The sequence below is a fragment of the Rhinichthys klamathensis genome, unplaced genomic scaffold (assembly GCF_029890125.1).
Source record: "Rhinichthys klamathensis goyatoka isolate OS25496 unplaced genomic scaffold, OSU_Roscu_1.1 h1tg000210l_1, whole genome shotgun sequence".
Lineage (NCBI taxonomy): Eukaryota > Metazoa > Chordata > Actinopteri > Cypriniformes > Leuciscidae > Rhinichthys > Rhinichthys klamathensis.
The window spans coordinates 1,203,969-1,348,147 of NW_026606735.1; the positions used below are offsets into that span (position 1 = coordinate 1,203,969).

General features: G+C 40.8%; 1 protein-coding gene across 1 annotated transcript; it reads right to left on the reverse strand.

The window, feature by feature from the left end:
• Positions 1–10,698: 10,698 nt before the first annotated feature.
• On the reverse strand, positions 10,699–71,132 carry fam222aa (family with sequence similarity 222 member Aa). The gene is made up of 3 exons (XM_056263849.1): positions 70,125–71,132; positions 36,520–36,677; positions 10,699–13,948 (listed from the first exon to the last, which is right to left on the reverse strand). The coding sequence occupies exons 2-3, from the start codon at positions 36,623–36,625 to the stop codon at positions 12,489–12,491; spliced, it is 1,566 nt and encodes a 521-aa protein (XP_056119824.1). The 5' UTR covers positions 36,626–36,677; positions 70,125–71,132; the 3' UTR covers positions 10,699–12,488.
• Between the last annotated feature and the right edge of the window lie 73,047 nt (positions 71,133–144,179).

A 144,179-nucleotide genomic window follows, 5' to 3' on the forward strand; every position in this document is an offset into this window, starting at 1 on the left:
ATCTGCGGAGAGAGCAGCTGCCCTTATTTTTATTTCTGTTTTCTCAGCGAGATGGATAAGGCGGAAGGCAGAAGGATGCTTTTATCAGCTCGCCTTGTTTTTTGGCCTTGCATGCACACGCACACAGAAGGTTTAGACCCTGCGCACTGGGGAAAGAGTCTCTTGTGGTTTGAACCAGGGGGATTATGGGCTTTAGCTCTCTATCAAGCTCACTGTGTTGCCATATCTCTCCCCCTGTTACTGGCTCCTGTCTCTCTCCCACAGGGCCTGTGCCCTTCAAATACTTGGCTGTGTAACAATGGCCTGCTGTGCACAACGCCACCAGTGTTGCCTAGACGTAGACGTGAATCTAGATCTAGATAACGCTGATATAGACAGACGGGGCAGAAATGCCACTCAATTCATTCCACTGGGGGAAAAAAAAAGAATTATTTTGACGCATAGTTGTTTGGTATGCACATATGATTTCAACCGAGTCAGATTCACTGATAATATAAAGCAGAGGTATTCAATTTAAGTTCCAAGAGGCCCAATCTCTACATCTTCTTCCCAGCAGGGACGGTCCAAACAATCATAGCTTACACTGTAAAAGGAGCCAATATGTAGTATGGCTATGAAAAAAAAAAAAAAAGCTGTGTAAACCTAAACCATTATAACTTTCCATTCATCAAAGAATCCTGGATAAATAAATGTATCATGGTTACCTCAGAAAATATTATATTAAGCAGCACAACTGTTTCAACATTGATAATAATATGATGTTTTTTTGAGTACCAGATCATTAGAATGATTTCTGAAGGATCATGTGACACTGAAGACTGGAGTAATGATGCTGAAAAATCAGCTTTAACCATCACAGAGATAAATTACTTATTTCCGAACACAAATAAAAGATATTTGGATGAAATCTGAGAGCTTTCTTGCCCTCCATTGACAGCCTATGCAACTACCACTTTCAAGCTCCAAAAAGGGTTTGAGTGCTTTCTTTGTGTAAACAAAACATTATTTATTATAACTTTATGTACAGGATATTAATCTCCAACATGCGTTAACGAAAGCACCACGACGCATGCACTGGGTCTCTGAATGTTGTTTGCGGGTTAATAATCTCTGAAATGATGTAAAATCGTCTTAAATCAACTGTCCTCAGAGGGATGCCATGCATGACAGGCAAGGCTGTGGAAAAAGATGAGGCTGTCCATGACCAGGATGCAAGGGCGCACCAATCATGTGCAGGAAATACTAAGGCAACATACTTTCTTTTTTTTTTTTTTGCCAGTAATTGATTTTAAATATTATGCAGAGTGTGGAATTAGACGTATGACAGATTTGCTAATAAGGCAAAAATTATAATAATAATAAAAAAAAAAAGCAAAACAATTCTCTTAATGAATGTTTTTGCGCACAGTTGCTTTATTCTATTAAACATCACTAATTAATAATATTTTCCTATGAGTTTTGGTACCTTAATTGCTCAAAGTAGCCTTGAGGCAAAAAAATAATTCATAAAGATATTGATATGCAATTAATTATATGTAATATAGTTTTTCATGGAAAATAAATGTGTGCTTTAGGTTAAACCTCAAACTGAGAGCATTAGAAATGCCGCATCAGGCATCCCGTACACTGTGTAGAGATGCAGCTTCACTTCTGCACTGTAAAACAAAACAAAACAAAACTGTGTTAATAGTAGTGGAGTGGCTGTGTTTATATCAATATGAAAAATGATTTACGGCCCAAGTGGAACCGATACTGGGTTCAGATGGATATATACAGGCTGTGAGTCCTCTAAAATCATGTTGATCTTATAATGGGAGAAAAGAAATGTTTCATATAGTAAAGTCAGAGAGCTAAACCTCAAGCTTTTGTGGCTGACAGCTGAACAGAACCAAAGATGAACTAATTAATGACTGTAGCACTGAACCAGCAGAGAAGAACAGGAGCGCTGCTTTAGTCATTTAAATTACAATGAGAGGGTGAGAGAGACAGAAAGAGAGTGCGACAGACAGAGAGAGAATAAAGACCCCTCAAGAGAGACTGGGTATTGAATGAAAGCCCACATATGGATCTGTTAATGGGATGCTCTGACCCCCTCAGCCACTTCAATGGTTAAGTGACAACAAAATCCGCTCAAAGTGGCTGAGCATGTCAAGGTATGCGAGCATAAGAAGGAAAGTGAAGCAGTGAGGCTGAAAGACAAAAACTTCTACAGTGAATTCAAATGAAGACAGAATGCAAAATCTGCCTCTCCAGCAAAGCCACCTCAAAGTCAACATGAAACGGCCTTCACAGCCCATTCTACTTTCATATGCCATGCATTTCATAGTCTATTTCTGAATATTTAGCGAGATAAAAGTAGGCCAGGGCTTGATTTTATTTGTGTGGAATTGAATGGATCATGAAAACATGAAGAAGAGGTTAAAGTTCAAGGTCACCCTCCAGAGCAACTCAATATATCCAAATGGTAGTGCCACATTTGCATGTACAGCACATTCGTGCATTTTTTATCCAAAGCACCTTACAATGTTTAATCAGTTTACGCATTCCCTGGGAATGGAACTCATGAACTTAGTGTTGCATTATGCATGTTGCCTTTTCAAAGCATCGTTATTATCTTTATTACGTTAAATGACTGTCAACTGCAAGATTTGAAAAAGGCTACATAACAACAAAAGCCTAAAATGCTACATTATTTTTTTTTTTACAAAACAGTGATGTCATTTAAAAAGGAAAGTTGCTTCAGAAGTTACATTTATGAACAACAACAACACTTTTTTTTCTTCTGAATAGTGCCCACCAAAGAATTGTGCACGATAAGACTAGAAATATGCATTAAGAATATGAATAGGGTCTAATTTTGAATAATGTCACAATGGTGTATTTTTTTTAATCTGTTTTACGATCCTCATTAAATGAATCTGATAAGTATGTCTAATAAGACAGGCCTGAGGTGGAGCCGTCTCACTCTCTGTCTCTGCAGAAGGGAATTGCAGTGGCCCGGTTCACGGTGCCTGAGGGGCCAATCTGCACACGGGGCCACAGAGGCACACACTCAGAGACTGGAGACTAGAGCACTAGCAACGCTGCAATTATCCTGATTACCAACCAGGACGACTTCACGCTCCAGGGCTGCTCTGAACCCCCCCGCCTGTTCGGTCTCTTTCTTTCTCCAAAGTCTACCTTCCTGTAACACCGCAACAGCACATCTGAGCGCTAGTCAGCGCAAAGTGTAATCCTTCTGAATACAAGTGATCACTCAAAGAGATGGTGCTTCAAAGGACAGGTGCAGCTGGTGATGGTCCATATGTCTTCTTAAAGCCAAAGAAGATGAGAGGAGTCGCTTCTCAGAGATCCTATACTGGCTCTAATGCTATTATTCGTATGGACGCTAAGAGGCCTATTCTGCCCTACAAAGCCAAAAGGCAGTAACTGACCAGAGTGTCAAACTGAGAAAAATGACTTTAAAGTTTTTTGTTTTGTCCACACAAATGTATTATAGGTAGAGCAATGAAAATCTGGTGACTTGTTGCCCAGATGAAGAAATGTGTGTATATAAAAAATCTTGTGCTCAAAGTTGACCTTTGACCCTTATTTGTCAGATACTGTACTCTGCCTTTGTATTATTTACTAAAAAATAAGGAGTTGTGCAAAGGCAAAAGGCAGTAACTGACATATAATCAATATTTGCTTACCACCATTTAGAAGATAATTAACTGATCACCTTCATTAAAGTCTAATGATCATGGCATTTGTTTTAGATGACACACAAATACTTAGACATGTCGTTGTTGCTATCCAGTGCTGGGAGTGCATTCAGTTGGAGTCAATGCATAAACTAAAAAACTTCAATTTTGTGTGCAGCAAAACCAACAGATAGGTGACACAAGAGTGTACAGTGTGAATAAATACAACAACTATCTCTGATAATTAAAAACAATCATTTATTTGAAAGAGAACGCAAATATATAAATTTATTAATGGATGGTTTGAAATTCATGTATAGAGATAAAAACAACGGTGGGCAACAACCTGCAAACAACGGTGGGCAACAACCTGCATAACTACCTCCTCCATAAACATCACTCCTCCACAAGAAGTGAGAGCCAGAAAGACCTTCTGTTGGGGGGCATAAGAGGACAAAGTTTTTTTAAAATGTCTTCTTTCTTTGTCTCCTCAATGCCCCGGTCATGTGGCCTCAGGGGAGAGGGCATCTTGAGATCAAACTTGGCCAGGAGGAAGTCCAGTTCAGTGAAGTCACAGTCTCTGTGGCTGTGCTTAAAGAAGAGGCTCCTGGACCCATGCCGTAGCTGAATTTCAGCCATCTGGCTCAACTTCGGTGTCTTCTTCAACACCTTAAATTACATTACATCTTTTAATCATATGAAATTAAACAAACATTTTTGGTTAAACAACATGCTGCACAATGAGCTTTACTGTTAAAATTAAAACATTGAATAAAAATTAAGTTTTAATCTTAATTTATTTGTATTAGTGTTATTATTATTACATTGAGACGTTTCTAAATTCTACTGTACAACAGTAATATATTTCTGTCAAGTTAAACCGAACTTTTATTTTGACGGGTTGCCGTGAAGACCTTTGAGTTTCTGTTTATGACATGACGAAAGTTTTTCTCAAATGAAGCGGTTAAATGCTCACAACACTTGATAAAACAACCACTCAACACATTTGACAGCTCGTTTTTTATGTGTGTAGAAGTGTAGAAGTAAGTGATTTAGTGACAATTATGGACAGTAACTGAAACGCGGCAAATTTTTATGGACAGTAAAACAAAGGCAGATCATCGTAACTGCAAGGTGGCACCGTAACATCTCTTTTATGAATGGCTTAACAAAGGCAGAGTACGTAACTGGACTTTTGCGTCGAAGATCAAAGCCAAAGAATGGTAACTGCAGTTACCGCTTTCTGCCATGGTTGCTTGTATGGTTTTGGGAGTTACTGTGAACACAACCCTCTATTTTTTCGAAAAAACAGTCAAATTGAGTATAGATATTTATCCACATGATAAAGGAGGTCTTTAATATCCCAAAAATGACATTAACTCATTTTTGACCAAAAATGCAGTTACTGCCTTTTGGCTTTGTAGGGCAGTATTGTTCCTGACACCAATCTGTCTCTCTGTTTGCATTAGGGCTTGGGCAAGATCAGCAATATGCTAAGCAGAACTGGGTTACACTTCATTAAAACTTTAACTTTGACATAATATAATGCTTATAGATCAGCAATGTGCAAATGTTTAATGTGCAGACAACTATAAGCCTTTGTAGGTTGACTTCCTGGGAAGTGTAAACACAGTCTCTCTGCTTTCAAAACATTATTCTGCTTGAGTGGTCCGACAGGTCAACATATGGCATGATTTTGAGGCGGGACAAAGTATTTGTCCAAACAATGGATGGTTGAAAAAAAAAAAAAACCTGTTTGGAAAAGATAATCATTTTTGCGATTAAATTGAGTGCTGCTAAACATGTTTGACAGTAGGTATATTAATCCGTTTCATGATGTTTCAAACTATTTAATGTAGACTACATCAACTTTTTTATTAAAATAAATAATAATACAAAATAAGTACAATTATTTGAATACCTTTACCGTAAAAAAATATGGTATGGCAACATATGTTTTATGGATTAAAATTAAATTTACAGTATAAAAATATATATTGAATTAACTGAAATAATGTTAAATACCAAATTAATAAAATCTCTTTGTTACCTTTATAATATACTTCAACCTTGAAAACACAGGTGGTAAAAAGAAGAGAAAGCCACATATAGAACCAAGGTTCATTACAAGAAGCTTTTCCTATATAAAACTCAGCATCTTACTTAAACAATTCCTGAAAAATGTGTGGGTGCATTATCCTGCTGAAAGAGGCCACTTCCACGTACCTGGTCTGCAACAATGTTTAAGTAAGTGGCACATGTCAAATTGACGTTCACATGAATGGCCAGACCCAGGGTTTCCCAGCAGAGCATTGCCCAGAGCGTCCACCGGCTTTTCGTCATCACACAGTGCATCCTGGTGCCATCATTTCCCCAGGTAAACGGTGCACAAGTACACGGCAGTCCACACGATGTAAAACAAAGCTGGACTCATCGGACCAGACGACCTTATTCCACTGCTCCAGGTCCAGTTCTGATGCTCATGTGCCCATTGCAGGTGCTTTCGACAGTGGACAGGGGTCACCATTGGCACTGATTGTTCTGCGGCTATGCAGGCCTCATACGCAGCAGAGTCTAATGCACTGTGTGATCTGACACTTTTCTCCCATAACCATCTTTAAATGTTTGCATGACTTGTGCCACAGTAGACCTTCTGTTGGCTCAAACCAGACGGTTTAAACAAGGTAGCCTACCTTGCCCTTGGGCTTATAACACCCAGTCGCTGGTTTGAGGTTTATTCTTCCTCGGACCACTGTTGGTAAATTCTCACCTTCTGAAAGGGAGCAACCCACAAACCCTGCTGTTTCAGAGATACTCTGACCCAGTCACCTTGCCATTACAACTTGTTCCTTGTCAAAGTTGCTCAGATCTTTATTCCTGCCCGTTTCTTCTGCATCCAACATGTTGATTACAAGAGCTGATTGTTTGCTTAACGTCTACCCAGACCTTAATATGTGGCCTTGTTAGGAGATGATAAGCAGTATTTGCTTCACCTGTGACTGGTCATAATGTCATAGGCTGAATCCGAAATCGCCCCCTATACCCCTCAAATAGGGCGTTATTTGAGGGGACAGCCATTTGTAGTGGTTTCTAAAACCATGGACATTATTGAGGGCACTTATTCAATCCCGCATTGCACCGCAATAACGAGTGTACAACCGATGTACGCTCAACGGCTGTGTGATTTCGCTCACTCCTTTTCATTCACTCTTTCAAGTGAACAGATTTTGGATTAAGCCATAGTGTTATCTATATACACACACACACACTCAACTGCCACTTTATTAGGTACACCGACTGCTTGTTAACGCCAATATCTAATCAGCCAATCAACTCAATGCATTTAGGCTAGGCATGTGCTGAAGTTCAAACTGAGCTCAGAATGGGAATGAAAGGTGATTTAAGTCACTCTTAACGTGGCATGGCTGTTGGTGCCAGACGGGCTGGTCTGAGTATTTCAGAAACTGCTGATCTACTGGGATTTATTGGAAAAAACCAAAGAGAAAATATCCAGGGAAAGGCAGTTCTGTGGGAGAAAATGCCTTGTTGATGCCGGGGGAATGGCCAGACTGGTTCGAGCTGATAGAAAGGCAACAGTAACTCAAATAACAACAACCGAGGTCAGCAGAAGATCATCTCTGAACGCAGATGGGCTACAGCAGCAGAAGACACACCGGGTGTCACTCCTGTCAGCTAAGAACAGGAAACTGAGGCTGTAATTCGCATAGGCTCACCAAAATTGGACAATAGAAGATTGTAAAAATGTTGCCTGGTCTGATGAGTCTCGATTTCTGTTGCGACATTCAGTATTGTTGCCCACCATGTCCATCCCTTTACCCACCCAGTGTACCAGTCTTCTAATGGCTACTTCCAGCAGGATAAATCGCCATGTCACAAAGCTCAAATCATCTCAAACTGGTTTCTTGAACATAACAATGTGCTCACTATACTTAAATGGCCTCCGCAGTCACCAGAACTCAATCCAATAGAGCACCTTTAGGATGTGTGGTGGAATGGGAGATTCGCATCATGGATGTGCAGCCAACAAATCTGCAGCAACTGTGAGATGCTTTATGTCAATAGTATGTATGTCCAAATTCACAGTATTCATAAAACAGTATGAGAAAAATACCTACTATTCCTAGTGAGGTTCTGAAATGTGCATACAATAGACACTTTACTATCCTATGAGGCCATGGGAGACTGATGCTGGTAGATCACATGACAAATGTAGTATGTCAATGTTACTTTCATTCAACTCTAAGAGGTTGTAAAGTAACTACTTATTTAAAAGAAGTACCTAACTAAGAGAGAGTGCAGTTTTGGATGCAACCTGAATGCAGCGAATAACCAACCAGAAGCAAATAGTCTAAAGAGCTTTGTGATAAAATAGAATATTATTTTTAAACTGCCTTGAGTTTTAAATTGTTTAAAAAGGTTTGTTGAATGGCTACAAAGGTTCTTATCAATACATTAAAATTTGTCAGATCAAATCTGTACGCTATTAAAATAGAGAATGACTGTTTGAAGTTGAACAATACAGTCCAACAGCACCATCAGCATCCAAATGAATAAAGCAATTGTACGTCTATAAATATAACCGGTAAAGGCTGCACTGAATTGTAGAGGGCAGAACACGGGAAAGAGATTGAAAGAGAGTCCTTTGCTGCAGCGGACTCCTCGAATCCATTAACACAGCAGAGATAGAACATAAAGGATGACAGCAGCAGGGAGGCAGAGAGGAAAACCCCCAGGGATGTGATCAGACGCACATCTTTCAAGCTGACAAAAACTACACACGGAGAAAAGACAGCGTGCACTCTGAGATGTTTATAGACTGTTACAACTCTGGTTTCTCTTAACCAACATGAGCTCACATACTTCAGAGCACATTTATCTAGGATATCACCCCTTATCTAGCACAAACAGAGCATTGATTGACTAAAAAATAAAATCAGCTTGAAGACTTTAGTATTTGGGAAACAGAATGTAGGCATGGGCTGACTTCAGGTGTGCTGCCTGTATTCCCTGCAGGTCCCCTTGTTTGTCTTCAAAGCAAGCGGTGCGTTATTATGAGCTAATCTACAGCAGATCAATACGGCACACTCCAAGCATGCTCAGCCTGACTAACACAATCACTTCTTACATGGGTTCTCTGCAGAGACACAATGGATCTCTGAGGACATACACAGTAGCGTATTTGCCGATTTCTGAGGAGAAGCATTTCAGCTGCTCTGCGACATCATGTTTTTGCATTAGTCTTTCAAACTGAGAAACATAGGAAGATAAGTAAGAATACGAATATTATTGAGGACTATGTTTTGGAATGTAACTAAAGTCAAGATGAGCGACAGACGAGGTGAAAGATTGTATATTTATGCATTTGACAAACACTTGTACTCACTCTCCAATTCTTTCTTTCTTCTGTGGAACACAAAAGTATATTTTAAAGAACGTTGGGGTCCAAACAACAAAGCAAGTCATACATGTTTGGAACGACATGCTGACAGTAACCAGTTTGGGTTGAACTCTCTTTGCAATGTTTCTCACATGTGGTTAGTACAACTCTTAACCATTTGAAAACTTTTCACTATTAATAATATGAAGTTTTGCTCCTCTGTTTTTAGTGGCAAAAGATTGTGAAATTCAATGGCACTTTGGTGGTTTACTAAACCCAATTATAAACCATGCAGCATACGCATACCTCTTAAATATTTGTGCATGAAAGTCTCACATGCTGTGTATCTTTTCAGTGTTTGAGGGAAAATGTTGAACAGTGACTTTAAAATTTGAGTGACTGACAAGCAGTGATTAAAACAGGTTGCATGCTGTACTTGTCAAATCAATGTTGTTAACCTCATAAATATGCAAATAAGATTCTTAAACCAGGTTTTGCAGTATGAAGTCTCAAAACCTGACTATTCGAGACTAATTACAAACCCAGGGTAAAGTATGAACTAAGGATTAATTTAACCTAGGGTTAAAAAATGACTTTGGTTTAATGATTTCAATTGTGAGAAACTTATTAGATGCGTATTTAGTATATGTACTGTATCCATTCAGTTAAAGCAGTATTGGGGAAAGTTACTTTTAAAAGTAATGCATTACAATATTGCGTTACTCCCTAAAAAAGTAACTACTGGCGTTACTTTTTTTATGGAAAGTGATGCGTTGTGTTACTTTTGTGTTACTTTTTCTCACCTGGGCTGGGCTTGCTTGTTTTTTGATAAAAAAGTTATATTTTTGGCAAATGTAAAGGCTCTTTCACAAAAAAAAAATTCTAAATTAAAAAGAATAAGCCTCAGGCTGAAGGAAATGCAAATTCACACCTGTACAGTGGAGGGCGCAGCTCAAACAAACCTTTCAGCTGTGCTGCCATTCTGGATTGCAGAAGAATAGTACACAGGAGATTGCAGCAAGAAAAAAAGGAAAAAAAAGAAACACAAATGTAACGTTTATCAAATTATTTTTCCTTATTGGTATGGTTGAATTGGACCATCGAGGGTCAGCAGAAAAGACATTGGTTAATAAAATGAGATAAAATATATTTGTGTAATTTAACATTTCATTACTGCATTGCTACATTTTATTACTGAATTTCACTCTTTTTATTCATTTTAGGGAATACTGAATCTGTTTTTGTGCAAGTGAGATGAGTAAATGCCGGCTCACATTTAGTCTAGAACTAATAACCATCATATTTACACAGCGCACACACCGCCTCTGCACTTACGGTACTAAACGTGGACAGGAGAGGTGTCAGTCGATAAATGGGAAAACAAAGTAACTTGCATTACTTATTTGAAAAAGTAACCCAGATATTTTGTTGGAAATTTAAAAGTAACATTACTTTACTGGTTACCTTTAAAAATTAATCTGATTACGTAACTCCTGTTAGTTATAATGCGTTACCCCCAACACCGATTACAAGGAAATTCCCTTTTCAGCTCCCAAACTGTTTCAATTTCAATTTTGTAATACAGACAAGGTCAAAGCAAAGACATGGGTTTCTCAATAAATTCTTGAAATCATTTTATTTTGCACCTCAAAACAAGAAGGGAATGAGTATGTGGTACATTGGGAATGTAGACACAGCTGTAGTTTTACATTTTCTTTTTCTTTTTTTGGTGTAAGCTCAGAGAAAACAAAATTGTTAATACAGTCATAATAATTGCACTTCATAAATCTAGACTGTAGCCAGTTTTTTGCCTCCGCCAGAAACACCCCGTTGCCTCTCTCGAGTTTCTAAATTCAATTTACCAATGAAATTTGACTGACAAAAGAAATGCTAATTTAACGCCAGGGACCGCTGTGCCCATCCAATTTTTCTTTATTTTCCCTCTCTCTGTCCCACAAGGCATTAGTCTTCTCAGTAATCTAAGTGCAGTACATTCACAGGAAAGTCACAGTCGGAATAAATATTTCAGTGTTGAGACAAAGCTTACGAGCGGCCTCAACCTGGCTCGAAACCGCTAGCACAGAGCTGAGAAAAACACTCGTCCACTCTCCTTCCACCTCTGTTCGAGAGAGGCACCACAATGATTGTTTTTATCGTTTCAAAAAGAGGAATGGTCAAGCGACACCTCTGATAGGTTAACTCCCCTCAGGTCTTCGTTTAATGGAGTCACTTGTACTTCTAAACTTCAAAGCCATGAGGGAAAAGTAATTTGATCCCTAACCAATCAAGAACAACATTACCAACAACAGACAGCTCATTTTCACAATTCCAAATCAGATTCATTTTGGCATGTCAGAATGTGTTTATTTGATGTTTCTTTTCAACAAGACCTGATCGGTCTAAACTTGTTAATGAGGGTGGACTCCTTTCAGAGCTTTCCAACAATCGATTCCTTTTATATCTGCTTATTTGGAGATTTGATTCCAGTGTAGGTAAATAAATGAGCGTTCTGTTGTATAGTTCTCGGTGGTGAATACACCGTGAGAACAGCAGAAACTTAAACTGCAGCCAAAGGAGAATAAAATCAAAAGAAATGACCCTTAACGAAACATTAAAAAACCTAAGCATTTTACACTCTTACTCCCTTAGCAGCCAATGCATATTATATACTACAAATATATATAAAATAAAACAAAAATAGGTTCAAGTCTTCAAGTTCTTTAAATACATTATATTCAAACGTCTAATTTCCAACCTGCCAAGACTTTCACACATTTTTACACCCCAAGCAGTGCAATTTCTATGAAAACTTTCCATTTTCTCGATTAACGTCACCTAAAAGCACTCATCTAGTTGCCTTTTTGGTCTTTGAAATGTTGTAATGTGTGAATACCGTTACCTCTTACAGTGTTTTGTCAGCACAGGTTCAACCGTGTATATATTTTATAGACAACCGTGGTGCTTAAAGACCATCATTCTTCATCAAGTTAATCCAAATGGTTACTTGCAATGTGGGGAGGAGAAGAGGCCATATTTACTTCATTTAAACCATTGACTCTCACCAAAAAAATTATTAGTCTGATAAAATAATTCAAAAAGAAAAAAGATAAGCAATTGGAAAACAACCAAAAAAATCCCTCTTAGTAAAAAAGAGAGAAAAGAAAAGAATCACAGAATCCACATTTAGGAACATTCCAATTCCCAGCCAGCAATTCTCTCCCAGCTCTGAGCTGAGAGGCACCGATTGGCTTTCCAGCATACACCCAACCATGTTTGGATCCAGATCTCCCCCAGTCTGCTTTGAGCAGAATCACAAAACTCCACTGCAAATCTAGGCAATGGCAACAACTGCAGTTTGTGATTAAAGATTTTCCAGTCGCTCTTTATATTGGTCAACCCGGCTCTTCTTATCTGTAAACAGGGAGGCGGATGTGTGCATGCTGGTGGTCCAATAGTCTCGGCACAGACACAGTCTCATATCCCTTCCCCAACATCTGCTCCTTGATGCAGGGAGGATGGATGTCATTGATCAGGTATTCCAGTGACTGCAGACTGCTGCTCAACACTGATGTATTACATAGACTCTTACTGGGCAAACTGCAACACAGACCACCCGTGCTGTCTATGGGGTGGTGGTGGTGGGGATGATGATGGTGGTGGTGATGATGATGAGGGTGTTGGTGATGGTGGGGGAAACCCAGTTCCCTGTGCCCTGTCACCGGTCCAGCTGTGGTGGTAGCTCCCGGGAGCTCTTGTGGGTTGTAGCAGTCGCTGTCTGGCGTCACCAGAACGCTGTTCCACGGAGGCGCAAAGTACTGGCCGACAGAAAAGTTCCCATGCATCCCCACGCAGTTCAAAGGGGAAGAGCTGACCTTGTCCAGTCCACCACTCGTACTGGCTGTCATCGGATAACCTCTGGAGGAGGACACCTGTGCCCCTCCGAGCATGATGGACCCTCCCAGGGCACAGGTTTCGGGTGACTTGCTAATGGCACCTCCTCCTCCACTCCCCCCACTGTACATCCTCAAAACAGCCTGCTGCTGCTGCTGTTGTTTCTGCCACAACAGGTAGTCTATACCTTCGGGATACACCCCAGCCTTCATTGCCTCCCCATTCTGCCCTGGTAGCACCGTCCCTGAATAGGCCATGTTTCCCTGCGGAGCCACACTAGTGACGTAAGTCCCCCCTGAGGAGTTAGCGGTGCCCTGTTTGGATGGGCTGGGGTTCAGAGGTCCTGTAGATGCCCCGTTCTGACACACCTGCTGCAGAGCCTGGGCTTGGCAGTGCTGGTTAATATGGTAAATGATGCTCTGGATGGAGGGAAGATTTGACTGAGGAGGGAGGTTCAGTCCTCGGCCCCCTGCCACAGGGATCACAGAACTGGCCACAGTGACATTAGGGGGGACCGCCAGAGTGGTGGCCTCTGTCGGTTTGGGAGGCCCTGCGTGGTACACAATCTGTCCATGGCAATGACCTAAAGTGCTGCTGTTGGGAGGCGGATAAGGAGCCACTGCTATCTGCGCCGGAGACAACTTAGTCCTCCTGCCTTCTGAGTTTTTGAGGACGCCCTTTGTGGAGGGTAAGAAAGATGAAGAGGAGGATGAGGATGATGACGATGATGATGAGACTTTGACGATCGCTAACAGACCATGGTAGCCCCCAGTGTGGAGTTGGGGATAGGGGCTGTAGCGCTGTCCAGTGGTGTCATATCCATTCACAGTCCGGTTAAGGTGCTTGTGTTGGGGGACCCTGATGTTGGTGGGGAATATCTTGATAGACAGAGGGTTGTTGGCTGTCTTCTGTGCGTAGGCATCCAGCTCTGCTGCGCTGGGGTAGCGCGGGGAAGGCATGGGAACAGTCAGCTCACCTGGAAGACAAAAATAAAAGAATATCTTTAGTCAGACTTTGAAAGACTTGGAACACGAGTGTAGACTATATGGTAACTTTATGTAATGTTTGATGATGATGGAGCTACCAGTCAGAAAGCAGCAGCCTGGACATTCTTTTAAAGAAGTCTTTGGCACTCTATAATACTGTACTTGTGTGCAAATCCCAATCTATTTTAGTAGGGAAAAGTATGCCAAGCTTCCAGTAAAGACCTCCATCCCTGGTTGAAGGTCACACAGTCGTTGCCTTAAGGTGTGTAACAACTTTTGGCATCACCCTAAATGGCCTGCTCTTTTTGGTGGATCACATTACAACAGCAGTTCTGCCTTTTCCACAACAAATAAAATAAGGCCCTTCCTCAACTTACATACATGATTTGTATGTTCTCAGCTACCCATCTAGTATTTGCCATTGACATTATATGAGTACTTTCTTAATTGTAATCTTCATTGGTAAGAAAATGTCTGCTAAGAACAAAAAAAAAATTAATTGTACAAGCCGCAGATACATAATTCACAAATTATGTGAATACGGAATGTTTTTAAATTTAGCCTCTCTATAGAAACTATATTTTATTCCTCACCCAGTTCTCTCTCACTCTATATTCCAGTAGAGATTTATCCCTGGAAAAATAGCTTTTTAACTTGAAATCAGGCACCTAAGGCATTATTAAACCAGTGCTTTGTGAAATTAATTTGGCCTTTCAATTGTTCAAAATTGGGTTACCCTTGGAGACGGAAAGGAGAGCGAGCAGGAAGTAAGGAGGATAAAAGTCTTGTTTAATTGCACTGACACATTTGAGATTTATAAGTAGCACCAGTAGGTCTTAGCCTTGGCCAGGCCAATTTCTCAATTATTCAATCAGACCATCTCCAAATGAAGAGACAGACCTACATTACCCCTCCCACGAACCCCAGAAAACTCTACCCACTGGGAAATCGTAACCGGGTTTTTTCAGCCTGTACAGAAAAACTGTGAGACAAAAGGTACTGCCCGAGCTTCGTCATAAAACATGATTGAGATATCCATTAAAAGCTGTGCTGCAAAACTGACTCACTCCTATTAAAACGCAAAGACCCACATGTTGGGCAGGGCAGGAAATGATAAAAAACCCCAATAAGCCTTAATGTCTTATAGTACTCAGACAGTAAGACAAAGTGTCCCTGTAGTTGGACTCGGTTTTGGCTTGATCAGGGTTTTGAATCAGGCGTTTTCAGAGAAACCTCTGGCTTTTGGGATTCTGAGAAAAACGAGTTGGGGAAACAAGGAAAAAGAGCTGCGAGAGGCAGTGCAGAGGATGAGCGGAGGTGAAGGGCCGTGGTGAGATTGGATTTAAACGACATTATTCAGGCAATTTCATGGCTACTTAGTTCAGTGCTACAAAAAGGCAGAGCGGGAGCAGGCAAAGCACTCAATTTACAAGTGATAAATCAACTGCCACAAATGACTACCAACCCTCTCAAAAATTATATTTTTTAGAAAAGTGTGCACATTTATTGGTTGTTTTTATCATTCTGACTAAAATTAAACTGCCACAAATGACAGCGTCAGCAAATGTCAGAGTATTTTTTCCAGAACTCCAGGGATCCAGCTGTGAGAAAGTTGTCACATTTCTGATTGTCACACTTTAAACATCCTTTACTCTCTGGCTTCCATTAAGCTGGCACAAGTCAATCACTCAATAAGCTAAATCTACACCATCCATGTGCTCTAAGCCCTAAAAATCTAATAGCACATGGTAAAAGTAATTCCCAGGAGATAAGTGATGAAGTTGCATATCTAGGCAGAGTCGGTTTATATTTTATAATTACATTATATATAAAATACTGTTAAAATAATTAAAAATGATAATCTCATATACTGTATACAAACCTATAGTGTATAAAATATTTTACCCTGTAAGATTAAAATATTGTCTCATAAACAATTTAAGCTTTACATAACTTTTTGTTTACATCTAAAAAAAAATTAAGCTTTTAAACAATTAGGCTAATATGATAATGGAAAATGGATTTCAAAAGAAATGTGAACATTTTTCAAATAAACACTTTCTTTAGCTGCTGCTCAATCTTTTCCAGTGGATAGGACAAATCTGGTCCATTCCTCTACCCAAAACAGTTTTATTTCATGTATATTTATAAGATGTCTTGCTTGAGTGGCCTGCCTCAGACCACAGCATTTCAAATGGAATTGGAACCAAGACTCCAGAGAAGGCCAAAAAAAGCAAAATTGCATCTGTTTGTGCTGCTACTGTTGTTGTTGATATACATCACCCTACTTCTTTTGGGTTTTAGATATACAGACAGACAGACACCTCCATAATTATATGCATGGCCTTTCATACGTTATTGATAAAAAAAAAAAAACTTTATTGCTGCTTATATATCCGAGTCACTGTCTGAACTGATCTGTACGTTTTGTTTTATTTATGACCACCTTTTTATGGATATGGATTTAAAAAAAAAAGTTTCTTAAAACTATCATTGGGCCCTTTCACACCTACCTTGTTTGGTCCGGACTTTCTGACTTTTCAGTTTGGTCCGAATCAAAATTACAGGTGTGAAACCTACCCCGGACCACGGCCCGGACCAAACAGATGAAATTTGGTCCGACGAAAAGAGGTAGTCTCGGTCCGGATCAAACTGAACAAAGGTTTGGTTCGTTTCTAGTGTGAAAGCATTTCTGTATAGTTCGGACTTTCAGACCTTTTACAGGAAGTTCTGGTGGTTCCCGCATAGCCGAAAAAACAGAAGGTGGCAGGAAAAATTAGCCGTGGTAGCACATGGGGAGAGGAGGAGACGAGGTTTTTAATTGAAGTATGGTCTGATGACATAATAAGAAGTCAACTTGCAGTCTTCTCCTCCTTTCCTGCCGGCGACGATAAAATGTTTGCACGCCGAGGACGTTCATTTGGCGAATTTGAACTAGCCTTGTGTATAGTTGGTGCTGCAGGTAATTATGCCATAAAAATAACAATATAGTTGCAACGATATGCGTCTGTTCATTCATGTTGTCAAAGTTACCCGCCGAATTGACAACACGCTGACGTCGGTCGCACGTCCATTTACAAAACCAATCAATGTCAAGATGCAGCCCACATAGATGATGACGACAGGACGGAAGTATGTCACGTAAAGTTCTTTAGTGCGCTCGCATAATTGCAGTGTGAAACCAAACCAAAACTTTCTGAAAGTATAAAATGTATCAAAACGTGAACTTTGGTTCGGACCTTGGTGCGGACTTTCAGGTGTGAAAACGACCATTATTTATTTTCAGGCTATTTACTTAAAGCTGCAGTCCGCAGTTTTCCCTCTTTGTCGCCATCTCTGTTCGAAATCTGCAATTGCAGTCATTCGCGGAATTATCAACTTTACGCGAGTTGTACTTCAACACCCTCGACATGGCACAGCGCGGATGAACACAATGTTTGAGGAGACTGTGCAGCTGTCAGTCACCGCGCCGGTGTGGATACTGTCATTCAGAATCACAGATTATTCTTTTTGGAAGTATGACCAACATAATAATTTTCACCGGAAAATGTCATCTGAACTAGTAAGAAACATCCACTTTTTTTCTGGTTCTGAGATTGCAGTAAATCGCACTGATTAAATCTAAAAATCGCTCATCATATCACGCAAAACCGTGCAAATTATAGCTACTTTGTTCTCAAATTGTTAATGTTAACAACGTAAGCATTGCGTGACTACATGTAATGTCCTTCCGATACTTATCCTTGTTTTCGCATGGGTCCTCTTTTTTTCTGTAGCCACTCCGAAGTCCGAACGAAGCCTTTTGCATTTTACAGCGGGTGAATCTGTTGTCACTGGTGATTGTCGTTTGAACCTTTCTGGATCCGCCATCAAATTGATACGTTTAATTCTATCAAGTGCTGTGAGAAAAGGCTATAAATCTCCACCTCCAACATCCTCACATCCATATAACTTATACTAACCGAGACTCCTTCTTTATGTGTACAGATGTGACGTAATGACGCAAAGACATGCTCGAATTAAATCCACCAGTGCCACTGGAATTAAAAACATTATTACAAGCTTGCCGCTTTGAATCGAGCTAAGGCAAGCAGATAGTTTTGAACACTGGCTGGTTATGCATTTTCTCAAATATGTATTTTGGATAATTTTTAACCCCAAAAAAGCTACGGACCGCAGCTTTTACTTAAGAATGAAAGTTAGGTCATATTTTAGGCCACATCCAAACAAACAACCTCAAACATTCACCGCCTCAGACTAGCTCTTTTAGGTCTAATAAGTCTTTTTAAAGCATTCCTGAGGCTCCAGAGGTCTGCAGAGTGTTTAAAGCGCGCATGTTAGCTGGAATCTTCTTGGGCAGCGGATGAAAGGATGCTCGTCTCTGCGCTGTCACAGTCTAATTGGAGGTGTTCTAAATGGGTCAGATGAAATGGGGGGCTGTCGAGCATCTGTCCAGCCCATGCAGGGCCAGCACAGGGGCCGACACTTTCAACCCCCTCGGTGACAGCAGCGCCACGGAGCTTTGATGTTTCCCCGACAGCCAGCACAGAAGGGTGGGTGGGGAGGGTTTGTGCGTGTGTGTATGTGATACAACTAGACTGACAGTTTCTTCACTTCATTGGATCCGAAGAGAAAAAAAAAAACTGTGGATTTCAAAGAGGCGTCGCTGGTCCATATGCAAATAGATGAGCCAATTTTCTGATCTCCTTTACGTAAGGGGGTGTTGGATCGGGTGACTATCTTTGATCATCAGATGGTTTAATTAAGGAGCCATGCTTTGCCATGTCACTCTCCCTTAGCCTTCTATCTCTCTCCTCCCTTCACTTCATCTCGCTTCGTGATGGGTCCAAAATGTGCTAATTATCATTAAAGCGCAGCTAATGCTGTTGCTGCCATGTGTTTTTGGGTGACAGGTCCATATTTTCCATTCCTAAACTGCTCCGTTGAATCCTCTTGCACAATGGATAAAGCTGCTGTTGCTGTCTTTCTCTCTGTGGCCTGCTCTTGTTTGTCAACAGGCAAAAGCTTCCAGCACCCGACCTGCCATCAAAGGGTTTCACACTTCACAGGCCACGGGGATTAGATGCCTTTCAGACCCATAGAGAGCTGCTCCAACCCACAAAGGCCTCTGGCCATTACTGCAGCTATGAGCATAATGGAGGAGAGAGAAAGAGGTTTGAGGTAGCCATCACTGCTTTTCTCTGCTGATTCTTTACTAAACGATTTTAAATTATAATTAAATCCATGTCAAGGTAATAAACAGGCCCATACAGCGTGGGTGATTCAAATCAAAAGACAAACAAATCGTCTTCTAAAGAAAACATCTGTTGTAACTAGCACATTCTCTAACAACTTTTTTTCAGTGGAAATCGAGGACGCTAGAACTGCATGTGGTGACACACCAAAATGAAAAGAAGGATCAAAATCCCATGTTTTCACATTTTTATACAGATGCAGTTTACAAAGATACTGAGGGCCAGATGTACGTACACTTGCGAACGCAGCGTTAATAGCGCCATGGCTAAGACGCAGAAAGCGCTTGATGTGAAACCGCAGTGTGCGTGTTATGTACCAAATCTGCAGTTCATCAGGTAATCAGCATCTGTCCTCACCCACTATACCGTAAATTGCACGTATTTAAACGCGCAATTGAATGGGCCTCCTCCTCTCACCGCTGATGCTATGACTGTTTGAAATGATCCTGATGCCTATAATTGTAATGTAGCGAGGAGTTTAACAACTGCTGGAATAGAATGTGAACGCTGAGTCGGAGATTCAATGTCATCTTTGATTTCTTCCAGTAACTGTAATATTGCGGAGCTGCTTAATATGTAACGCTTAATGATTTTGTTTTCACTCAACTGAAAAAGTGTGATTCTTGTGGCAAAAATCTTTTCAGCTCGTCTCCTTTAGCCTATGTCTTCGTCTTGCTCGGATTACTGCTGCCATTTCACCAGGAGGCATATGCCAGAAAACCCGCTTCCTAAGTTACACCTGGTTTTAAGAGGCGGAGAATGTTCAGCGCAAAATAGAGGCGCGCTTTCACCGGCTTTTTCTGTACATAATGCGTAACATAATTAGGCGCAGTTTACGCTTCTAGGCGCAGTTTATGCTTCCCCTCCCATCTCTTTATGTGACACTCCCACTTTCCCCTTAACCATCCCATAAATGCAAATGCATGACACGAAAAGCGCATTTTGCCATTTTCAGTTCCCGCGACAGGCAGTCTGCGCTTTCATCTCGGTGCGTGCCGTTTGTACATACCTCGGCATGGTTTTATGCGCACTTTGCGAAACAAATATGCCTGAAGTGGGCGCAAAAGCGTTAGTACATCTGGCCCAGAGACTGGCTCTAAATTACTTGCGCTGTTTTTCACAACAGCCTATCCTTAATAATAATAATAATTCGTTACATTTATATAGTGCTTTTCTGGGTACTCAAAGCGCTTTTACATGGAAGGGGGAATCTCCTCAACCCCCACCAATGTGCAGCATCCACCTGGATGATGCGACGGCAGCCATTTTGCGCCAGAACGCCCACCACACACCAGCTTATTGGTGGAGAGGAGACAGTGATGAAGCCAATCAGTATATGGGGATGATTAGGAGGCCATGATGCACAGAGGCCAAGGGGCAAATTTGGCCAGAATGCTGGGGTTACACCCCTACTCTTTTTTCTAAGGACATGGGATTTTTAATGACCACAGAGAGTCAGGAACTCGGTTTAACGTCTCATCCGATGGACGGTGCTCTTTGACAGTATAGTGTCCCCGTCACTACACTGGGGCGTTAGGAGGACCCACACAGACCACAGGGTGAGCACCCCCTGCTGGCCTCACTAACACCTCTTCCAGCAGCAACCTGGTTTTCTCAGGAGGTCTCCCACCCAGGTACTAACCAGGCTCAGCCCTGCTTAGCTTCAGTGGGCAACCAGTCTTGGGCTACAGGGTGATATGGCTGCTGGCAATTAGCAGCCTTAGAATTAGAACCCTTAGTTCCATTTAACACATATTACAAATTAAAATATATACAGTTGCAATCGAAATTATTCCATCCCCATTGCAAATCAGGTTTATAGCCAAAATGCACAGAATTTCAGCTGTTTGCAATGAACAAAAGTAATTAAAATAGCTCAACACAACAAATGTTTCAAGTGGTTTCCCCAGATTTAACTGAAAATGCACATTTTAATGCACTTCTGCAGTTTCAAAATGATTCAACCCCCTGAATAGAATCCCTTAGAACAGCAAAAAAAAAAAAGAGTTGTTGTCTCAAGCACACCTGATGCAACTAATCAAGTGCTTCATTAGTTGCACTAGGTGTGCTTGAGCTAGAACACACAAAATATCTGAACTGGCTAGGTTTGTTGAGTGTCACGTTTGCAAGTTCCAAGAATGGTTCCAAAAAGTTAAGAGACGATTTCATCGCCCTTCACAAACAAGGAACAGGATTCAAAAAGATAGCAAAGGCACTAAATGTTCATAGAGACACAGTTGGAAGCATAGTTTGCAAGTTAAAAGTTAAAGGAACAGTGGTTACACTACCTGGACGGGGCAGAAAAAGGAAGCTATCAACGGCTGAAGCCAGATTTCTGAGAAGGCAGGTTCAGAAAAACCCTCGAGTGACTGCAAAAGACCTGCAGAAACACTTGGTGGCAACAGGCACTGAGGTTTCACTCCACTCCACGATGTAAACCACTACTGACCCAAAAGCACATTTAAAGTCGGCTCCAATTTGCTCAAAATCATACAAATAAGCCACAGAAGTTTTGGGATTCTGTTCTGTGGAGCGATGAAACAAAACTAGAACTTTTCGGCCCTATGGATCAGCGGTATGTCTGGAGGAAGAAGAATGAAGCATATGCTGAAAAGAGCCTCTGTCTTCAGTTCAGCGTGGCGGGGCTCGGTGATGCTCTGCGGCTGCTTTGCATCTTCTGGCACTGGAAACCTGCAGCGTGTGGAAGGAAAGATGGATTCATTGAAGTATCAGGAAATCCTAGGAGAAAACGTCATGCTGTCAGTGAGGAAGCTGAAGCTTGGTCGTCATTGGACCTTCCAACAGGACAAAGATCCCAAGCATACCTCAAATTCCACCAAGGCTTGGTTTCAGAAGAAGTCCTGGAAGATTCTACAGTGGCCATCACAGTCACCTGACTTGAACCCCATAGAAAATCTCTGGTGGGATTTGAAGGCGGTGGTTGCAGCAGCAAACCTAAGAAAATTACTGAACTGGAGGCCATTGCTCATGAGGACTGGACTAAGATTCCTCAGAAACACTGCCAGAAGCTGGTGTCTTGTTATACATCTTGTTTGCAGCAGGTCATAATAGCAAAATGATGTTCTACTTAATAATAAAGATGCGTGCCATGAAGGGGTTGAATAATTTTGAGACTGCAGAAGTCATTAAAAGTTGCATTTTCTGTTCTGTTCATTGCAAACAGTTGAAAGTCTGTAAATTTTGCCAATAAACCTGATTTGCAATGGGGGTTGAATAATTTCGATTGCAACTGTATACACACAGTATATATACAATTTTAAAAATACATAATTTAAGTTTTAATTTCAAATTTACAAATTTAGATTTTAACTTTAAATATATAAATCATGCAAAATACAGTTTCATGGCTGGCAGAAATTATTTGTGTTTATATTTATTATTACATTTATCTGAATAAATCTCAATGTACTCACCAATGGCAGGCTAGTCAGTTCTAAGTGATTAGCATCATGTTTTTTTTATCATGATGAAACTTGCTTATAAGAGAGCACCAGATGGGCAAACGTTGAACTTAAAAACATGACTTGTTTGACTTGTTTCCTCACACTTCCCCCTGCCTAGATATTACACTAACATTATCCGACACGTAGGCCATCCCCGAGTGAGTGAGAGTGTGAGATCTTTCATCAGCTCAGACCTGCGTGACTTATTGGTGCTCAATGTCTCTGATCACGCTTGCGAGCACAGCGCAGATGGCGTCCTGTGATAAACACAGACAATCACACCTAAACACACGCACTCACACGATAAACTCAATAACAAATCCACACAAGAGACACGTTCGCAGCGTGAACACGCTACAAATGCAAACAAAACATACTCCAGTAAATAGGTAGACATGAAACCACACACGCTATCACACACACACCGGCTCAGTGGAGTGAAGCGTGTTGTGGTTGCTCCTGTTTGCAGTATGTATGTGTGTGTTTCGTATGCTAATGTGGGGCAGGAGTTCTAACAGGTGTCTGCATGGGCGACAGTCTGCAATGCCTCCTGGGCAAAATGCTTCACACTTGCTTCATCTCGACATGCGACAGCCTTGTACGGATTAATTATTTCCCTTGAGGAAGGAAGCAATCCGTTCTTCGCTAGCTCACAGAACAGGAGCTACCGTGTGTGTGTGTGCGTGTGTGTACTCAATCCCACAAATACAGCAAGAGCAAGAGAGAGTAAACCAAATTACACTAGCCCTGTCCTGTCCATTTAATGCCGATTATTCCTCTTCACTTTACAGAAATGATCCATCGCGTTTGCTGGCTGTTTTGATGCCGCACGTTTACCAGCAATCTAATATCAGTGCTGTCCTCAGCGAGCATATTCGGTCATGCATTGTGCCTTTTCCCTCTTCTGGCATATGGACAAATGATCCCATCCTGCCAGGCACAAAGCGCTCTGGGAGAACGGGAGGGGAAGATTGCGGGAAACGGGAAGGCAGGGGGATAATTAGCGGAATGACCTCTGTCCTTAATCACTCGCGGCTGGCACTGAGTGCCCGTGTGTCAGAGCGCTAGTTCTCTAAATGCCATCTCTCATTACCGCCGACGCACTCCAACCAGCGAAGCCCTGCGCACACACACAAACACACAAAAAGACAACAGGGCCTGATCTCCGCAATCTCCCTGCCATCCCGCTGCAGTCTCCCATGGCAAACGGACACCTGCAGGCTGAACACTGATGTCCTGTCATGGAGTAGATGGGTCAGGGTGAGCGAGGCTAGGATAGGCCTGGGTAACGGAAGCCATACGGAGAGCAAACGTCCTTCACGGAGCCTGGACCGCCCTTGAGCAAGCAGGCAGTGTGGAGGAGGCATAATCCTAAATACTCAATTAACACTACTCTAATTAGCAGCAAGAGTGTGTGTGTGTGTGTGTGCTGGAGGGGGGCATCAGAGGGATACGAGTGAATGTGAGGGGGAAGAAACTACAATGGGAGATTCTAAAAAATGGAAAATTGTCTATGTAGACTGTCTATCTGTTCTTTAAAGCAATGCGTCAAGTAAACGAAAGAGAGAAAGAGAGCGCGAGGGGCCAGATGTGTGCATGCATCCTCAGGGAGGCGTCTGCAGGAAATGATGCAGAGATGAAAGAGAAGTGGTGACACAAAATAACTGAATATTTTCAGAGAGTCGCATTTACAATTAACTTCACACGAAGAGTAGCACTCTACAGGAGCACAGATGACGTTGAACACTTCAGGCCTATGAATATGTGAAGCATCTTTAACGGTTGAGAAGTGAAAGAATAAATAAAAGCTTTGAAATGTCCAGCCGCGTCGATCATGTCTTCAGAAGCGGGAGAATAGGGTTTAACAGCCGCTGGGTTTCAACAGAACAAAGAACACAAAACCACATCAGCTTTGGCTCAATAGATATGGGTTGTGGCAAGGCACAGATAAACAGGAACTGATTCTGAGAAAAACACACACATACACTGTCAGATGCAATGCAACATCCAGCAGGTTTACAGCGTTCCCCCCTCGTCTCAAAGCCTGACTTTTTAAAGCGTAGAAGCGGTCAGACGCTTAGACAGGCTTGGACAGGCACAGCCATCATCTTTATGTGTCAGTATGCTTGCGTGTGAAACATCTGACCCTGAAAATTTTGGGCCAAGCCCAGTTTCTCTTCCACTGTGGCGGATTTACAATAAATCACACAATTGAGCCCCAGAGGGGCTGAATCCCAATTCACATTGGCTACTTCTAAGTGTGAGAATATGTACTTACACTGGTGATAGGACAGTATGCGCTTGAGTCTGTAGCAAGAAGGTATATACTTGGACAGACTACAGTAGTAGTATCGAATTTTAATATCAGCCCTTTATTGGGAACCAGCCATAACATCGGTTTATCAGCCAAGATTTAAATATTGGTGCATCTCATTTAGCCAGTTTAGCCAGTAAACTTTAGCCAGTAAACTGTCGCAAACTAAAACTCTTGCGTACGCAAAGGATTGTGGGAAATATAACAGTAAAAAAACATGAGTGGATACATAATAGTAAATCAAAGGTCCTATGAATTTTCAGTGTCTTGGAATGTAGTCATCCAAATATTGCATACTATGTAGGACGGATAGTATGCAAACTGGGATTCAGATTTGGCCTGGTTAAACACACAAAACAGTCAAAATACAACTCCAGCATGCACTCCCCAACACAAGCAGGTCTCTCTCTGTCACCCTCTCAGCAAAAAGGTTTCATAAAAGCGGGACAGTGAGAGAGCGAGCGAGCATGAGGGGCTTCTGGTGTCGTTGTATTCTAAACAATACCTGCCTGTTGTTAATGGACGTGTCATCTGCTCTTCTCTCACACTGATTACTCAGCGTTTACTAACCCAGGCCCCCAGTCACCGTAACAACCGTTGCCGGCACAATGGAACCCTGAATGTGGCAGCTGTTTGAAGCTCTACAATTAACCCAGCATGCCTCTGTGTGCCTCTCCGGCTCTAATTGAGTGGAGAGCTGAAAGAACGCGGCTGTCCTCCCCCAGACCTCCTGCACCGCAGGCTCGGGTTCAGATCTCTGCCCCTCTCAAACACACACGCTAATGACAATAATAGAGCAGGACTGTGAACCTGTCTGTCCAGACCAAGAGTCCTAGAGAGAGAGACATCTGAATTTGCATAGACTGATAAAAATAGGTATGCTAATGATTCACACTAATTGCTAAACGGATCGCACAAGTAAGGGGGAAAAACAAACAATGCCAAGAAATTTGGGCAATACTTACAGAATTATGGGTAATAATAACTGATATGATGCAAGCAAATGATGTGCTATGCAAGGAAATCTTATTGGTTTCTGCTGTCGCTAAAATCAACAAATACGAGACGGCGGGGTAAGCTGCGCCACTTTTTACTTAAGTTGTCCTCCATGCAATGAGAAATGGTTTAAAGAGGTAAAACTAATACACCTAATAACATTTCAGGACGTCTGTTACGAACTGAAATAGTGATAGAAATATTACTTATGAAAAAATGTGAAGAAAATGTGGTCCATTGACATTAGGGATATAAACAATTAAAAACAAGTGTTGAGCAGATTGGGTCGGTTAAAATGGAAAAGCTGTCCAAAATCTAATATTTACTTGAGGCCACACTTGGCTCTGATTTTAATCTATTCATTTCCTGCTCCGCTCAGGGTGAACTGGCAAAACATATTCGGGTTACTTAGCTAATTCCCCATAGATACAAGCGAGTACCCAATCAAAGGTGAATCTCAGAGCTAATAAGCGCTGGGGCTCCGAATCAAATTAAAATGCACATGAATAATACACGCATGATACTTGAGACCTTCTCAGAGGAAATAACATTTTAGGCAATATCCACCCGAAGACAGCGCGTGAAGTTTTAATTTGCATTACTCTTCAGCGTGACACCATTTAAAAGCCAATTCCAACATTTTAATTCAATGAAACGACACACATTGGAGATGCTCTCTCTGTTTGGTTTCATGCTCACACTCACACTCACACTCACACACAACCCATGTCATTTTAAATGTCTGGAAATCTTTTTTCCTCACTCACCGCAATGTACTTGCACTCTGCCTTTCTTTCCAACCTTCCTTCCTCTCCTCTGCTCCTGCACTCTTATCTATCTCTCCATCTCCCTCTCTCTCTTTTTGAGTAAGCGAGTTTCATTGGGGTGCTTGCCGACTGGAATCACCTCAGGGCGAACACTTTATTATCTGCGGTCAAAGCGTCACTACAAATACCATTCTACACACACAAGTGTCACTTTGCATTTGTCTGCTTTCTGCCTGCATCGGTCCAGCAGGACCAGGCTGCCTGTACACACACACTCCAGATCACACACACGGCGTGGGAAAATAGACAACACTGATTCCTCTTCCTAGTAAAAGTCCTGTATATAATATAATAGAATATAATAGAATTGTAATATTAAAAGAATGATAAAACAGGAAGTAAGTTTTTAGTGCTTAAAACTGTATTAATGCCACATCTAAATGTGGACCTTTTTTAATCCTTTGTGGGTTTTGTGGTGCATTTGGGCTTTTTGTGCTGCTGTTGTTGTTATTCAGCACAGAACAGCTTTTCTCTGCCCTCCATACCGAGACGTAGAGCACAAGGTACGACAGATTATAAAGAAAGATGAATAAGAAATTCTCTAAGCTTGTGGCAGCGAGGGGAAGATAACAACCGTTCCTCTCCCAGAGGAGAACCCCACAGACCCCATCCACTCGCTCTCCTCCTAACGCCTCCGAGAGCCCCTCTTCATCATCCACAACAACGGAGACAGCAGGCAGCGAGCGCTGTCCTCTCCGTGCCTGTGTGGAATGCTAACCGTCAGCAGACATGTCAGGGGCATTGTGGGATGAGAACTGGGCGACTTTGTTTTCTCTCACACTTCATGCCACACGGCTCGCTGGCGAATGAAAACAAAGCACAAACAGGAGAACAGAGCAAACTGCAACGGAAAATCTCGTACTGCACTTTTGTGACGTTCTAGTGTTTGTCAAAACCAAAGAAATTCTAATTCAAAAGAACTTGTAGAAAGACTCTACAGTCCGAAAAGTGTTTCTACTTTTCTTTTCTTTTTTTATCATCTCATTGCAAAATAAACTCAAAATATGAACGCACAACTTTTAGGGCCTGATTTATTGGATGCATCTTCCCATAGGATCATTTAGAGATCAAAAAGGTCCAACAAAGAATCTTCCCAAAAAACAAACAGAGAAGTCGTAGTTACCATGCAAACTGGAATTGCAGCAATATAGTTCCCATAAAGCATTGCCAGTGGCTTTATAAGCAATGACTCATAACAAATAGTTAATTTTGATATTTTATACAGTTTCAGATTCGATTGTTATCATGGGATGAATAGTTCATTCCTGATTGTTATCATGAGATGAATAGTTCATTCGGTGCCCATAATTTTGTCTGCAAAGAGCTTTGAAACGGTACCAAGTATTTCAGATTTTCAAATACTTTTTTGCTTTAAAGGAAATGTTTTAATATTTTAAATCATTCAGATTCAAATTTCTGAAAGGAAGAAAATACTTTCGAAACCAAGGCCACTGAAAAATTAAAAGTCATTACTGATCGACTAATTCTTGATACCATTTGTTTTGCTGGTATTTGTGTTAACATGTTTCATCCTCATATTTTTTTGTCGACACCTGCCTTAAAAAATAATTTTGATATACAAGGAATTTGTCTTATCTCATAGTCCTCCTCCCTTATCTCTAATGTCCTTGGTTCTTATCCTTCCCGCCAACACACATCACGCCCTACTCCTCTCAGTCTCTTCAAATGCTGTTTTGTAGGAGTTTCTCTATGCTGAGGTCTACTGTTAGCCACCCACGAAAAAACAAAACATGAAGCGGTCCATTTCACTTTTAAACATCAGACTCGTCTGACTTGAATAAATCCCTCATGTGCATTAGAATTTCTGGGGTCACAAAGTCGACAGTGAGGACAGGCCACTGCTCTATCTGAAGATCTTCCTGGGAGAACGAGAGCGAAAGGAGAGTTGTAACGGCAAGTGGCGTACAAAATATTCAACAGTAGGGAGGGGATTTTTTTTTTAAAAGTAACATCCACCTTAAATATAACTTAAGCCCTATTCATTGCATTTGTGGTAGGTATAATTTCAGATTTTTTTTGTTGACATTTTGTTCTTAGTTTTGTAAAAAAAGAAAGAAAAAAAAAGTGATGTAATACACTTAAAGTGGAAGTCTATGGAGCAATTGGTGTACACACAGATGATGTTGATAGAGCTTTACTGGTATTTAACCTAAAATATTCCTTTTCTCATCGTGTGGTGATAAAAATGTTCTCTGGGTGACAATTAAAAAGAACTGAAAGAACTGAGGAGCAGGACAGGAACAAACGCTCCTCCGTCAAATACAATCTTGGAGAACATCACAAGCTGCTTGATGGAGCTAAAGATAATGAAGAGATAACTTATAATGCGAGCGAGGAAATGAAGAAGAAAAAAAAAGGTTCATTTTCGCTTGTCTCTGATAAGATGACCTCTTTTCAACTGCAAGATTCGTATCAGGAAAACTTTCAGAAACAATCATACACACACTTTCTAAGATACACGCACAAATGCGCAATGTGTGGTAGAGAGACGAATCGGAGAATTCAATTGAGATTAGAAAGACGAATAAGATCTCAAAGGAACAGATAGAAAGAACTAAGGGTGTACAGTATGTGTGTGTGTCCTGACAGGCCGAGGGAGATCTCACAGTGCGAGTCTGCAGGTAAATAGAAAAAGAGGGCTGCCTGCAGCTAGCCTGGAGCAAGTCTCAACCCTTCTGCTCTGTCATTTAGGAAACAAGGTCTCCACAGCTTTACAATGAATATTAAACACCATATACACACACAAGTGTAAAACCACACTAAGCCATTGACCATTAAGCCACAAATCAGTAAAAATTTCACAAGACGGCCAAATCACTAAAGGGATCTCATTGGCACGCTACAAACAAGATCTATTTTCATCATCTATTTTCACTCTTGTTTATTTATATCTAAACACGTCTTTGTTTGCTTTTTGACAATGTGTCTGAGAATATTAGACCACAGAGACGTGTAAGGACAGGAAACAAGAAACCCAATCAAGCACACCGAGTCTTTCATATTAATGCTTGTGATACTAATTTGCGAGAGAGACTGTTAGTGCACATACACTCTTTACCCAGAGGAGAGCGAGTGTGTCAGGCAGGCTATTCTAATTGATGTTAAAGGTCCCAAAGGAGCAGCAATGTTAGTTTAGCACGTCATGTACTGTCTCTCTCTCTCACACAAACCATGTGAATATGATCTGTTCGTCTTTCTTCACTAATCTCCTCTTTCAAAACACATTACATGGCTGCTTTTCATAGATGGACAGACAGGCAGGGAGACAGAAAGATAAATATCTTTTTTATTCTCTATTTATAAAAGAAAGAGAAACGGTTAGATTGATGGACAGAAAGAAACAGAGATTAGACAGAAATATGTATAGAAAAGACAGACAGACAGGCAGATAGATAGATAGATAGATAGATAGATAGATAGATAGATAGATAGATAGATAGATAGATAGATAGATAGATAGATAGATAGATAGATAGATAGATAGATAGATAGATAGATAGATAGATAGATAGATAGATAGATAGATAGATAGATAGATAGATACACACTTAGTGTGTGTGTGCGTTCATGTTCTGCATCTTCTAACCTGTCTCCTGGCCCCCAACAGAAGGTCAGTTTCCGAGTGTGATCTCATTTCCTCAACTGCTCTAGAAATCTTGGACCCCCTCCACCTCTTCCTCCCCTTCTCCTGCCCTCCCTCCCTCTTTCCAACCCGTACATACACCTGGGAGGCCCACGCGCCAGCTTAAAGGGCAGCTCGCTTGCCAAATCCATGGCAACAGCCGCTAGCATCCCAGGCCCCCTTCTCCACCCTGCTCTGCCCTCTGTGCCAATGACACCCAAAGCCCCAGGATGGGCACCAAATGAGTGGAACGGCTAGTGGGTCCCCAGCAGTGCCCGGAAAGGAGCCTCTGGGTGTGTCTGCAGGTTGCTGGCAGGGCGATCAGCCAATCGTAACCCTGAGAGGCAAAGAATACAAACAGCACTGAAAAACCTTTGATTGCCACTGCCTAGTCAGTTATTGATGTTAATATAAATGCTAATTGAGCATCCTGGGTAATATAAGCTCTAAAAGGGCACCAACTGAAATAAACATCTCTTACACACCTCAGAATCATGAAACAGAGGAAAAGTTCACTCAGGATAAATACAAATCCCAGGAGACAGAGGGCCTGAAAGAAAAAAATGATGGAGGAAGCAGGGTAGAGAGCAGCTGTCAATTGACTAAGATGCAAAAAGGTGAAAAGGGCAGAGTTGAAACTAAAGCTAAAGTGGTCATATTATGAGCCCTTGTAAGCAGGTTTAAACACCTTGCGGTAAATGTGATTTGTTTCTTGTACGGTGAACCCTGCTGGACTGGAGGAACATTGCACTTCTGAAACCAAATACATTCTGGCAGAGATCAACATCTCATAACCCTTCCACAAGCCTTTAGCCATTAATGTGAAAACTGAAGGCTCAGTCCAATTCTGATGTCTTGTCAGTATGATGCGGACTTCTGCTTCTCATATGGTTCAAATCTTTCCCATCAGGCCTTCGGAGGTGATAATCTCTCTCTACCGGATTGGATGTTGTGACCCTGCAAATGATGTCACAGTGCCATATGTGCATCTGATTGGCTGCCAAAGCCTGCTGTGGCTCAGGGCAGAATGTTGTGATTGGACCTGAATCTCTCACAGACACCTTACACAGGTGAGCGTGTGTAACAGATCACGTGCAGCATAAGCATCCACACATAACACTATGGAGAAAATTAAACTGCAGAGGGAAGGAAGGAAAAAAGAAATGAAAAAGCAAGATAGGAAGAGTGCAAAAAAATAAAAATGAGTGAAACAGCCCAGCAAGAAGTTTTGCGTTTAAAAGACGTCTAGCCGTCCAAACACAGCCCAGACGTCTAGGCTAAAATTTGGGCTGTCAGTGAAAATTGGACAGAAGTCTCAACCATAGCCCGATAATAGACTAGTCATCAATTAGATAACAAATGAATTGAGTGAAGAAATGAAGCCAAACACCTTGTAATCACTGTTTACTTTGCTTACATATCATACCATCTCGCAATTTATTTTGGCAAAAACGACATTCAAGGTTATTTTGGCTAGAAGTGGGTTACTCATAGCCGGGCAATATCGGGTCTATAGTTAACCTAGACGCTGAAATGATGGCTATTGCTTGCTGGGAGAGTGAAAATGAGCAGGTAAAACAATGAAACGGCAAAGGAAAAAAGCAAACAAGAGTGAACAAAAGGAATGGAGCAAAAGAGAAAACAAAAGTGCATGACTGAAAGAGAATGAAGGAAAGAGTGAGAGAGAAAAATGAAAAACAAAGAAAAGGGCAAGGGATAGAAAGAGAAAGCGTAAGAAAAAGAAAGACTGAGATAAAAAGTGAAAGAGAAATATTGGACGAGAAAAATAACGTAACAGTAAAAGAAAGAAAGAGAGTGAATGAATGAAAAACAAAGGAAAGTAAAAGAGTTGAAAGAAAGAGTGAGGGAAAGAAAGTGTGAAAGAACGAGCTATGAAAGGAAGGAAGGCAGAAAATCCCCAAGAATGCATTGCAGAGGTCAGTGTCGGAGTGTGTGTGATGTGTCCGGCCCCGGTGCTCTCGTCCCCAGGGCGCTCCGTGATGAAGGGGGATGTGCCCTCCGCTCAGACTTTCATGTCTCCATCTAAGCTACTGGCAGACAGACACTGGCGGGGGGCTGGACGACAGCTACAAATGTCACCCAAACAGGGAGATTTAATTAGGAATGACAAGCCCTGACGCGCGAGAGTGCCGCCACATACTCTGAGAATTTAGGCATGCTGAAAGCGAGCGGCTGTGATTTATAATTTAACTAATGCCTGCCGTTTCTTTTTCATTTCTTGGCTAGAAGGGGGAAAACTCAAAAGGTCTCCTTCACTGAAGCTAATCTAATACGATATTTTTAAGGGCAGGCGGTCAACGGGCTTCTTAAAAAGCATGTTGCTCGCTCACTCTTTCTCGGTCTCTCGCTACCTTCCACTTTGCAACTCGCCCAGCTTTCTCTCTCATTTTTTTTTTTTCAAGCTCTTTTTCTGCTCAGACAGGGAAAGAGGTGTGATAATGAAAACAACCTTTCCTATCTCCCACCTCTCTCTCTCGCCCGCTAAGCTCCATGCACTCTGGGGAAATTGATTGTCTGGCGGGCCGATCTGAGCGCTTGCAGCTGATGCTGGAGCCAGTTAAGTCCTTTTTTTATTGAGAGTATGAGGCATTTTTAATGGGAGTTGCATCAATGAACTGTGCAGGCGCTCGGCATCTGCATGCAGAGGGGGGCTTTTACTTTATAGTTATTTGAATGCCCTTTCAAATCCTCTCTCTCATGCTGGATCTGAGAAGAACCACCTCATGATCTTTCAGACATCAGCCCAGAATGTGTCTCCGTCCAAAGCCTGATGACACCTGCCCGCAGCCCCAGACCAGACGGTGTGGTCCATGTGTTTTACGTATTGTTATGAGCTTGTGCTTTACTGCAGCAATCTCTCAATTTAAAAGCAAACTGATGCCAGGAAGAGTGCCTGTGTGTGTGTGAGACAGAGAAACTGTTCTTTCCCATTGATTTCAGCCTCAGACCCCCACTGACTGCTTCTCAATAAGAAGTCTAGAAAGGAAGTGGCTAAATCCTGCTGAAATTGGAGGGAGGGAATCAATTTAAATCAAGCATGGCGGTCTCCATCTCTTCTGCCCTCTTATTCTTCTTTTCTTTTTCTCCCAAACATGCTTTTTTCCCTTTCTTTTCCATGCAAAATCATTGATCTTTAAAACTTCTTATTCATCAGTTCATCCATTTGTCAGTCTACTCATTCATCCTGCCATCCGTCTACCCATTTGTCCATCTGCTCATTCATCAATCCATCCATCCATCCCTTTGCTCATTCATTCATTCATTCATTCATTCATTCATCCTTCCTTCTGCTAATTCATTCATCCATCCATCCATCATCGGCTCATTAATTTATTCATCCATCCATCCATCATCCGCTCATTCATTCATCCATCCATCCATCCATCACCTGCTCATTCATTCATTACCCGCTTCTTCATCCCTCCATCTGCCCATCAATCCATATGCTTCATCTATCCATCCATCCATATGCTCCATCCATCCATTTTTTTGCCTTTATTGAGATAGGATGGTAGAGAACTGAGAGGATGTGAAGTGGGAGAAGGGGGGGGGGGCTGGATCCGGAAAGGTACCTGAGACGGGATTCGAACCACAAATCCGAAGTGCAACCACGCTACATGTCAGAGTGCTGCCCACGAGGCTATCAGCTCCGACCACTCATTCAATTATACCAGTGAAGCTCTTTCACTTCTTGTTCTCAAACTTCGCTCTCTCACAAGACATACACACTTCTTAAAACACGAAGAAATGCTTTCCCAAAAAAGCTGTCCTTTTAATCTTTTCCTGTTTGCCAAGAAGGAGAAAGCAGAACGATGCTACGCTGATCAGTGAGCAGCAGGAGGACAATGCCATCCTATTACCTTTAAGCTGCTCTGAGCTTAGAGCTGAACCTAAGGGATAGTGGTTGAAAGTTGCATGTTCCTCTGCTCATCTGCCTGTCCTCACAGTAATCAGCTTGTGCATATGGAATACTGCCATGCCAACAAATCAGAACTGAAGGCATATGGAACGTTCTAAAAGAAGGACAACCCCCTCTTCCTCTCTATTCTTTCCTTTCTTCTCTCCTTCTCATTACAGCAAGTGCCCCCTCAGTTTAAGTCTAATCTGAAGCTTTAAGCAGAGCCCTGGGATCTTCTGTCAAAAAAAAAAAAAAAAAAAACCAGTAGGCTGTGCTTTACTTTCTTTAATCTCGGAGCTTGCCAGAATGAGATTTGTTGGTCTGAACCTTGAACAAACATGGAGATACACATACTAATATACACAATTGTACAGTGAAGTAACCAGAGGACCTGTTCAACACGGGTTACTCATGCATATGTGTGAAACCGACTTATGGAAAATGAGATTTGTTTCAGCATGTGTATATTTGCATACGGGTAGGTCTGTAAGGACATCCACCACTGCAAATGTTTAGCTAACCTGAAGGCCAGGGTTGAGTAACAAGCCTTGAAGCCATGGCAGGGAACCTCCGCAGTAAAGTCTTTAAATTCTTGTTGATCCAATGGCTATTGAACATCAAAGACAAAACACTACAAATGTTTCATATAATCCCAGACATTCCTCACAGAGCAGCACATGGAGAAGTAGAGGTTATGTGGAGTATAATGTAGTAGGGTAGAGTTAGAGTTGATTAGTTCAGTAGAGTAGGGGTTTTTGAACTAGGGCCTGATGGTCTGCTATGATGCCTGCAAAACATTTGAGAATTTATGCTTTTTTTTTTTTGTTCCACAAAGATTCAACACAAAGTGCGCACATCCAAAGGGCAAAAAGCTCAATGAGGGTGCTCAACCACAAAAAGGAAGAGAAAAGTTGGCACACCACAGCTCCAAAAATAGAAAAATATTTATGTTCTCAGGCTCAGCACAGGTTTCTTTTTAGGGCTGTCAACGTTAATGTATGCAGTTAAGATATTTATTTATTTCACTTTTTTTTTTTTTACAACCCATTTGACAATATTACAATTTAGTTTTTAAAGACTGGTAAAAATGTATAATAAAATGAATTGGTAAAAAAAAATGTACATTTATTGTTATTATTTTATGGTAAATGGACTGCATTTATATAGCGCTTTCACAGACCCAATGGCCACCAAAGCGCTTTACAATTTGCCTCACATTCACCCATTCACTCACTCATTCATACACCGACGGGCGACGGCAGCCATGCAAGGCGCCATCCAGCTCGTCGGGAGCAGCTGGGGTTAGGTGTCTTGCTCATGGACACCTCGACACTTGGTCAGGTGGAACCGAGGATTGAACCACCAACCTTCCGGTTTGTAGACAACCCACATGAACCACTGAGCCACTGCCGCCCAGCCACTGCTCTTTTTTATCCTAAAAAGAGCAATAGTATTTAACAGTTAGAAAAATATATACTTTTCAGATTATGTTTTAACAATTTGCTTAGTCCAATGATAATATAAAAGCCAATTATTCAATCTGTTTGTTTTTATAATACTCTAAATGACACATATTTTTCTCACACAGTATATATGTAACTTGCCCTGCAAGTGGATCATCATATTTGGGGATCCTTGGCATCAAAATACCACTACAGTAGAATGGAGTATAAAATGCTAAAAGAGAAGAGACTCTTCTGAAGAGAAGTACAAGGACCAAAGCCAATAGGACTCGAATCAAGGTTGCGAAAAACAAGATGTTAACTATTCATGTCTAAACAATACCACTGTGAGCAGAGTGAAACTTCTTGGTGCATGAAATGAATGTGATGTGATTTCAGGGCTCATGAATGTGCTTCATCATACCGACATAAAAAAAGCTCTCTTAATAGAAGAGTGTGAAAGAAAAGTCTATCGTCAAAGTTCATTTAACTCATCCTCACTGTCGTCAGTGCCTAAATACACAGTCACATTTAATTATTCAATCTGAGTGTTCGGTCTCATCATAAGGAAGTAAATCTAATATACTGTGCCAGCAACCAGGAAGCCAAACCCGTTTTGTATTTGCCATTTATGATAAATGTAATCTAAAAAACAAAACAAAAAAAACAGAAATGTAAACTCTGAAACACAGGCTGCTCACATTTGCGGTGGATGTGTTGCGTTGGCTCAAGACTCTTGCTGCTGCTGCAGACGGCCGTGGCGTGCTGGGGTGCAGGGTTCTGCCTCCTCTGCAGACAGGCCAGCATGACTGCGCAAACGCAGGTACGATTCTACAGACACTGGTTTGCCGAGGCCGACCTGTAAAATAAAATTGTTCAAATGCTTAATAATGTAGTGAGAAGATTAAGCAAGACATAAAGGAATTACACTCATTTAAATGGAAACAAACAGTATTATAAAAAGTCATCTGGGAACCAGAGGACATGCTTCAGGCCACATTTATTGTAAATGAAAGTCATAATATTTTTCTTAAATAAAAAATATTAATATATTTTTTAAGTAGAAAATACAAGTGTAAATATTACAAATATGCATATATTTCAAAAGAACAAATAATATAAAAGTGTAAATATTAAAAGTATTAATAAAATAAATATTTATATTTGTAAAGTATAAAAAAGTAGAGTAATATAATATAATAAATAAAAACCGGACACGTATCAGGAGATGCAGCGAGCCAGATTCGTACTTGCAACCACTAGGCCATGGCTACAACTTACAGCGTATGCATTTTTAATTTAGTTCTTTAACTCACACCTGTGATACACAGGAGGAGGACACACAGACAGAAGTGTGTGAGGTGGAGGTTTAATGCTGCTCCAGCTGTCTCTCGGCTCTGTGGGCTGAATTACAAACACACACCTGCTGCATCACATGGGAATCTAGCAGCACCGTCCTTCCTGGCCATCCCACAGCACCCATCCATCAGCAGCCTATCACTTCCCTCAGTCACAAGAGGAATAAAGCACCCATCACTGCTCACAACACACACGGTAGGAACAAAACCCTGCACTGACCTGCTGCTGAAAACACTTTCTATGTGTTTTTTTTTTGTTTTGTTTTTAAATGATGGGGATGTCGGGAGAGAGAGAGAGAAAATAGTCTGTCTGCAGATCAGATGGTGACTGAGACGGTATTTTGTCCAAAAAGATCGAGGCGATTTCCTGGATTTTCTGCTTGGAGTGTAAATGTCCATATTGTGTGTGGGTGTATGTGTAACATGCTGATGAGATGGGTGGGGGGGCAAATGCCAAGCGCACATCAGGGCCAGTGATGGGCGTAATCAATCTCCCCCCGGGCCATAAATCTCTGGATGCATTCCTACTCTGCCTCCCTCCATCTTCAGCTCTTTCGCTCCAGAGGAAGAAGAGAAAACGGGGCGCGCTGCCAGACAACCGACACAGGAAACAGCAGTTCTGTTGGAGAATGCGTAATAGGACCATCTGACTAAGTTTCAGGCAGCACTGCCGCCCACCAGCCGACAACCAGACTAGCAAAGAAAGTGTAATAGTAAGTTACAGGAACAATCCTGCTGGAGTAACTTGAAGTGAAGTGCCTTGCTCAAGGGCACAATGAAGGGTTCAAACCTTCAACCTTTTGGCACAAGCACAGACCTAACCACAAGGCTACCTAGAAGTTACAGGACTTTGATTTCAGCACAAATGTGCAAGCATATCGAACATTGAAAATGCTTAACGACTGGCAGTCAATAAAGAACAATGACCTCCTGAACTTAATACAGACAGACATTGAGGTTAATTTTCTCCTCTGTTTATGATATGGAATATCACGGCTCATATAATTGTGTTTGTTCCAAAACACCTAACTGTGAGGCACATAAAAAAAAAAAATCAAGAATTAATAAATCGTGTTGTGTTAATGTCAAGTGACCTATACAAAAACTAAATGAAAACATTTTTTAACTGAAAAAAAAGAACACTGGTAAAATTTAAACTACACAAAAATTCTCATTACTCTTCATAAATGAATACAATAAAAATGGCCACAAATTAATTTTAGATTCAGTTTTTGATTTGATATATTATAATTCTTGAAACCTTTACAACCCACCTACATTAAACAAGTAAATACTTCTATAGCAATAATAATTGCAGAAATCGACAAACTAAAACTAGAACACTACAAACCAATTAAATAAATTAAAACTTAACAGTGATTGATTGAAGACTAAAAAACACTAAAGTTAAAAATATATATATATATAAAGACCAATAAAATGGAAATAAAAACTTCTTATAAAATATAAATATTCAAAGCCATAATAACCCTGGTGAAACGCTTAACATGGTTTGCCTAAGTAGGTACGACATGTTCCTGGCTGGATCAATATCCTAGTTTGGAACAGCATTCCTGTTGACCAATCAGGTTTTAGGATTAGGCTTATGGCTGGGGTTAGGGGCTTGAACAACGTTCTTAATCTATTATCCCTGTGATTGGTTAGGGTCAGGGGTACAACTAGGGCTATAATTTATAGGTATTTTGTTCCAGCACCAACAAAAGATCTAGGAACATGTCCTCCTTGGCTAAATCAAGCCATGCCAGAGGGCAACTGTGTAAATTACAGCTCTTTAGATGGCAACATGATTAAACTGATGCAGAAACATATTGAAGCTTAGTAAGAACGCCTGACAACCCTTTACCACCCATCTTGTCAGTCAGACTTTGAGGGAACAAATCCTCAAACTGTGAACAACAACCGAAAACATGCAATCCAAGAGTGTGCTGAATCGCTCTATTTTATTGACATGTGAAATCTGTGTTATTTAAAGATCCAGGCTCATCGGTAAACATCTCTCTCTCTCTCGCTTTCTGTCTCCTCAATGGCTTTCTGTCACAGCGGGGAAATGGATTAGCCCTTCCTGAGACTGTTTCCGAAAATCTGCATGTGAATGCGAGCAGATGAGGAGGAACTGAGCAGAGAATGAGAATGAGATCGACAAGCAACTCAGGTCTGCCTGTATGTCTGTCAATATTCATTTATAGTAAACACGCATGCACTTTGAAATTGTGTAGTTATGTCAGCTAACATATGCTTATCGATGTATTTGAGTAAATCAGCTGCAACACCAATAAAATCCCCACCACCATAGACTCATCATTGTCTTCCTTCAGTCAAAAGCAGTACCAGCTCAACACGATGAACAGCGAACGCTGGAAGATTTCTGCAGTTGCACTTGTGTGTCTGCTTCCTGAGATACGAGCCACATCACAAATTTGCAAATTCTCTTATCACTGTTTTTTCATAAAACTAGAGGGTTTATAAGCTGTCATTGGGAACAAACCTGAAAATAGTGAGACATTTTCTAGGAGATATGATTGAACTCTTGCACCACTACAAGATTAAGAAACAAGGCATGCTTGTATAGCTAAAACCAAGACAGCATGGATTTGGTTTGTTGTTATTTAGCAAATGATTTTCATTTTAAGCCCTACAGCCACACCGAATTCATAGATGTCCCTCTAACGTCCTGTGTTTTCAGAGCCTTTAGACCTCCTAACAAAGAGCAGAAGGTTTCAGTGCAATAAGATTCACACAATAAAAATTTAAAAGCTTTAAAAAATATATTTTATTTAGCATTATGTAGGGATGCACATATATTTAAATTCTGACAGATACAGATAATTATTTTAAATGTTAAAGGTGCCCTAGAATGTTTTTTTTTATTATTTTATAATGTTTCCTGGGTTACCCTTATAATGTTAGTATGTTTTTTAGATTAAAAAATAATCATAATTTAGAAATAAATGGCATTTTTCCTAGCCTGCTTTTAGCCTCTGATTTGAACACTCTGTTTGAAGGGGCGTGTCTGCTGTGGGATTCAGTGTAACCGCGGCCACTGCTGTGATTGGCTGACATGCTTGCATTTGAAATAGCTAGTACGCATTACATGTGAAACTCTCTCCCGAATACTTTTACTACAGGTATTATACGTTTTTACTATAACAGCTATCGAGATTAACGAATCGTGAGATGTTTTTAAAGTATTTAGATCTATTCCCATCACATAAAATGTTGCCGTGATGAGCATTGAGCAGATGAGTGTGTTGATCGCGAGAATGAAGATCTTATCATTGCAAAGCAGTTTCTGCACTCTCTCTGCTTTCACCAATGCAAACACGATGATGTAAATACAGTAAGAGCTTCGTTGTGCAGTAACGTGCGTCATTGATTTCATAACGAGTTTGGCAAGTGTCCAGATAAACTCGCGCTGTGTGGAAAGATTATTCTTTGATCGCTTTCTGTATATAATTTGTTCACAATTTAAATACGATTATTTTCATCCTACTAAAAGAAACGATGTGAAGCTGATATTTTAGTCACTGGCTTGACTTACTGATGCATAAACAGTATTGAACGATTTTGAGAGAAAGATTACCTGTCTGAACTTGAACAATTACACATCAGAAAGTGTTGCTTGGTAGCTCGATCCGAGGCCAGCTCTGTATTGGCCCAAGTTGAGGAAACAGTCGGTGAAATGTTTGAAAATTTCCAGAGAAAATAAAATTAACCCATTGTTTCTTCAGAGGCTCAGATGAAGGAACTAAAAAATACTTTTGTGTTCATGTGTACATCCACACTGAGCAACTGCCATGCTTCGGCTCCGCAGTTCCGCCTGGCATTGAGGGCTGGCATTATGCAAATATTTGGAGGCGTACATATTAATGATCCCGACTATTGCGTCACAGTCGGTATTGTGTGGAGAACCGACCGTTTTTCAGGGGTGTTTTTCATAAACGTGAATTAAATGAGAACGCGAAAACAGTCCAGTTTGAGATTCACTCTATGTCATGTCCATGCACTGAACTCTTGTTATTTGACTATACCAAGGTAAATTCAATTTTGAATTATAGGTCACCTTTAAATGTTAAACCCATAAATATTAAAATTCAACACTATTGTGTGTGAAGTTAAAATTTTAACCCTAAAAACTAAACTCACTTGTTTAATTTTGAGATTTACTAGTTATTTACTCTTTCCCAGCCAGCGTTTTTGAGAAAAGTTGCCAGCCACCCCCAAAGCTTGCACAGTCCTATAGCTCGTCCTGGGTCGACCTTAGGCAGTTTTGATTTATATGCCGTCTAATGTTGATGTTCTATGATATCGCTTGTTTCTGCTTCTTCGCCTGTGTTTTGATTAGGCGATTGAGTAATCTTTCAGAATATGAGTAACAGTGCCCCCTACTGTATAAAAGTGAGAAAAAAACAAAACAAAGCCAGAAATTTCCATCAATAGCGGGAAGCGTCGTCTCATAAATGACGGAAAATTCCATCAATGGTGAGGAAAGAGTTAAATTACCATTGTTTTGTTGTTTTTTTTACCAGAAAATTAGGTTTAAAACTTTGAGCGTTAGATGATGGCAAAGGTCATCTAAATCTAATAATAAATGAGCATATAAAAAATATCCTATAAACTGGCAACTAGCGCATGTGAACCGTCAAAATGTTTATGTATTACATGTATATAAAAAATTTGATGATTCACACTGCACTAGTTGCCAGTTTATTAGGGCTGATATCCAATTTGATGTAACTGCATTATATTAACTGCATTATAAGTCTATAATGTTCTGGCTGCGACTGAGTAATGCTACGCAGCATTTTTTTTGCTTTTAATGTGGACAGACAAATTACACTTACAACTGTTTAGAATGAAAACACTCCAACTGAGACATGTAGCTTAAGTCAAAGTAGTCTGTGCATAAATCAGTCTCTGTAATGAAAGTGCTTTTGTATCTGTAACAATATACAGTTTCAGGTAGACGCGCACTTAGTTTGTCTGATGCATGCCGAGATCTCTGCAGGGCGAATTAACCTCGCGCTGGCCTGAGCCCCCTGAATTCTCTGAAGTGCACTTCTGTGGGACGGCCGAAAAGATCGATAGGATGGAAAGTGAGGGGAAGGTGAAACGAAAAGGTGTTAGTGAGGATAAAAGAACCTAAGACAAAAAGCATGTTGGGTAAAAGTTGATTTCCGGTCTATAAAATCCTCCATTATGACCAATATAGACTCGGCCTGTAGGGATTCTATGTTTATTGATGTTAAGGAGGGAGAGAGGAAGGAGCGTTTGCGTTTGTCTGCGATATCTGAGCGCTGAGGGGACGGATAGGAGGGGGGATTCTCTTCCTAATTGAATGGTGACCTGCCAGCTCGGTGTGTGTGTGTGTGTGTGTGTGTGTGTGTGTGTGTGTGTGTGTGTGTGTGTGTGTGTGTGTGTGTGTGTGTGAGAGAATGTCTGTGTGTATGAGACAGAGAGCCCCATGCAGTGCTTTTAAAAGGCCTGTGCGTCTCCCCTCTTAATAAGCCCAAACAAGTTAATCCAATCGACACACCCAGACCCTTTTCTTCAGCTTTAACAAGCAGCCACTACAGTCCCCCATAATCCCTCACACACACCGCACCGCTGAATGGAAAGCAATGAAAGAGCCCATTAGAGGGACAGACAGAGTCCCCGACCCCTTAACTTTACTACAGAGCACACACACAATCTTAGACACTCAAACACTGACTACTATATAAAAACCCCACAGACATGCTGCTGAACACGCTGAGCAGGCGACATTAGAAACAATCAGAATAACTCATAAAGTCACACACACACACACAAATAATGCAACAGGACAAGGACAAACGAGAATGCAAAACACTCACAAACAAACAATCCTTCAGAGGGGACATCTGCGGACGGGCATGCACAAAGGGACATAAATCCGATGACTGTTAACAAGACACGCACGCATAGGAGACCCGGCGCTTCCTAACAACACATGAATGCAGGAGAGGACGTAAAACCCATAGAGCGCAAACAGTCCTGCTGACGACAAACAAACAAACAAAACATGCATGTTTTTCCACTATACATACAGTCTCACTCAATAGCTAACAATATTTGCACACAATATCCACATCTGCTAAAGAGTCCGCCCCCATTCCAGGGTTAAACACAGGTCAGCCATTGTTGCAAGCATAGGCAGATGGAAGATGGATTATTTTGCAGCTCGAAGAATGAGAATAAACATATTGCAGCGGTAAATTCTTGCTTTTTTTAGCCCTCCACGCGGCCTGCAAATGGGAGCCGGATGATAATGCGATGAAGTCTATCTCTGTCACAGCACGTGAAACCACACGCCTGTTATCTTGAATCACGCTACAGTAGCTCACATTAACGCTGTCACGTCGGTGGCTGAAGCACCAGCTAATTGACCGCTGAGACGAGACGCTGAATGAATGTGTGTGTGTGTGTGCATGTGAGGTCACATGGAAGAACTTCCTGTCTAAAGCAGTGCTGATGCATTCACAAAATACATGCATTCAAAATAACACAATAAGATGTCATTTCAAAGTAGCTTATCCATCAATAGTGCAATAGGGTGACAATCAATAAACCTGTCGTCGCATCATACAATGTTAGACTTTTTTCGTAGTTTGATGCCAAACTAAATTTCGAGCATTCAAAGTTGCCAATGACAAACCAATGCCTTTGCGGTTTAAATAAATGGGATGCACTGATATTACCTTCTGTCTGAAAATGACAGATAATATACAGATATATAGGTCATTATTTTCATGTAATGGCCACATAATTGATAAATGACCGATATTACATTTCCACTTTGTCTAAATCAATTAAAGATAAAGAAAAACTAAAATCACACATTTTAAATGCTACAAGTGAATTTAGGCATCACATGAATATAACGTACAGTATGAAAAAATGGATATTCACTGCGAGATTACCTTTTCCATCTTAAACTTAAACTTTTAATAAAAGTAGCCCAATGATTTCATAAAACGTTTACATCTAACATCTAGGCAAAAAGGCAATAGTAGTAGCAACATAATAGTGAGCATGGACAATTTAATATTTAATACTGGAATAAATAAATAAATGTATATTATATATAAAGATTTGCAAGCTACAGCAATGAGCGCAGGACTTATTCTCTCTTTACAAAGCATTTAAATACAATGAATTGTAAAAGAAAGATTGCACAGCCCAAGTGTAAAGGTCCCACATCTAAATAAAGACGCATCGGAGCTGTTGGTTGAACGTTAAACTGCTACAATCAACAGAAAAGAACAACTAAACTAAAATAAAATAAAAAAAAGCACAGCGCTGGCCATCACACTGTTTGTCACACAACACAAGAACACTGTTTAGGATTAACACAAAATGGAAACAATGGCCTATTCTATGCACAACACCCCCACCCCCTGTAGGCATTCATTTGTTAGTGTGAATATTCAAGCGTCTTCTCTTGCTGTATTTTGTTCATTGTTTGTGCTGTTTAAACAACAGCCCGAGGGGCTGAAGTCTGTAAGACGAGCCGTTGTCATTTGAATGAGGGCGAAAAAGACAAATAATTAAATAATACGGATGCTCCGTTATGATAAATAAAAATGTAATGTACCATCAATAGTTCAAATCAATAGAAAATAATTGAAGTCAAAAAGTTTACACATCTATGTACAGTATCAGTGTTCTCTGAGGACACACTACAGTATCCCAGAATGCACCAGCAGGCCTGCTGACCTCAATTTCCATTACCACTGAGCGAGGAGCAATCAATTACTGGGAAAAATACATTTTGCAAGCACAAATAAGTATACAGTTGGCTAATAGGACTTTTTATTCTTACCTTAACAAAACTATAAATGATAAAGCAACAACAGACTGATGTGAGCGATAAAGATAAAAACGTATATAAATGTATATATATATATTCCACTCACTCTTTTGCCAAAACACAATGTCATTCAGTCATGTGGCCCAGCCACAATAAAACCCACTACCACTTAACCTTCAAAACATAGGCTAAACATATATTTATGTGCAGGGATGTACACATAGCTTTATCAGACATCTTTTCCTCTAAGATTATCAGTTTTCTGTCCAATAATCAGAGAGAGAGAGAGAGAGAGAGAGAGAGAGAGACAGAGAGAGAGAGAGAGTGTGTGAATAACGGCCCTGCCTGGCCCTTGTGGCAGGAAATATCCGGCACCTTCCATATCACACAGCTGTCCTGATAAAGACCCGCTTTATCATTCCCCTTCCGAGGGACATGAGGTAGTGAAGGTGAGGTGTGTGTAATTCACATGCGCGTGTGTATCTATATGAAGGTGGCCACTAAAGAAGGAAATGCGTGTGGAATGGACATTTTTTGATAAGTCTCAGATATGTGTACATGCAAACAGGAGCCTTCAAAGAAAGGTATCCCAGTTCATCGCTGCGGAGACATTTGGGCGGCTGCAGTCGGCTGACAAAGCTGCTTTGCAAAATGACATACAAAGCAGATCGCTTCCAAACACACGCCAACTCTACCTGACATGCTTGTGTAATCGCCAGCACTTTTTAAACTGAATCACTAGTGGATGCTTGGGAGTTCACTTAGGTTATTATAAAAAATATAATTTAAAAATACACTAAAATAGAAACATTGTATTAAAATAAAAAAAATATTTCGGTGTAGTATAGACAAAAAAAATTTGTAGTATTAAAAATATACAACAGTATGACAGTAAAGGGATTCAGAAAAAATAAAAAAAATAAAAAAAAATAATTTAAAGCATAAATGAAAAATAAACATGTAATGTTAAAAAACAGTCTTAGAAATTTTTTATAAAAAAAAAAAGCAAAATGTCACACTTCCAAACACACGCCAACTCTACGCTTGTGTAAATCGCACAACCAGTGACTTCCACATGTGTCTGTCATATTCTCAAAGAGGGTTTCGTTAAGTCTTCTCGGCTAGTTTTGAAAAACGCTCTAGACAGCATGACAATCATAAGGTCAAGTGAGGCTTGGGAGATTCATCCGAGACTGAGTTTATGATCCGATGAGGCCAAGAACACTGTTTATCCTGAGGACCATGTCATAAAATCCTAGCACAAAACAAACACCAGGCCTGAAACCCCTCATGCAGGCATTCGAGAATAGGTGCAGTCATGCAAAACCCTGCTTATGATGAGACGTGCCCTCTGACCTCTCTCTCTTTCTCTCTGGCGTGGGGCAAACACACACACACACACACACACACACATCCCTAAGCAGAGTTCAGCATCTTAAATTACTGCCTGCCCTTTTCCTCTGTGTGTTGCCCTCCTCTCCTGACCCCTCCGCTTCGCTGACGGGGAACTGTTCATAATTAAATGTTAATCTAAAAAAAAAAAAAAACCTTCCTTCTTCCTATCTCTCGCTTTCTCTCCTCCACATTTTTGAGAAGAGATCTAGTTAGAGATTGCATTAGCATGAAAAAGCAGGCTGGTAATTGTCTTCACCCAGCGGAGTGATCTGTAGCTCGGTGAGCAGAGAAATCTCTGCCCAGAGCCACAGAGTCTACGATTAAATTACACTGCGAAAGAGGATGTGACCATTGACTTAAAAAATTAAATAAAATAGGCCAGTGGGAGACTAAAGCTCGACCTCCGTTTTAACTGCAGAGCTTATCCACAAACCCCTAGTCTCGCTAATCTATTAATATGCATTTCTGCTGAAAACGAGGGAAGGGATTGGATCGGTGGTTAAATGTGGTTTCGGGATATGGCACGGTGTATTAAAGGGGTTAGATATCCCAAAATCACGCCTGTAGGCCCTACTGCCCTCCTTTAATCCCGGGTGTCACATTTTAGCTTCTCTGCTTGCCGGATCCCCACTTCAAACACACAGATACCCAGAGGGAAAAAAATATTGCTCAGAGGTTGCTCTTTCAAAGCTCAGGAGACTTAATGTTCTCAGTTGTTTTATTCAAAGAAATAGTTCATCCAAAAATGAAAATCATGCCCTCCAGGAGCTCACAAATCCCATTTGCGTATGCGCATATTTCAAACTTGGAAGGACTGTTGCGGCAAGTTTGATGTGAATGATAGCAAATGTCGCTGGTTGTCACGTGTATTGAGACGCGGCATGTCTAAATATGCAGAACCGCAAATTAGATTTGATCACACTTGACTTTATGCAGCTTTTGTTTCATTTTTGGAACCAACAATTCTTTAGAACGTCTCATTTTGTATTCCACAGATGGCTAAGTAAATGATGACAGATTGATTTTCAACTATTTCTTTGTCTCAGAAGTTTCTCTTAAAACACAACATACATCAACATGGAGAGCATAACCTAGATTAGCGATTTTCAAACTTCACAAAAAGGTTCAAAGAATTGTACTATGTATTAAACTTCTAATAAAAAAACCCCCAAAGTAATGGGTTAAAAAAATGTGTGTATAAAAATGTATTAAAATATTTCAGTATAAGTTTTGTAATTGAAAATACAAAAAATGGGTTCAAAAAATAGAATAATTTTTTTTTTTTCACAGTATAAATGTGTCTTTCTAAATGAAAATATAGCCTATAGCTGGAGGAACCTTACAACTGGATAATGTTTAGTGGTCCGTGGCATCAAAAAGTTTGAAAACACCTGATCTAGATAATAGACCTAATTATTGGAAGAATTTGGTATGAAATATTTGCGTTCATATTTAAATCACTGACTTTTGACTGCAGACAGGTTTCTTGGCGTATCTAAGCAAAGTGTATACTGTCAAAAGAAAAGCAAAGACTTCAACTACAGTTCTTTTAATGTCATTGCTGTTTCAGGAGAAACAGCTGAGCTGTTAAAAAGATGATTCAGCCTTCGGAACCATCCATTCATTTTGGCCTTACGCCACATGCACATCAGGGATGAGAAAAAGCACTTCCACCTCCAAGGCAAAACTTCAGCCGCCCAATAATCTAATATTTCATAAACTCCTTTATTCCTCCTCACAGACTTCCTTGAGATGAAACATTTGCTCTGCGGGCAGCGCAGAGAGGAGTCTGACTCCCTGTGGGATTAATGGTGTTGTCAGGGTGGAAGTTAAGGACCGACAACTGACCTTCTCCTCTGCCCAGAACTCAACGCGCAATTAGCTACATTCACTGCACCGTGCAAGCCCACAACAGAGCGTCTCGGTTTACAGTTTACATAGGAAATAACAGGGCAAAAGGGCGGTTCACACGTGTCTCGAGCACTTTTGAAGACCTTGAAAAGCATTTTTCCTTGGTTGCGCCTTTAAATTTACCGTAAATAGACCAAAAGAAAGGATCTGTTTGTATGGCAAGCACAGCATGTGTGCCGTCGGTGGGGTAAGCGGAGCTGACGAGAGATTGACAGATTGAGTGTACAGGATACGGGTGAGGAGACTTTGTGTGGAGATATACGACTCCCTCTCTGATCGGCAGTCCCTGACCTTCCGATGCACGCTCCTTAACTTCCTCATTAAGCTGTCACACAGCATGCCAAAAACAAACCAGAGCTCAAAACATATCTTCCTCCCATTCAACCACACAACCTTCCTCCTAAAAAAAGAAGAAGAAGAGACAATCGAACCAGTGGACGACTGGATCGGCTTTCAGCATCTCAGCTTGCCCAGCCTGAGTAAACGTGCTCAATACTTGCAACGATTAAACTGGTCGTCCCGTCTAGCCATAGACAGTCTGCCTCTGTCCGCGGCAATCATACCCTATTAGAATAATGATAAGATATCCCGTCTCCATCTCCTTCCCTTCCTCTGTGCTTTCCTGGTCGGGTCTCTGATAGACATTAATTCTAGTTTCATCTATAAAGCCAAGCTCATGCATATTTAACAGAATCTATTACTTTAGGATTCAATTATAAAAGACTTTCCCTCTTAAATTTTTTATAGTCCGCATAATTGGTTGCAGGGTCCAAACAGGAGAAAAACCAGAGTTTATTAATAAAAATAAAACAGGGCAGGACATAAAAAAACAACAACATGAAAACCCTCAGAAGTCTGTATAAGGCTACACACAGTTCAAGTATGTGCTTGGTATATCTCACAGATACAAACTGACAAACAGACAATTAAACCGCCCTGACCCGACAGAAAGAGATTTTCCTTTTAATTGGTCCCCAGGGCTGGAGGGACCTCTTGTCAAGAAAGGACACCTCCACAGAGTCTGGACTTTGGACTTCTGACAGCCTTCAGTCTGAATGGAGATTTAGATGACAAGTGAGAAATTTAGCCTAAGAAATTATAAAAGCCTGGGAGCATGACGTTTCGTCATGTCCTTAACAGCATGAAGGGGCTTTCATTTCACACTGACAGCAATTTGCAGTGACAAAGCCACCGGAAGTCATTTGTTTTCAATAAAACTTGGCGTTTTGGGGTGACTTGAGCAACAGCAAACAATGCCTATGTGACAAAGTTGAACAAAGTTCTACTCTATGCAAATCGCAATGATGGGATGTGCGGCTTCTAATGGGTTAGGGTTATCTATCTAGTGTGTGTGTGTGTGTAGTGACGGAAATGGACGAGATTTACTAGGGGGAAAGTAGTTGGAAATTTGCATAGCATATGGAGGCTATTACACGGATAAAAGATGGAAATCCTCAACATTTTAAACTGGATGTCCATCAAAAAATAATATATAATTGCATCATATTTAATATTTCGAACACTTCATTTCCAAGATTGCATTACCTGCATGAATTTCATTTCAGTAAATTCCTCATTCCAATTCCTAAATTGCAATTTTGGAATTGGAACGAGGAACCTTCTATCAAGGGCATTTCCCAACAAAAAGAGAGGAAAAAAGAGGGAGAAACCTCTGGATGTCATCGTCCCCCAAATTAGCACTGAAGGGACATTCCCAGAGCTTGTCCCCACCGCCTGCCAACACTCAGGCGTATCTGCGCAGGGGGAAATATTTCACAGCATATAAATTATTAAGCGTGTGAGCGAGGCCGGTGTGCTAAGCAGCACGCAGATAGGCCAGTTATTCACAGCTCTGCTGGGACGGCGGCGTCTGCAGCCTCCGCACGCTCCTATCAGATCGTTTGTCACCAGCGATAGACAATTTACTACACAAGCCTTTTTCAATTTATTCATTGTGCTGTCACTGCAGTTTTCTCCCCCGCGCTGAAAGACGCCATACTCTCAAACGAACCCCGCCTGATGGAGACAGCCTTTGAGCCGTGTCTATTTGGACACACAGACGCATACACCTGCTAAGCCTCCCTCTTTAGGGTGGACAAAGACAAACACTGTCTGTTTAAATCTTCTTAATTGAGAGTAGAGGAGAAGAACCCGGGAGACACAAAAGGCAGATGTCCCTTTCCACTCTCTTTCTCTCCCTCCCTGCCAAACCTGGGCTTCTAAAACAGTGTGATAAAAGCATGCGAGGTGGGAAGAGCACATAGAGACAGCAAACATCCATCCGCCTTGTCTCAAATTAGCTCCAGGCTGGCTTGAGGAGATAGCCAGTGAGTGCTTCCATTAAGAGCAAACGAACCCCTCTGTGACCACCACAACCTTCTCTTCACCAATCTCTCTGAGGCTCAGAGGTACCCAGGGCTCTTCTGGGAACACCAGAAAGATAGCAGGGCTGTGCTGGACATTTTTGCAGGTAAAACCTTGTCATCTGTACGACTGAGATAAAACACAAGTGAAAAAAAAAAACACCATTACAGAATTTGTTTAACTGTATTACAGTACAAAACTACTGTATGAAGAATCAATGTTGAGAATAATGGATATTGCCAAAAATCTGGACATATGTAATTAGAACATATTGGGAAAAATGTCATTAATCGGCATTAAAAAAAATCTAAAAAAGCCCCCACACCTAAACAAGAACTATTATATAAAAAGTCCTACAAACTAAAATTTTCATTATGCAAAAACAAATGCTATTTTTAATAATAATAATAGTAGTAGTACTAATAATGACAACAACAATACTATTATTATAAAAAGCCTGTCTGTACTACTATTATTCATAAAGGGACAGTAAAAAGCACATTTACTAAAAGACTTAAAAATAATAATAATAATAATAAGACCTGGGTATATTTTTGTGAGATTCACCAGAGACTGTGAACCTGGTTGGGCATAGGGCCAGAGATAGGTTAAAGTCCCTTTGGAACATTTTTCTTCAAGACACTACAAGGACAAAAAAGTTTGGAGTGCTACAGAGTTGCTGTCAAGCTATTCATTTGAAAGATTTCAGCATCTCCGAGTTCAGCACGACATAACCTTGCTGCTGGATATGTGAGTCTCTTTGATTAGCGGCTTTAATGAGCCACACAATTAGATATGAGGCAATAAAGGGCTCGTTTAGGAGCGGTGTGGTCTCTGACGGCTGAACCGGAGTTAATTGAGATTTACGTGACAAGATGCTGCAGCAGCAAACAGCCTTGGAGAACGGTCAGCCTAAACTGTGAGCTATTCGGGATCAAAGAAATGACCAAGCAGATAAGAGAGCAAAAGATAAGCCTGCTGACATGCGCTTGGCATCGTATTTTGGATTTTATGTCAATTTGATACTAACTTGATGGGGAAAAAAAAGGCTGAGCACTTTGTTTTCATGGGTCTTTTAGCATTGAAAAAAAAAAAAAAACGCATCAGTGGCCATGAGAGAGTCTGAGCCAGAGAGGTTAGGGCCGCTGTATCCATCCTCCATGTGAAGCCAATGCCATTAAATAACAGCAGAGAGGAGCCTCCCCAAGGACCACAGTCCTCGTCATAGTACACTGATCAAGGCAAAGCAGCTGTCACAACAGCCAAAGTTTTGGATCACATAACCACACAGAAATATGCAGGTCTTAAAAAAAAGAAGTCTCTCATACTCAGCAAGGCTGCATTTATTTGACCAAAAATACAGTAAAAACAGTAATATTGTGAAATATTATTACAATTTAAAATGTTTAACTGTTTTAATATATTTTTTAAAATGTAATTTATTCCTGTGATGGCAAAGCTGAATTTTCAGCATCATTACTCCAGTCTTCAGTGTCACATGATCCTTCAGAAATCATTCTAATATGCTAATTTGGTGCTCAAGAAATATATCTTATGATCAATGTTGAAAACATTTGTGCCGCTAAATATTATGTGGAAACCGCAATACATTTCTTTTCAGGATTCCTTGATCAACAGAATTTCAAAAGAACAGCATTCATATGAAACAGATATCTTTTGGAACATTATAAATGTCTTTACTGTCACTTTTGATCAATTTAATGCATCCTTGCTGAATAAACATATTAATTTCTTCAAATAAATAAATAAAATCTTGACCTCGAACTTTTGAGGATCATAATGTACATGAAATGGCATTCAAAATACCTTACTGAATTGAATGGAATAAACAGCAGGAATAAAATGATATAAGGTGGGACTTTTATTTATTTTTGACTGGATTGTGAAAAGTGACACCTACACTATGATATTACTTGTGGCTTTATATGACCAGAAAAGTTGTTTCAAAGGAGAAATTTGAAAAGCAAACATAGAATAATGTGCAGTTAAACAACTAAATAGGGCCCATTTTGATTAATGTAAACAGAAGTATTATGTCTTAAATGGGCAGCACAGTTTTTCCACAATCCAAACACAAATACAGACCTCAGTGTCCTAAAAGGCCAGTTTATGGAGATTTCAGCTGCGCAGACAGATCCAGAGCTTCTCCAGTGTCTCGCAGGAAGAATGATGTCAACTGTGCAACTATCTCAGATGTCCCATTTGAAAGCCCTGTTCCAGACTTTCTCTCTCTCAATAGGGGGAATCTGAAAAGGGCTGAGATGAGAGATAGATGTGCACAGAGCCTGGGTGTCTGGCCCTCGTATAAAACACACAGCCAAAATATCCAGAGAGGGCACCGTTTGTACGAGAGACAAGGTGACCCTGTCTCCCGGGAGCCTGTGAAATGACACAATAGACGCCTCTCATCTCTACACACACAGACACACATATCCACAAACGCCAGCCACTATCACTGTGCCGAGACGAGGAGGGAGTCGGCACAAAAATGAAGAATGGATGGGGGACACCGCCCCACTCCACCCCACCCCACCCCAGCGCCACAGCCCTTGAGCCCCTATTCAGGCAGAATCCGGTGACAAGCCCCCTGCATAAACCCCACAGACGGTGCCGAATTCCACCCTCCGCCCTGAGCCTCTGCCACAGGCCCGACAGATGGAGCGGCTATTGATCGAATAGCTCGCACCCTCCCCACTCTCTGCATCCATCCCCTGAGGAAACAAAGGGCTGGAGAAGTCAAGAGAGACGCCTGAATACGGGGAGCAGGGCCGGGGCAGCCACAAGGGTAGGCGGGGGGGATTGGGTGGGGGCAAAATGCTTCCACACAGCTGAGTTATGCCGCAAGTGTCAGGGGCTTGGGAGAGCGGAGGCATTTCAAAGCTTTGAATGCACTTTTATGATCCAGACTCGTAGGAGACAGGTTGTGTGGAGAGCACACAAGATCAGCGGTGGCTGTGTTTGCACGGACATAATGGACAGTAAACACTGCCGGCTGAGATGATACGGTTACTGACGGACAGAGCATCATCAAAACAAACAGCTCTTTTTATCAGCAAGCTGGGAAACTTCACAAATATTTAGACGGATAAATTGTTTGGCTAAACGAAATGGAAGAACATGATATCATGACAAAAAGAAAACTCTTTAAAGCACTTTTAAAGGGATAGTTCACCCAAAAATTAAAGTTCTGTCATCATTTACAAACCCTCGTGACTTTTCAAAACTCTATGACTTTTTCTTCTGCGAAACATGAAAGATATTTGATGTTAGATGTACAAGATGTTTTTTGTCCATACAAAGTCAATTGTCATATCAAAACATTTTGATTACCAACATATGTTGTAACCAAGTACACTTTTGTACTTAAGAAAATAACGTGGAATGTAAAAATGAATAAATTAAATAAATGATTAATACTATCATATCCTTTATGCTGGTACTTTTCACAGTTCAAATCCTGTCTACAATATCCAATTGAATATGTTTCGACTAGGAAATACATCATATTATGAAAGCTTTGGAATCTTGTTATGCTGTCTTTAAACATTTTATAAGCCATATAAAAAGCTCACTCTGTCTAGACTATCTGATTTAAGTTCATTTTCCACTTTCCTTTTCTCTTTCTTCTGAATTAAAGATATACATATTAACTGGTCTGAATCTGTGGTAACCAATGGATACTCCACATGAGAAGTTCTGCACCACCTTTTCTGCCTTAGTTGGGAGTCCTGGATGGCGAAAACATGTTTTTCTGGAGAGGAAATTCAATGGAGCTTCATCCCTGAGCGGTCCTTGGGAGAAACCCCTATCGAGTAGCACCGCTCTCTGCATCACTGCGCCCAGCCAACCCTGTCTGGTGCTCTCAGCCCGCTGGATCGAGTTTCCTCAGGTGGGGACCCGAACACCTCATCCTAATTGGGAGAAGGGGGCCAAGGGGAGGCGAGGGCATCAGCACAAAACAGAGTGATTCAATATGGGGTGAAACCGTAAAGTTCCTGAGAACCGATTACCATTTTGTCTTTGAGTAAGACGCCTGACCTCGTTTTGCTCCAGGGGGATTGTTCTTGCAATTAGTGTACCGTGAGTCACTTTGAATTAAAAATGTCTGCTTAATGCCAAATAAGCAATTAAAAGAAGCATGTTTGGACTAATATTAAGTACCTCGCTTCATCGTAAAAATGTTTAGAGGCTCTGCACTGTTTTCCTCAACTCACTAGTTTTATACTTCTTAATGCCTCCAACAAGGCAGCACTTCATTAACAGCGAGAGTCTTTTCGGCAGAAATGCCTGCTGGTTTTGTGATAAAATGAATCCGTGGCCTTGTTTTAAAAGCTCACATGAAAGGTTAGCATTGATTTCTCAACTGTCTGCTGTTTGACATGAAAAAATAAGCTTTCCACATAATTAGCGGTGTTTACTACAGCAAGTATCGCTATTACTAGGCTATCGTTCATACTTGTGGTTAGAAGTTTGTTTAAACCATTACTAAACCAAAGTGTCATGGACATGAATGATACCTCAAATCATGTGATGTGTTACTTTTCTAAACGATTAGACTTACAATTTTCACCTGGTGGACAATTAGGCAGTCAAAACACCATAGAAACCCCCCAAAACACCTTGGCAACTGTGTAAGACCCTAGAAACTGCATGGCAACGTCTCGAGCTCTATAATAGAGCTTGCTTAGTGGAGAGATTCTGATTCCTATGCCTCACAGGACACATATGATGTTAACTTTTGTAAGCGGCATGTTTTTTCTAATGTCCCTGTTTTTTTTTTTCCACTGCTGTTTTGCCCTTGAGCGAGGCAATGAACTCACATGATTTGCTCCAAGGGCGCCTGAACACGGCGATTCTGAATCTCCTGGTCTAAACCCATGACCTCAGTGCAATGACCTTTCCGAAAGAACGGAGACCACCCAGTGACCTCCCTCTACTAAAATAAAGGTTAAAGCGAGTCACGTGGACTTTTTTTCCGTCTAGCAAAACACACCGAATGGGCCAACGGGTTAGATGAGAGCGAACGAGCAGAGGGCCGGAGGGATATCAGGTAAAACCAGCAGCCTGATTTTACAATCACCTCACCATCTGCATGTTGCTCATCTATCACTCGCTCTCTGACAGATTAGATTTCTAATATTGTGCGCATTCAGAAAGCTTCGGTTTCTCCTTAACAAAGAGAACGAGCCTGTTATGTTCCCCCCGTTCGCTCTTTTTCAGAGTGGTCTCCACAGTGTGCTCTCAGATTCCAGAACACAATGCTGCTCAGGTCTGGCTCGGATTTAAAAGATTAATAGCCCTCTGTCGTGACAGAAATGCAATCGTCTGAGTTCTCTGTGACAGCAGGGAGGGGGACGTGCAAAAAAACGGCGAGTGTGAAAACCGAAAGAGAGAGAAACTATTGTCCACGGTCACAAACGCAGCTGATGAGGACTGATTGCTATCGCTACTCTCTCAAGTTTGCCTGTCAATCAAAGCCGGCAACATCAATGGGACGAATTTGAATGATAAAACGAAAAGTCACAAGCGGCAGCATTTCGCTTGTCACCGGGGTTAGCGAACGTGTCGACGTGAAGGAGAGGGGAGGGGAGAAGTTTGCACAGAAATCGGGTTTTGCCGAAAAGATGCCGTCTCTGCCCTTCAATCATAACACAAAGCGTTACCACCGAGCGTCTGCTTAACAATCCCAGATTCAATACCTAGCACAAGTCTGTCACTCGCACGCGCAAGAGAGAACAGAATGGGCCTGGCGCTGCAAGACACGTCGTAAGTGACACTCAATGGGAGAGTTTCATGGCTTGTCTCTGCTCCATCAGTGCGGATCAATCAAGCATTCCCCAATAACCAGCAGCTGTCACCTCGCAGGAAACATCAATCAGATGTCGTTCAGAAATAAAGATTGTAATTAATCTTAGAAAAGAACGTATAAGAGTTAGTCGATCCACACGGGACCAATCAAAAATATACTTTAAGCATACGATCACAACCATATGTCACAAGAAATTCAATTCACTCCGTCAAGAACTTGGAGCTTCGAAGATCAAAAGCCCTTCAAAAACATCACTGGTCCAACATCTAGAGGAATTGATGTAAAAGTGTATGATAAATGTTTGATGCGCAGTGGATTTGAACCTAGAGATGGGGCCAAAGAAAGCGAGAAAGTACATTTTGAACAGCTGTTCTCACTATACTCCATTCCCAGGAGAAATTCTCTCGCTCCCTTTCAGGCCGAGGACCTGAAAGCCTTTCTCCTCACATCAGAAAACTGACTGCTTCAACGTGCTGATTCTCCCATCTACTTCCACCATGACTAGAAGGACGAGGAGGAAAGAGGGTGACAAGATGAGCGAGGGATAGGGAGGGAGAAATAGAGTGAGATATCCCTGCAGGCTCTCGTCAGTTCCAGGCCATTAGCTCTCCCTCACTGGGACTTTGTTTACAGGCGGACATAAATAGAATTCTCCTCCTTTATCTGAAGCGCCATCCTGTGCCACTGATGAGGGATGGGGCTTCAGACCGGAGCCTCTCAGACAAGCGGTCAAGAAAAAGGCGCTATGATCTAACAGCCAAGAGATAGTGCGCATTAAGAACTGGTCACACAGGGCTCGTCTTACCGTGAGGGGGAAGAGCTTCACGTATTCACAAAAGAGCGCAATGCGCCACACTAACTAATGGTAGAGGATGTCACCCACACAGAAACTTGCAGACTGTAACTAACTTTAGGTGGAAACTAGGAGTCACGACTGAAAACTGTTAGAAAAAACAATTACACTATCTTGGGAACTTGAAATGAGAGTATTTAAGACTTTTCATGTAGTGGCTTATTTGAATGGTCCTTGAAGGGAATTGGTTAAAAAGTTATTAATCAATTCATCACTCAGATCGTTTGATTGTTTTCGAGTAGTGAACAATATTTTGTTGAATAAAAGAAAAACTTGCATTGAAAATTTATTTTTAGCATTCGCTTCAATGAACAGGTTAAACAATTATTAACTGATTAGTTACAGTAGTTATTATTAGTAGTTAAATATTCAATACAGTTGTTTTTAAATTAGTTACAGACTGCCAAATGTTGCTTTTTTATGGTCGCAAAATATTGTTCACATAATTTGTTCAATATGAAAAGGTTGATTTAGAAAAAAAAAGAAAAAGTAAATGGATTGCACAACATTTTCACAACATGTTCGATTTAGTTAAATTATGTTTTTTTCTATTGCCTTCAAATAGGTTTTGTAGATTGTGTCTATAAAATGTTGCAAGCAACTCATTTACTAGCAGTTACTAACAAGTAACTCATTTCATTGTTACAGTTCGACAAAATCATTCAAAAGAACCGTTTCAAAAGTTTCAGACATCACTATAGGAAAAAGAACCGCTCCACAGTTTAGTGCTGAGTACAAACCACTTTCTATTAAAAACGTTCTGAAAATGATATAAGTTGACAGCATTACTTGGAAATCGGGATTAAACATGAAAAATCATACAGAGGAAAAAAAGAAAAATTAGGAACCATCTGCTGCTCACATCTCTGCACATTATTGGTAAACAGGCACAGAGGGAGTGTGTGTGCGCATGTTTGGTGTAAAGCACATAGCGATGCTCCGACACACTCTCATATTCCTCCGAGAGAGACAGACACACGCGCAGACAGACTACTCCAGCTACACTTCCACAGTTACTGCCCACAGCAGAATCTGATTGGCTGAGACAAGATGACAGCTGGACAGATGTTCCAGAGGAGGCACACATGGGAGGTTAGAACGTGTGCGCTGTGTTTTCAGCATGTCTGCATTCTGACTCCATGAACAGGAGAGCTGTCACAGCCGGTCTCACAGACGGATCCCATGGAATCGGCGCGGAGCCGCTTGAGCGAGGGACAGGATGAGGACTGAGACAGAACTGTAGGACACATCCAAACCTTCCAAAACCACATCCGTCGACTGCAATTTCATACGCCAGTCATGCGGATTTTAATGTGAAATGCAAATCAAATGATAATGGCTAACTTTAAACCTAGCCCTGCATTTACGCCAGCATCTCATTTGTTTCTGATCTATGAACCGTCAAAGAGTTCAGACTGATATTTATCAATAATTAAGCCATATCCTCTAACCATTACCTATCAATATAAATAACTTGTGTACATTCAAACACAAGACAGATAACAGATCAGCAAATGTGCCCAACGGAGCACAGTAAACCATCACCAGTTCAAAGTTCTGTGTTTCTAAGACTAAAGACAACTGCTAGGCCAAGCTACACTCAGAATAAGCCTAAACAAATATCATTCTGAAACGGTGTATTACTATTCACAAATGAACATTTCCAGCAGTAAACCACTGAAGAATCTGCTTATTTGAGATGGTTCAAACTGCAATTAAGGTGTTTCCAAGCCCAAAAGAAATCAAAACTGAAATGTCAAATTAAAAGCAAGAGATCCTTGATTTTTAACCAGAGTCTAATTTAGTCTTTGAGGCTCTCGGGAAGCTCCAAATTAATTTCATCCCAACCTGGAGAAGCAAGAGGAAAGGCTTCAAAGCTGGAGAGATAATTGGCCGCACACAAATTATGCCTGAAACTCGGCACAAGCTAAAAGAACATCAATGACTTTCGTTAGGAAAAGGCAGTGTGTAAATTGGGGTCAGGCTCAAGAAGCACACATGCACGCGCAATCACGCATACAGGGGAGGTTGCAAACGTGGGGTTTTATAAACAATAAAAAAAAGCCTCTCCTGTCTACCTTCTCGGCAAGTCAGGTCTGGAGATAAAAACACTCGGCTTTATGCCAACCATATCTGCCAGACCTCCCATCTCCCTTAAGCGGCGCAGGCAGTTCATTAGTCCGTGGAGGGTCAGCAGTTCCGAGAAGGGTCTGTCTGTGTCCCGCTGCCCGCAGTACTACAAACCACGACGCTGCAAGTTAGGCTTACAACAAGTTACGCCTCCAGTGAAAAAACAAGCGTGGATGCCATTGACTAAAACAATCTTTTGAAGTAAATTATTTTATGTTTTATGTATGAAACGTTTGGTGTAAGGCTAACTTAGGCTATATTGCTTTCGAATCTTATGAGGTAGGAATAACAGTGATTAGTAAAACATGAAATAAATTATATAATCAAATTAATACAGAATTATGTTAATTATAGCTAAAAACCTACCCCCTTAACCCTAAACCTGCCCTTTCCATAAAATGAAAATTTACTGTAAATTTCACAATTTAAATACTTAAACTGAGAAAAACAAACAGGATGACTTACGGCATCTAGTGATCTATGTAATACAATCTTATCACTAGGTAAAAAGCGAGGAAAGTGAAGTAGAAGAAGAGTGGTACTTTTGACGACATCAGCGAATCCAGAGGGATGCGCTCTGATGACATCCCGAGTTACTGTTTCACTGTAGGGGGCGTAACTTGTAGTAGGGGAGTGGTTTATAGTCCTGCGGGACGCAGTCGCAGTTTGGCATTTCCACCACCAACCTAATCAAAATGTTGATAAAACCTAAGTCCACAAAAAGAACACAACAAATGAGCCGATAAGGGTGCCATGTCCTCATCACCGTGCAGCAGTTGTCATATCAAGGACCAAAGTTCTCTGGGAATAAGTCATCTACAGTTTTTCGAGTAAGCAGTAACTGCTCAACAAGGCTGATAATGCAAAAGTACTTTGAAAAGGTAGCCATTTGTGCATTTTAAATATACAAACCAATTATTTTTTAACCTTTTTGTAATTAAACAAACCAATGAACTGACATGCTAATCGAAAGATTCCCCAGTGCTTTTCTTCAAATAAATATGGATTTCACTAAGGGAATCTTTTCATTGAAACAAACAGTTAAAATGAACCAATACACAAAAACGCTCAATTAAATTTTGATTTAATTCTTATTTAATAAAATTTGGGATTTTTTATTATTTAGGGGTTTAAATGAGTTTAAAAAAATGTAGGAGCCCAAAAAAGCGAAAGTGAATGGACAATAGAAGGTACCGGGACATGACGGCAGCTGAAATCTAACCCACACAAGAACTACAGCATCTACAATCTCAGGCCGACAGTTCCAAATTGATGCAATTCTAGAAATATTTCTATTAGTCTTGTATACACCTGCCCGCCATTAGGCAGGTTTCAGAGGATTACAGAGGACACATAATTATACATGACATCTTTGAGAGATAAAAGTGATTACGATGGATAAAAGGTTGGTGGCGGGTGACTAAAAATTGCTTAGCAACCAGTCATTATCCCTCCCCCTGAGGAGAGCGAGGTGACGTCCATCCGTAACCCCCCCCCCCCCCCCCCCAAACAAATACAAACAGTGATAAAAAGTGGCGCAATAGCTCTTGACACACAAATAGGTTAACACAATAAAGCTGCCTATGCCTGGCTCACTCGAGGGAGGAAAGCAATTCCAGCAGCAGGCAGGAGGTAATAAAGCAGGAGGTTTGGAGGTTTGTGTGTGTGTGTCCATCCAGTCTTAGTCCTGAGCTCCTGTGCTCGAGCAGAGGAAGGCGTGCAGAAAAGTAGACGCCTGAGGGCCTAATATCACTGTTGGTTTAGAACCTTTTGACAAGAGCAATAACACTGGCCAAGAATGGCAGAAACCCCAGCCTACAGCGGCGGAGCGCTGTACAGAAATAATGGCGTTACATTAGAGGCTTGTGTGCGCTTTGCTGTTCGCCACTGTCTCTGAACAATAACATTAACATGGGGGAAAAGCCCTATGCAATGGGTTTTTCAATCACAAACCAATCGAAGGAGTGAGATATTGTATTCCGACCCATTTACGTCATCAACAATTAGACATCTACGCCTGGCAATGTGTGATACAAATTTCTAGAGTTTTTATTATAACGCGTTGCATTCCCAGCACACAGCGTGAAGTCACCAGCAGGGGTGTGGGATTGCTAATCGCAAATGGCCGAGGCCGAAGGCATTGTTTCCTGCAGTCGGTGGAAATTTCATTACCTCTCGAATACACTACAAGCTGACTAACTGCCTTTATGAAACACACGGCGTGAACAATATAGATTGCATAGTATTTGAAGAGATTCATGGCAATCTAAGTCGCCGCCAATGACACCTTTGTTCATTGTCACTCGCATTCAAGCGAAAAGAATCAACTTTTGTCTTTGTGGCTACGGTTAAGAGTGTAATTAAAAGTGTTAAACTTTCATCCACACCACATGACAAAACCCATTTTCCCTGGCAGTAAACTAAACAGGATTTGTAAACTGGTCACAGTCTAAGGCTCTCACTACATTTTAATAGCCTTAATATGTTGGAAAAATAACGCAAGCACACATTTCCCCCCCCCCCCCACATTAAAGGCTGCCCACCACAATGTTAATAAATAAAACTCAGAAGCGCAGTGGGAGTATGATATTAGTCACACCCTCCGTCAGACAACCTTGCTAGTAAATAGAGGCGAATAAATACACTATTCATTGTACCTCCACAAAATGATTTTGTACGCAACGATAACAGTTAACGTTTCACAGATCATTTGCTGTATATGTCTCTTTCAATAGCACTAAATACAGAAGATAGGCATTCTATTGGGAAGGAGACTGACTGACAGACGGATAATTGAGCTTTGACTTCCAGGGCAGTCTGTCTTACCCTCCTGGGGGATTAGGAGAACTTTCCACTTCGTGAGAACACCAGGCACTCTGTTTTGAGATGCAGTAAGCCCTATCTCATGCATGTGTCATGTCCTATCAGTGAGCTCCATATGTTTAAACAATAACACCGTTCTTAATAATAACAGGGTTGACATAGTTTAAGGGTCAACAGGAGCATTGTAATGATCCAAGATAAGCTATGGATTTCAAGTCGAGGGAGATGTGTTGTGAGATGACAACAGTTGTGTTGTGAGAGATTGTGAGAGATGTAACACTTGTGTGAGCGTAGGCTGCAAATATAACAAATCAGCACAGGAAACACAAACAGGCCTTAAAGGAATGATTAAAGCAAAAATTTAAATTCTATTGTCATTTATTCACCTTCATGTTATTCCAAACTGTATGATATTCGTTCTTACCCAGCAGGGCTGCACGATATATCGAAATATTGCAAATGTACATTTCGCAATAGCTTACGATAACTGAATTATTTTGGTGCTTCAAAAGATACCGAATTTTCCAAGTTTTAGGTCAACACAGACAGCAGAGAATAGACTGGACACATGACTGTTACATACACGTGACATGTTTAATGTTATTAGGCGCAATAAGCAAAATACTCGCGCTCAAGAAGCCACCTCTCGGACAGCACGTAAAGTTCTCTTCCGCAGCTTGTAATGGCCGAACACTTAAAATTGTCAAAATGCCCATCTAGTGAGTATTCACATAAATGCAGTCAGTTATGGAGTGAACAGTGGAAGAAGAAAAAAAACGAGAGTGTAACATTATATTTGACCCGTGCAGCTCTTAAAGTGACAGCAGCCTAATAAACCTGTGTGCTTAATGTTAATCAAACAACAAAAGACAAAAAGTTTAATCACTCACTGCTCTTAACTGAATAACTTTTGTAGCTTTAATAAGAATCAGGGTATACTTAATTCACAGTTAAGACTAAGCAGTGTTTTATTTTTTACATTAGGCTTATTTAACAACAGAAATTAAATAATTAAAAGTAGGCTAGTTATATTGACACTGAAGTTAAAAATGACACTTTTTATGAAATGGTACCATAAAACACTGCTGCTCATTTTCAGAAGTTGTAGGGATGCTTTCTTCTGTCAAAAAGAATTTGAAACATGTATGTTGGTTATATCATTTTCAGTTTTTAAATATAATTTTAAAAAATGTAGGCCTACACACTTAAACACAGTTTTTACACACGCATTATTTAACAAGTTATCGCAGATCACATTTTTCTTCAATATCGTGCACCCCTAATACCCTGCATACAAAAAATATTTTGAAGAATGTGAAGAAAAAAATGAAAGCATATGGTTACCAAGGGCTGTTCAACTCCAAAAGGGGCAAAAACATTTTTTAAATGAGTTTGAATTGAGACAGCAAACAGGGTGCAAAATTGTAGCTCGGATTTTAATGTAACGATTTTTTTTTTTTTTTTTTTATCAAATATGAAAAGAACGAAATAGTAATTTTTTACTAGACACGCAAAGTTTGTCAAGACAAATCTTGAATGTGGACAAAACACTGAGAAAGTTTTTAAAAGAAAGACAAAATGTCTAAAAAGTCTCATTTAGAAGTTTATAGGCTTTATGGGTGGAGAGAACAGCACATAAGATGTAGGCCTATGCTTTTGTTGTATGTAAAAGTGCAATACAAACATTCATTAAAATGTCGCTTTTTGTGTCTGGAGAAACATGAGGGTGTGATTTTTTTTATTTTTTGGTGAACCATCCCTTTAAGTAATGGAGAAAAATATAGTCTAAAAACACTGCAGCTTTGGATTGCAAGGATGGTTTCATTACAGCATGTCACAATGATGAAATAAACCATGGGACGGTATGAGAGTCAGGATATTACCCAAATCTTTCGCAAAAATGGGGTAAAGAACAAAGATATCTGCAACGGCATATAACAGAGCTACACTGAAAGCATTTCGCTGAATTATGCTGGCAGAGAAACAACAGTGAAGGGAGTACAAAGAAACTAACTGAAAACACTAAGCCGTAACTCATGGAAATTGAACTGCTCCCTTTACAAGGAGAAACAGGATGCACTATGAATTCTCCAGAAAAGTTCTTTTAAAAAAAACACACTCCCGTAATTCTCAATGACTGATGCCCAAGCAAACTTTTCAGTCCTTCAGGAGAAGCGAGCAGGGCCACTTTCCCAGCATCCCCCACTGTCCACCAGCAGGAAATCAATTTACCCAGGAGGCCGATTACACAGCCGTTTGTTTTTAGGGAGAACAATTTGCCCTTCAAAGGGGCACTCTTTGAATATGATTCCTGTTCGCTAGTGTGATTAGCTGTGAAGCAGAGAGGATGTGAAGCTGTACACCATTTTATCTGCCGTTTTTCCTCAGAGCCATTAAATGACAAACATGCCACAGGTATCTCTCTAAGCCTAAAGGGGGAAAAACAGCTCCTTCAAATGCTCAAAGAGAGGGAGGCGTTGAACGCTTGATGGGAAGCGTTCAAGAATAGAGCTGTGATCTGCACTCAAAATCCACTTTATTTCACATTTTTCACAGGGGAATAATACAACAGACTTTTCAGGCCTTCTTCAGTGTGCTAAATTCTCTAATCCCTCCACCCACTAAACAATGAATTCATTACATTGACGTCATCAAAACTGGCCAATGTTAAAAATCACTCACTTAATTAAATGTGTTCAACAGCAATTATCCACACACAAAATGACCTTGTTAAACGCATTACCTCCACCAATAATTTTCATGAATCACAAGACACAGTTTTACACTGAGCACAATCACAGAGTATCCCAAAAAAGTTTTTAAAAGTTTTTAAAAATATAATTATGTATTTAAAAGTTGCAAAATGGATTCATTTGGAGACTTCGAAATCAGCAGAGATAGGCAGGCAATGCAAAACAAAACAAAATCTTACAAGTTATTACTTAGCTTCAACACTAGTCTGTTTTTTTCCCTCCGGTCTCGACTTGGTCTCGGTCTTGGTCTCGACTTGGTCTTGGTCTCGACTTGGTCTGTCTTGGTCTTGGTCTTGTCTTGGTCTCGATACCCTCTGGTCTTGGTAGTGTCTTGGTCTTGGTCTCGGTTTAGGCGGTCTTGACTACAAGTCTAGTTGCTCTATCCTCAACAGAATGTAAAAAGAGGAGATTCTGGCCAAACTTTCCCCCCAAAATTTGCCGATTCCAATGTTTTGAGAACTACGGAGAAGGCAAAAACCTTCAAAAAGATTTGTGAAATCATCATCTCCTTGAAGTTGCAGAGATGCCAGAGAAGGAAGGACCTCGGAACGGCTAAATCAACAAGCTGCAGCCCAGCAGCGTCTCATCTGGATGAGGATAAAGCTGGTGAAATTGAAACTGCAGCGAAGCAAAGGTCAAGTAAACAACAACAACACAAGTTATCCTGAAATTCCATTTAGAGTGGCGCATCTTGACACCATTTCCATGCTTGGATTTTCTTCCCGACACTTTTAATCAATATCACCTATGAAAGCAACACGGGCTGAGCCTTTTATGTAGCGACAGGGGAGAAAGGAATGCCATAAAGAAGAAGGAATCAAACAGCCTCCACCGCAGGTGTTGCGCGTTAACAGATGTTGGGAACATTAGCATTGTACGAACGGCTAGGGGAATGGAGTGGGGGAGAGAGGACAGGAATTGTGGATTACCAGGGGCACAGATATAATAGCTCTTCCGGAACAATGGCACCTCCTTAACACTCAATACTCGCAGGAGGAGCTCTGTAGGAGAGCAGTGAGACAGGAGCATTCACAATCCATTCACCGCACTTTCACAACTAACAAAGACATTTTCTTTTGACACTCTTTTCTATTCTATATTTCTCAGCAGCCACGGTAAATTGGTCTATTCATTTTTCAAAGTACCAGTGATTTAAAAAAAATGCACAAGATGGAGACCCATTCTTTTGGTGAAGGTAAAAGGGACCAGTAAGTTTAGACACTTTTTGTGTGTGCTACTCTGGGTACCAGGGCTTCCATTTTGAACAATGCCATGGGCGACAGCTGAATATGGGACAAGGTCGACATCAGGTCCCGCCACAACCTCCCCTAACCTGGGTTAAAATTCAACTGAACCTCAAAAGAAGACAAACATATGGTTTAGATGGCAATGACCTCTTGAACATTACCAGAAAACAACAAAAAGAGAATTAAACAACACAAAATCCCATAAACAAAACCAATCACATACATGTGCATGTTTCCTTCATACATGAACTTACGATACTTCAATCATCCCGTCAAAACTAGAATATAAGAACGAGGCCGTGTCCCAAGCTTTGAGAGATAGATAGATGTTTGCACCTAATGACCCACTGTTTGGACGCTCCACAGAGATAAGTTCAAGGACCATGTCCTGCCCCATCCATCCAACTAACTGCTCTACCAACCCGCCCGAAAAAAAGGAATGGGGGTTAAACGCAAGAGTGCTTGTTTTAGGCCACATTTCATCTCTGAAAGATGTGTTACTGTAAAAGCCTATGGTTAAAAAACAGAAAAAAAAGCATGTGTATGCAGGCTACTCACTGTTATCAATTTCAAGACAGAAAGGTTTCATTATACGACCAGGGACCTACTAGGACTATACTAGCTGAGACAATACCTAAAAACAGATTAATATATAAGGCAGGAAATTAAAGTTTTGCTAATATAACGATATTCATGAGCGAAGCCCTCGCTCTCCCTGGTTTTAATAAGAAAACGGTCGAGTGATTTCACCCCATGGCCATCAATCAATCAATCTACATACTTATCTCTATATTCAAATGAACAGCGCACACTTCTTTAATAATATCCTTCTGAAATTAAACTATCCATCAACATCTGCGGCAGAGGCAGAAACGGTGAAACGGGTACGAGTTTAACTTCATACCTCTGGAAATTCGGTCTTGATTTAATCTCATTAAGATCTTTCCCGCTCAATAAGGTAAGCAGAGGTTGAATTGAGCCCAAACAGCATTTCTCCATCAAGAGAAACCTTTCTGCTGACGGTGGAACAATAAACTGTTTTTTTTGGATGGCTTTCAGGGCATGAAATCCTTCCAAAACATCTTGCCATCAGTTTATCGTCAAACTCTTCGTAATGACTTTGTGTGGAAAAGTACCTACAGCACACAAGGACAAATGCAAGTTTGACTCAAAACTAATAATGTGTGCAAATGTGCCAATGTGATCGAATCAGATGTGGAAAAAGTCAACAAAAACAAGAAACTGACAAAACAGAAAAATTAAATAACCTATGAAAAATGAGAAACAATGCTAAGACAATTCAGTGACCTAAATATTAGACCACACCATCTCGCCACCAGCTATCTCCCCCTCTCCCCCACGCACGCTCGGCTCAGTTGAGATTAGCATTATGCTGGAAGCTCTATTTGTTTAGGTGAGATCGAGCCACAGAGCTAATACCGGGCCAATTTGCTCAGCGGGTCACGGATGTGCAGCAGGAGTAGGAAATGAGGCAACTCTGGCCCCCGGAGGTGAACCTTTCCACTCGTACATCACTGAATGTTTTATTCAATAGAGTGGTGAGCATACTCCTTGACAGGTGCTGTCTCCACGGGTGGAGGGAGTCGCAGCCCTCAGAGTGAGGGACTCTGCTGGGGTAATGAGGCTGCCAGGCCCCGAGGAAGACCACATGCTGGAGCCGAGCTAAGAGCCAGAGCCCTAAGCCTCCAGAGTGATGACTTGCAGAGTGGAACGTCCACCATGGAGCAGGGGGCCAATCGCATTAGTCAGAGCAGCGGAGAAATGACGGGGGGCCTCGTGAGACTTAAATTGTGATGTATGGGGAAGAAGAAAAAAAACCTCTCTTTTCTGACAGACAATCAATATGCATACTCACACCGGTCTAAATATAACGTTTTTTTTTTAATCAGCTACTTATTTTGCAATGTTAAACTACTTGGACTGCCTTTAAGAATAAATTAATATTTAAAAAATGCCTCGGTTCAGGCTGTTTTGCATTAGATATTGATTGTCCAAGGAGGACTAACATATCTTAAGCATAAAAAGCAGCACAGCTCCAGCTCTTAAGATTTAAGGTGCCAAACACTCTTAAAAAAAAAAGGTTACAAAATGTGTTTTTTTTGCAGCAATACCATAGAATAACCATTTGGGGTTCACCAAAGAGCCATTCGGTGAACAGAGAACCATTTTTTTCAGTGTGAAGATTTTAATAATCTAAATCTAAAGAACATTTTTCCATTAAAAAAGAAACTTTTGTGTAATAGAAGTATTATTTGAATGCTATAGGTTCTTCATGCAAACGCACTGATACTGATAAAGAACCTTTGTTTAGGACATTCAGGGTGGGCCAAACCCACAGGGGACCTGGGGGGAAAAAAACTTTTTGCCAACTATTGTTGTTAATCTCAGAAAGACTGCAAATAGTGGGTTAAAGTCTCTGATAATAAAAACACAACATTTGTTTAGGCCAACTTATCTGCCTTCATGGACAAATAAAACCCAGGCTGCAGTCTAGCCAGTATCAGAGGGTTCACCGATTAGATTTCATAGATATAGGATATGCAAAACGTCAGTTCTTGGAAACTGCAAACGATGCATGGAGAAGGAACAGCTGACATCCGAGTGCTAGGATAATAGCTTTACATGAAAAGCCTGTTGACGCCCAAGCCCGCCATCCAAATGGGCCCTAAACAAAGCATTTTAATCAATCAAACTTTCCACATCTTGCCATGAGCCCCCTCCTGAAAGTCAAGCTTCTACCCAAAACATTTCAGGGGGCCAGTGCCCCTGAGGCAATCTGAGGTTAAGTGCCTTGCTCAAGGGCACAACTGTGATAACTTGAACCTAACCCTTCACTTACCAGCCCAGAACTTTAAAGCTACCGCACTGCTATTTAAATTCAGTAGTTAGAGATTAAGTCATAAAGGAAATCATTGACACACTCTGTGCTGAAACTAAGACGAGGAGGTGATGGAAAAAACTTTCACACCTTTTATTCAGATCCTCTCGCCTGCCATCGTGTTGTAACCAGATTTTATGCTTTGAGCGCATTCATCCTGTCAGCGTACTCTTTAAAAACACCCATAGTGCACATCAAAGCGCGTCCTGGGGCCATTCAGCGCCCGACACCTCCATTTTTACTGCACTTCCTTTCTTTATTGCAGGTAAAACCTTGATACAAAGGTTGTATGTTCTGTCAGGGGCCTAAAAGACGCCACCCGATATCACTTCACACGATTAAATGACGACAAACGTGGAGCGTTATTCAAATGAAGCTAATCATTGCTGAAAATCACCATCCAGTCAAAGGCGATTCTGTTGCTTATAGTCAAAGTTGCCATAACACATTTTGCATTATAGAGATTTCACTAGTTGCACTGTAACTGTACACTTCTTTGATAATTTAACGCTCAAATTGAGTTTAATTGTGTATCCTACATTGTCATGTTTTTTTTTAACAACAACAAAATCACTAGTCGCTAAAGGTATTGTTATCATGATAAAACTGTGTATGAACCACTGCTGCTATTTAAAAAAAATATATATCATATTTTTAACAATACTTTTTTAAAAGATATCATTTTTTTTGAAAGGGCACTAATCTACTGTAGGCTATTAGCCTACTGCGGCTTGAAGTGTAGGCTACGTCTCGAAGAGCGTTAAATTGTGACAGCTGCGAACTTAAAAACCAGTAAAAGCCTAATTATGGGTAAAACGATAGGTCTTTAACATGCATATTTTCATTGAAAGATCAATTAAGGCTGAAATTATGAGTAGGGGAGAGTATATTTACCATAAATCGCTCTGTGGTGCTGACTAGATTTCCATGCAGGTTTGTGATGACAGGACTGTGGGAACGTAACGCGGCCGAAAGAACAGAGGAGGGCAAACGAGGGGGAAAAATCAATAATATCTCATTCTGTTCTTAGATGAAGTGGAAAAATGTATAATCCCTGGTATATTCAGTTGACTTATTATGAGTTCCTTTTATATGCGTTTTTCACGCGCGTAAAAAAAGAGGAAAAGTCGTCCAAAAACAGCTTCTTCTGCAGGATCGATGGGCAGTTTTTGCTTGCCTTTAGGTTAAAATTTCTTCTTATTTTTTAACGAATCCGATCTGTGTTTTTGTTAGGCGACAGCGGGTCAAGTGAGGAGCTGTTCCCCCAAAAAACGCCGTCTGTCAACTGCGCTCCGGTAACTGCGTTTTGAACTATCGTAAATGATTCGGTCAGGATTTTTCTTTACCCGTTTACTTACTGGAATAATCTCCGAGTGAGGCTTAGTAGGAAATTGCAAACTCCAGTAATAACGACAGCTTTTCTGCTGACACGAACCCGATAAATAAATAAGTGCTTTGCCAATTAAATAAACTGCGATTCGCAAACGTCCTTAAATCCAAAACAGCGAACAGACTTTGGCGTATACAATCAAGAGGAATGTTTTATCCACGGAATATACTAGAAAGCCCTCGTTGTGTTTAAGGCGATATTCCTTGAAAAGAAGAGCAGGTGCGGGAATTTAGTATACGCCGTTTAATCCTGGGGAAAAGAGAAATCACCGTTCACTTCCAGCGGTTTTCTTCATCCCCTTGCTCGGAAACCTTCCGTCGCGATTTCAACTCCGACGTCCGTCTAATTATTCCTCTGAAGGAGTCCAAAGGGTGCAGCTCTTGTTCATATTAATATCAAGCAAGAATGAATGAACTTAAATCAATAATATGTCTATATTCCGCGTATCTGTGACTCTCTCATAGGCACTGCGCCTCAACCCCTGCGCCGGGCTGCCAAGACTGACAATAACCCGGAACGGTGCAGACTCTCACGGCTCCACCGACCGCCCACCAGCCAATCAGCGCTAAGGGGGAATTTAAATATTCCCACGGGTCGGCCAATCATGGGTAATTGAGGGCTGTTACCACGGTGACGCTGTCAGCGTCCAAACGTCAAGTTTATTATTTGAGAAATTATAAACGCTCAGGGACTGGACAGTGATCTTGTGAAACTGGGGACGGCTTTAACAACGGTTATAGGCACCCACGGCAACCAATAACCAAGAAAGTTGAACTATTTATTGACATACACAACAGGGTCAGTTAGAAATATTCTTATAGGCTAGTATACTCGTATACTTTGACCCCATAAAGGCTGTATTCTCATACATTTGTAGGCTAGTAGCCTAACTGTTATGTGGTAAAGTAGGATGTGTGCGCCATATGACCTGCCTACTCGTTAATATCGAAGTACTACTACTAAATAGACTATTTAAAAAAATAATCAAAGTAGGCCTAGAATAGGCCTATGGCTTTTATGCAGTTGCCGCACCTCCGTTTCTTGCATAAATCATTTTCTCGTTTTAAAATGCTGCTTTTCAGCCAGTAGGAAATTATGCAGTGTAATATGACATTTGACACATTTGTTTTGTCTCGCGCATACATAATTCATTACCTTAAGTCGCCTCATGCAGCCAGACCGCTCGCGTTCAATCTATATTGCAAATTGCGTCCACTCTAATCAAACTTGAGCAAACACGTGCAGAATGTTAGTCGAGTCATCTGCCTATGGAATCAACAGATAAAATGCTCTCCCACACGCATGTCATAGCTGGAGCTCAATTGATTACCGATGGATTGTTCTCAGAGAGATGAGATTGCATGGTCACCAGGTAAAGGAAAGAGTGGAAAGGAAAGAAAACACAATAATTGGGCTACAGCTGTTCTATAATAGCTAAAAATAGCTATATAATAATAATAATAATAATAAAAATAGCTATTCTAATAATAATAGCTATTCTATTCTATTCTGTAAAAATATAGTTCCATCTTTTTCAAAGTATTGTAACCTCTCTCTTAAGCTTCAGGGAATCTGACTGTCTGACATTGAAAACATCAGAATTATATTAAGAAGGCCTGATCCTATAGGATGTTCTTATAGGAAGAAGCTGACGGCCTAAGGAAGAATTCTGACAGGAGACTGCAGCTCTGACTAATGCCTTTCCATGCCTTTCACATCTGAAATCAGCCCAGCAGACATCCCTGTTGGGTCAGTATGAAACTATTTTAGTTTTTAATCAGTAAATAGCAATATGATATGGAGTCTTGTTGAGAACCTGAAAGATAAAAAGGAGTTTTTTTCCAATGATACTACATATTAAAGTGGATTTTGTGCTTGTCACAAAGGTAAGTTCATAAATGGGGCAAGTTGTGACGTTTCATATGTTGTAATTTAATATTGATGATTACAATTATTGATCTCAAACAATGAGATCAATAATTGTAGATATCAATAATTATCTACAATAATTGTAGATATCAATAATTATAGATATCAAAACAATGGTTTGATATTTTTGTACTGTAAAGTTTCTCTTTGTTGTCTCAAAAGTTGTTTTGTGTTTTATAAACACAAAGAAGCCTTTTCCACTGAGACAACATGCCCCACTACAGGTCAACATGTGTTTATTATTGTTATTATATCTTTTTTTTTTACATTGCAAACCCAGCCAGCAAAATAGTGTCGGCCCAGATCAGGGCCATATCTTGTGCACGTGGATTCCATGCGCACCAGATGTGGGCCGGATCTGGGCTGTTGCTTGCTGTCTGGGAAGACTTAACGGTACAGAAATAAACTCAATACAAGTAAACGTATGACAACTGGCCCTGGTCTCTCCAATGTTATTTGGGGTTGTGGACAAAATCAGTGCATGGATGAAATAGACTGATGGATGAGATTTTACTATACAGAAAGATTGTCTCAGTAAATAGCATTTATATGACTCACCAGCTTGCACAATGGCAATGGCAAAATGTCCCATCTGTGCTTTGGATAAATTGCTCATTCTAACAAAACTGTCACTTGACATTTCTGCTGCATTGAAGAATTGAATCTGAACGGAGGCAACCCTCCTTTACCCTCTTCCTTGATCTTTCTCTCCTCATCTTGTCCTCAGCCTTATGTTTCGGTTTGTTCCCTTGGCGAAGTAAGGCAGTTTAATTGAGCAAGGTTCAAGTCTTCACAAACTGCAAGGTAACAGAAAGAAATCGATGGAAACAGAGGCATGGGGAAAAGAGATAACATTGATTTATCTGCCATCGATAGGGCTGGATCACTGAATTCCACTGCCAGGTGAAACGTGTGCTGTCTGCCAACAGGATCTGAAAAGGTGTCAGGTGGTCAGAGGACACAGAAAGAGAATGAGGGAGCGAGAAAGAGAGAGATTGAGAGCGAGAAGGCAATGTGATGATGGAGAGCATGGAGGAGAGCAAGGGCAAATAGATATCAAGCTGAAAAAAAGAGCTGCTGATGTGATCTGATGAGATTGAGAAATAGGGAGTCGGGTTTAGGGTCATAGGTATCACACACACACACACACACACTGCAGGTGGCTGATGCCGCTGTGTGGCCTCAGGCTCAGCAGTAAAGGTCAAAGAGAGATGTATGTTTTCAGCAGCACAAGTGCACTTAATTGTGGTGTTTGTTAATTTGAACACATTTAAAAGGCAGAACCTCTAGAAATTATATTGATGGAGTTGTCAATAGAAACTACCCATTTAAAAAGAATCCAAACTATCATTTTTCATTTCAGTCCATATCAGTGGTACTACTCTCATCTTTCCAGACATGCCTTCTTCCAGGGTTGTGCTGTGCAGAATTGAATTGATAATACCATTTAAATTCTGTGCCCGGTTGCATAAAGCACCTTACGTTTTTCCCTTAAGTATGATACTTAAGGGGCGATTTACCCTTACCTAAGAGAACAACTTAAGGGTGTTGCATATAATCTCTTAAACGGTTCTCTTAGGTAAGGGAAACATTTAAGTGTTTCACGACAGCGATCCTGGATTCACGTTATAAAAGTCTGTTGTTGCCATAGATACGCAAAACACTAACATGTCGGAATATCACGTGTCAGTCCAGTGACGCTATCACGCAACACCGCGTTAGCTCCGAACGTGGCGGCAGTTTGTGTTGTTCACCGTCTCATGCTTTGGCATTTGTTTAGGTTTTGTGAATGCTCTGTGTCTCGAAAAACAGCTGAGTATATTTCCATAGCATACCTGTTTTCTTCTGTCATGATTCCTTTTAAAACACAGAATCAGCTCGTTCTCCTGTGAATTTTTTGTCGGCCACACACTCTCCGTGCGCGCACTGACTTAACGTTGTGATAGTTTACATGCGAGTCGCGTGTAATGACAGACAGACGGCCGTCTAGTTTGATAGCGATGTCAAATATTGCGTGTCGATCAAATCGGTATTCTTGCAACAATTTTTCATGGCTAAATTGGTCCAAAGGGTTCTCCCTATTCCCTATGATCTTCAGCTGGTTTCATAAATTCAGCCATGTCGTCTTATTTTTGTCCGCGTTACTCTTAAGGTTACGATTTCCAAACCTTAAGTTATACTTAGGGAAATTACCGTTAAGGGGTTTTATGCAACACTTAACGATTACTTAAGTGAAAAAACAGCATTTAAGGGAAATTCTAAGTGTTTATGACGTTTCACTTAAAAAAACCGTTAAGTAACACTTAAGGGTATTTTTCTGCAACACCCTTAGGTTTAAGGGAAACATAAGGGCGACTTTAAGGGCAAAATTACACTTAAGGTGCTTTATGCAACCGGGCACAGTTCCTGAATTACGATACCAAACATGATGCAGAATTACAATAGATGTTATCTAGATAAAGTTATCTAAAGATAGATAACTTTTAATTACAATTCAGTCAATATATCATTTCAATTTAAATTCCACTTCAACTTCTTGTTGAGTGAGTCCAATTCATTTGAAACTTTTTACTAATAGATTGGTGCAGCTATGGCATCACTTTGTAGGCCAACCGGCAGTTAGCATCACACTGGTTCCCTAAAACCCAATAGGATTTTTCCATAGGCTTTTGGATTATTGCAAAAAATAAGCTCTGTGATCAAGTCCAGTCAAGTCAAGTCACCTTTATTTATATAGCGCTTTTTACAATACAGACCGTGATAACAGGAGAATAATGCAACAAAGTGTGTTTATATAGAAGAAAATAGCTATATAGTCCAGCTTAAAGGGTTAGTTCACCCAAAAATGAAAATTCTGTCAGTAATTACTCACCCTCATGTTGTTCCAACCCCGTAAGACTTTCGTTCATCTTCGGAACACAAATTAAGTTATTTTTGATGAAATCTGAGAGCTGGATCACTCCTCCATAGGCTTCTTAAGGGATCGAAACTGACCAGCCCAAAAGTTATGGAAGACATCGTTAAAATAGTCCAAGTGACTACAGTGGCTCAACCTTAAGTTTATCAAGCGACGAGAATACTTTTTGTGCGCAAAAAATAAACAAAAATAACGACTTTATTCAACTAATCATTTCCTTCTCTGTGGGCCGTGATATTTCACGTAGTGAAACTACGCAAAGCTTCTGGGTTGTACGTCACGCATCACACACATGACCAGCGTCGGCCAATAGTGAGCCTACGTGTGACGTACAACCCAGAAGCTTTGCGCAATATCACTACGTGAAATATCACGGCCGTACAGAGAAGGAAATGATTAATTGAATAAAGTCGTTATTTTGTTAGTTTTTTTGCACACAAAAAGTATTCTCGTCGCTTGATAAACTTAAGGTTGAGCCACTGTAGTCACTTGGACTATTTTAACGATGTCTTTCATAACTTTTGGGCCGGCCAGTTTCGAACCCTTAAGAAGCCTATGGAGGAGTGATCCAGCTCTCAGATTTAATCAAAAATATCTTCATTTGTGTTCCGAAGATGAACGAAAGTCTTACGGGGTTGGAACAACATGAGGGTGAGTAATTACTGACAGAATTTTCATTTTTGGGTGAACTAACCCTTTAAGTAAGTTCAGTGATGGTTAATTTTTGTTGTAAAAAAGCTATTAATTTAGTTCATTTATATATCTAGCTACTCTTGAGAAAACCGCGATGTCATCGTTTACGTTGGGATAAATGGCATGGACAGGAGTCATATTTTATATTAAATATTCTCATATTACATGTCAAGTTTCACATCCATTAATGCAAGCTGTCTGAAAGGAAACCCAATATTATCCAGTTCAAGAATAAAGTTAAGCTGTATTTTGAAACATTGCAAGGGCTTTCAAGCTGTAGAGCTATTAGGACTATGGACATCTACAATTACTAAAATGTCCCCTTTTAATTTATATATACATGTATGCCCTCTTCTTTATTTGTGAATTATTATTGATTATTTCATGACTGATCATATTTATATTCGTTAAGTGCTATGGTATCTTTAAATAAAAAAGACAGCGCTGGTGTGAGTTTTATTTATTCACACCTTATTCAGTTCTACCAATACTCACAGATATGTTTTTATAAGTTAAAAGTTATTTGTGTAAACTTAAATATAGTTATTACTTATTTATTAATTTTCTTTTTTTTTTTCGGTTGAGATCTGCCAAACATCTCGCCTTGAATGTAGACGAAAGTAGGCGGCTTCTGTCATCATCTGCAGATCCAAATATTGAGTGTACTCCATTTGAGTGGCGCTAGTATTCCACTTTGCTGATGGAAGTAAGAATAGGCATATTACATGTCCTCAAAAGTTGACTCTGTGGCCTAACCAGATGCGAATTGTATATTAAATATCAAATATGTTCCAATGGGCTATTATGTGCCGTGTAGCATTTTCTGTTTTTAGTGTGGACAGACAAATTTCGTGTCTCTGCAAACTTTGCACCTGGATAGGACACGGTGTAAGGCACCATTGTGCTCCTAATCTCTCACTATTTAAATAGTGCCAGTGTCACTTTATAATCTTTTTAACGTATTATTTTATCTTAATAACACCCTTTCACGAGAAAGGGACACTGTGTTATATGGGGCTCTGGTTAAGTATGAGTGAAATTTTACAATAGGTAAAGTTTGCATTTAAGATGGAAAATGGAGATAGGGCGTTTTATTGGGACAATGACATTGTGTTCCCTGATAGTCTAACCGAAGAGCTGTACCGTGGTGGATTTTGGCTTTGTGTGTGTTAAACCTTTGGGTGTGAAAGCCCACACTGGCTCCGACGGGTCTGCTTACCTGAAGAATCTTTTGGAAGTCATTTACTCCCCCGGCTTTCCAATGCAGAACAAAGAGACAGGTGTGATCCAGGTAAGATAACAAAGGGATATTGATGAGATAAGGCCATCCTGTGAGGAAAGGTGAATTCAGCCTGGATTACCTTTATCTGTGAATGTGAAGGGAAATTATGCCACCTGGGCTGAAAATAAAGCAGCTAAAATGTTTCTAAAGCTCAATCTCCTTTTAAAATGCAAAACAACTCCAAGTCACAGGCACCGCATGGCCAGAAAACTGAACAAAAGATTACGACACCAAGCGCTGTGTCCTCCCACAGAAAAGACTCTTGCAGACACCAAGTGTCTCCGTTGTGACAGAAGCCACCAGTGAATTGGCAGTTTTCTCTGTAATCAGCAGCTGATTTGGACAGAGCTGCCAGAAACAGGCCTTTTAGGCTTTTTTCATCATGCCGTGTGTCAGCATCATGCTTGGCTCTTTTAAAGGGACTTTTAACGGAGGACGGAGCATTAGTGTGCCTGACAACATGAGAGATCTCTGTGTCTGACAGCAAGTGTAAGGTATTAGGGTGGATAGAAGTCTACATGCAGTTTTTGTCCATGCGATGTATGGATGATGCGGTACATTCAGTCACTGGCTCTAAAAAGCTTTTGGACTCTTAAAAGGCACTTAAAAGGATAGTCCACCCAAAAATAAATATTCTATCATCATTTGCTCACCCCCATGTCATTTCAAACCTGTATAACTTTCTTTCTTCTGTGGAACATTAAATAAGAGATTTGCAATAAAACATAATTTTGTGGCATAGAAATAATTTGTAATTTTTATCATTTTGTTTACTGCTTTGGTTCTTTTGCTGTTGTAGGCTGCAAGGACCTTTGAAATAGCTGAAATCATTTGGCGAAGTGATATGGACATGTAATGCGGTCAAGACCTGCCTGGCTTAGTTTTCACTGTTATGCTGATGATACTCAGCTCTATATTTCTTCACGCACTGACAAAACTTACCAATTCAAAAAATTTACGGAATGCATAGCTGATATAAAAAACTGGATGACTAGTAATTTCCTACAACTTCATTCTGAAAAAACAGAGATTCTAATTATTGGACAAAAAACGTCCTCACTTAATATAACCTATAATACTGTCTAACACTTGATGGCTGCTCTGTCAAGTCTTCGTCATCGGTTAGGAACCTGGGTGTAGGGCTGCAACTAACGATTATTTTAATAATCGATTAATCTGTCGATTTTCCGATTAATCGGATAAAAATTCCAACCCTTTATTCAAAAACAGAGCTGACAGTGCTAATTCACAGTGCAACAAGAAAAAACAATACATATGTTGTTCTAAATTAAGATAGGCCTATATTAATTGTGATCACATGTTCACATTAAAACTAAACCAGTGATTACTTCGTTATAGGGCACCTTTCTGAACTTGTTGGTTTACAGATGCCACTTGATCTAATGCAATGAAATACTGACATTTTCATGGCTTAAGTGTACCAGTATTTTTTGTAGAAACTGTATATGGGTACACGTATGGCTATTTTAAGCAATATTGAGCATTGAATTGCACTTTCCATTATGATCCATGATCGGGTGATTTTAGGAGTGCAGTTCATCATTATTGTCCCTCGCTGAGGTCAGATAAAGGAAGACTGATCATGTGTGATTTTGGAGAACATTCTGCTCTGACCAATTTCACACCTCCTTTCTCACCTGATACAGCACCATTAATTCTGACAGGTCCTCTTTGCCATCTGGGATTTTAAGTGCCCTCTTCTGCTCTCTCTCACAGAGCGTCATCATCTCTTTCCATCTCTCAGTCTTTTAAAGATGATAGGTGCAGGCTGAGACGGATACAATAGCAAAAGTGCAAAGTCCAAACGAGGAACTGGGCTGCCCTGCTTTGCCTTTGGTATCTTCTTCTGCTCCCTTTGAAACGGGCATCTGATCACTTTCAAGAAGAAACTTTGGTAACACTTTAGAATAGGGAACACATATTCACTATTAACTTGCTTATTAGCATATTAGCATATTGGCTGTTTGTTATTACTTATAAAGTACATGTTAATGCCTTATTCTGCATGGCCATATTCTACATCCTTTAAAGAAATAGTTCACCCAAAAATGAAAATTAGCCCATGATTTACTGACCCTTAAGTCATCCTAGGTGTATATGACATTTTGACACTTTCAGACGAATACAATCGGAGTTATATAAAAAAAAATGTCCTGGCTCTTCCAAGCTTTATAATGGTAGTGAATGGCCGTTGAAGTCCATAAAAGTGCATCTATCCATCATAAAAGTGCTCCACATGGCTAAGGGGGGTTAATAAGCAAAACAAGATATTTATTTGAAATAGTGGCTAAATTAACAAAAAATAAAGCTTCAAGACGTTTCCAAGCAGCACACCAGTAATGACTTTATGAACTTCTTTACTTACAAGATTGATAATATCAGGGAGAAAATTATAACTATGCAACCGTCTACAACAGTATCGCACCAGGCAGTGCATTGTAATCTCCCTGAAGAAAATTTTTATTCATTCATTGCTAGGAGAGGAAGAATTTTCTAAACTCGTTAAATCATCTAAATCGACAACATGTATGTTAGACCCTAATACCGACTAAGCTAATGAAAGAGATGCTTCCAGAGGTCAAAGATCCTCTTCTTAATGTCATTAATTCATATTTGTCTTTAGGATATACGTACCAAAAACATTTAAGCTGGCCATAATTAAACTGCTTGTTAAAAAAACGCAACTTAATCCTACAGAATTAGTCAATTACAGGCCGATCTCGAATCTACCTTTTCTGTCAAAGATACTAAAAAAGGCAGTATCCTCACAACTATGTTCCTTTTTAGAAAGAAATCGTATCTGTGAGGATTTCCAGTCAGGATTTAGACTGTACCATAGTACTGAGACAGCTCTCATCAGAGTCACAAATGATTTGCTCTTATCATCCGATCGTGGTTGTATCTCTCTATTAGGGGCTGTTTACACCTGACCACTTCATGCGTTTTCTGTGATCGGATAGCTATCCGATAATGCCCTCCAAAACGCATTCGAGACGTATTTGAATCCGATCACTCAAACCACTTCAGGAGGTGTTCTGGACCGCATTCCAGATGAAACTGGACAAGTGTAAATGCATCTGGTTGTTGAAACCACATATGTAGATTTTACTCCTACCAAAAATGCTAAAAAATAAACGTGTGAGACTGTATTATAGGCTATATGTCATGTTATAGTCAGATATGATGACGCTACTGCAACACGCATCACCGCAGATGAGCAGCTGAGCATCTATTCATCAAGCCAACGTGCAAACTAGCGCAAATCAAAGTGAAAGTGAGTCGCAGACGCTTAACACACAATGATCTTCATTAAAAGTAAAGAAACGCAATGATCTTAACAGGGCTGTTGCCGCTCTCTCTTATAGGGCTTGGGTGCCGCGTTGCATTCTGGGACGTGGCGGCCATGTTGATGGCCTCGCGAATGTAAACATACAGGAAGTCGAACAAGAAAAAGAAGCAAAGTTGGGAGAAAGAAAAGAAAGAAAAAAGATGTTAAAATCCCTAAAAGGATGTGGAATTTACCGAGATAAGTTAAATAGGGAAGCCAGGGACCAGTTTGTAGACAAAATCGGCACTATTAATGGTTTGGATCCATATGAAATTTCCAACAAATGGCGCTTTTCCACTGGTGATACGGCTCAGTACGGTTCGGCTCGGCACGGTTCGGCTCGCTTCGCTTTTCCACTGCGTGGTACGACTCGGCTCGGCACGGCTCGGTTCGCTTTAGCTCGGTTTGCTTTTCCACTGCAGTTAGTACCGCTTCAAAGTGGGTGGGATTATATAGTCTGACCGTTATAGTTTATCTGCTCCTCTACAACCAATGAGAGGAATGTCTTCACTTCGTCTACTGACCACGATTCAGCCATTTCTTTTTTGGAAGTTTTCTTTCTTTCTTTTTTCTTCAAGCAAGTCAAGCATGTCGTTTTAAAACAGGTGCTACAGCGGTGGCTGTTACTGGCTATTTAAATCTAGTGGGTTTGATGTCTCGCAAATACAACGCTGGTAGTGACGATTCTGTCTGACCAATCAGTGATCTGCAGTGTGTTCACGTCACATTTTAGTATCGGTACGCTACCTTGTTTGTGGTGTGAAATAGTATCGCCAAATTAATCAAATTAAGACACACGACTGAGAGGGTGTACGTCTATAAACAGTGTGCAGTAGTCCGAGTAGCAGTAAAGGAAGCAATCAACATGGCGGCCACGCCAAGTAATGAAGTCACAACGCCCAAGCCCTATTGTGGTCTTTGATTTTGAAATTTTAGCTGATGATCAATAAAATGCAGCTCATATCTGTTGTTTTCGGTGACGTGCACTCCATTAAATCTGCATATACACGGAAATTGAAGTTCGGATTTATATTCGTTTCGCAAAAACACATTTATGTGACCAGGTGTAAATGGAATCGTTTTGATAAATCAGATAGCTATCCGATCTGGGAAAACGCATGAAGTGGCCAGGTGTAAACAGCCCCTTAGTGTTACTCGATCTTAGGGCTGCATTTGATACCATTGACCACAACATTTTTTTAAATAGACCTGAAAATTATGTTGGCATTAGTGGAATTGCATTAGCATGGTTTAAATCATACTTATCTGACCGTTATCAGTTTGTAGCAGTAAATGAAGAGATGTCTTATCGATCACAAGTTCAGTATGGAGTACCACAAGGCTCAGTACTAGGACCGTTGCAGTTCACTCTGTACATGCTACCCTTAGGAGATATCATTAGGAAGCATGGCATTAGTTTTCACTGTTATGCTGACGAAACCAATTCACAATTCACAAAATTAACGGAATGCATAGATACAAAACTGGATGACTAGTAATTTCCTACTACTTAATTCTGAACAGAGATTATAATTATTGGACAAAAAACTTCCTCACATACTAACCTAGAATACTGTCTAACACTTGATGGCTGCTAGTGCTCTGTCAAGTCTTCATCGTTGGTTAGGAACCTGGGTGTGCTCTTTGATACCAATCTTTAATTTGAAAGTCACGTGTCTAGTAGGGGTGTAATAATATATCGTGTCACAATATATCGCAATTCAAAAATGCAACATATGTATCGTGGATAGTGAATATCTGCATTGTGTATAGTTCATCCAAAATGAAAATTACTGTGAGAATTTTTTCAGAGTTTTAACTACATTAAACTACTATGTATAATGTTAAATATAATGTATAATAATGCAATGGGGGACTATTTGTGGGTTTTGATAATACCAAATGTCTGATGTTACCTGTAAAAATGGCCTACATTATTTTAAACAAATCTACTCAGTGACTGTATTTTCAGCTTCAGAATCATGAATATGTTTATTCTGGTGTCTCTATTGTCCTGTGCTTTGGGTTTATCAGCACCAAGTCCAAGCCTATTCAAATACACCCACAATGTAATATCAAATTTAGCATTTTGATCAACAGTACAGTTTTTGTTAACCTTTTATCATATGTCTTGGGAATATCCCAATAATATCGTATCGTAAGTTCAGTATCGTGATATGAATCGAATCGTGACATGAGGGTATCGTTATACCCCTAGTGTCTAGTATCTGTAAAACCACATTTTTCTATCTTAAAAAATATATCTAAATGACGTCATATGCACTCAATGACTAATGTGGAACAGTTAGTACATGCGTTCATGACATCCAGGCTAGTTTATTGTAATGCTATTATGGGTGGTTGCCCTGCATGCATAATAAACAAACTACAGCTGGTCCAAAATGCAGCAGCTAGAGTTCTTACCAGAACCAGGAAGTATGACCATATTAGCCCGGTTCTGTCAACACTGCATTGGCTCCCTTTTACACATCGTATACATTTTAAAATATTGCTGATTACTTACAAAGCACTAAATGGTTTAGCTGCCCAGTACTTGAGCGAGCTCTTAATGCATTATAGTCCGTCACGTCTACTGCAATCTCAAAATTCTGGCCAGTTGATAATACCTAGTATATCAAAAATCGACTGCTGGCGGTAGATCCTTTTCCTATTTAGCACCAAAACTTTGGAACAGTCTTCCTAACATTGTCCGGGAAGCAGACACACTCTGTCAGTTCAAATCTAGACTAAAAACACATCTCTTTGACCTAGCATACATATAACACATTATAGACTTCTATAATTCAATGTTAGGCTGCATAGATTAGGTCAGCCAGAACCGGGAACACTTCCCATAAATCCTGATGTACTTGTTACATCATAAGAAGGATGGCGTCTACGCAATATTAGTCTCTCTGTTTATCCCGAGGTTTACCGCAGTCCGCCGGATCCAGGCCGTATCCAGAACTGATGAAGGACATGCGCCTGGACATGACGACAACGCAGTCCTGAAGTGGCAACTAGTCTCTCCCCTGTGAAGGCCTCTTCCCTTCCCTTTACCTCTGTACAGATAAAACGTTGTCGGGATAATTCCAGTTCACATGGCTACGCGGAAGCGATTAAAGTTAATAACTAATGATCGTTGCGACGAAAGGGAATCAATCAAAACTAACCTTAGCTGGAGGTTAATAACTTCATTCTAGCTGCTGTAAAGCCACAACAATCTCTGTTACTTTAATTTCCTATTATCATATTAAAGCTGCTTAGAAACTGTTTATATTGTTAAAAACGCTATATAAATGAAGGTGACTTGACTGATAAATGCCTTCTGAAACGAAGCGATGAGTTTGTGTAAGAAAAATATTCATATTCAACACGTTACAAAGTAAAATTCTAGCTTCCGGACAAATGGCCATACCCAAATTACTTATGCCTAAAGCACAACTTGCGACGTCGGAAGTAGCGTGTCATGGCGTAGCGTAAATATCAGCAGTACAAGTTACGCTTAGACTTAAAGGGCACCTATTATGCAAAATTCACTTTTACATGGTGTTTGAACATAAATCTGTGTTGGCAGTGTGTGTACACAACCACCCTATAATGATAAAAATCCACCCAGTGCATTTTTTTTAAAATCCCCATAAATCTTAAGCAGTGTCTCTCAGAACAAGCCGTTCTCAGATTGCAATGTGATGTACTTTTGCACAAGCCCCTCCCACAACTGTTGACTGACACTGCAGTTTTAGCATAGACCCGCCCTGGGTGAACTGTACACAGTCCGCAATTGTTTCGACGCCGGAGCAGCTGTAGACAAGAATGTTTCCTAAGCGATAGAGGTGTTTTGTTGTTGGATGTAAGACTGAACATAGCAGTCTTCATTTACTCGAGGATGGATCTGTACCAACTGTTCGTGATCCAGCTTACAGTCTCAGGATCGATAGGCCTAACGTTACTGATCACTGATCACGCAGAAATGAAAGTGAGAGTGCGCACTTTATTACAGTTCATCTGAGTCGTTTTACAGATATAAAGTTTACCAGTTTATTACCAGCAGCCCCTGAAAAGGTGTGTATTTGTTTACTGTTAGTAACGAGTGTTTTGTGTAATTCGCTGTGTATGTTGATGACAATTGTTACGTCCCTAAAACGGCTCAGGGAATGAGGGGACACAACATAAAGTAATTTTTTTTTATTCCCGGATTGCTTATCCCTGTTAACGCAATTAAGATGTTGGAGCAACAAGACACGAAGACAAAAGGAGGTTTAAATCAAGTAAATGAATATATTTATTCATTGCAATCATGCACGTGCACAAAGGAGAGAGAGACAAAAATAATCCAAATACCGTACCCAGGGAGTAGGAATCTGTACGGGGCTTAAAGCAAAGAAAATAATCAAAACAAAACCCACATTCTAACTACATTCCCATTCCCACTAAACTACGACATCAAAGAAAGAAACAAAACAAAACGACGGCGTTCAACACGCCTTCGCTAACCTACTCTACATAAAAACTCAAAACATACAAAAATAGCACCCGCTCCTTACCTGGTGTAATAACAGCGTGTTTCCCTAGATGTTGCATGAATGGAAGTCACGTGACATGCTTGCCTGATTACTACTCCCTGGCCGGGTGTAAAACATAGCGACCAAAAGAAAACATAAGAACTCACGTTCTTATCGTAATCCAAAATAAACATGAACAAACTGTTTAACTCCAAAGTATAAACCTTCAGTAACAAAAAAGAAAAAAAAAAAAAGAAAAAAAACAAGGCACGCCAACATCACGGCGTGGCCCGAAACAAAAAAACAACAGATCCCTCCTTCTCTCTCTCGCTTCCGGTCTACGTCAATCTTTTATAGGAAGGACGCCCAATCCGGTACGCGTCGCAATGATGACGGACAGCCAACAGCACCGCCCTGAGAGATGATAGGACTAGGAGAGAAAGTGAAAGCAAAAACAACAACAACAAAAAACAACATATCCTCGGAGCACGTAACATCCCCACCCTAAAAAAAAAAAACATGATACAACATTATGTTTGTCACAAATTCCACAAGGAAAGAAAGACAGATAACACAAACAAAAAACTCAGACAATGGACAATATTCATACACCCTGATTAACGCCTCAAACTCTTGAAAGCGCATCGGCTACTACGTTCTCCGAGCCTCTCTTATGCCGGATTTCGATGTTGTAATTTTGGACAATTAAAGCCCACCTCATTAACCTTTGATTCTGGTTATACATTCGGCACAAAAAGGTTAGGGGATTATGATCGGTGTAAACAATCACTGGATATGCCGTAGATTCAACATACACTTCGAAATTCTGGAGTGCCAATAGCAAAGCTAACGCCTCCTTCTCAATGGTTGAATAGTTGATTTGGTGCTTATTGAATTTCTTGGAAAAGTAACAAATGGGATGATCCACTCCATCTGCACTCTCCTGAAGAAGCACTGCACCCGCACCATACGCACTCGCGTCAACCTCAAGCTTGAACGGCACCATGAAATTAGGCGCGGACAACACCGGCGCACTACACAACAATGCCTTAATATTCTCAAAAGCTTGTTGACTTTCCAAAGACCAACTAAAAGTTTTTAAAGGACTAAGCAGATCCGTCAAAGAACGAGCCACAGTGGAGAAATTCTTACAGAAAGTCCTGTAGTACCCTGCCATCCCGAGAAAACGTCGCAATTCACGTCTGGTCGAATGTGCGGGAAACTCAAGAATGGCTAGAATTTTAGCTTCCACCGGACGAACTTGACCTTGACCTACCTGCCTTCCCAAATATCTGACAGTGGCCTTGCCAAATTCACACTTGGCCAAATTCAAGGTCAATGAAGCTTTTTCAAGGCGTTGGAACACTGTTCCCAACAAGGATAAATGTTCAGACCAACTAGTCGAATACACCACCAAGTCGTCTAAGTAGGCACTGCAGTTCGAAACGCCAACAAGTACAGTATTTACTAATCTTTGAAAAGTGGCCGGGGCATTTCGTAACCCGAATGCCATAACCCGGTACTGCATGAATGAATCAGGTGTCACAAAGGCAGAAATCTCTGAAGCTCGAGGGGTTAAAGGCACCTCCCTAAATTATCAATACAATCCTCCATGCGAGGCAAAGGGAAGCAATCTGGCACAGTGACAGCATTGATCTTACGGTAATCCGTGCAAAATCGATAACTTCCGTCTGACTTCGGGACAAGTAGGCACGGTGAGCTCCACGGGCTACTACTAGGTTCAGCAAGACCTTCTCTTACTAAATAGTCAACTTCATCTTTCATTAAAGACCTCTTAGTGGCATTCATTCTATATGGATGCTGCTTAATAGGGTGCGCATCCTTCACATTGATGTCATGGTACAGCACCAGTGTTTGTGTAGGAACATCACCACAAATTTCAGGAAAACCATGAATGAGCGCGGTCACATCTTGTTTCTGTGACTCCGTTAGTCCCACCAGGAAATTCGACAGATCGCTCAATACCTCGGAATTTGACAACCGCGCAAGCGGTAATGGATCACTGCGTAACATCAAACAATCCTCATCGATCGATACTCCAGAAGATGACGCTTCTACATGACAATTCATAGCCACCGGAGTGATAGCGGGCCCTGCAGTCTCATCCGTAGGTGATTTTAACACATCATCTCTAGAATAGTACGCCTTCAACATGTTAATATGACAGACTCTTCGCTGTCGCTTCCTGTCAGGTGTTCTAACAACATAGTCAGTTTCACTTCTTTTATCCACAATTTCATATGGCCCAGCAAAACGTGCTGACAATGCCGACCCTGGTATAGGCAACAACACCAACACTTGGTCCCCAACGGAAAAAGAACGAAGAATTGTTTTTTTATCAAACCGTTTCTTCATATCACTCTGAGCGTGAGATAAAAAATCTTTCGCCAAGTCACAGGCGCTCTGCACACGTTCCCGGAGTCTGCAAACATAATCCAACACATTAACCTTCGGGCTCAAGTCATTACTAATACCAAGCATTTGTTCCTTAAGCACCTTCAAAGGTCCCCTAACAGTATGTCCGAAGACCAGGTCAGCTGGACTAAACCTTAATGATTCCTGTACAGTCTCCCGTATAGCGAATAAAACGAAAGGAAGTCCCTCGTCCCATTCATTACCTGTGTCCACACAGCCTGGCTTTCAGGATGATACGGACTTGACACACGATGTTTTATATTGAGCGAGCTCAACACCTGCTTAAACACTCTGGAAAGGAAATTCGTTCCCTGATCAGTCTGTACGAACTTCGGCAGTCTAAAAGTAGAAAAGAACTTAATAAGGGACTTAATTACAGCTTTAGCAGTAATTGTACGTAACGGAATAGCCTCTGGATATCGAGTAGCAGAACACATGATCGTGAGAACATACTGATTACCCGATTTCGTCTTAGGAAGCGGTCCCACACAATCCACGATTACATTCTCAAACGGCTCACCTAGTGCTGGGATAGGCACCAGTGGAGCCGGGGGAATAACTTGATTCGGTTTTCCCATATATTGACACGTGTGACATGTACGACAAAAATTTGCTACATCTTTCTTAAGTCCAGGCCAGAAAAAATGTCGCAAAACACGATCATACGTTTTAGTGACCCTCAGATGTCCAGAAAAAATGTGATCATGCGCCAGAGAAAGTACAGGAGGGCGGTATGTGGAAGGAATCACCACTTGATATACTGATACACCCTCCTCACTCGCAGTGGTAGTCGGCTGCCATTTACGCAACAACAAACCACCATCGATGATATACGAGACTCCCTTGTCTTTACCATCCCTTGCTGCAACGAAACACTTCGACAAAGTTTCATCCATCTTCTGGGCTTCCACAATTTCCTCACGAGTAACTGAGAAGAGCAGAACAACATTACCGACCTTTGTAACTTCTGTATCTTTACTAACAGGATCACTGTGTGCAACAGCTTCACCAGACTCAGGCACACACAAAAAGGTATCCTCCAACACAACCTCCTCATCTTTTTTTTTAACCTGCGCACGAGTGAGAACACATGCAGGAAAAAGATCAGGGTATGTCTGGGCTAATTCCTCTGATTCTGGAGTCAACACAGGGCTGTCAACTACTTCTAGTGCAGGTAACACTCTCCCTCCAGCCAAGTCAGTTCCTAAAATAAATGACACCCCTAGAACTGGCAACGCAGAACGCACCCCCACTTTGACAAATCCCGTAACTAATTCAGACCTCACATATATACGATGCAAAGGCACCTTCACCACTTCCATACAGAACCCCTGAACTAATATGCTAGATCCCAAATGTGACTGATCAGAAAAGGGCAACGCATCAGCACATATAAACGAATAAGCAGCCCCTGTATCACGCAAAATCTGTATTTCCACCTGCTCCTCAAGTTTACCACTAAACGATACAAACCCTTTCAATAAGAAAGGCTTGTATATACCATCAGGTGACACTTTTGTGGAATCCTCAGGAACCGTGTTCACAAAAGCAACAGGCTTCTGCTGTGAACCATTCTGCGGTTTGCGTTTCAGCACTAGACAATCTGCAATAACGTGACCAGTCTTATGGCAATAAAAGCACTCACATCTCTCTTTCGATTGTTCACCCGCCACCTTCGTCTGTTCGTTAGCAGATCTCCCCTGAAACAACTGAGGCTGAGCTGCACCAACAGTCGTTTTTCTATCCGGGCGCGCACTAAAAAACACATTCTTATGTGTGAGCGCAAACTCATCAGCGCGCACGGCTGCCGTGGCAAGATCAGTGACTTTTTGCTCATTCAAATACAGAACAACACGTTCTGGCAAGCATTTCTTAAAATCCTCAAGCAACATTAATTCTCGGAGGGATACAAAATCAGTTACTTTACTTGATACACACCATTTATCAAACAATACCCCTTTCTCACGCGCGAATTCAACAAACGTTTGACTCCCACTCTTCCTGTGGTATCTAAACTTTTGCCGGTAAGCCTCCGGGACTAACTCAAACGAACGAAGGATAGCTATCTTGACGGTCTCGTACTGTAAACTTTCCGCTAACGAAAGTGCAGAAAAAACTTCCAAAGCTTTCCCTGACAACCGGCACTGCAACAATAATGCCCAAACATCTTTTGGCCATCCCAACGAAACCGCTATCCGTTCAAAAGCTCCAAAATAGCTATCCACTTCCGACTCTCTGAACAAGGGCACCAAGGGAAGATTTTTACTCACATCAAATACAACCGAGGCTGTAGAACCGTAGAACTGTAGTATCTTTATTCACCAAGCCAGAAGTGATTGGACCAGCAGTGACAGGGGCGAGCGTCCTCCCCTCTATCTCTAACTTGCGCAAATTCACTTCCTTCTCAGCCTCTATTTCCAACCTACGGATTTTGAGCCGCAGATCAAATTCGCCCGGCCGTGCTTGCGCTCTCTCCTCCGCTTCCATACGGAGTCGGGCGAGACGAACTTTCAGTTTCGACTCCCCTATCGATCCCGGCGTGGCCGGGGAAACCGGCTCGAAGAGTGGCAAAGCTGCTCGGCTTTCGACCTCGGTCTCCGTCCCAGCGAGTTTCACAACTTCCTCCCCAGCCTTCATACTTTGCGCATCAACGGCGATTTGATCTGCTTCTCGCTCCGCCTTAGATAAAACCAAAATATCTAATTCCACTAATCGATGCAATAAAAAATCTTTAATTTCCCTTTTCAATAATTGTTGCTTAACAGAAATTCGGAAGTGGTCAGCTATAACGATCAATTCATCCTTTCGACATCTCTCAAATGCCTCAAACGAAGGGTTCTCAATAAAATCCTGCGCGTGCGATGTCATAATGAAATCCACGAACGAACTACAGGCTACCCACCAAATCCCCAAATAGCCCACTCAACAACTTGAACCAGCACCCCAACAACGTCTCCAGGCTTTAAGGAACGGACGAGCCCCCAATTTAAGTTACGTCCCTAAAACGGCTCAGGGAATGAGGGCACACAACATAAAGTAATTTATTGCTTATCCCTGTTAACGCAATTAAGATGTTGGAGCAACAAGACACGAAGACAAAAGGAGGTTTAAATCAAGTAAATGAATATATTTATTCATTGCAACCATGCACGTGCACAAAGGAGAGAGAGACAAAAATAATCCAAATACCGTACCCAGGGAGTAGGAATCTGAACGGGGCTTAAAGCAAAGAAAATAATCAAAACAAAACCCACATTCTAACTACATTCCCATTCCCACTAAACTACGACATCAAAGAAATAAACAAAACAAAATGACGGCGTTCAACACGCCTTCGCTAACCTACTCTACATAAAAACTCAAAACATACAAAAATAGCACCCGCTCCTTACCTGGTGTAATAACAGCATGTTTCCCTAGATGTTGCATGAATGGAAGTCACGTGACATGCTTGCCTGATTACTACTCCCTGGCCGGGTGTAAAACATAGCGACCAAAAGAAAACATAAGAACTCACGTTCTTATCGTAATCCAAAATAAACATGAACAAACTGTTTAACTCCAAAGTATAAACCTTCAGTAACAAAAAAAAAAAAAAAAAAAAAAAAAAAAAAAAAGGCACGCCAACATCACGGCGTGGCCCGAAACAAAAAAACAACAGATCCCTCCTTCTCTCTCTCTCTCTCGCTTCCGGTCTACGTCAATCTTTTATAGCAAGGACGCCCAATCCGGTACGCGTCGCAATGATGACGGACAGCCAACAGCACCGCCCTGAGAGATGATAGGACTAGGAGAGAAAGTGAAAGCAAAAACAACAACAACAAAAAACAACATATCCTCGGAGCACGTAACAACAATGAAAGCGAGAGAGAGAGTTTAATGCGCACTTCTTATACTGTGTTTATTCAGCTCTTATACAGTGATTTTCTGGAGTAAAACTGACGCTTCATCTTTTGTGATGTACAATAAACTTCATTGAACTCATCAGTATATTTTTGGCCATCATTCGGACGGGGTCCGCTACAGCAGGCTTGTATTAATAGTGGATAAAAGCAGATGACAAATACGTTATAACCGTAATTAAACTATACCTGTTCTATCACAATACAGGATATATTCTCTGGCTCTGTAGGCATTATTGTCCGACTCCGGGTCGAAATGAACACCGCTACTGAGAGTTTCTGTTTTGATATTATCATTACGCGAGATAAGATTGTCCTGCCACTGAGTGAGCCAATGAGGCTCCGCCCTCTGTGGCGGCAGCAGCATCTCATTTGCATTTAAAGGCATACACACTAAAGCGGCGCGTTTTTCTCAGCCCCAAAAAGTGACATTTGCTGTAAAAAATGATCTGTTGGGTATTTTGAGCTAAAACTTGACATATACACTCTGGGAACATCAGAGACTTATATTACATCTTGTGAAAAGGGGCATAATAGGTGCCCTTTAAGTGGAATTCAAATGTTCGTTTGGCCAGAAGCTAGTTATTTTACTTTATAAAGATATTTTTCTTACACAAACGCATCGCCTTTATTAACCCCCCGGGGCCGGGTGGAGCACTTTTATGATGGATAGATGCACTTTTATGGACTTCAAAACATAAACAGTCATTCACTACAATTACAAAGCTTGGACATTTTCAATATAACTCAGATTGTATTCGTCTGAAAGAAGAATGTCATATATACCTAGGATGACTTGAGGGTGAGTAAATCATGGGCTAAATTTCATTTTTGGGTGAAGTATCCCTTTAACTCTGTGTCGTCACTCGTCACGGCAGTGTTTCTGAACCTTTGTGCAGATTTAAGTTCAGCTAATTCACAGTTTTCCTTTGAGACTAAAATAAGATATTCTTATGGTCATTGCATGCTTTACAATCACCAATTGTGTGCCTGATTAGGGTCATGCGGGCACTTTTATTAAGTCATTCATGAAACATCTTTCAGCAAAGAGAAGGCAGCACATGCTAAGGGAACCTGGGAACTTGTGACCTCAAAAATTATGCTTTATTAGAAGGCTTTTCTCAGGATACGTTCGCAGCTGAATAAAACAAGAAATGTCACAGTCTCTTCACTTTCAGCATGAAACACTTGGTCTGAAAAATATGTGCATTATTAACTACCTGCCCCATATTGCCTCTGGGAATGGGGTTTATGGAGAAGAACAAGAACAAGATTAGACGTAGACGACTAGAAACACAACAGAAAGAAAGAAGTAACATGCAATCAGTACTCAAGGGGGAGCCCAGCTGAAGGAAGTGCTGTGCAATTAGTAAAGTTACAGGATGGAGAGCTGTACAATTAAATAGTCCATATACCATTCCAGGGACATAATTGATTCAGAAAGTGGTTTTTATTGCTAGTCAGCTCCTGCAATGCCATAAAAAGTGCGAGCTGAAAGAAGCTTTTAGATAAATAAGCTCCAGGTGCTCATTTCCATGCTTGCTCTTCCGCTGGCCCCCCTTCCATGCAGTTCACTGTGTCACTTGGCTGTTGGAGGGGTGTCTCTGCATACCGTTTATGCCCGTTATTATGCTTGCTTCGCTCTTTCGCTCTCTATCTCATGCGCTTCATTCCTCTCAATGCAATTTTGATGTCTGGCACTCCATTTGCCCTCATACCTCTTGCTGTCCTTTTCCTCCCAGTGTACACGTTTTACTCATTTTACCACTCTTCTTTCTTCTGTCTCAGCAGTTCTATATTCAATATTCACATCAGTGGAATAAGTAGAATGCCAACCGCGGCCAATTACATACACTCACCGGCCACTTTATTAGGTACCCCATGCTAGTAACGGGTTGGACCCCCTTTTGCCTTCAGAACTGCCTCAATTCTTCGTGGCATAGATTCAACAAGGTGCTGGAAGCATTCCTCAGGGAGTTTGGTCCATATTGACATGATGGCATCACACAGTTGCCGCAGATTTGTCGGCTGCACATCCATGATGCGAATCTCCCGTTCCACCACATCCCAAAGATGCTCTATTGGGTTGAGATCTGGTGACTGTGGAGGCCATTTTAGTACAGTGAACTCATTGTCATGTTCAAGAAACCAATTTGAAATGATTAGAGCTTTGTGACATGGTGGAAGTAGCCATCAGAGGATGGGTACATGGTGGCCATAAAGGGATGGACATGGTCAGAAACAACGCTCAGGTAGGCCGTGGCATTTAAACGATGCCCAATTGGCACTAAGGGGCCTAAAGTGTGCCAGGAAAACATCCCCCACACCATTACACCACCACCACCAGCCTGCACAGTGGTAACAAGGCATGATGGTTCCATGTTCTCATTCTGTTTACGCCAAATTCTGACTCTAACATCTGAATGTCTCAACAGAAATCGAGACTCATCAGACCAGGCAACATTTTTCCAGTCTTCAACTGTTCAATTTTGGTGAGCTCTTGCAAATTGTAGCCTCTTTTTCCTATTTGTAGTGGAGATGAGTGGTACCCGGTGGAGTCTTCTGCTGTTGTAGCCTATCCGCCTCAAGGTTGTGCGTGTTGTGGCTTCACAAATGCTTTGCTGCATACCTCGGTTGTAACGAGTGGTTATTTCAGTCACTGTTGCCCTTCTATCAGCTCGAACCAGTCTGGCCATTCTCCCCTGACCTCTGGCATCAACAAGGCATTTCCGCCCACAGAACTGCCGCTCACTGGATGTTTTTTCTTTTTCGGACCATTCTCTGTAAACCCTAGAGATGGTTGTGCGTGAAAATCCCAGTAGATTAGCAGTTTCTGAAATACTCAGACCAGCCCTTCTGGCACCAACAATCATGCCACGTTCAAAGTCACTCAAATCAACTTTCTTCCCCATACTGATGCTCGGTTTGAACTGCAGGAGATTGTCTTGACCATGTCTACATGCCTAAATGCACTGAGTTGCCGCCATGTGATTGGCTGCTTAGAAATTAAGTGTTAACGAGCAGTTGGACAGGTGTACCTAATAAAGTGGCCGGTGAGTGTACGTGGAACTTACAAAATAAGAAGAAATAAAATTTAAATTTGCCAGGACAAATTTACAAAACACTATCAACATAATGCGAAATATTTTACTTACATAATCCGACTTTGTTTTAAAAAATGATTAAATCATGACTTGCTAAATTGGAATTAAGCATTAAGTTAAAAAGGAGTTTTTAAATAAAGCAAAATTGCAAGAAAAATTAAGGAATAAAAACAATCACACCAATATTAGCACAAAAACTGAATAAAAATGCTAAAAATAATTATAAAAAATAGTAATAATAATAATAATAATAATAAATAAATATCCTAAATATTTAGAATTTAAGCAACTGCACAGACTACTTGCACTTGTTTGAACGAAAAAGTTTCAGATCACAAAAAATATTATATACATTTTTATAAAATTGTATATAACATTTGAGTGTGATAAATTTTATATTTTTATTTTATTAATTTTATATATATATATATATATGTGTGTGTGTGTGTGTGTGTGTGTGTGTGTGTGTGTGTGTGTGTGTGTGTGTGTGTGTGTGTGTGTGTGTGTGTGTATAATTAATAAAATAATTTTTAAAAATTGACCACTCTCAACTTCCGTATGCCCATTCACAATTTCCAAATTTCCCCGAAGTGGCACCTGCTCATTTCTGATTCTGACCCTAAAAAACTCTTTGTATAATGCCCACTGAAAGATCCTCTGTGCCTGAACCATGGTCCTGTCTATCTATGAATTTTAACTCGTCTTTCATTCCTCTCTGCTTTCTTAAAGGTTGGCTGCCTCTCCTCCCTCTCCATCTGTCAGTCAGTCTTTATGTGCAAATCCCCATCTTTTGCTCCAGTCTTACTGTATTACTGCGTTTAAACACCATTTGTTTCACAGCTGGCACGATAAGCGGCAGCTCCCCTCCTTGCAAAGCACCGCTGCTGCTAATCGTCCATCCACCCACATCCCAGTACTTCCTCTGCCTCTCTCAATATCTCAGACCATGAGTTAGACCCTCATCTCTCTCTCTCTCTCTCTCTCTCTCTCTCTCTCTCTCTCTCTCTCTCTCTCTCTCTCTCTCCTCTCTCTCTCTCTCTCTCTCTCTCTCTCTCTCTCTCTCTCTCTCTCTCTCTCTCTCTCTCTCTCTCTCTCTCTCTCTCTCTCTCTCTCTCTCTCTCTCTCTCTCTCTCTCTCTCTCTCTCTCTCCCCTCCCCTCCTTCTTTTCTTGAGGAGGCGTTTAGGTGTTGCAGGCTGTTTAGCACCTGGAAATCAGTTTGTCAGGAGACGTGTCACTCTCAATGCAGCTATTGTCATCCACTAATGCTGGGCTGGGTTAAGGAATCCTTCCCCCAACATGCTTTAATTGGGTTCTTGCTGAGAACTCTCTCACACACACACCTCTGAAGGAAGGTGAGGAATGTAATTGTCATCTCGTAACTGCGATTGGACGGAGCTGCACTTCCTGTCTGGCTGCCTCGAAACCACTGGGTGTGGGGAATCATCGTGCAGCTGAGCTATAATGTCAGACACTTTGAAATTCTCGCAATCTACAATCATGCATCATTTTAATCTGCAGTGGCTCTCATCAGTGACTGTTCCCCGCCGAGAACAGGCCCGGCTGATTAGCGGCGAATCTCTTGCAGTCCGAGACTCGGCTCGCTCGCGATTTCAGGTCTTTTCTGTTTCCATCACCAATCCTATGAGACTTCCTACTGAGAAAAGAGCCAGAACTCTGCAGTCACATCAGATAAAATGAGATTACCTTTGGGTGACTTTATGCAGCGTTTTAATCTCTTCATTTTTTTAAGGCCATGTAATCAACTGCCAAAGCAATTCCACCACTCTATTTCCATTCTCTCTGGAGGCTCTGACAGGCGTAAGACCGTCTGGGCCTGTCTTTTACCCGATGCTAAAGGTTTTACCCTTCGCAGTTTGCAACTCTGATCCCACTGCAAATGGTGGCAATTCGTTGCCCAGGCAACACACTTCCCTCCTGGCTAGTGTTATGTTAATTCAACAGAGGGTGAAAAGTTAAGAGAACCAATCCATTCACATCACTCATGTCTCGGAGTGAAATCTTTAATAACACAAAAGCTCTGTTCCAAAACCCACCGAGGATCTTACTGCTTCCAAGGTAGCATCCTGACTAATGTAACCTCAGAAGTGACCGATCTGGAACGTCCTACTTTGTGCATCATACCAATAGCATTCCTCATATAAAGTGCATTGGATCAGCAGTGCAGTGAGACAAAGTGCACTTATACTATAGAAAGTTGCTTCTTACATTCAAAATTCAAACTATGAAAACAGGTCTTGATATTTAATCATTTATCTCGTTAAGTGTTTTAGATTTTTTAGATATTTGCCTGAAAACAAGACAAAAAAAAGTTTTTTTTGCATTAAAACTTCTGATCTTAGATCAATTCTCTATCACAAGTGTAAGTTTTTGATAGACAGAAACAACTCTACAAAAAGCATTTGGGATTGCACATGATGCTGCCTTAGAATTTGGCCTAAGGTATCTTAAAGGTAGCATAATTGTGCAGCCTATCATTTGGAACACTGGGAACTTGTCTCAGATGTGCGATTTCAGCAATCCTGTAGGATCATTCCAAACCACACTATACAACATCGATCTAATAAACTTGGGTACGACATGTATGTAGACTGTTCGATGATTACACCTATTGATCGTAGGCTACGACGCAAGATAGTATAGAAAAACGTCATCAGCATGCACATGCACATCATGTTAAAGTTCTGACACTGTCAGAAAATGATCGCAGGCTATCTTTGGTCGCAAGCCCATGACAACGGCCGTCTTTGAACCTCTCTCACTGTATGACGTAGGACCACCATTTAGGAGCAACAACCACAGAAATCGCCACGATTGGTCATCTTTCGTTTTGGACGTACAATATGATACAAAATCGTACAATATGTACCAGGCATAAAATGCTGTCTAGGAAGGCAGCACACTAGGTTTTGGAAAAGAGCAAAAGACTGTCTGTATCTCTTTCTTCCAGTCTTTCTCTCTCTTTTCCAGTTCTATGAGTTGCAAACACCAAGAGAGCAGACCGTTTATTCTTGACCTATACCTTACAGCCTGTGCACTTTAATCCTGAGTGTCAGAGGATTTCCTGTCTAGAGCATGACAGAGGCTTGGTTTTTAAGAAAAAAAAACAATGACATCAAAACAAAATATAGACATTCCGTCCCTCAAAAGGAAAAGCATGGTACTATACTAAAATAATTGGATTTGGAGTCTCTCTCTCTCTCTCTCTCTCTCTCTCTCTCTCTCTCTCTCTCTCTCTCTCTCTCTCTCTCTCTCTCTCTCTCTCTCTCTCTCTCTCTCTCTCTCTCTCTCTCTCTCTCTCTCTCTCTCTCTCTCTCTCTCTCTCTCTCTCTCTCTCTCTCTCTCTCTCTCTCTCTCTCTCAGGCATGGAGTGCCCATGTTCTTAATAGGTAGTACCCGAACAGATGGAACACAAATTGCTCTTTCCCTGCACCTCTGGGTTCAAGGCAATTTTATCCTGTGTGCCTGTGAAGTTCTCAGATTGCCTTCCTGGCCTTTGAGCTGTGTGCGCTTCAAAGGGCTCTCTCTCTCTCTCTCTCTCTCTCTCTCTCTCTCTCTCTCTCTCTCTCTCTCTCTCTCTCTCTCTCTCACACACACACACACACACACACACACAGACGCGATGTCATCTGGACATAAGTCTTTGTGCGTTGACTGAACGTACAAACAGAAAGAGAGCTCGGGTTGTCAGATCACCGTCACTGTGTGGCTAAAGGTGGAAGGGGTGTGGCCTAACTGAGACATCAGTTCCTGTGTCTGTTTTAGTAGCTGCACTAAAACCCTATAGTATGTGAACACAGATGTCTACTATGGGTGATACTGCTTATTTTCCTTTTGATCCAATAAGTAGCCTACTATCAATGTAAAAATCATCAATATCAGTACCTCTCTATGTAAAGTTTTTACGTTTGTTTTTGGCGTTTTTGCCTTTTATTTTGATAGGACAGTTAGTTGACAGGAAGCGAATTTAGAGAGATTGAGGGGGACAGGATGGGGAAAGGTCCACAAGCCGGGACTCGAACTCGGGACTCGCAACTGCGCTATGTCGGCACGCTGCCCATGCACGAGGCTATTGGCGCCGGCAGTTTTTTACATTTTTTAAACGGTTAAAATGGGTTATAGCCATTCAACTTTATCAAGACTTGTTAACATTTTAACATTTCATTGGCCTAAACTGCTAATTATCAGATCCCTAAGCTTACATGAATTAATTTTCATGCTAAAATAATGATTTAAATAATTAGTTAAAATAATAAAATTCAGTAGCCCCAAACGCCCAAATATATATTTTTTTATCAATATTTATTATTTAAACTATACTTTCAGTGTAAGAGCCATGGCCTACTGGTAAAATCATATGATGTGACCTCACCTGTGGTGCTTATGCAGATTATGTTAAAATATGTAAATATTCCTATCTTGTTCCTCCTCTTCTTCACATAATTTCCTGTCATCTCTTAAACGCCTGTATACATAAAAGATGTAGAAACAAATAAAAAACCCCACAATATTTTCAGTTAAGAAAATGTAGATGAAATGTACATTGAAAAAAAATGAGTAGAATTTACTTAGAAACAATTTTCACTCAAAAATTACATAGAAATGGCAAGTAACATTGAATGAAACGTGAAACTTTAAGACTGAAAATAGAAAAAAGCAAAAGACTGACATTATTTTCTTGTAAAGAAAATTAAAAAAAAAAAAAATTCTTAAAATAAAAAATATCAGCGATGTGGATGTTTGTCAAAAATGACTGTTGTGTCCACATTGTCTAGGTCACTTATTCAGTAAAACAAATTTGTCCATCACCCTCTTTGCTCAAATACAATAAGGATTTAGACTCAGCATTGGAGCCTTTCGCTGGAAAATCCAGGCAGGCGATAAAAAAAAAAAAAAAAAGAGACTCCAACCCCATTGTTTACCGGCCCATTAACAAACAAACATCAAGCTCCATCTCTCTAAAAACTGCTGACAGAAAAAGCGACGATTAATCACCATGGCAACCAGCCTCTTGATTACAAACTGCTTGATGGGGCTTTGGGATGCAAGGGGACCAGCGGAGAACGGGAGGGGACGAATTTAAAGAGCATTGTGCTAAATTAGAGGCCTTTATGAGCAGTAGCGACTAACGGGCCGCCTGATCTGCATACCAAGTGAAGGGTTAACCACGTCCCTGAGGTAATTTTGAACAATCAGAGCTCCAGTTAGCAATTAGTGAATTAACTGTAATGAGTCTGTGGTTGCCATAACAACAACGGTTTCTAAATGACACTTGTCAAAGTGAAGAACACTTGAACGTTGTGGAGATGAGCCCTTTTTATTAGAAAGGGAGGGGGTGTTCGTTTAGTTGAGGTCCATTTAATTATCTGAGAGATGATGAGCATTATTTGTTTGTCTGAATAAACATAAAACATACCAACAAAACAATGTAATTAACCTGTGAAATCAGATCGAGAAGAGTGCATCCTATAAAACTTTCAGCTTCGATGGATGTGTGTGTGTGTGTTTCAGTGCATTTCATTCACAGGCAGGTGAGGGGAGCGTAATAAATGCAGGCAAACAGGGTTCAGTGATGTTTTTGTGTGGGTTGGAACTATTATTTTATAGAGTAGAGACCCAGAGTGAAAATTCGGAGGTGTAAAATGGATAAATAGCTCTCTCTCTCTCTCTACTAAATGGAGGCTAAAACAAGATTTGTGAAAAATATGGATAGATGTATGGATAGAGTGTGGAAAAAGAGGGAAAAAAGAAATGACTGAAGGATGGAGACGATGTGTGTGCAATAGCAGAGCCGTCATGCTTTCTCAGGCTGTGTCAAACTGAAATGCTCCAGGTTTCTGACAGACAGCACACACAGTGTGGAGGAAGAGCACCTTAAACTGCCTTTAAAACAACACTCAGAGTTTAGCGCTTTGTCTTCCTTCAGCCCTTTCGCGCACATTCAGCCTTTTTAATGAGAAAACTGTCTGAAATATGGGACGCAGACAGTCTACTGACGCAAGCGAGACTGTCACACAGACGACCGTGATGGAAAAGCTCCAACAGCAGCAAACACCCAGAGCAAGTCATAGAAAGTTACTAAACAACTAAATTGGTCAAAGTTAAACTAGTGCCGAGGTTAATGAGGAATGTGCATCTTTGCATAATGACTGCAAATGTTCAAATTGCATTTCCTTCTTGTGTCTGTATCCCTGTAAATACGCTGCTTCAGAGATACAAAAATTTGCATGCTTACATTGTTTTTTCACATGCAGTGAATTCGGTCTGCCTATAGGGAATTGATGTATTTCACCCATATTATTAAACCCAGCATGTAGACGGTGGTGGTATTGTGTGCCACTCTGTGGGGTTAGTGTAAGATAAATCACCACTGTTGCTACATTTCTGCTGAGAAGCTTTCCGTACACCACAGGCCGAGCTTGTTACGTACTCTCATATGTGCACACATACACACATTGCCGAAGGGTTTTCAGATGGCTATATGTCATGCGGTTATTTGTGTTTATGCCATTAGTGTTGAAACATCACCGCTGTGCCCTGCAGAAACCACAACAACAGTAAAAACACACTGCACACACAGAATAATCTGGTATATTATTCTGTGTAAAATCATCAAAACTGCCATTGATTGAGAGAGAAGTACAGTGTCCCTTTAATGATCTGGCTGTACCATGGAACAATGATGGTATCAGCTGGTAAAACCATGGAACTTAAACAATAATACTGAATAGGGCTTTTTACACAGCACGTAACACTGTGTTGTCGTTGTTCTAAACCCTGCTTTTAACCCAGGGTATAAAGGACCCAGCTGGCATTCGACTGACATTAAACGTTTAAATGTGGTTGAAATAATGTCAGTTTATGAAAAAACATTAATTCAACGTTAAAACAACGTTGAACATCAAATAGTTGAAGTTGTGTTGTTGACTCACTACGGATTCAACATAGAAATATCAAACATTTTTGAGTTGTAGTCAAATCAACATTATTTTTACAACCATGACTTTTAAACATTTTGTTGAAATATATCAGTAGAAAAATAAAGTTGTTCCAAAATCCAATTTGCAATCTGATTTGCAAAATCTAATCAAAATTCAACGGTTATCCAACACTGACGTTGATTCAACAGTGACTCGACGTTAAAATGCCAGCTGGGGAACGTTTCACACTTTTAATTTAGAAGCAGGGTTAGCACCGCTTTTTACCCGGGGTTATGAAACCCTGCATTGCAGTGCCAAACTTGTACAGTGTGATACGATGCTGTGTTAGAATGGTACAGCTCAGCTGGACGTTTAGTAACAGACAACCAATCGCGTGCCTCATATTCACGTGATTTTGATAGTCACAGAAACAATGTGCATTGTACACAGACAGCAACAATACACTGTGGATTCAACGCATACCAGATGTGGGCCGACACTATGCTGCTGTCTGGGTTTAAACAGTAAATTCAGCGTTTGAGAGGAAAAATGTCAAATGCTGACAGAAAACGCGACAATTCGATAGTCTGATGAGTGCATTTAGGATAAACTTGATTGTCGGTTAGTCGGTTATATATTAAATAAGGATGCGCAATGCTTCAGCATTTATGTCAACATTGCATGTGTGGCATACGTCCGCACCGCAAATAAGCAAATAAGGACATTAACCCAGTTTTAAGAATCTACAGTGTGAAACAGCAGCTTACGAATACCCATAATTGCTAACCCCAGGTAAATTATGATCAGTGTGAAACGGGAAGGCAAGATAACCCAGGATTCCGTTTACCCAGTGTTTACAATGACCCAGGTTTAATTTCAAGTGTGAAAAGCCCTATTCATTACCATTAGGGATGGGAATCACAAGAGAATTTAACAATCTTTAACGGTTCCATTAACAATTTTCAATTCAGAACTTTTAATGGAAAAATCTTTGGAAAAATGAAATGCAGTTCCATTGCCAAATGATGAGACAATTAATTAGAAATGAAAAAGTAAAACAACTCTTTCAAAAGATTGGTTTAGATAGATGCAATACAACAAAATCTCTAAATTTAACCAAACAAATACTAAAACATAATTTGAACATATTTGATTTAATTTATTTTTATATAATACTACAGACAAAAAGCAAAATGTGTAGATCTTTACTACACGTGGTCATGAACAGGTCAGTAAGGGATTTAAGTCTCACAGTCTTCAAGATTTATGTGTTTGATTTACAAAAAAAGTGTCACGGACAGGAAATTCTGTAGGGGTGTTTTAGAAAGGTATGGACCATTTCCGGGGTTCTCCGAAACGGAAGTTGTCATACGCTAGTTGGGTAATCTTCTATAGCGGTGAATGGGAGATAACAGCAAGTGATGTGCATTTTCTCTAGTAGCAGAAGAAAAAATCTGCAATAGCATTTCCACGACTTTCCAAAAGAGGGAAAAAATATAGAGAGACTGATTTCAGAAGAGAGAAAAATGTCAAATTTGCTATCACTCATTGCTATCAAACATCCTTGCAACAGCGTTCATTTATTTATTTTTTTGTCATTTACTGACAAGATAATATAACACAATGATTTACGATGTTGATCACAGTTTGGAAAAAGGTCCATTCCGTGCACATCGGCAGAACAATGCATGTGTGAGAGCCATTAACAGAACCAAACATCATTCAAAAAATGGAACCGGATCTGATAAGAATGGATGCTTGGTCCCTAACACTAATTAGTCTACTATAGTCATGTACCATAACATTTACATGATAACAAGGTACCTCAAAGAATATCATGGCACTATTACTGTACATGTCGAAAACCATGGCATTACATGGTACATTTTTTGTTGATATGTCACAATGTGTTTGATGTTTTTTCAAATGTATGTTCATATAATTTCAGTAACCTATAATGTACAGACAGATTGGGCCTTGTATCCGCAAGTAGGGCACTTGAGCATGGGACAAATTATGAAATTAAATGTTGAGATGGGATGGAAGAGGAATGTTGGAAGAATTGGCAGGTTTATATGGACATGCTCCTCCCATTTGGAACTCCATTAAGTACTTTCATAAATCTGACCCCATGGTCATGTACTCTCAAGCAAAGAGGGGTCATGGGCAGATTAGTGGGGATGGTTAGCATTGTTCCAGGAAATGGCAGATATATTGTCATTCTCCTTTTTTTATGCTTCATGTCAAGACTGATTTTGTCAGTGCCTGTCTATTTGTTTATGTTTTCACTTAGTTGCCTAAAGAAAGACGCCAGAATGAAACAAACTGGTGTTTGAAACAGTCTTCTTCCTTAAGGGAGTGCATAGTATTTTCTGGTGGGTAACTGAGGTGCTTGTACAGTGGTTTATAAAACAACCATCACAACATCAAAGACTTAACCGTGATGCCCGCCCTTTTTCATATCAGATAAAATGTTCTCATTAGGAACAGTTCAGTGAGCTCTGGGTGGTGAGACCAAATCAGTACATCAAAAAAGAGCCTACACAAGTCAGTACCCGTACCCGGAGATTTAATGATATAACTAATTTTGCAACAGACAGCTTGTTGTCTCTGACAAAAAGAATTTAAATGAACACAGTTCTAAATTCCAGTTATGCACATTGTTCAAACACCTGTTCAATTTCTCATTAATGCAATTATCATGCAACCAATCACATGGCAGTTGCTTCAATGCATTTAGGGGTGTGGTCCTGGTCAAGACAATCTCCTGAACTCCAAACTGAATGTCAGAATGGAAAAGAAAGGTGATTTAAGCAATTTTGAGCGTGGCATAGTTGTTGGTGCCAGACGGGCCGGTCTGAGTATTTCACAATCTGCTCAGTTACTGGGATTTTCACGCACAACCATTTCTAGGGTTTACAAAGAATGATGTGAAAAGGGAAAAACATCCAGTATGCGGCAGTCCTGTGGGCGAAAATGCCTTGTTGATGCTAGAGGTCAGAGGAGAATAGGCCGACTGATTCAAGCTGATAGAAGAGCAACTTTGACTGAAATAACCACTCGTTACAACCGAGGTATGCAGCAAAGCATTTGTAAAGCCACGACACGCGCAACCTTGAGGCGGATGGGCTACAACAGCAGAAGTCCCCACCGGGTACCACTTATCTCCACTACAAATAGGAAAAAGAGGCTACAATTTGCAAGAGCTCACCAAAATTGGACAGTTGAAGACTGGAAAAATGTTGCCTGGTCTGATGAGTCTCGATTTCTGTTGAGACATTCAGATGGTAGAGTCAGAATTTGGCGTAAACAGAATGAGAACATGGATCCATCATGCCTTGTTACCACTGTGCAGGCTGGTGGTGGTGGTGTAATGGTGTGGGGGATGTTTTCTTGGCACACTTTAGGCCCCTTAGTGCCAACTGGGCATCGTTTAAATGCCACGGCCTACCTGAGCATTGTTTCTGACCATGTCCATCCCTTTATGGCCACCATGTACCCATCCTCTGATGGCTACTTCCAGCAGGATAATGCACCATGTCACAAAGCTCGAATCATTTCAAATTGGTTTCTTGAACATGACAATGAGTTCACTGTACTAAAATGGCCCCCACAGTCACCAGATCTCAACCCAATAGAGCATCTTTGGGATGTGGTGGAACGGGAGCTTCGTGCCCTGGATGTGCATCCCACAAATCTCCATCAACTGCAAGATGCTATCCTATCAATATGGGCCAACATTTCTAAAGAATGCTTTCAGCACTGTAAGGGGTATACAGTCAAACCTTTAGCACCTTGTTGAATCAATGCCACATAGAATTAAGGCAGTTCTGAGGGTGAAAGGGGGTCAAACACAGTATTAGTATGGTGTTCCTAATAATCCTTTAGGTGAGTGTATATTGGATATAGTTACATATAATTCAGCAGGTCTGAAGCATTAGAGCTACCATTCATGTTGTGCCTTTCATATCTGGCCCACTTTGCGGATTATTCAGGCAGGTGAGAGTCTGAAGATAAAACAAAAATAGATTGGTGTGGGGAAAAACTTAAATAAAATATACCATAAAATAAAAAAGTAATATGTTAGCCATTATCTATTATTCATAACATGAAAGAAAAAAGACAAGAACAAATCCATTCTAAAAAGATTGTCAAATGCATTTGCATATGCAAAAGTCTCAAAATAAAATAAAATAAATAAAAAAGTAATCTACTACAAGTGCAATACACACATTAAATTTTTTTTGTGCAGAAAGCACTAAAAAACTAAATATTCTCATGTTTGTATTCACTAGCATTGGCATTATTATGAGAAAATGTCTAAAGCAGAATGCAGAATAGCATTCAGAGAGTCTCATACAGTACAAGCCACAACAGGAAACAAACAGATGACCCAGATAGAGTTATGTTTATCACCAAAACATTCACAATGCAAGGCCAATGCATTTTTGACAACTAATGTCAATGTAATTCTCCAATCTCAATATAACACTTTGCAAAAGCTCTTTGAGAGAAACTGCCCTCTGAACAGGGGTGAGAACTAGACATTCAGAACTCACAAGAAGTCAAGGCCTGGAGTGGGTCAATAAAAGATTCTGAAATGACAATAACAAGAAGTGCAAGTATGTGTTGCTCCCAATGTTGTTGAAGTTACTTCAAAGCTGTAGCTTGCCAAACTAAAATTTTATATATAGTTATGTTTATTTAATATAATAAACAAAGAAGCAAAAACAAAATGAGGGGTGTCTGTTTTGTCTGTTTTTGTGACTAACGTTTCTTTAGTATAGCAATAGAGTATAAAAACCAATATAAATTCTCGGTATAGCATTGGACTCTACGATCGGCGGAAGTAATCCAGCATCCTTAGACCTTCACCGGAAATACCCCCGTGCATAAAGCCCATTAAATGATTTAAAGAAAGAATCGACTCTGAACCGCCTTTACCGCCTTTTTGTATTTCGAATCCCACTGTTTCACGGTTCTGCGTCACTAGAGGACACATTTATGTTGTACGTTGCCCGCCGCGAACAACTTGACCAGCCCTCAAACGTCATTATACTGACGACTGCTTCTCAAATCTCGGGATTCGAAAAACACTTGCTCTGGAAAGATGGCTCAGTATCAATTTTTTTGGTCCAGCTTACTCCTCAGAATCACAACCTGCAAGTGTGATTAATTATTGATGTAGGCCTATATATTTTCTACCAGGTGCTAGTTTTGTGTTTTATATTTGTGTAAGTTTCCGGCTAACCAGATAATTCACGTTATTACTGTCTTACTGAAATACTTGTGCTAAGCAGCTGGGCCATAACCTGACTCCGCCAGATGGATTTGCTCCGCATATCCATCTGGAAACCTTCCGTTGAAGTAGTTTTGGTAAGGGGCGAAAATACTGGTTAGCTGATTGGCCTATGTTGGTGATAGACGGGCCAAATCAACCAATCAGATCAACGAAGCATATGACGTACTAACAGAGCGTATCTTTTCCTCTGAGAAAAGCCTCCAGAGCAGTGTTTTGCTCTTCTTTCAGTGAAGAAATACTCTGTAATTCCGATAAAACTTGCTCGATAGCCACGCTGATGCTAGTTTCATCCGCTGAAGCCGACATGTTCTTTAGACTGAACTGACGCGCTTCTCGTTGCGTCACACCTCAACCCGCCTCAAAGCCAACGCTGATTGGACGTTCGTTTGGTGAACTGCTCCCAAATTTTCTTTAACGGAAAGTATCCAGACTGATCTGCGAGTGAAACCTTGAAAGCTCGCGAGATCAGGATGGTCTCACGAGGCTAGCTGGGCCAGGCTATTACCTAAAACTGGGTCTATTAATGCTGATAGATTGCCTGTCGTTCTTACTACTTTGAGTAAAGATAAAGGATGGAACTAGATTTGTTTTACAAAGTTTACGTTGTTGTTGATACATTTCCCGCAAGTGCAGCGCAATAAATTAGAAATAGGCTATATCCATGGATACGATCGTTAAGGCTGATGGTGAGCAATTACAGTTGCAACATATTGTACCTCAAATTAAGTAGCGGATCACTGAGAAACGTCCTGCTAAAGTCGCCCTTGAGATTGGAGGTTCGGGTTGAATAGTTCTTCTTCCAATGTTTCATCTTCGGACTCGCGCTCGGATTGATATGGTAAAAATCGACGTCATCGTTGCTGTCTTTTACAGTGAGCTTTAGGAAGCCTCCGGATGGAGCTGAAGTTCAGTTATGGTAATAGAGAGCCTAAGTCCCTCCCCTCCGCTTCCGGCTCATGGGACCTTATTTCGTAAAAAATATGTATGGTAGTCAATGGCGAGAGGCAACTTATCTTTTTATTCCGTCTGAACTGTGCCCTGAATTACACACATGATGTTTGTCAATTTAAAAGATAATTATGAAAGTCAAGAAAGTCACAGTTTGTCATAAAACAGAAGAGTAACATTTAGTTTTATGTGAAAATCGCTCAATGAACTACATCTCCCGGGAAGCGAAACAACGAGCGAGATCCGTTGCTTGTATGTGTGCAGTCTGGTACAAAACACTCAGGCATGACGGCGTAACGTTACGATTATAACGTAAGACTATAGAAAAAATGACAGACATTAGCTTCAGTAAAGTTAGCTTCATTCATTGAGAGAAAAGGCATGACGTCACATGTGCGCCTTTTGGGTTTGTAGTCTTTGTAATTACGTATTTTCACAGTCTTATACCTCAACAGTTTTACATCAAACTGCAACTTTCTTGACTTTAAAATGTATCTTTTAAATTGATAAACATCATATGTGTAATTCAGGGCACAATTCAAACGAGATCAAAATATTTGTTGTCTCTTGCATGGTAGTCAATGGCGAGAGACAACTAATATTTTGATCTCGTTTGAATTGTGCCCTGAATTACACATATGATGTTTGTCAATTTAAAAGACAGCCTACATTTAAAGTCAAGAAAGTTGCAGTTTGATGTAAAACTGTTGAGGTATAAGACTGTGAAAATACGTAATTACAAAGACAACAAACCCAAAAGGCGCACATGTGACGTCATACCTTTTCTCTCAATGAATGAAGCTAACTTTACTGAAGCTAATGTCTGTCATTCTTTATATAGTCTTACGTTATAATCGTAACGTTACGCCGTCATGCCTGAGTGTTTTGTACCAGACTGCACACATACGAGCAACGGATCGTGGTCGTTGTTTCGCTTCTCGGGAGATGTAGTTCATTGAGCGATTTTCACATAAAACTAAATGTTACTTTTCTGTTTTATGACAAACTGTGACTTTCTTGACTTTCATAATTGACAAACATCATATGTGTAATTCAGGGCACAGTTCAGACGGAATAAAAAGATAAGTTGTCTCTCGCCATTGACTACCATACATATTTTTTCCGAAATAAGGTCCCAAGAGCCGGAAGCGAAGGGGAGGGACTTAGGCTCTCTATGTGTATTTTTGTTTCCGACAAGTGCTGTAAGTAGTAGACCAATCACAACAGACTGGGCTGTCTGGGCAATCAGAGCAGAGTAGCTCAAGTCGTCCTCGCTGGATTTTCATCCATCGAGTCGTTTGAGAATCATTGAAAAATGTGGTGATCTGCAATTTAGCCTATATTATGAGAAAATGAAAGACCTTTGATTCATGTAAACCAGTTGTAGGAGACCTTCAAAACAAAATTAGGAGACTTTAAAGTAGCATAAATGGGGCACTTTAAAACTGCCCAAATGAACCAATTCACTAAAAAAAAAGTTACAGCATTTTGAAAGCAGCTGAACAACTGTTACTCAACAAAACTCAACACAGAACTGCACAGCACAGCATGACAATATTTTGATAAAAAAAAACTAAAACAAACTAAGCAGCACAACTGTTCCCTTTCGAGGGAACTCGCGATGCGTCACTTGACGCTTTGGGAACGCCCCCAGCGTGAATGCGTCTGAGCATCAATGTCAACTAGTCCAATGGAAAGAATGAGCGTCACGGGCGGGTGACGTCATGACCAGGAAGGCATAAGAGCACATCCGGTGAAACGCGGCATTAGCTTCTGTGTCTCAGCAAGCGATCTGTGTTACTCTGTCTCTGTCTATTTATTGTTGTCTGTTCGATATTATTGGGAAGAGTTATGGCGAAATAACTTTACAAACTCTGTGCTTCTCCCTGCCCGCGTTATTTAACGGGTGGGGACACACACGAGCTTTGTGTAGTTTGTTTGGGAGTGGAGCATGCGGTATCAGCCTCCGAGGGGGCTGATTGCAACATTGTGAGAAGCTTTCGCTTCGCATGCTCCACTCCCGCCTGTCACTTTTCGAGGAAAGTGGCCAGGCTCGCGATCCTCGGGGTGCAGGACACGCGTCTGCCGAGGCAGCGCGGAGAATGCATTCCTGTGGATCGCGAATAGGATCTCGTTACGGGGTTGGAGACGGGTCCGCGGATCTTATCTCCTCCCTTTCCACGAGGGATCCAGTGCTCTCTCTCCGGTCTCGGAAGCCCGCGCTGCGGTCTCTTCCACCCGGGGAGAGAAATCAATGCTTCAGTGCTCTACCTCCGAGGAGGTAGATGTGCTGGGCATTGAAAGTGTACACAATCATGGGGGAAGTGGATTTGCCATCTCTTCCCCAGCGTATGAGAATTATATATAGCCTATATATATATATATATATATGATAGTTTATATATTATATATAAAATAAAGTGTATATATATAAAGAATGTATATATAAAAAAATATATATATAATAATAAGCTGGTGGAGGTGTTTACTGAGGCTGTAGATGAATTAAATATTTAATGGCCAGCAGAAATAAGGGGGCACTCGTCCTTAAAATAAATTGAACGAGTTTCCTTCCCTCTATTTTTCCACCTCCATCACGGGGCCTTCCATTTTTCCCGATCTGCACAGCGAGCTGTCTAGATCATGGAAAAAGCCTTACTCATTTTTTAGCCCCACATTCATGTATATTCAGATATTTGGGGGTTAAGAGAGTATGGCTATGGGGCAATACCCCGGGTAGAACAGACACTTGCGAGCTATGTCTCCCGGTTCAGTATCGTCCCTGAAGGCGTCGGCTTCTCTCACTAAACCATTAAAGAAAACTATTTTTTAATCTAGTGGGAAAAGCATATATGACAGTGGGTCTAGCACGAGCCTGCTTGCACACTATAGCAGTGCTGCAAGCATATCAGGCTGACCTGCTGTGGTATTTGGACAGAAGTGAGGGAGTTTGGCCCGATGGGGTTTGGTAACTCCGTCGGGCCTCAGATTTATCTCTCAGGGATGGCAGCCAAAGAAATGTGGTCACTGAGAGACACCTCTGGCTCAATTTGATGGGAATCATGGAGAAAGATACAAGATAATCTCTCCCTCGCTATGTCCAACCCACTGGGGCTGCTGGGCGTGAGCAGCTCCAGCCGGCTAGTTTCTCATACACAACACAGCAGCCAAAGCCTTCAAAGCAGAAGCCGGATCCGAGGACCGTTCTTCATGCTGAGAAGGCTGCGGCTCAAAAGAAAAGGTCTGGCGCCACGGCGTCAGACCGGTGAGGGCAGCCCCAACCGGGGTGGAATGGTGTACACCTCATTATACGGTGCCCTTTCCATCTCTGTGCCCTCAGGGGACCGTTCTGCCAACCCCGCCACCCTTGGTGCTTCGGGGCGCAGCGTTCTCCAGCGAGCTTCTGGCGCAGCGTCAACTAAACATTGCGTCGGACTCGCGCCCTCTGAGGGGGGTTCGAAAACAGTCAGTTCGGGTGGTTCCTGCCAGTATGTTTCTGGTGTGTCTTTATTACACCAGAGGCCAGCCTCGAGGGGCTGGTTCCCTTGGTAGATTTTCTGGCAGCGCGGAAGCTACTGCCAAATATATCTCTATGGGTAATGGTAATCTCTCTGGTAATGGAGCAAGGGGTAAAGGCCCTGTTAGCAAAGAAAGCTATAGAGCAGGTGTACTCACCCGACATTGCGTCGGGTCTTTACAGTCGTTATCTCATTGTTCCAAAAAAGGATGGAGAGCAGCGTCACATACTAGATCTTCGTCTGTTGGAGTGTTTGGTGCTGGAACTCAAGTCCAAGATGCTGACACTCAAACAGATCGTGACTCAAATCAGATCCGAGGACTGGTTTGTCACGATAGATCTAAAAGACGTATACTTCCATATCTCCATCCTCCCTCAGCACAGGAGGTTCCTGAGGTTTTCTTTGGGGCAAAGAACACCAGTATCAGGCACTTCCTTTCGGTCTAGCTCTATCACCCCGCACGTTCACGAAGTGTATAGACGCAGCTCTGGCCCCGCCAGGCTGCAGTGTATACGCATTCTGAATTGCATAGATGACTGGCTGATTCTAGCGGAATCAGAACAGTTAGCGGTTCGGCACCGAGGTGTCGTTCTCGCTCATATGCAGATGTTGGGGTTGAGGCTCAATGCCAAGAAGAGTGTGCTTTCTCCAGTACAGAGAACCACTTTCCTTGGTGTGGTATGGGATTCAGTGACGATGCGGGCCACTCTGTCGCCCGTTCGTGTAGCTGCTATCCTAACAGCCACAAAAGAGCTGAGGCTAGGCCAGTCACGCACTGTAAAACAGTTCGAGAGACTGTTGGGTCTTGTGGCAGTAGCGTCCAACGGGATACCTTTTGGCCTGCTGTACATGAGACCTTTGCAGTGGTGGCGCAGGACCAGAGGGTTCTCCCCGAGGGGAAACCCACTTCGTATGATCAAGATCACGCGGCCGTGCCTTCGTGCCTTGGTTATATGGAGGAAACACTGGTTCTTAACCCAGGGTTCGGTGTTGGGAGCTCTTTGCCATCGAGTTGCTATCTCGACAGATGCTTCCCTCACCGGCTGGGGAGCGGTATTGGAAGGCCGCTCAGCTCAGGGCTTGGGAGGAGTCATCATCTCGCTTGGCACATGAATTGCCTAGAGATGATGGTCGTCTTCAATGCGTTGAGACATCTCCTCCCAGACCTGAGGGGCCATCATGTGTTGTTCTGAAACAGTGACTGTTAGGCCTCAGGGCAGCAGCGTTCAATGTGATACCCTTTGACCTGCTGTACGTGAGACCTTTACAGTGGTGGCTCAGGACCAGAGGGTTCTCCCTGAGGGGAAACCCACTCCGTACGATCAAGATCACGCGGCAGTATCCCCGCGCCTTGGTTATATGGAGGAAACTCTGGTTCTTGACCCACAGACAACACGTTGGTGGCCTATTATTTTGGTCCCTCAGGAAATTACGCTGTCTGAGGGCAGTGTATATTCCAGGGGGGCCAGAATATTGGAGCAGACACCCTGTCGAGGCAGGGGCTGAGGCCAGGGGACTCCACCCCGAGGCGGTGGAGCAAATATGGGAGTTTTATGGCCAGGCAGAAGTGGATTTGTTCTCGTCTCAGCATACGACGCACTGTCCACTCTGGTTATCCCTCACTCAACCAGTCCCCACGGGGCTGGTTGCCATGGTGCAGACGTGGCTGAGGCTACGTCTGTACGCATTTCCCCCTGTTGCTCTGCTCCCAGGAGTTCTGGAGTGATTCCGCCAGGATGGAATAAGCCTATTTAGTAGCACCACCCTGGCCGAGCTGAATTTGGTTTGCGGACCTAATTTTTCTCCTCGACGGACCTCCCTTGGAGGTCCCGATCAGGAGAGACCTTCCGTCTCAGGCAGGGGATGCAATATTGCACCCCCGGCAGGGGATTTGGAAACTGTGGGTTTGGCCTCTGAGGGGGCCCAACTCATAGAGAGTGGTCTCTCAACCGAGGTTGTTGAGACCATTCTAAGCTCCAGAGTTCCCGCTACGAGGAAACTATATTCACTATTTCGAGAGTTTTTCACTTCTTGGTGTTACCAGCGTCAGTGGGATCCGGTTAACTGTTCAGTAAACACAGTATTCGAGTTTCTGCAAGAACGCTTTGTATCAGGTCTATGTCCTTCCACGCTTAAGGTATACGTGGCGGCCATTGCGGCTTTCCACGCCCTGGTGGGTAGTACATTTTTGGGTCGAGACCCCCTGATCACTCGTTTCCTTCGTGGCACTTTGAGGCTGAGGCCTGCAACTTGCACTAGGGTGCTGGCTTGGGACCTTGCAATAGTTCTAGAAGGCCTATCTGGGGCTCCCTTCGAGCCCTTAGATTTGGTCTCAGAGAAGTTCCTTTCTTTTAAGACTATTTTCTGCTAGCTATTTCGTCCCTATTAGAGTCAGACCTTCAGGCCCTTTCGGTCCCCACCTGCCTTGAGTGTACCGGGGATGGCCAAGGCATTCTTACCCGAAACATGGATATGTTCCAAAGGTGCCTACCATTATTCCGAGGCCTATTGTGCTGCAGGTTTCTGTCCTCCTTTTACATCTGCGGACCAGGAAAGGCTGAACCTCTTGTGTCCAGTGCGAGCACTGGATACTTATGTTCATCGGACATCGTCTATGAGGAAGTCCGACCAGTTATTTATTTGCTTTGGATCACCTAAGAAGGGTCTTCCTGCTTCTAAACAGACGGTTAGTAAGTGGATAGTTGAGGCTATTTCACTTGCATACGAGTACTCTGACCAGCCGTGTCCTTTGGTGGTCAGAGCTCACTCTACGAGGGGTATGGCGGCCTCTAAAGCCTTATTATTTGGAGTTTCTCTTCAAGACGTATGTGATGCGGCAGGCTGGTCCTCACCGCTCACGTTCGTCAGGTTTTACAGTTTGGACCTGGATGCTGCCCCAGGTTCTCAGGTGCTTAGTGCTTAGTTCCAACAGACTAACACTCAGGTACTTGGAATTCTGGCGTTTTGGGTATTCTCGTTCCCAAAGCGTCAAGTGACGCATCGCGAGTTCCCTCGAAAGGGAACGTCTCAGGTTACTACTGTAACCATAGTTCCCTGAGAAAGGGAACGAGACGATGCGTCACCCTGCCATACTTCCTGCATCCCTGTGATCGGCTTGCTTCGACTTTTTGAAGCTAATGCCGCGTTTCACCGGATGTGCTCTTATGCCTTCCTGGTCATGACGTCACCCGCCCGTGACGCTCATTCTTTCCATTGGACTAGTTGACATTGATGCTCAGACGCATTCACGCTGGGGGCGTTCCCAAAGCGTCAAGTGACGCATCGTCTCGTTCCCTTTCTCAGGGAACTATGGTTACAGTAGTAACCTGAGACGTTTTCAACATTGATAATAATAAGAAATATTTATTGAGCACCAAATCAGCATATTAGCTGATTTGGAGAGCATATTAGTTGATTTAGCAATAGATTTCTACAGGATCATGTGACACTGAAGAGTAAGGATGCTGAAAATTCAGCTTTGCCATCACAGGAACAAATTACAGTTTAAAATGTATTTTAAAATGATGCATTTTGATTAAATAAATTTGTTTTGATTGTACCCTCAGTTCGCTTAGCTGGGAAGATGCCTGCAATATGACTTTAAAAACAGCAATGTGTAGCAATTTAGTCGCTATATCGCTACTCATTGTAAAAAATGTATCATTACTGGAAAAGCTACACTATTTTGAACTATACAGTTTGAACTATACTACTGTCACGCTTAAGTTAGTAGTGCAGCTACTTTTGGTTAGATACTCTCCTACACTGGTTGCTTCTCATCGTCTGTCTTCATAATCATTTAATAAGAGAAATGGGCATTTCAAAATTAAATATGCCACTCTACGAGAGATTTTATACAAGCACACAGCTGGAAGCACAGAGACACCAGCTGTTAGCCACAGAAACAGAGAGGGAGGGAGAGAGTATGGGATTGTGGGAGATTTCAGAATTACCTGAGGGTAGGGTAAAGCTAGATCAAGAGAAAAACAGTAGATTAAAACCTTAGTCTGAACTGAGGACAGACTTATTTACACATAGATCCAATTCACTCCCGAGCTCCCAACCATCCGTGAGGCCTGACCAAAAACAACAGGCTGTCCTGCGTGTGTATGTGCCCGTTTGCACGCTCACAGGTTGACCTAGTCAGTCAGCAGTGTGTCCAGAGCTCTGAATGCGGCAGTAATTAAAGTGTATTAGATATGTGCTGAACCTATTTTCACAGAGACTGGCCGGCAATACATTTATTATTGGGACGGACCAGACTGGCTTATACGGTTGGGGATTTGAGCCAACGGAGGAGAAAAGGGTGAAGATTTATTCAGAAAAAAAAAAGAAATCTCAAAGCTCTCAAATGCAGGTGGTGGTGTGGAGAAAATCACTTTCTCTCTTTTTTCCTTTCCTTTATTCCAGAGGGACGGAGATGACAGCAGGAGGAAGAAGTGGAAGTACCAAGGTTCAGTGGAGGAGGAGAACGGGCATGCACATCAAAGACTCTCGGCTGGAATGTGTCCACACCTTTCTTTCTCTCCCTCTCTCTCTCTCATTTACTCTCACGCAGACGTGCACACACCTCTCACAGACTCTTATCCGTCAGACAAACGGCCGTTTTTTAATTTGTGTGACAATACATGCGGATGGCCCCTTATTTGCAAGGGGAAGCCTGGAGCTGCTCTGCTCCCATTTGAATAAGCACACATCTGGGTTATCAGGGATCAGGAGCCTGTGCACATAGACAAGCAGAGCATGACGAGCCAGGCTTGGCCCTCGCCACTGGGGCATGAACCACACTGCACTGCACAGCAACACAACACAACAAAGCACAACACCAGGGTTGTGTTAGCCTCGTGAGACCATCCTGATCTCGCGAGCTTTCAAGGTTTCACTCGCAGATCAGTCTGGATACTTTCCGTTAAAGAAAATTTGGGAGCAGTTCACCAAACGAACGTCCAATCAGCGTTGGCTTTGAGGCGGGTTGAGGTGTGACGCAACGAGAAGCGCGTCAGTTCAGTCTAAAGAACATGTCGGCTTCAGCGGATGAAACTAGCATCAGCGTGGCTATCGAGCAAGTTTTATCGGAATTACAGAGTATTTCTTCACTGAAAGAAGAGCAAAACACTGCTCTGGAGGCTTTTCTCAGAGGAAAAGATACGCTCTGTTAGTACGTCATATGCTTCGTTGATCTGATTGGTTGATTTGGCCCGTCTATCACCAACATAGGCCAATCAGCTAACCAGTATTTTCGCCCCTTACCAAAACTACTTCAACGGAAGGTTTCCAGATGGATATGCGGAGCAAATCCATCTGGCGGAGTCAGGTTAGGGTTGTGTGCCATTCAGAACTGAATTAAGAATTGCTTTCAAGTTCAAACTCTATCTCTAAATTTGTATTGATTGAAACTGAAATTCAATGAAGTTTTTAACCAGAAAAGCAAAGTTTGTCAAGACAAACTGAATGTTGGCTTGACAAAAAGCCTTGAAAATGTTTTGAAAAAAGTTTGATGGTTACCAGGTATTACAGATAAAATGACAAATAGAACGACAGAAGGAAAGATAGAACGATAGACAGATAATAATATATAGAATGGTAGAAGGACAGACAGATAGATAGATAGATAGATAGATAGATAGATAGATAGATAGATAGATAGATAGATAGATAGATAGATAGATAGATAGATAGATAGATAGATAGATAGATAGATAGATAGATAGATAGATAGATAGATAGATAGATAAAACAAGACAGACAGATAAACAGATAGATATTTATTTTTTCAGAATTCATTACCTGTGTTGTCATTCCAATTCAAATTTACAATTTAACTTCTGTGGGGAGGTGGCCAATTCAATTCAGATTCCAACTTATGAATATGAATTATGAACTCAATACATTACAGCACTCCACAACATGTGTAAATGTTAAAACTTTTTACAGTTCAACATAAGAAGTCAGGAAATAAAAACAACAGAAATAACAGAAAGCAACAATAAGAAAAAAAAAACCACACACACTCAAAACATGTCTCCAGAAGTCTGCAGGGTTCCACTTCCAGGCTTCCCAGTAAACCTCAAATTAAAGACGACACTAAGATGCAGCAGCACTTTTATGAGAAAAAAAACCCCACATTGGGCTTTTCCTCTGTGTCGTCCTCATGTCTTATTCCCTCATGAGGCGGGAAGAAAAACCTGAGTGAACAAGTGAGCATTCTCCCAGAAAATATCATTTCCTCCCTCTGTCAGAACAGCTGAAGACACGTCTTGTTTGTGCTTTTTTCCCGTGTCAGCTGCAAGGCCCTCTTGGCGACAGCAGCCCGGGGAGAGAAAGAGAGAAAGCGGCTCCCCTGGGGGGAGGAGTTGCCTCGGGCCTCAGAAAGCCTATTTACGACAAGCTGTGCTTGTTACTTTCATCAAAATAGAGCACAGAGCTTTTCTTCTCCCCTTGTTTTCTTGTGCTTTTGGCAGGAGGTTGTTATTGTAAAGCACCAGGTTCCATTGTGCTTGACCGAACAGTGAAATTAAAGGAAGGAGGACGGTCATTCTCAAAAACTGTTGACTTTATGACTTACAAAATGTTGAAATTTTGAATACAGTTCTCTCTAAGAAGCCAATTGTAAGTATGTATTAATTTCTTGACATTATCACTAATCATATAGGATAATTTGACTTTCGTTCTTTACTTTATTTTACAAGCTCACATGTCCAGATAGTCTATGAGTGTTAAAGGCAAATAGATTTGTCTTGTTAGCTCTGTTCTCACCTCTTTGGACTATTAAATAGAATAATTAATTTATAATTATAATATTTTATTTACCGAATGCAGCATAGGTTGTAACCAAAGATACTAACACCACTGACAAATTCCCATAAAAGATTACTGAAATCAATACATTATACTAATAATTGTTTTAAAGACATCTTTCACACAAACATTAAAGTAAAACACCAATAACATGTGAATATTAACCAAGTACAAAAAATATATAATTTCAAGTTAAATTAATAGCTTCTTAAATGTCAAAACTTAAACATTGCTCTTGGACATTTTTTTTTCTTCAATATGCTAGTTTTTCACACTAATGACATGAATTAAAGGGTAAAAAGTTAATGTACATACATTACATATAAATCAGCCCAGTCTCATCCCAAGACGTCATACGTCTGACGCTTTTGACCATACGTCAACATCCGACGTTTTAGGGTACCCTTTAACGTCAGTTAGATGACGCTATCTAATCCTAACCCTACCCCAGACCTAAACCTACCCGCGTCATTTAACTGACGCTAAAGGTAAAGCGTCAGTTAAATGACGCCCTAGGATCGTCATCTAACTGACGTTAAAGGGTACCCTAAAACGTCGGATGTTCACGTATGGTCAAAAGCGTCAGTCATGACGTCTTGGGATGAGACATGTGTTACATAAATGAATGAATTGCTTGCTTTTTTGAACACTTGCTAGACCTTGCACTAATGCTTAACATAGGGAAAAAAATACTTATAATAAATAATAAATAAATTATTAAAAAGATGGGGAAATACATTTGTCAGGCACCTAGCAAATTCTAATAATTTTTTTAAAAATGTGCAAAATTCCTTTAATAAACAATTCTTGCATTAAAGGTTTGATATCTGTTCTTTTTTTATATTTAACATCTTTTTCATGACTGTAAAAGTCATCATATTTTGAAAATGACCTAGAACATGAGGGAGGAAAGGGCTGGAATAGAGGATCACACCTTTTTCTTCCCTGCCAGCCTTTCCTCTCCACGTGCACCGTCTCTCTATTTCCGCAAGAGGAGAACCTGTAATGTCACAGAGTGTGCGCAACCTTTGATCCTCAGCTGTACTCCATCAAGTTCAATTAGAGCCGCTGCTGTCCCTGGTGGCCCCGTTTGTCATCATCTATTGGCCCGTGCACATTCCACATATTGAAGGAGTGGACAGAAAATCAATAAATAGGATTGAGCTGGCGAGGCCTGCAGGGAGCCCTCTCTCTCTCTCTCTCTCTCTCTCTCTCTCTCTCTCTCTCTCTCTCTCTTTGTCTCTGGTCTCTCTGTAGCTCTCTCTTTGTCTCTCTCTCTGTATGTTTCTTCTTATGGATTCTCCGCTAAAGCAATTTTCAGATCTGCTCCATCATGCCCCTCCGATTTTAAAGTGCCCCTATTATGCTTTTTCGAATATTACCTTTCATTCAGTGTGTAATAAAGCTGTCCATGAATGTAAGTCTGCAAAGTTGTAAAGTCGAAAGCACACAATAAATAAAGTTATAGTCTCCAAAAGAAAGAATAGACTCTGAACGCCTAAGCAAATCATCAGGAATTCCAGTCTCACTTCCGTGACCTGCATTTGTAAAGCTGTAACACATTTGCATAATGCCACCTATGGTCTTCATTGGCTGCCCGTGAACAACGTCTACTTTGACCCTCCCTAAAACACTGGTTCGTGTTGTGTACATGCCGAGAAGACGCTTGTTCTCTGCTCTGAGGATGAGGATGTGAAGAGTCGGTGGTTAAAATTACCACAGCGAAACAACGGCAATACAACCTTTTGACGATTGCTTGTCAAATCTCCGTGAGGTCAAAATGGGATTTTCAAAATGCTTATCCAGCAATAAACATGGGATTGTACCCACTTTGTTTGGACCAACTTGCTCCTCAGAATCACAACCTGTAAGTATGATTAATTATTTATGTATATATTTTCTACCAGGTATTCAAAATACGTAGTTTAGTGTTTTATATTATGTAGGTCACAGGCTAACCAGCAAACTAAGAAGCCTCCGGAGCTGAAGTTCAGTTATGGTAATGGGCGTTTCGTTTCCGACACACGCTGTAAGCGGTAGACCAATCACAACAGACTGGACTCTTACGTGTATTGCATACAGAGCATGCGAAGTTATAAAATAATTTCAATAGCATTTTACTTCCAACATTTGCAAAAAGAACTGGAGCCATAAACCAGAATTTTTTTTAGTAAACCACTTGTACACCATCCAAATAAACTGATTCTCTAACATTAAAAGCACTTGGTTAAACACCATCAGCTCTAGTGTGATTCTCTCCATCCCTCTTTCTCTAGTTCTCCCTCCCCTTCTGTCGCTCTCGCAGACACTTACACTCATGGTCACCCACTGTGTATCCACAATGCAATTGCTCAGTTTGACTTCCTCTCTGAAGTGCTTCCTGGAGCGTGACCTTTCACCCTGCACACACACTGAGAGAAGTCAGACATGAAACCGGAGGCGTTTTTTCACCTGAGAAAATAAGAAAATGCTGTTTTATTATGTTTCATATAAGAGAAAGACAGTGTATGTATAATTTTTTTACCTAAAGTCCCCCTGTAGTCCCTTAAAACTCCTCTTTGATCACCAAAATTATAAAGGTTTTTAACCTGTGAATTATTTTTATTCATGCCTTACAACCTTACTTTATTTAATATACGCAGAATATGAATGAATATGCAAATTAGTCCCGCCTCCACTCACTCACATCAGCTCAGAGATCCACTCGGTCAACTCGTATACAAGTCTATGTATCAGAATGGTAATGTGTTTTATATAGGCCTATTGCTTTCTACAACACCGGACACATAACGGTAATTAATACGATTAGCCTTTTGCTTGACTACGTTATCAAACAGCTAATTATGTGTTGCTAATGTTTCACAAACCATGTTCACCATCTCGGAGTCAGACAGCAGCCTTTTTAAAATCAGTATCCTTAGAAATTTAAACAACGTCAGTGTAGAAAGACATATAGTTCAACATAACATCATAATCTTATACATAATTCACTCGCTATATTGCTAAATGCACCTGATTTTTCATATCAACAAAAAAATATACAGAGATAACCTAGCTTCTCTTGAGACTCCCCTGCTTCGCAGCAGGTAATGATATGCTAAAGCCCGCCCACACATTGATGTGATTGGTTACAAGGTGGTTTAATTAGACAAACCATGTGCAAATTCATGACAACACCAGTGCTGAGTATTTTCTTCTTAAAACTGCAGTGAAAAAAAAGACAGTCTCAAGAAGAAAATACTCAGCACTGGTGTTGTCATGAATTTGTCTTGAAGCATATTAAAAACACCACACTAGCCGCGTTTCCATTACAGATTTGCGCAAAACTTTTGCGATATTTTCTAAATGTCGATAAAAAACTATTGCGAAATGATGCCGTTTCCATTAACCAATGTTGTGACTAAACGTAATTTTTTCCTCTCGCGATAAGTCATTCCAAAAATCATGGCAACAGATGTTAGTAGGTTTACGTATATCCCAGCCACCGCACTAGCCATTATTTTTAATCGAAGGAGACGTCGGCATATTATCCAAGCATTAATAGCAAGGAAAGCCCATTATACTTGAGAGCGGCACATATGAGGTGTTTCTCCCTCTTATCTGCTTCAAGGTCTTGATAAATTGTGGCATTTCTTTGTTATTTAGAATCCAGTATTCCCGTAATTCTTTTGTTATTTATGATTTTAAAGATTATCTACAGATTATTATTTTTGGAAGTATGACCAACATAAGAATTTTCACCAGGAAATGTCATCTGAACTAGTAAGAAACATCCACTTTTGTTCTGGTTCTGACATTGCAGTAGATCGCGCTGATTAAATCTAACAATCGCTTATAAGTTATCATATCACGCAAAACCGTGCAAATTATACTTTGTTCTCAAATTGTTAATGTTAACAACGTAAGCAAGCATGTATCCTTGTTTTCGCATGGGTCCGGTTGCAGTCTCTTTTTTTCTGTAGCCACTCCGAAGTCCGAACGAAGCCTTTTGCATTTTACAGCGGGTGAATCTGTTGTCACTGGTGATTGTCGTTTGAACCTTTCTGGATCCGCCATCAAATTGATACGTTTAAGTATATCAAGTGCTGTGAGAAAAGGCTATAAATCTCCACCTCCAACATCCTCACACGCAATATAGCCTACTAGCCGAAACTCCTTCTTTATGTGTACAGATGTGACGTAATGACTCAATATATACTAGCCCATATCTATGATACTAGCCGAAACTCCTTCTTTATGTGTACAGATGTGATGTAATGACTCAATATATACTAGCCCATATCTATGATACTAGCCGAAACTCCTTCTTTATGTGTACAGATGTGATGTAATGACTCAATATATACTAGCCCATATCTATGATACTAGCCGAAACTCCTTCTTTATGTGTACAGATGTGATGTAATGACTCAATATATACTAGCCCATATCTATGATACTAGCCGAAACTCATTCTTTATGTGTACAGATGTGACGTAATGACTCAATATATACTAGCCCATATCTATGATACTAGCCGAAACTCATTCTTTATGTGTACAGATGTGACGTAATGACTCAATATATACTAGCCCATATCTATGATACTAGCCGAAACTCATTCTTTATGTGTACAGATGTGACGTAATGACTCAATATATACTAGCCCATATCTATGATACTAGCTGAAACTCCTTCTTTATGTGTACAGATGTGAGTGTAATGACTCAATATATACTAGCCCATATCTATGATACTAGCCGAAACTCATTCTTTATGTGTACAGATGTGACGTAATGACTCAATATATACTAGCCCATATCTATGATACTAGCCGAAACTCCTTCTTTATGTGTACAGATGTGACGTAATGACTCAATATATACTAGCCCATATCTATGATACTAGCCGAAACTCATTCTTTATGTGTACAGATGTGATGTAATGACTCAATATATACTAGCCCATATCTATGATACTAGCCGAAACTCATTCTTTATGTGTACAGATGTGACGTAATGACTCAATATATACTAGCCCATATCTATGATACTAGCCAAAACTCATTCTTTATGTGTACAGATGTGACGTAATGACTCAATATATACTAGCCCATATCTATGATACTAGCCGAAACTCATTCTTTATGTGTACAGATGTGACGTAATGACTCAATATATACTAGCCCATATCTATGATACTAGCCGAAACTCCTTCTTTATGTGTACAGATGTGACGTAATGACTCTACTTACTAGCCCATTTCTATGATAGCCGAGAATCCTTCTTTATGTGTACAGATGTGGCGTAATGACTCCATATATACTAGCCCATATCTATGATACTAGCTGAAACTCCTTCTTTATGTGTACAGATGTGACGTAATGACTCATTATATACTAGCCCATATATGATACTAGCCGAAACTCATTCTTTATGTGTACAGATGTGACGTAATGACTCTACATACTAGCCCATATCTATGATAGCCGAGAATCCTTCTTTATGTGTACAGATGTGACGTAATGACTCAATATATACTAGCCCATATCTATGAAACTAGCCGAAACTCCTTCTTTACATGTACAGATGTGACGTAATGACTCAATATATACTAGCCCATATCTATGATACTAGCCGAAACTCATTCTTTATGTGTACAGATGTGACGTAATGACTCTATATACTAGCCCATATCTATGATAGCCAAAACTCCTTCTTTATGTGTACAGATGTGACGTAATGACTCAATATATACTAGCCCATATCTATGATACTAGCCGAGACTCCTTCTTTATGTGTACAGATGTGACGTAATAACGCAAAGACATGCTCGAATCTCCCGCGGAAATCCACCAGTACCACTGGAATTAAAAACATTATCGAGCTAAGGCAAGCAGATAGGTTTGAACACTGGCTGGTTATGTATTTTCTCAAATATGTATTTTAGATAATTTTTAACCCCAACATTTTTTCCATTAGGCGTATTTTCAGTGCGCAATTTGAAGGGTAATGGAAACGCGGCTATAGACATATCAACATGAAAAACTTGATTTTCACCACAGGGGGTCTTTAAGAAAACATTTTTGGAAATGTGAACACTGAAAAGTGACACAACAGGGTTGAAATTATCAGAAGTTGTTCCTGTTTTTTTTTTATGTTTAATGGGGATTCAAATTTTGACACCATGATGAATAAAAACCAGCCTGAAGGTCCCAGGAGAAACAGGAAATGCTTGAAGAAACGTCATAAAAAATGACACAATGACGCTTTAAAATCTACCTAGAGGACAGTTAACGGTTTTAAAAAACAATGGAATAAAAACGATTTTATATTCACCTAAAGGCTCTCTTTCTCTCTCTTTTCCACACACATACGATAATTTTATCAGTGCAGGTGTGCGAAATGCTCCCCTGAGGTCCCCCCGCTATCCCCGCTGACAGAACTCTTTCCTCTTCACCTGCAGGAAAAGTGACAAAGCCACTCAAGGTCAGCGACTCCTTGACAACGGCTCTATCTGCAAGGTATTATCATTTCATTACCTGCCATGCGTCAAAAGGCCCTTCTGTTTTCCCTGAGATTCCATCGCCATAGTAACTATTGATTTATTGTTTGTTAGAGGCCAGTCGTTCCTGGATGATTAGCTCTTGATAGCGCCATATGACAAACAGCTGCTTTTTGAGGTTGTTATTGCAGCGTTTGTGTATGTGCATGTGTGCGTACACCCCAGAGGCGCCCACCCTGAAGGCTCACTTTGTCTGTTTTGATAGACAGAGACCACGTGGCTAACTGGACTCGAGTGGAGATGGCTCACGGTGACACGTCGAGTTCTCAGTGGACCTCTGTGGTACATGCAGCTGGGCAGTGGTTTGTCAAATTGAGTTTGATAACTTCAGCTTTCCTCTAGAAAGCTGCATAAATGGATAAGAAACCCCCTTCCACCCTGCCGCCCACCCTCCAAGGCAGCAGGATCTATAAAGCCCTCCATCAAAATCAGCTCACCTCCTTTTACGAGAGCATTAATCACCACTCTCTGCTCTTCAAAGCACCTTCACAGTGCTTTCTTCAGCCCCATGCTGCCCCAAACAGCTCCACTGTTTATCTCAGAAATGATGAAGAGAAAGCAAATTTCATGCGCAAAAAAAGTTCCAATGGCTACTGAAAAGAGTGTAGTAATGTATGAAGCACAGCTCACACGGAAGTTACTTTCTAACCAAGCCGCTTTCTGTTGGTCAACACTTAAACCTGTTGCAGAGTATATCTTTCGCCATCATGTGAAATTCCATATTGCGTGGATTCTGATTGAAGTGACTGGATTTTGCATGTGAAAATTCAATGGTAAATGTAACAATGACAAGCAATCATCTCAAGCAATTGTTTGTTGATTATGAATTTTTTTTTGTCGTATGAAAAAGAACAAAACACATAAAATCCCATCCAATCAGTTGTGGCTGGTTTGAAATCCGCAGATTTCAGTGTTAGATTTTTCTCAGTTTGAAAGATCAGACTGTCCTGTAATTTTCCCCACCACTCTTAGTGTGACGGGTTGTTAAGACAATAAGCTTATGTCAACAGCAAATGCACTAACATTCAAATGTTTAGGGTTAGTGATATTTACATTTTGTGAAAACAAATGAATACTTTTACTCAGCAAAGATGCATTCAATTGATCAATGTGACAGTAAATACTTTTACATTGTTATAATTTTTTTAAATATATTAAAAGAATCCTGAAAAAAGTATCACAGTTTCCACAAACACATGTAGCAGCACAACCGTTTTCAACATTGATAATAATAAAGAAATCTCTTTAGAGCACCTAATCAGCATATTAGCATGATCCTGAAGACTCAGCTTTGCCATCATAGGAATAAATTATATTTTAAAATATATTTAAATTATTTTATATTGTATGACTATTTCATAATATTACGGTTTTTACTGTATTTTTGATCAAATAAATGCAACCTTGGTGAGCATAAGACACTCAACAACATACAAAAATTGTAATGACCCCAAACATTAAACCGTAGTGTCTCAGTGTGAATGATTAGATGAATATTGTGTCGTTGGGTGACGGGTTGTTACCACAGGTAACAGATTTCATTAAAACATTTCATATGCCAACAGCATTTCTTTCTTTCTTTTTTTGCAATGTTGTCTGTGGTAAATTCGTTCAGAATTGGGATACTGCTCTCACGAAAAACAGATGTCAAAAACATCCATCTAACATCCACAAATTTGTGATGTTACCATGACAACTGTCAATTTTGAGGAAAAAGGGAGACATTTTTAAGACCAGGAACATTTTTGATTTCACATAGATTTTAAGAATGAAACACCCTTTCTGCACTAGACATATTGTTATCAGTGTCAAAAAGCCAGACGCTACTTTACTTAGTGATTGTGCATGCTGTGAAGCAAAAACTGACCGAAGTCTGGCAGCTTTAAGAGTTTTCTAAAGCACAACCGGAGTCCCATTAAACTGTGACCAATCATTGCCTCCGCTCACCCTGCCCTGTTAAAGAGCTCCATTCACATAATTTACGGCGACCACTCTTTGGTTTTTTAAAGGGAGAGAGAGAGAAAGCGAGAGAGGGGCAGAGAAAGAGAGCTCTCTGGACAACCATGGTGAGTCCCAACGCTGCCACTGACTCGCAGTAAATAAATTAGGCAGGCAAACGAGGCAGGTCGCGGGCTGAGAGCACAACCTCACTCAGGCTAATGACAGCCCTGGCTGCAGCCGCACCGCCCTGGAGCTAACAGGTGGAGCTGCTGATATTAATGACTCCAGGTGGGCCTGCCAAGCAGGAGGGGAGACGAGAGAGAGAGAGAGAGAGAGAGAGAGAGAGAGAGAGAGAGAGAGAGAGAGAGAGAGAGAGAGAGAGAGAGAGAGAGAGAGAGAGAGAGAGAGAGAGAGAGAGACAGAGAGAGAGACAGAGAGAGTGAGAGAGGATTAGAAAGCTGAGACCAATCCAAAAGCAATCTCTCATCCCCAGTCTTAAAGCCATTTCACAGATATGCGCATTATAGAAAAAGGCAACAAAGCAGTTGTAAATACTCAGAACAGACTAGTGGCTTTAGGCGTGTCATACTGAGGCAGAAAGAGGGGTGTAATTTAGGACCGGTGCAATTCAGATAATCCTGCAGAGGAGGAAAGAGACATGGGGTCTCATTCCACTCCCTAGTTCCCTGTGATTCTAGGCTATATCGTCAACACAAATTTGAACACTATCAAGAACCTTGATCTACTTAATAATGAGGCACTGATAACATATTAAAACAAGTATCAACTGTATTGCTAATCATAATATTATTCTGGTATAATTTGTTTTATGTATTATTGTGCATCTTTGTAGTTGTTAAAAAGTACACTGACATTATGAGGTATACAGGATGGATGGATGGATGGATAGAAGACAGAAAAAGAAAGAAAGAAAGAAAGAAAGAAAGAAAGAAAGAAAGAAAGAAAGAAAGAAAGAAAGAAAGAAAGAAAGAAAGAAAGAAAGAAAGAAAGAAAGAAAGAAAGAAAGAAAGAAGATCCTAACTTATGGTGGATTCTGGGAACTTTGATAGATCTACAATTGGACACAACCCTACAAATGGCTAATTCCCAGGGCATATTTACTACTGAACTAGGGAGTGGATTGAGACACAGCCATGGAGAAACAAGAGATGGAGGATGGCAAATAAACGTGATCCCCTCTTCAGAGCCGATAGCATCCTGCTCTTTTCTTTTTAACAACCTGTCTTCCTTCCTTTCTGTCTTTTTGCAGATGTGAATTGTAATCAGTGACAAGAGAGCAGCGCACATCAAACGGCAGGGAACGGATGGGGTCTGCGCCGCCACCTAATAAAAAGCAAACAAGCAATAAATAAAAGGGAATTTTATAGAGGGGCGTCTGCGGTGGGCTGGTGGAGGGCGGCAAGGGAGGCTCTGGAGACACACACACAGAGACTTCAGAGGGAGAACGGAGGATGACATCAGCTAGTATAAATACAATAATTCTGTGTTTCAATGTAAAGCAAAGAGAAGGCTGGGACAGAGAGAGAAAGCGAGAGCAAGAGAGGAGAGAGAGAAGCTTAGATATGACAGCAGGTAATGAGATCGTTTGATGTGGCGGATGAGGGAGAACAGAACGCCAGCCACGGCGCTCTAGAGAGCAGAGGTGAGGGAAGACCATGGCTCTGGTTACAGATCAAATACACTCTCAAACTCCACACACAGTGATATGATATTGTGCTGTGCGACCCCAACAGATGTTTAATCAGAGTTTAATGTCAACATGAATATTTGATATATATACAGACACATTAAATATAATTTTCCCATTAAATTATAATAACATCAAATGAATTAGCGATGGATCAATAATGGAAATGAAACAGGTAACAAATGCTATTTCAACAAGGAAGGGCTAATTTTCTCAAAGACTAACGCATAAATTACGATTTTTTTTTTTGTTGCCAATATAGCATTCAAAAAGCAACATGCTGAGCGAACTGTCAAATCTGACAGTGTTTATTGTGAATCCTTGTACATTTGACACCTCTTTGAGATGGTCTTTGTTGAGGATGACTTTGAAGGCCTCCATAGAACAATAATCAAGGCCTGTCTTAAAGAACGCATGGGGATCAGAGGGAGCCGTGTTCACAGATCGAAAACAAATTGGTTTCACCTCTTCAGACAACCTCGTGCAGAAGAGCGAGTGGGAGTAGTTTTTGACATTTCATCTCGTTTTATATATTTTTTTTAAATGGGATTTGGAACACAAGAACACAGCTGTGATTCATCAAGTTTGTTTTAGAAAATAGCTTTCGATTCATAAAGACAAAAAAAGAGACATTTGACTTTCATATCTCGAAATCCTGATTAGCATACATGGAAAATTTGATTTGATTTACTTTCTTAACGCATGTTTCATGTCTTGTGCATATAATTCCAAAAGAAAAACATGTTTGTCTTCATGATTTTTCATCAAAATGTAATAACTTGCTCTGAAATGACTTTCCTTTGAGCCTTTCATCAAAGAGTAGGTTATACCAAAGAGGACCTAGTGGGTTACAGGGCACAGGACTACAGAGTGTGTAACCTGAATAATTTTGTGGACTGGATGAAATACGTGACACAAAATGAAGTTGTACTTCATTTTATACACTCTAAACCCAAACCCGATTTACTGCACTAAATCACCAAATTTCTTCCACTTCATGCATTTTTGGGACAAAAAGCATTTACCATGTCACATAATGCATTTTCCCCATGATTTGTTTTCAGTTCCCTAACATTATATTTACAAATATGTACAAACCGACAAATGAAATTACCCTACTCTTCATTTGAAAGATTCGTTGTGGCGGATTTATGTTTCTCTCTGTTTATAGAATAAATACTGTGAGAGGTCTCTGTCGATAGAAGCCATATAAATCCGTAATGACATGCAGCCCTCCACTTCCTGCGTGCAGACCGGTACATCACACATAATTTCCTGTGTGTGTGCATGCTCGTTGGCCATTAAGTCAGATGGGGGTAAGTTTTCACCAGGCGATACGTGCCATTTCCTCCTGTCACATGTCTGAATGAACAGGTTTCACCAACAAATCCATAGTTGACAACAGCAACAACAGCAGCAAATATTCTAGATATCAGACAGGATAGTCTTAGACAACACAGTCGACAAATTACAGGAATAGGAAAACTTTCCATGGCTCATTTGCCTCATTGATTGAATGCTGTTTTCATAATGGATTCAGAAGAATTACCTTTCAGAAAGAAAAATGGTATATACCATATATATATATATATATATATATATATATATATATATATATATATATACCATTTTTCTTTCTGAAGGGTATTTCTTCTGAATATATATGCACACACCATAGTCTGTCTGAATACTCGATTCTGATTGGCTGGAAGGTGTGCAATAATAAAACAGAGAGAGAGAGAAAGACGCTGAACAGACACAGGTACACATCTCTCATCTCTCTCTCTCTCTCTCTCTCTTGCATTATTCCCAATCTGAGGACGTGAACATTACGTGTTGTTATCTCGAAATTACAGTAATTATGATGGGATGAACGCAGCATATATATATACCATTTGGGTGTCTGAAAACAGGAATGATGTGTTTTGTGGGCGGAGCCTACCTGGTGGCAGAAAATGAGTCCGAATTGAGAGATACAAACTCACAATTGCAAGAAAAAAGTCAGAATTGTGAGATAAAAAGGTTAGAGGTTTAAATATGACAAAAACTATCTCAGAAATGTTGTTTATTATGCTCAAATAGCGTTAAAACCCTTATATTTCAGGCTGGGTGAGCCAGTATGCATGACGCAATGACTTTATCAATTGGTGATTGGTTCTTTTATTTAGAAGGCAGGGATTATTCCACCTTATTGCCCATTGCACTTTCTCACATTCATAAGAAATATGGGTGCACCATCTTTGTATATCTAAAGTCTTTGTGTGCGACTGCAATGATGTAACTGTGCCTTCTGCTCCCAAATGGTCTATATCAAAATGGTGCACACTAAAGTCAACCAGTAAAGTAATCAGATGGATATGGCTGTCATTTCAAGGCAATTTTCCTAATAGCATGTCTGTAAAATATCAGTGGCATTTTATTCAAGTTGTATGAAATTCTCAATTTATTTGAAAGGACGTCTCATCTTTTTAGCATCAGCCTTGCGACGGCTCTGCACCAATTCCCAGACTCATGAAGCATGAAACTTTAGTATGGCTCTATGACTCTCCCTGCGGGACACCTCCCAATCTTAAGGATATAGCGTTGATACTGGTCATCTTTGAATTTGGTTTAATATCACTAAATAGACAGTACTTGCTGAGGCATTTGGTAATGCATTTGGGGGGGGGGGCTGCTCTGGGCCCCATGGCTAATTGCTGAAACGCACAAATGGAGGGGAAATTAAATGTGACATGAAGCATAGTAAAGATAATACGGCTGCTTTGAGAGAGCAGCATGTTTGTATACAGCTCTCCGGCTAGGCCTGCCAAATATAGGGATTGAAGGTAAGATTGAAATAAACATGCACACACACACACTTATAACCTCTCCTGTGTGCTACAGAACAAACAGTGTTTTCTTTGTTTGATCTGAAGCATGCTTTGACTGGCGGACTTTGTCATAACAGCAAAAGTACGGCGGTGAAGGGCAGAGCTTATCATGGCTAATTTACACCTGGCAAACTGACAGCGAATTTAAAGCAGCCCGTAGCAGAACTAAAACGAGATCATCGCCAGCAGTTATGATATGGTGGAACAGAGATGGCGTGTGATGCACATACTGATAGAGCAACGGGGTCACGCGGTGGAATAGGGAAAATAAAAGTTTACTGCGTAGGGAGGATTATTGTTGTACAATGCCCTCTGAAGTTGTGTCGAGTTCAGTGTTTTCTCAGGTTTGGGTTTATTTTCTATCACGACAACATGCTGGCTGATCTGAATCCATATTTCATGGTTGGGCATTTGGTACCTTGGCAACGGGCTGCAGGGGCCAATGAGGACGCAGCAGGGAGCTCCAGCTGTGCAGCTCAGTTTACCCATATGCCTCTGATGCTGGCCGTACACCCCTCCGCCGGGAACTTCACTTCCTGCCAGAGAGGAGCAGCAGGAGAGAGACATGCTGAACCTGCAGACCTCCCTAATATCTACAAATATAGATCAACAAACACAGACAATTACTTTGCTATCTATAAAGGCATATACCATATCTACTGATTTTATGTAAAGCTAATTATATACTGTAACTATGGACTAATTGTATCCTGTACACCTAAACATATTTGCTTCAAGTATAATAAATAATTGAATTCAATATGCAATGCATTTTTCACAATACATATCATTCTAATAGCATAGAAAAAAGAATAGTGCTTTGCAAACTCTGTAGTAAGCAATCCAAAGGCCACAGTAACCAAATCGTACACACACACACACACACACAGAATTTTCTTTTTTGGAGTGAGCTATCCCTTTAAGAGTACCCAACTGAAGAGCTTCCTTCCACTTCTGGTGGCTAATTTATGAGTAATGTCCACAGAATGAAGATGGAGTCACAGATGCTGACAGCTGGCCAGATGTATCTTTTAGAATCTAAGTGTCACTCACTCCAGATCCAATTATAGCCTGCAGCTGTGAACGGACAAACAAGCGACTCCAGTTTATTTCAGTTTCCAGTCAATCAATGTGTCTCATTGTCTACAGACACTGATTCACCGTCTTGTACATCAAGGTGGAAAAAAAATACAAAAAAACATCCCAGCAGACTCCTCAATCAGTGGGAATGGAATGGGCCGCAACACCGACATTAGCTAAATATTTAGAAAGACTCACTCATTGACTAAGAAGGAGAGCTCACACAATGGGATCAGACACTTTTTTGTCTTCTAGTTTGTTTAGATTAACCGAGGACAACAATTTGATCAATCATTCTAAAGCTGATATCACAGCATGAGACAGAGAGGTCAAGAGGATCACAGGAATTGAATCAATCTAGTCAACATGCAGCTGATTTCCACATGAGAGCTCTGGAATTTAAATATTGCTATATGGGTCGGTTTTCGCTTCATCTCCTCTGCGTGTCAGAATATGGTTTTGGACTCAAAGCTCCAAGTCAAAATACTTCTGCGCTTTCCTCTAATAGTGCGTCTATAAGCCAACAAGGGTTATCAGTCTAACAAAATAACAGTCTAATATCATTATTCTGATTAGACAAGTATAATCTCTCTGTCCATCTCTCTCAGGGTAAGGGATATCTCTCCCTCTGTTTTGCAGATGGAGGGCAGATGGCTGCTGCTTCACTGATGGCAAATTTCCATTTCCTTAAGGTCAACAGCTCACTGCCACGAAACAGGCAAAAGAGCTCCGATAAACACTCAGTATTTGCATTTAAAATAAGGTTGAAGAGGGTCAGGCTGAACCGCATTGGCTGCCTTTCTGCTCAGGAGATCAGGAGGAGAATCCAAAACACAGCCTAAACTGTCACTTTTCATTATGCATTCATCAAAACGTGTGGTTTCTGATTCATCAGGAGTGATTATTGTGGGGTGTGGACATACGATTTGAAGAATAGTTGGCATTGTATGCTGGCCTGTATTGTAGGCTGTTTCTGTTGCTTTATTTCAAAACTGACAATCAATCAGATTGGACTTTGGAAATCATTGAGGAGAAAAGGCATAGGTAATGTTCAAAAGTGTGTAATTGATTTTCTCATTATCTTCGAACTGGAAAGATGATAGGTCACAGTCACATATATCATTTTTGTGAGGGAAAAGGAGGATATCTTGAGATGCTAATGAAGTGAGGCTAAATATTCTTCAACTACCGATCTAAAATTCCTATTTTCAACATACTGTACTATTGGTCCTATACTTTCAATCCGTCAGTTACCACATTCATAAACTTTGAGGAATAGCCTATATTATCTCTAAAGACACTTTCCTTCCCAGGGTCACAAAATTCTGAAGTAATTAAAAACTATACAACATGAGGCAATTTAAAGGGATGGTTCACCTAAAAATGCTAATTATGTCTATTTGTTTGTGTGTCTGTGTGTCTGTGTGTGTGTGTGTGTGTGTGTGTGTGTGTGTGTGTGTGTGTGTGTGTGTGTGTGTGTGTGTGTGATCGGTAAAAAGTTTTTGATAATTAGGTTTTTTTTACTGTTTTTGAAAGAAGTCTTGAAATGCTCAACAAGGTTGCATTTATTTGATCAAAAATATTGTGAAATATTATTAAAATTTAAAATACCTTTTCTATTCAAATATATTTAAAAAAATCATTCTGATATGCTGGTTTGGTGCTCAATTATAATCAATTATTATCAATTATTAATAGTGCTCAATTACAATAATGGTTCTTATAAGTATCAATGTTGAAAATTCAGAATTCTTTGATGAATAGAAAGTTCAATGAATAGCATTTCTTTGAAATAGAAATATATTGTAACATTATAAATGTCGTCACTGTCACTTTAGATCAAAATAATGTGTCCTTGCTGTAAAAAAAAAAAAAAAAATTAAATGTATCTGTTCTAAAGATAACTGATAAGATCATGAGATTTGCTTTTTTTATTAGCTTGTACAAACTGTTAATCAGAAAGCATTTACAAAATTCTTCTTTTAAACTATATGTATATGGCTGTGTTTTCTGAAATAATATTGAATCAACCCCAAACCCACTTTAAAAGGATAGTTCACCCCAAAATGAAAATTCTGTCTTCATTTACTCAATTTTCCCATACAACAACGTAACTCTCTGATAAACTACCATTTACGATGTATCGTTGGAGAAACTAAACATAGTCACAACTGTTTCCCGAAAACATAGCATGGTCGCACCTCTGTCGTTTGAACCACATTGGTTCAACAATGTAGGGCTGTCATTAATGACTTCAAGCGCAGGTGGAGGAGTAATAACTTCTGTTTATTAATCTTTTGAGATCTCCGAGATGCTGTTTTAACGAATATGGAACCTAATGACTACTTCACTGTTTTTGTTCCACATCATTTTGCTCTATTTGATGTTCGATTCATAGCGGGTTCCCTCATATGCCATACTTCAGTGTTCCGGTGTGCACTCTTATAAAATGGAGCTGATTGTTGACACATTAAAATATATAGATTAAAATGTATATATATATATAGATATAGATATATATATATATATATATAGATATATATTAAAATAGAATTAAAGATATAGAATGTACTGAATGTTAGTTTGCTTATTGTGCCCAAGAGTAAGATCTATTTAAGTCCACATGTCATTTAACGAGAAATGCTTCTAGCAACAGCTTGAGAGCTGTAGTTCCAATAAGTTTGCGATGCTGTTTACGAATGGGTGTTGGAACTATGGTTTCAGGAAATGCCAAATCGTTGGTTACGACAGAACTTGCAACCATAGTTGGCTAAAGATGCTTTTGGGAAACGCACCCCTGTATGAGTTTCTTTCTTCTGTTGAACACAAAAGATATTCTGAAAAATATACGTAACCAGACAGTTGACGCCACCCATTGATTTCCATAGTATTTTTTCCTACTATGGAAGTCAATGGCTATACCATTAACTGTCTTGTTACCAACATTCTTCTAAATATCTTCTTTTGTGCTCAACAGAGGAATGATGACAAAAGCTTCATTTTTGGGTGAACTATTCCTTTTACTTCTGCTGGCAAAGCTATATCTATCCCAAGCCAGGAGGTTGGACGAATCAGTACAGAGGACTTTCCAAAGCAGAGCTTTCTGAAATTTATATCAACTTTGACAAGAACTCACACAGGCAGTTTATCAGAGTAAAGTCTGCCAAATATCAGACTTCTCCTATTGTTCTCCACATGTGCGTCATCTTCAATAAACAAAAAGTGGAGCTATACTCTGTCTCCTGCGAGGACATTTTAGCCACGGCTGTCTCAGAGTCATTGATTGTGACTAACGGTGGAGACAGTAATCCTGTGCAGGTACTAGATTGCAATGGCCCTGATCAATAGGCCCCGCACGAAGGGAGGTAATGCCCACAGCGGCAGCAGCATTCATCAAAAGGATAACAGGAACAAAGTCAACACTGCCCACAGTCTGTCTGCACAGCAACCCACTTGGAAGAATAAAGCATGTAAATACTTCATCTCCAAGAAATTTAAGTCAAGTTTGTTCAGGTTGAGATTCAGTGTGACTGAGGAAAAGAACCGCACATGAGGCTACGGAGTGTAAACGGAGAGAAAAGAGCTGAATTTGGGAAACGTCTTTCAGACCACATGAATTTATTTGACGTACAAGCACTCGCTATATAGTGACTTATATCTCTCATATGCTATATCAAAGACATGTTGTCAAAACACAGTATGTTTCTTATTTTTTTGCCCCTCACATTCCCCTGGTTGACAGTGTTGAAATGGTTTCATATCTTCCAGATGTTATGGCTAAAAATGAATCAAAAGCTCATTTGTTTGCCATTCTCAATGTTATTTAGAGAAGAGAGAGATAATTTTTTTTGTCCCTGCACCAAACTGTGAACATTTTTCCAAGCGCAGTCAGATAAGATACCAATCAGTAGGCCAGATTGGTTTTCCAGTATCTGTGTGGAGATCAGAAGACGCATCAGTGAGATAATTTGCAAATGTTTCCTGTGACCTCCACACATTCAAATGGAGTTCTTGTTTCGGTGCTGTCTCGGGTGTCCGCAAGTTTACCCACAAACCCCAGAGCTTCATGCAGATGGGGACATATTAAAATTCACTGCAACCCAGCAGTCAATACGACTCCATATTTTATGCCGTCTCGCCATCAATGAAAATCGTTCATTTAGGATTTGTGAGTGAAACTCTGAGACAATCTAGTTTATAGATCGATATAGATTGACAGGTGATTTATTGATCCGAGAGGGGGTGGGGTGTGTGTGTGTGTGTGTGTGTGGGGGGGGGGGGATCAAGCAATGATGGGATCAAGCAATGATGTAATTAATGTTTCATAAATCCCACCTAATCATTCAAATGTAAGAGACACAGAGCAGAACTGTGACACATAAAAATAACAAGACAGATAAAGAGATTATATTAAAAACACACAGACTCAAACGTTCACCTTCAGCTGAGAGAAAATGTCACGGAGAAATGATTAATCCTTTAATGTTGAATAAAAGAAATCGCTGTCCTTCTTTCTTGCTGTTAAAAGAGAATCTAGAAAGGCTCTTTTGGTCTGGTTTTCATCTTTTTGTTGTTTTTCCTTCTAATCTTTTTCAAATTAAAAAAGGCTCGTTTGATCTTAAAACCGTACATTTTAAATACTATTAATGAACGAATACATCAAATTAATGGAGCAATGTCACAAAAGAAAGAATGCTACTGTACTGAAAATCACGATTGAACTGTCCAAAAAAGAAGAAGTTAATATCTAATCATTTACATTTCACACAAAAATAGTAACTCACAAAAAAGATAAAACATTGTGCATTAAAGACTAATAAACAGTCTGGTACAACATATATGAGAGGAGCGGAGCAACAACAAACAGTAAACCTTCCAAATATTCTGTATTGTATCGAAACTAACTGTTGTATAAAACAAAAAATAAAAGATGCATTATTGTATATAAAATGAATATTAGAGCCCTTTTACTTTCACACAAAGTTTTCTGTTTACAGCTAAAGCAGCTTCTGTGAGTCATTCAAACATATTGATTGTCCTAAATACACTTATGCTTCTTTCGTGTGGGTATGAAAATGAATCGAAATGGCATTTGATTAATGCCGTGTAAATATGATTAAATGTGCAAATTCAATAATGCATCCACAGGCACGTTTAAGCCATCAAGAGGAAAGTTCTGGCGCTCACAAATTACAGAGGGACTGATAACTTTATGAAATGAAATAAAGGGACATGAATTTCACCATGGAAACTTGACATTTAAATTTGATTGATGCTTTGTGAAGAAAATCATCAAACCATCACTTCTAAATGCCACAACGGGCAGTTTAACAGATGAGCCTGGGTGTATTTTGAAAGGTTTAAATTACATAATGCTTATCCGACGACAGGCACGGTGAAATACAAATAAACCCGGATCTGGTACGTTTAGTAATGATGTCCAATGTCTCCCCCCATATGTGGCTTTTAGGATCTAAATATCAAAAAATCTAGGACGCACTTTAATTAAAGATTTTCCCCATGATCCCCTCTGATGTGGGTAGATCAGAGAACTCAGGCCAAATATCTTTTAAGACATTTTTGTGTTTCTATTTGAGTTTTTTTTATTTTTTTTTTTATCAATTTTGTGACCCGTAGGCTACTGTATGTATCATGGACTGCACCAGATTTACCAGTTCTTGCTGTGAGACTTGGACACGTCTTGGACATATGGTTCCACGTGGTTTGACAATGATGCATCTTAAGGCCCTTTCACACTGAGCGTAACACACTAAAGCTATAAGCAAATTGACGAAGAACAGAGCTTCATACTGAATGCGAAACGATTGTCTTCAGTGAATTCACGCTGACCGAAAATACATTTTCCCTCATTTATGTATCACGTATGTTTCCCATTTGGCTTTAACCTCGTCCGCTGCACATACAACAGTAAATTAAGACGAATAAAGTTTGGTACTACACAGAAACCATCATCGAGTGCGTGTAATTACTTCAGACTGCGATCTAGAGTGTATTTTAAATAAATAATGGGCAGACATGCATTATTTGTAGTGTTTTATAATAAACTGAAAGCTACACCTGCTTAGCATTTCTCATGTGAGCATTTCTTCCTTTATTCTTATAAAAAAATACCACGAGCCGCATGAAAAACACATACAGAACATATATCATCGTGATTATATATATTTTTTTGCTTTATGTTTTATCTGAAAGGTTTCTCTCAGTTTTTTATGTGCGGAACTCAGAACGAGGAAATGAACACAACGTCGTCATTCGGAAGGGCAGGAGTTATGATCACATAATATGATTGGACAGCTCTAGAGCAAATGAGCTCTCTGACTCATAACAGACAGGCACGGAAGACAACATCGCTCTGTACGCTGTTTCAAACTCTTCAGATCGCATAATTCAGTGGAAGATGGATAGAAATGATAATCTGTATAAAGAACATGTAAGAAAAAATCTGTTCTCAGACACCAATGATAACAAACATCCATTCTCTTCTCATTTCCGGAATCCTTTTCTTCTGTGTTTTCAAAACAGCGCCACCTCTCACACTTTTGTGCAACAGCAGCGGCTCAGGTAAGCTCAAATCTATAATTGGATGGCTCGTTTCATTGCGGTGCGACAGGGAAAAAAAATCAAGACACTGGTCGTAAAAAAAATTAGCTTTGTCACGCTGCGATTGATCGCGCCCGTTGCGAATAGCTCCATAGGGATCTATTGTTTCAATTCAAGTGTGTCATTGCGATGTACATTGGCGTCTCTTAATCGTGCTCAACGTGAAAGGCCCTTTACATAACGGATATTGCAGTTTATTGTTCGGACCACATCTGCAGTCCTTATGCCTCCCTGCAGCAGGACTATGGCATGTTCACGCAGGTGATCTTTCATCTGATGTTTTTCAGAGTCAGTAGAAATGTCTCTTTAGTGTTGATCTAACTGTGACCTTAATTGTCTATGGCTTGTAAACTGATAGTGTCTTAAAGGGATACTCCACTTTTTTTGGAAAATAGGCTCATTTTACAACTCCCCCAGAGTTAAACTGTTGAGTTTTACCGTTTTTGAATCCATTCAGCCGATCTCCGGTTCTGGCGGTACCACTTTTAGCATAGCTTAGCATACATCATTGAAGTGGACAAGACCATTAGCATTTCTAAAAAAAAAATGACCAAAGAGTTTCGATATTTTTCCTATTTAAAACTTGACTCTTCTGTAGTTACTTCGTGCACTAAGACCGACGGAAAATGTAAAGTTGCGATTTTCTAGGCTGATATGGCTAGGAACTATACTCTCATTCCTGCGTAATAATCAAGAAACTTTACTGCCGTACCATGAGTGCAGCAGGCGTAATGATATGACGCAGCTGGGGACTATTTTCAGGCGCTGCGTCATATCATTACGCCTGCTGCACTCATTTTTCTTTTTTAGAAATGCTAATGGTCTTGTCTACTTCAATGATGTATGCTAAAAGTGGTACCGCCAGAACCGGAGATCGGCTGAATGGATTCAAAAACGGTAAAACTCAACAGTTTAACTCTGGGGGAGTTGTAAAATGAGCCTATTTCCAAAAAAAGTGGAGTATCCCTTTAAGGACTGTTCCACAGGTGGAAGTGCAATAATTGTTTATGGCACATTGAAAACGCATGAGAAACATTGTTTAAACCCTTTCCAATAAAGCTTTGTAAAACTTATTTGGATTTTACAGAATTATCTTTAAAATCCCCCAAAAAATGCAATATCCTGAAAAAGGGACGTTTCGTTTTTATTGCGAATGTACATATATAACATCTCCTAACAAGGTCACACATTAAGGTCTGGGTAGGCAAACAGTTGGTAAGCAATAAGTTCTTGTAATCGACGTGTTGGATGCAGCAGAAACGGGAAGGAATAAAGATCTGAGCAACTTTGACATGGGCCAAATTGTATTGGCAAGTCGACTGGGTCAGATTATCTCTAAAACAGCAGGGTTTGTGGGTTGCTCCCGGTCAGCAGTGGTGAGAATTTACCAACAGTGGTCCGAGGAAGAATAAACCACAAACAGTCGACAGGGTGTTGGGAAGGACAAACCACAAACCATCAACAGGCTCATCGATGCACAAGGGCAAGGAAGGCTATCCCATCTGGTCCAAGCCAACAGAAGGTCTACTGTGGCACAAGTCAAGCTAACTTTTAATGATGGTTATGGGAGGAATGTGTCAGATCACACAGTGCATCACACTCTGCTGTGTATGAGGCTTGCATAGCTGCAGACCAATCAGTGCCAATGGTGACCCCTGTCCACTGTCGAAAGCACCTGCAATGGGCACATGAGCATCAGAACTGGACCTGGAGCAGTGGAAGGTCACCTTCCTGTTCTGGGCAATGTTCTGCTGGGAAACCCTGGGTCTGGCCTTTCATGTGGATGTCAATTTGACACGTTCCATCTACTTAAACATTGTTGGAGACCAGGTACACCCCTTCATGATAATGGTGTTCCCTGATGGAAGTGGCCTCTTTCAGCAGGATAATGCACCCTGCCACACTGCACACAAGGTGTTGCCCTGGCCTCCAAACTCCCCAGATCTCAATTCAATTGAGCATCTATGGGATGTGCTGGACCAACAAGTTCGATCCATGGCGGCTTCACCTCACAACCTGCAGGACTTAAATAATCTACTGCTGACGTCTTGTTGCCAGAAACCACAGAACAACTTCAGGGTTCTTGAAGAGTCCAAGCCTCGGCGGGTCAGTGCTTTTTTGGCAGCACGCTGAGGACCAACAGCATATCAGAATCAGAAAGAGCTTTATTGCCAAGTATGTTTGCACATACAAGGAATTTGTTTTGGTGACAGAAGAAGCTTCCAGTACACAGATTTTTTAAAATAAAGATATATGAATAAGATACACATAAGTATATAATATACACTCACCGGTCACTTTATTAGGTACACCTGTCCAACTGCTCGTTAACACTTAATTTCTAAGCAGCCAATCACATGGCGGCAACTCAGTGCATTTAGGCATGTAGACATGGTCAAGACAATCTCCTGCAGTTCAAACCGAGCATCAGTATGGGGAAGAAAGTTGATTTGAGTGACTTTGAACGTGGCATGATTGTTGGTGCCAGAAGGGCTGGTCTGAGTATTTCAGAAACTGCTAATCTACTGGGATTTTCACGCACAACCATCTCTAGGGTTTACAGAGAATGGTCCGAAAAAGAAAAAACATCCAGTGAGCGGCAGTTCTGTGGGCGGAAATGCCTTGTTGATGCCAGAGGTCAGAGGAGAATGGCCAGACTGGTTCGAGCTGATAGAAGGGCAACAGTGACTGAAATAACCACTCGTTACAACCGAGGTATGCAGCAAAGCATTTGGGAAGCCACAACACGCACAACCTTGTGGCGGATGGGCTACAACAGCAGAAGACTCCACCGGGTACCACTCATCTCCACTACAAATAGGAAAATAAGGCTACAATTTGCAAAAGCTCACCAAAATTGAACAGTTGAAGACTGGAAAAATGTTGCCTGGTCTGATGAGTCTCGATTTCTGTTGAGACATTCAGATGTTAGAGTCAGAATTTGGCGTAAACAGAATGAGAACATGGAACCATCATGCCTTGTTACCACTGTGCAGGCTGGTGGTGGTGGTGTAATGGTGTGGGGGATGTTTTCCTGGCACACTTTAGGCCCCTTAGTGCCAATTGGGCATCGTTTAAATGCCACGGCCTACCTGAGCATTGTTTCTGACCATGTCCATCCCTTTATGTCCACCATGTACCCATCCTCTGATGGCTACTTCCACCATGTCACAAAGCTCTAATCATTTCAAATTGGTTTCTTGAACATGACAATGAGTTCACTGTACTAAAATGGCCTCCACAGTCACCAGATCTCAACCCAATAGAGCATCTTTGGGATGTGGTGGAACGGGAGATTCGCATCATGGATGTGCAGCCGACAAATCTGCGGCAACTGTGTGATGCCATCATGTCAATATGGACCAAACTCCCTGAGGAATGCTTCCAGCACCTTGTTGAATCTATGCCACGAAGAATTGAGGCAGTTCTGAAGGCAAAAGGGGGTCCAACCCGTTACTAGCATGGGGTACCTAATAAAGTGGCCGGTGAGTGTATATATATATATATTGTATGTACAGGTGTACTACGTATATACAGCTGAATAGAATAGAATTTACCAACAGTGAATGGTAGTCATGGTAGGCAGGTAGTCATAATGTTTTGGCTCATCTGTGTATATATTCACAGATTGGATTGGAAAATAACAAGGAGATAACATATAGATCAAACACACCATCATTTTTCAGGGAGAAAATAACAAATAATGAAGCATCCATCACATCACAAACAAGCCTTTGATTTTGCTTTGATACTTATAAACCTTTCATATAGTTTACCAAAGCCTAACATGCAGTTGTAATGCCATGTGGAAATGGTTTTTGGTGCATTACACAGATGGGATACTAACCTAAAGCTATAAATGATAAACGAGAGGAATGGCAGAATTTCAAATCTCGCAGGGAGCAATCGGAGTGCTGATGTTCCCCGTTTTTTCAATGTACACACTGAGGTACAGGGCAAGGGCATTGAGAAATAGAGTACAGGTGCCAGATAGGGCCATAAAGCACATAATTCACATTAAAAAGAGGCTGTAAAAGCATTGATTGACTGCTGCTCCTGGTTTGCAGCCATGGGTGGAATTTATCAGATTGGATGAAACATGACAACAGCCGCACAAGTTTCCCTAGTCAGCAATTCTATTTATCAAAGCCCATGTAGAATTCTTAATTTACTTTTCATACTCATTTCCTAACCTCCCTCACCCCATCAAAGCGTTACTAAATCACTTTAAAACAGGGCACAGTACATACACACACACACATATATACACATCGCCAGGTGCTGCAGTGTGTGATTTAAAGCTTTGATTCTGTTCAAACGACAGCAGAGGTTAGCCTGGAGCAGGCTCAGGCGATTCATCATTTCCTGCTTGATAAGAGGGGGATTAATACATTTAAAGCTTTGGTCGCCAGCAGTCATCCGTCTAAACGTGGCCTAATCCATTCAGGCTGCGGCTCCCCAGAGAACACTGCTAAACAGAGAAAACACCTGAAACTCAGATGCGAGAGTGGGTTGCTTACCTATTAAGGCGGGAAACAGGCATGCTGAGAGGCAACACTGCATTAAAGAAGCCCACGCTAAGGAAATCTCACGCTGGGCTGATCTCTGCTCGATGGGGTATGTGATTCTAGAAAATGCCAGAATGCCGCCCTGTGGCTTTGGGCACCTTCGCTCGAGCAGCAGGGCCAGATGGAGTGAAGACCAGAGGTAAAGTTTGACCTAAATGCTGGAAACGAGGGGAAAAAAAGAGAGCTTATGCCACCCTTCCACCCTTACTGTACAAAGCCATCATCCCAACAACCCCTATTCCGTTCCAAATCCAGGCCCGGAGCACTCAGGGGGGGGGGGGGGGGATTTTGAGTCCTCAAGGTAGCCCTCGGAAGCTCTGAACGCGCTCCAGCATCAGAATTCACAATTATGCCCTGTGTTTTTTCAGGACACTCCTTTTCTTTGCCCTAATAGCTCATAATGCATTCATTCCACACTTAATTTAACAGCCATGCCCATTTGTTCTCCCCTCGCTCGCGCACTCTCTCTCCCCCCTTTTTCCGCGTGTGCAAATGCGACGGCCATGGAATGAAAGCGATCCATTATGCACATGTGTCTGAACAAGGCGACCTGTGTCACAGCTGGCTCTCTCTCTGCCTCTCTAATTTCAGTTTTATTGTGCACTG

Bases quoted from the DNA above. Each gene is read 5' to 3' on its own strand.
- fam222aa (XM_056263849.1), bottom strand. From the start codon at position 36,625: ATGCTGGCCTGTCTGCAGAGGAGGCAGAACCCTGCACCCCAGCACGCC. The intron at 13,949-36,519 runs GTGAGCAGCCTG...TTTGTCTTCCAG, and splicing joins GCAACACATCCACCGCAAAT to GTGAGCTGACTGTTCCCATG.